We start from the raw sequence: 144,179 nt of genomic DNA, 5'->3' as shown, positions 1-144,179 counted from the left end.
ACTTTCCAGAGTACCTAAACAATGTATACACAACATATTCCAACCAGAAATTCCCAAAAAAAGTCATTAAATCAAATTATGCCATTAAAGACCTAAACTTGAGTTTCAAAGCTCAAGCTTGCTCAAACCTATCTCCATAGCTCAAAATTAATAACCAAAACTTAGAATCAACCTAAAATTAACATAAAATCAGAACCCTAAGCATTTCTAACCCTAACAGCCCCTATTTCACAAAATCACATATTTAAATAAATATCTAAGCTTGAAAAACTACAACAAATGATCTAGGGGTTACCTCAACTTGATTTCTCCTTGAATTCCTTGCTGAACTGAAGAATCCAGCAACAATTCTCCCTAGTTCTAGCTGGGTTTGAAGAGAGAGAGAGAGGGAAAGAAAGGGTGTTCTTCAATTTTGGCTTTTTCCTCCTATTTCCTTATTTTCCTTAAGTGATAAAAGATTAAATGATTTAATCTTAGCTGAAATGCTATTTGCTAGGTGTCATGAATCTAGGCATCCACCTATCCCTTCATTTGGCATTTTACTAAAATGCCCCTAAACCTATTACTTAGGTATTTTTCAACACTAGGGGTAAATTGGTCAAATTCCATAACCCCGCTCAACCCCGATATATTATTTTCTCCAATATTTATTCCACTAAGAAATAAGATTCTAAACTCACTCATATGATCAAACTAGCCATCCATCGTATTTTCTGTTGTCGCCGAGCAAAAATTACAAAAATAACATATTTCACGTATAATTCAAATAATACACCTAGAGTTTAATAAAATCTCCGAAATTGAGAAATTATAACTCTAATGCCTATTTCTAACAATGGGGCCCACAAATAAATTAAAATGCATAAATAATTATAAAAATACCAATAACTAGTGCTAATTGCCTTTACTAATCCAAATTACTAATGCGGTCATTACAAACGTACCAACGACTAGTAAATGGTATGTTCGAGAACTAGATTGGACAAAATATGGAAGTATACGTTGACAATATGCTGGTGAAGTCAGTAAAAAGCGAGGATCACACAAAGGACCTCACAGAATGTTTTGACATACTCTGGAAATATGACATGAAGCTTAACCCTAGAAAGTGCTCTTTTGGGGTTTCCTCAGGAAAATTTTTGGTTTTCATAGTCAATGCGAGAGGAACTGAAGCCAATCTGAAAAAATAAGGGCCTTAATTGAGATGCCATCGCCAACAAAGCCAAAAGAAGTTCAGGCTTTGATAGGAAGAATGTCAGTACTTAATAGATTCATTTCGAAGTCGACAGATAAATGCCTTCTATTTTTTAATATTTTGCGAGGCAATAAGAAATTTGAATGGACAGAAGAATGCGAGGCAATAAGAAATTTGTCAACACCCCCAGTTTTGGCCAAACCAATAACTGGAGAAACTGTATACCTTTATCTAGTTGTCTTGAAACATGCCATTAGTGCAGATTTAGTGCGAGAAGAGGGTAAGCACCAGCAACCTATTTACTTGTTGGAATTTATTTTACCAGGATCTTAGATCTACTCACAAGTATGTTGTTTAAACACCCTAAATATGAACTTTCTAAAACGATAAATTAAACACATGTAAAGTTAAGAAAACCTTACATTCATGCAGCAGAATTAATGTCTCCTTCCACTCAGATCTCTAACCCTTGTATCCTTTCTGTGGCAGAGTATAATAAAGATTTGAGCCCGAATGTCCTTCTTCTTTGAGTTTGATCCTTCACAGTCTTCCAATCTATGATTGACTTACTGCTTGTTGTGTGTGGGCACCTACTCTATCACTAGGGTCACGAAATTTATGAAGGGAAAAGAGAAGAGGGATTTCGGCCAGGTATAGAAAGTAGGGAAGGCTCAGTTTTTCTGAAGAGAGAAATTTCTGTCAGAAGATGTTATAAAAACTTGTGATTTGACTGAGCCATCACTTTCTATTTATAGGCAACTACTAGGTTTAGGTTAGAATTATTTGGCATTAAAATAATGAAAAAAAAATCAATTTGAATTCCCACAAATAGTGGCCGGCCATGGTGTAGTTATGGGCCCCACTTGATTTTACAGTTTTATCAAATTTTATTTCTATTTTCTCCAAAATGCCAATTTTCCAATTCTAACCTTTAAATGCCAAAACTAATTATTTAATAACTAAAATAGATTATTAAATAATATTGTCATTTAATTGAATTATTAACTAGACATATAAAGTCCATTAATAAATAAATAAACCTAGAATCTCTTTTCTTTACAATTTCACCCCTGCTTAGTAAAAATTCACAAATTAGACATAGTCTAACTTTAGAATTATAATTGATCAATCACAAATCAATTAATGAGTCTTACAAGCAGAATGTTCTCAACTAGAATGGGGACCATGGATCTATATGCTGAGCTTCCAATAAGTGAACCAAATTTACCAAGTAAATTCCTACTTATTAATTCTTCGTTGAATCCACTCTTAGAACTTAGAATTGCACTCTCAGACTTATATAGAGCATATTATATGTTCCACCATATCAATATGCTATCTCATTTAACCATTGTTATAATCTTATTGTGATTTAAAGATCCTCTATATAGATGATCTACATCGAGATGGGATTTCTTTACCGTTCTCACCCCTCAATGTATTTTTCCCCTTAAAACACTTAGCTACCTGTAAATGGTGTTTAGTGATCTAGTAATTAGTCAGTTAAACAAGAGCTCATCCATTTACTTCTATTTGCTAAGCTCGAAGGGAATCATCACTTGACTTCTATACACCAGTAGAAGCTATAGATTCCATATTTATGTTCAACACTCCCACTCAATCATACTATCATGTTCCCAAAATATATGTATCACCCTGACCTAAAAGTAGGCTTAACTAATAAATCAAAGAACATGAATAGTACTCCTGAGTTGAGCCTAAGCATATCAGGATTTAGATTCTTTTAATCTTAAGATCAACTACTGATATTGACTTGGAAAGATATACATAACGGTAAGTTTGTAATATCTTAACTTAGTTGCAATATCGGTCCAGTCCAATGTATACTCCATACATTCGAAACTAGTATACTTTACTAATGTCCTGGAAAGAACATAACACTTACTGCAAGTGTAAGTACACATCATCGCTGATTATCACATTAGTGTAAATCCAATAACACTGATGAAATAGGGACCAAGTCTTTTGATTCATATGATCACAATCACATTCCACTGTGTTGACGATACTGTAATTGTGAATAAACATATGATCTGGATTTAACTAATTCTGTGTGTAAATGTAATAAACATATTAAACCATTAGCATGTAAAATTCATGCAAACATCAATCACTTCAAATTTCTTATATTGATAACTAATCAGATTGTAAAGAGTTTTATTTAGGGCATAAAACCCAACAAACACCCACTTGCACTAATATATAACAAACTTTGCAAATAGGTCAATCTGACGTCTTGATCTTCAGATCAAGTGTAGTATATTTGAATCCACCCAAACTTTTGGAAACTAGTTCATAAATTCTCTTATGAAACATCCTTACTATATGCTTTACTCATCAAGGGATACTGCAATCTTTACTGTTTTAAAAGTACATCTGAATTAACAGAAGACATATCTCTCATATTTTAAAATATGCAATTGAGATAATACAGTGTAGACTCTTCTTCAGCAATATAACTTTCTGGTATTTTCGAAATTTACAAAGTTATAACTCTTCTCTGGTAGAGCTTGAATTATTATAGAATAATTCCTCCACCCCCAAAGTAAGCACCATCTCATAAAATCTTGAAATGAGGTGGTGAGATACAAGGACAACTGATACACAATTCCTCAATATCTAACATATAGATCACTTTCATAAATCTTTCTTGAATATCTTCTAATGTTCCCTATTTGATTACATCTCAGATAGCTCCCACTCAATAGCAGATGTCTGGTTAAATAATACTTTTAACCTATTATTATTTGGAGAGTTACCTAGTTGTGACTTTTGTATTAGTCTGAAACTTTAAGTTAAGACTAAGTCATCAACATAGCAGACTAGTATTTGAAGTGAAAAATACATGCCAGAGATAAAGTAATCAAAATTAAGATACCATAAAATTTTATGAGGATTAAGAATTCTTAGTTCAAGTCATTCGAATAGAGTGAACTAGAGTTCTTTATCTTATTCTCATAATTCTGATAAGTTATACCTATCCATGTGTATGGTTAGATTTGCTTTTCAGTAGTGGTCTTAAGTATCTATCACAAGTATCAACCTGATGAAGATGGGTATAGAATTTTAAAATTCTCCCACTCAATTAAGATAGTGTGAAACTTTATCAAAGAACTTTCAAAGGTATCAAACTTTTACTTACAACAGTTAAACAAAATGGAACATACAATTAAGATCAAGGATTTATATTGATAATAGCTAACTCATTATATTACTTCCATGTTTAAAGAAAATATGTGTTACATAGGGAATTGTGGAATATACTCCACCCCTAAGTATATACATATAGGGTACTATGGATAACCTCCACCCCTAAGTATATAGAGATTGTGATCCACCCCTAAAGGTTGTAAAGATCATGATTCTCTAAGTGTGATAGAGTTTATGTGGAGTTGAATACTATACAGAGTTCATTAGATATAAAAGATCGTTGAACTGCATAGTTTTCTTAACTTTTCTCCACCCCTATAAGATCAAAAGATCCTTTTATTAAACAAATTCTTAATAATTGTATTAGAATGAACAATTATTAATAAACATAGAAATAATTTCTAGTATTTATTTAATATAACTCTTATGAAGAGTTGTGAATATTATAAAATTTGCATCAATAATAAAAACACTTACACATACAAACATATAAATATAATGTGGTAATAATTGATGAAGATAAATTAAATGAAGCTCAATCTCATAATTTGCAATTGTTGAATTCGAAAATAATAGAAACTTTATTAATAATAATAATAAAAAAAAATGAATTGCAACAATATGAGAAAAAAATAGGGATAAATATCCCTAACTAAAATTTGAAATCCAAATTGTCTTTAAACTAAAACAATTAATTCAAAAATAAATTGAAGAGCTTCATCTTCATCTGGACGATTTCACCCTTGGTCCAGCCTTTTGGTCCAACTCATCTGAGTTCAAGTAGCTTGGCCTATAAGAAGAAGAATACAAATAAATAAAGTTAGTCCAGAATCATAAATCCAAGTGGATAATAATTCACTAAAACTCTTAAAGTTTATACATAGAAATACATTGTTTCTTTGCAAGAAGTTTAGGACATTGGGGTTTCCAATGACCTTTCTCATTGCAGTAGAAACACTTTCCCTTAAGTGTAGCATCACCAGAAGGAGCAACCTTTTTATGCTTCATGGATTTTGTTCGCTTCTTGGTGTTCTTCCACTTCTTCTTCGATTTGGGTTTCGAAGTAGAGGCAACATTTGCTTCAGGTTTATTCGTCCCATTACCATTCCCAGGATTGTGAGGTTTACTCCCTTTCTTCTTGGGTCCTCCAATAAAATTTTCATAAGTTTGAAGGTCATTGACTAATTCATGAAAGTCAATTTCCTTCTTATTCATGACATAATTTGATGTGTATCGTAGAAATGCTGGAGTCAGGCTATTCAAGATAAGGCTTACTTGAGTAGCACTGTCCATTTCAGCACTATGATCCTGGGCTTCTTGAAAATAACTCAACATGAGGAGAACATGGTCACGCACATTTTGATGAGGTTCCATCCGTGCATTAATGTACTTCTTAGTCGCGTCAAAGCGTGACTAAAGTGATGCCTTACCGAATAGCTCATTTAACTTCGTCATAACTTCAGCAGCCTTCTCGGTTTTAGAAAACCGAGTTTTGAGGGTATCAACCATGCTAGAAAGCATAAAGTATAGAGCTTTGTCATTTGCTTTCTGCCAACACTCATACTTTTCTTTCGCAGCTTTGGATGCATTGTCCCCAGGCACTTCAGGTGACGGCTCAGTTAAAACAAACAAGACACTTTCTCCTATGAGAGCAATATTAATGTTCTCATTCCACTTAGTAAAGTTAGATCCATTCAGCTTGTTTTCAGTCAACAGTGATAACATGGGATTCATTTTGATAATACAGGATACTACAAGATAATAGAAATCAACAAATAAAAATTAATAATGGTTTACACAAAATCAATTCAGAAATTATAAGCACATAGCATGTAGGAATGATATGAGAAAATACTAAAAAAAAATCAATCCTAAATAATTTCCAAGGTTTTTCAACAAACTGATATCAGTGTCCCGTTTAGGCGAGAGTCAAAGATACCATCTATTGAATAGAGTTGTCAGCTCATCTAAAATGTTAAACAATCTAGCAACCTTTTATTCGATCAAGATTGGAATCGAGCGTTGTCCCGTTTAGGCGAGAGTCAAGACTATTCTATCTTATGAGCTACTACTATTGTTTCGCAATTTGCAAGTCAAATATGGTCGCCACCATTAGGGTGATCTATACCGTATAAAATACTTACAAACTACTTATCTTTCGAGATTAAACGGTGCGAAATTGCTAATGAACGTTCCTCCATTAGGGAGGATTACTCACTAAAACAAACGCGATGTAAAACCAACAATGGAGATCGAATATCTTAATAATAATAAAGCTAATTCTTTAAAATGTATTTTCTTTATTATTCTAATAAATATACTCATTAAATTCGAATTTAGAATTAAAAAATTCAAAAATAAGAATTTAATATAATATTTATAAAATTATACTTAGATGGTGATTTGAAATAAAATTAATTATTTCCATCTTAGTAATAATCTTAAATATAAATATTAAGGAAATTAATTTAAGTTGTATTAATTTAAATTAATTAGCAACTTAGAAATTTCCTTGAGAATATATTTATTGTATTCGAAAATTAAGTATAAAAATTAAACAAATTCGAAAATAAATAATAAAACTTAGAAAAGAAATACTTCAAGCAAAAATATCACCTATCTAGATTTTCTTTTGACTAGTTAATTCAATTTCTAATAATATATATATATATTTTAAATTCATTTATTTTAAATTAATCAATTAAATGAAAAAATCATTGATTTAAGTTGGTCCAAGAATTAATTAAAATAAATAATTAATTTACAACTCAATCTATTTTTCAAGAAAAATTCAAAAATATTGCATAATTAAAATGCAATTTTCGAAATTGATTAATAAAATAAAATAAAGAATATATTTTGAAAATTACTTAATTTTAAGTTGAAAAATTAAATTTCAACCTAAAAATAATTTTCTATTTAATTAAGTGTCATGAAAAATAAATATTTAAGTATCATGATGAAAATCAACTTAGATATTTAATTTTTAAGTTAATTAAATGTATTAAATTCAAGAAATAATAATTAATTGTAGAGAAGACTTAATTATCAAATTCTAGTTTAATACAAGAAAAAATATACTTTACTAAAATTGTACCAAAATTAATTATTTAAATAATTAATTTCACAATGTATGATATTTTCCTATTTAAATATTAAAAATAATAAGTAGTCTAGAAATAACTATCTAGAAAATATTTTATTTGACTAAGTATCTTTTCAATAAAAATTTGAAAAATATCTAATTTAAGTTATATAGAAAAAATCTAAAACTTAAATAATTTCAAATTTAGATTTAATTAAATATCAAAAAATTAAGTTGTAACCACTTAATTTGAAGATATCTTTTAAGTTAATATTCGAAAAGATATTAACCTAAAAAAATATCTAAAATATTCTATTTTTAAGTTAATATTCGAAAAGATATTAACCAAAAAAAAAAAAATCTAAAGAATCTTAATAACCAATGCCTAAAATTCCTCAACTTAATTTTGAAATTTGAAATTCAAAAGATATTCAGATTTAAGTTGATTAGTTATAGATAACTAAATATCAACTTAAATAGGAATATTTAATGCAAAAATTTAAATTAAGCTTCAGAAAGAATCTAAATGGTTATAATTCTATATTTAATTAAATACAAGAAAAATACAAATAGTTTGTCTAGAAATAATATCTAAAACTAAAAGTGTTTTTCTTAAAATTAACTTTAAAATATTAAAATGAAAATAAATTTTCACATATTTTAAAAGTTAATTATGTTGCTAATTCAATTTTATTAGGTCAAACTAATATAATTAACCTAGTACAGTAATTCAAATCAGGCAAATGGGCCTTCACAATTGGGGTAGTTCATGTGAGGGGGTGTTGGGTTCAGTATGTCGTACCCACTTCTATGACTCCCAACTCTCACACAAGGCCCAAAAGAGAGGAATTTAACCTTAAAATGAATAACTGTTATTAATTGAATAGGTCCAAGAACTAAATGGACCTAAATAAAATCTATCATGGTGTGACATTTTATTTAGCAACAACCTATATGCATCTATATAATAAAATAAACACATAGGCTCACACAGGTACACACTTGGATGGATCCTATCATGTTGCTAGGTGATACACAGATGAAAGAAGATTGTAAAAATTACATGTTACAAATTATTAACTTGACCAAGGGAGCCATCAGATCATTAGATCTGGCAAAAAGTAACCATGGCTATTTGCAATCTAGTAATAATAGGTTTTGAAAACTTACACACAAGCTAAAACCACATACTCCTGCAACAAGGTTAGCTCGATAGTTGGAAGTAGGATTTATTTAATTTTAAATAAATAAATTTCGAAAATAATTAAATTAAATAAATAAATAAAATGAATAATAATATTAATTTATTTTTCGAAAAATAAAAAAAAATTAATTTTCGAAAAAAATTTAAAAAAATATTTATTTTCAAAAAAAAATATTATTAATTTAAATTTCGAAATTATTAAAAAAAAATTAAAATTAAACCTACAATTTTAAAAAATTAGATTTTAACTAACCTAAATATCATTTCAAAATTTGCTAACTACTTTTAAAAATTAAATGTTATTTTATAAATAAAAATTAAATAAAAAATTAAAAAAGATAAATGAATATCTTTTTCAGATTTTTAAATTTAATTTAAATAAATAAAATAACAAAATTTAAAAGTTAGCAAAATATCTTACATTTATTTAAAATTACATGATTATAATTATCTTATTTTAAATTTAAATAAGCTCAAAATATTTAAAAAAAAATAATTTAAAAAAGTTTAATATCTGACCTTAAATTTAAAAATAAGATAAGATATAATCAAATTTAAAAATAAGATAGATAATGAAGCAAAAAGATAGATATTTACTAATTTCAAATTCAAATTACACTAATATCATGAATTAAATTTAAAAAATATTAAATTAATTCATTATGATAATTAGAGTTGAATTAGGAATAGTAAATATATAAATACAAAACTACACAAAAAATCGGAAGTTAATTCCATGAAAAAGGATGAAAAAACGAAGAAAAACAAAAATTTGTGGAGCTGTACGGACGGTATGCTTTGCATACCGTCCGCGCGCGCACCAACAGCTGCTGGGCCGAGAAAACTCGGCGGAATGGGAATATGCAGCATTCCCGCGCGCGTAAGTGGGGTTCAGACAAGTGATCCGCGTGCGCATGAGGGATTCAGACAGCAAGCTCGATCGTTGCTTTCTGAATCCGCGCACGCGTGAAGGTGAACAGTCACCTTATCTTTTTTCGATTCTTCAAAAAAATCATAACTAATTCAAATTAAATCGAAATTGAGTTCTGTAACAAAGTAACTTGCTTAATTTTTTCCATACTATCCAATAAAAATAATTCCAGAAACAAAACTTCAATTATTTTGCACGAAAATTCACAAACATCAATCAATCATCATATAACACTCAATACAACATGAAACCATCCAAATAACAAATAATCGTTTTAAAGTCCAAATTTCTTGCAAGCAAATCAATTACCATGGCTCTGAGGCCAGTTGTAGGAATTTATTTTACCAAGATCTTAGATCTACTCACAAGTATGTTGTTTAAACACCCTAAATATGAACTTTCTAAAACGATAAATTAAACACATATAAAGAAAACCTTACATTGATGCAGCGGAATTAATGTCTCCTTCCACTTAGATCTCTAACCCTTGTATCCTTTCTGTAGCAGAGTATAATCAAGATCTGAGCCCGAATGTCCTTCTTCTTTGAGTTTGATCCTTCACAGTCTTCCAATCTATGATCTAGTTACTACTTGCTGTGTGTGGGCACTTACTCTATCACTAGGGTCACGAAATTTATGAAGGGAAAAGAGAAGAGGGATTTCGTCCAGGTATAGAAAGTAGGGAAGGCTCAGTTTTTCTGAAGAGAGAAATTTCTGTCAGAAGATGTTATAAAAACTTGTGATTTGACTGAGCCATCACTTTCTATTTATAGGCAACTACTAGGTTTAGGTTAGAATTATTTGGCATTAAAATAATGAAAAAAAATCAATTTGAATTCCCACAAATAGTGGCAGGCCATGGTGTAGTTATGGGCCCCACTGGATTTTGTAGTTTTCACAATTTTTATTTCTATTTTCTCAAAAATGCCAATTTTCCAATTCTAACCTTTTAAATGCCAAAACTAATTATTTAATAACTAAAATAGATTATTAAATAATATTGTCATTTAATATAATTATTAACTATACATATAAAGTCCATTAATAAATAAATAAACCTAGAATCTCTTTTCTTTACAATTTCACCCCTGCTTAGTAAAAATTCACAAATTAGACATAGTCTAACTTTAAAATTATAATTGATCAATCACAAATCAATTAATGAGTCTTACAAGCAGAATGTTCTCAACTAGAATGGGGACCATGGATCTATATGCTGAGCTTCCAATAAGTGAACCAAATTTACCAAGTAAATTCCTACTTATTAATTCTTCATTGAATCCACTCTTAGAACTTAGAATTGCACTCTCAGACTTATATAGAGCATATTATATGTTCCACCATATCAATATGCTATCTCATTTAACCATTGTTATAATCTTATTGTGATTTAAAGATCCTCTATATGGATGATCTACATCGAGATGGGATTTCCTTACCGTTCTCACCCCTCAATGTATTTTGCCCCTTAGAACACTTAGCTACCTTTAAATGGTGTTTAGTGATCTAGTAATTAGTCAGTTAAACAAGAGCTCATCCATTTACTTCTATTTGCTAAGCTCGAAGAGAATCATCACTTGACTTCTATACACCAGTAGAAGCTATAGATTCCATATTTATGTTCAGCACTCTCACTCAATCATACTATCATGTTCCCAAAATATACGTATCACCCTGACCTAAAAGTAGGCTTAACTAATAAATCAAAGAACATGAATAGTACTCCTGAGTTGATCCTAAGCATATCAGGATTTAGATTCTTTTAATCTTAAGATCAACTACTGATATTGACTTGGAAAGATATACATAACGGTAAGTTTGTAATATCTTAACTTAGTTGCAATATCGGTCCAGTCCAATGTATACTCCATACATTCGAAACTAGTATACTTTACTAATGTCCTGGAAAGAACATAACACTTACTCCAAGTGTAAGTACACATCATCGCTGATTATCACATTAGTGTAAATCCAATAACACTGATGAAACAGGGACCAAGTCTTTTGATTCATATGATCACAATCACATTCCACTGTGTTGACGATACTGTAATTGTGAATAAACATATGATCTGGATTTAACTGATTCTGTGTGTAAATGTAATAAACATATTAAACCATTAGCATGTAAAATTCATGCAAACATCAATCACTTCAAATTTCTTATATTGATAACTAATCAGATTGTAAAGAGTTTTATTTAGGGCATAAAACCCAACATTACTATGTCAGTAAAAGGTTACTGGGGGCAGAGTCGAGGTACCCCCCATTGGAAAAACTTACACTATGCTTAATTCATGCATCTCGCAAGCTACGACCATATTTCCAGGTACATCCAATTAAAGTCCTAACAAATCAGCCATTAAGGCAAGTTTTATCAAAACATGATGCTTCAGGAAGATTGATAAAGTGGTCGATTGAGTTGGGACAATTTGATGTAACTTATCACTCGAGAGTGTCAATCAAAGGACAAGCTTTAGCTAACTTTCTAATAGAAGAAATAAACTTAGAAGAAGACCGTGATGTTGAGCGCGAGTTAAAAACATGGAAACTATATGTTGATGGGGCTTCAAATGAGAATGGCTCGGGGGCAGGAGTTATAATGATGTCGCTAGATAACTTCAAGTTCCACTACGCACTGAGATTGCAGTTTGATACTTTGAATAGTGAGGAAGAGTAAGAGGCCTTGTTGGCAGGCTTAAGAATAGTCAAGGCATTAAAAGTCAAAAATATAACGTGCTATAGTGACTCACAACTAATTGTAAACCAAGTCTTGGGAGAATACCAAGAGAAAGGCCTAAAATGGCAAAATATTTAGAGAAGGTTCAGAAGAACTTGGAAAAGTTTGATTATTTTAAAATTGAACAAATTCCAAGAGAACAAAACTCTAATGCAGATGCACTAGCAAAATTAGCATCTCAATGCGATCTTGATAAGTTAAATTTGGTACCGGTGTAGGTCTTAGACGATCCAAGCATATGTGAAGAGGAAGAAATCGAGATGATAGACACTTTGCCAACATGGATGACACCAATTTTCAAGTATCTAGTAAGTGGAGAACTTCCTACAAAAAAAAACCGAGGCATGCAAACTCTTATACTCGCTACCTCGCTACACGATGGTTGAGGGAAAATTGTACAGGAGGGATTATTCCATGCCACTCTTACGATGTGTGTTACCAGCATAAGCAAGCAAAAGAATCAAAGAGATTCATGAGGGCTTCTGTAGAGATCATGCAGGTTGGCAGCGCCTATCCAAGAAGATTATCCGTCAAGGATATTACTGTTGGGTTTTATGCCCTAAATAAAACTCTGTTTCAATGTAATCCAGATTATTCAATATCAATAAAGCAACAGAAGTAATTTTTCATTCACTTGTGTATGTTTTGGTTCACTTAATCAATTGCTTGTCTGGTTGATTTATAAATTCATCCAAACCCCTTTTCACATACTTGATCATGTTTATTGTGTCGTCAACACAGTGGAAAATAAACATGACTATGTGAATAAAGTATTCCTAGATTTATCAAAACACTGGGTTTCACTGATATGACAATCTACAACAGAGTTTACTTACATTTGGAGAAATGTTATGTTCTTTCCAGAACATAGGTTAAAGTAAAGCTCAGGTTGGATGCATGGAGTATGCATTGGAATGGACCGATATTGAACTTTGAATTAGATTTTGAAACTTACCGTAAACATCTATTCAATTCAATATCATAAGTTGATCCTAGATCACATGATCGAAATCCTGATATGGTTAGGCTCAATTTCAAGAGTATTATTCGTGTTCTTTGATTTGTTAGTTAAGCCTAATCTTTAGTCTGGGCAATACATACATTTTGGGAACACGGTAGTGCGATTGAGTGGGAGCGCTAACATAAATATGGAATCTATAGCTTCTATCTGGCGAATAGTAAGCAAAGGGTGATTTCCTTCGAGCTTCACCAAACGAGATAAACGATTGAGTACTCATTTCACTTAGTTGAAATATCATTTATACAGGGTTAAGTGTTTTAAGGATAAAATACATTGTAGGGTGTTACGGTAATTTAGTCCCTTTACAGTGTAAATCATCCATATAGAGGATCATTGATCACATTAGGATTATAACAATGGATAACTAATAATGTGTCTATATGGTGGAACATATAGAGCATTCTATATACTGAGAGTGCAATTCTGAGTTCTATGTGTGGATTCAACGAAGAATTAATAAGTCAGTGAATTTAAGTGGTAAATTCTAGATCTGCTTATTGGAAGCTCTGATATATAGACCCATGGTCCCCTCACTAGTTGAGATGATATTACTTGTAAGACTCATTTAATTGATTTTAATTAATCAATTAAAAATTCTCAAGATAGACTTGTCTATTTGAGAATTTATCACTTATTAAGGGCAAAACAGTAAATAGAGATTTTGAAGGGCATATTTATTAATTAGGAAACTTTAATTAGTTTCATTATTAATAAAATAAATGATAATATATTATTTGATAATTAATTTTAATTATTAAATAATTAGATTTATCATTTATGTGGTTGAATAATGGAATTGGCAGTTTTCGACAAAACAGGAAACTATCAGTGTAGGAAAAGGAAAGTTGGAAAAGTGGCAAGCCTTGTTTCCACAATGCCTAGGCCGGCCACTTAGCTTCCTTTTCTCTTTGATTTTTTCAATTCCAAATGTCAATCATAGCCCTTGGTGGTCTTCTATAAATAGAAGGCAAAGGCTTCAGAGTTACACACAACTGTACAACCTTTTCACAGTATTATTCTGAAAGAATTTTCTCTCAGAAAATTCTCTCTGAGCCGCCACCCTCTCTCTCTCTCTTCCTTCACTGTTTCGAAAAGTATAAGTGCTAGAGTAGTGCCCACACACATCAAGTAATACCTCAATCATAGTGAGGAAGGCTGTGTAGAATTCAGAAACAACAAAGAAGGACTATCGGGCTCAGATCTTGATTATACTCTGCTACAGAAAGGAATCAAGGGTTAGAGATCTGAGTGGGAGGAGACATATATTCCGCTGCAATCACTGTAAGATTTCTGATACTCTTATGTGTTTAATTTCCTATCGTTTTAGAAGTTCATATTTAGGTTGTTAAATCAACATACTTGTGAGTAGATCTAAGATCCTGGTAAAATAACTTCCAACAACTGGCACCAGAGCCATGGTAATTGATTTTCTTGCAAGAAATTTGGACTTAAAATGATTTGCTTGTTTTTTGGATGGTATCATGTTGCTTTGAGTGTCATATTGATGTTTGATTGTTGTTTGTGAATTCTGGGAAAAATGGTTACTGTTCTTATTCCGTAATTATTTTTTTTGGATAGTTTGGAAAATTCTAAGCAATTTACTTTTTTACAGAACTCGATTTCGATTTAATTTGAATTAGTTATGAATTTTTGAAAATTGGAAAAATCGGGGTGACGAGCAACCTCATCACGCGCGCGGAATGGCTGCTTGCAGCCTTCCTGCGCCGTGATTTCTCGGTCAAGCACCCAGGATACGCGCGCGGATGGCCATGCATGGCATGCCATCCGTACAGTTCATCCAATTTTCCAATTTTTTCGATTTTTCATGCTATTTCATGGAATTAAATTCCGATTTTTTGTGTAGTTTTGTAAATTGATTTTTGTTTTTCAAATTTCAAATCTAATTATTAGAAATAAATTAATTTTAATTTTTTAAAATTAATTTTAGATATTAGTGTAATTTGATTTTGAAAATAGGAAAAATCAAGTTTTGCTTACCTCTTTTCTTATTTCCTTTAAAATTTGATTATTTTATTTTTTTTAAGGTCAGATATTATTTTTGGTAACTTGACCTTAATTAAAATAAGATCATAATAATCATGATAATTTTAAAAGAGGAAATAAGGTATTTTTGTTAACTTTTAAATTTTGTTATTTTTTAATTAAATTAAATTGTAAAACAAGAAAAGGGTATGTATTTACCATTTTCTATTTTATTATTTAATTTATTAAATAACATGAAATTTAAAAGGAAAGTTAGCAATTTATTTTGAAATGACATTTAGGTTACCCAAAACCTAATTTTTCAAAATGGTAGGTTTAATTTTAATTTTATTTTCGAAATAAATGTTTAAAATTAAATAAATCCTACATCCAACTATCCAAATCTAACCTTGTTGCAGGAGTATGTGTTTTAGATTGTTTGTAAGTTTTCTAAAACCTATTATTGCTTGATCTAAATTGCCTTGGTTAACTTGATGATAGATCCGATGATCTAATTTTAACCAAAGGTTCAATTGATGATAGATCAAGTAAATAATTTGTAACAGGTAATTTTTACAAACTTCTTTCATCTGTGTATGACCTAGCAACATGATAGGATCCATCCAAATGTGTATGCCTGTGTGAGCCTATATGTTTAATTTCTATTATAGATACATATAGGTTGTTGTTGCTAAATAAAATATCATAACTGATAGATTTTATTTAGGCTCATTTAATAGTGAGCCTATTCAATTAATAACAGTTATTTATTTTAAGGTTAAATTCCTCTCTTTTGGGCCTTGTGTGAGAGTTGGGAGCCTTAGAAGTGGGTACGACATACTGGACCCAGCCCCCCCTCACATGAACAACCCCAATTGTGAAGGCCCATTTGCCTGATTTGGATAACTGTGCTAGATTAATTATATTAGTTTGACCTAATAAAAGATTGATTAGCAACATAATTAATTTCATTCTTCCTTGAAATTAATTTAAGAAAAACATAGTTTGAATAGTTATATTCTGGAAAGCTATATGTATTTTTCTTGTTTTTAATTAAATATGGAATTATAACCATATAAATTCTTTCTGAATCTTAATTTTATAATTTCATTAAATGTTCCTATTTAAGTTGAGATTTAGTTAAATCTATCAAATCAACTTAGATTTGAATATTTTTTGAATTTCCTATTATAAATTAAGTTGAGGAATTTTGGGAATTGGTTATTAAGATTCTTTAGATATTTTTTTAAGTTGATATTTTCTAAATATGGGAACTTAAAATGGAATATCTTCTAAATTAAGTGGTTACTACTTAATTGGTAATATTTAATTAAGTCATTGGTTGAGGAATATTTTTAAGTTGGGTATTTAGATTTTTCTAAACAACTTAAATAAGATATTTTTCAAAATTATTCTATTTTTGAAATTTAATTAAAGTTCTTACTTTAATTTGTAATATTTCATTATTGAGATATGGAATATAAATGATTAAACAAAATACATGTTTAAATAATGAGCTTTAATCAAGAGAAATTCGATCTCCATTGTTGGTTTTACATAGCTATTGTTTTAGTGAGTAATCCTCCCTAATGGAGGAACGCTCATTAGCAAGTTAGCGCCGTTTAATCTCTAAAGATAAGTATTCTTATAGGTTTATTTATATGGTTCGTGACCACCCTAATGGTGGCGACTATATAAGACTTACAAGAATGCGAAACAATGGTAGAAGCTCATAAGATAGAATTGCCTTGACTCTCGCCTAAACGGGACAACGCTGAATTCCAATCTTGATCGAATAAAAGGTTGCTAGAATGTTTGACATTTTAGATGAATTGACAACTCTATTCAATGGATGATGCTTTGACTCTCGCCTAAACGGGACACTGTATCAGTTCGTTGGAAACCTTGGAAAATAAACTATGTTAGATTTAGTATTTTTATAACATATGTGATTATTTGTTTTCTGAACCTGTGTATGAATTTATAGAACCAAAACCTTACTTCTGTTTATTGATATGTTGTAGTGCCAATATGAATAACCCTCATCCCGATCCACTCCTAGTTAGTATCTTTGCAAAAGAACTCAATAGTGTGAAAATGCATCCTGGTAGTTGCATAAATCGCACCTATTGTTGATGAATCTGAAATTCCAAAAGGCAAATCTACTAGGAATTGATTTATCAAAGGAACAATGGGTAAAACTCATACTTTATAGTCTTCCTCAGGAGTATAACAGTTTTGTTCTATATTATTTATTGAACAATCCTAACTCCTCCGACATGGACAAACTCGAGTCTGAGTTAAGGGCCCATGAGCGGGATCTGATTGCAATGAGACCTCCTAGCATTGCAAGCTTTAATCAGAGGAAGAAGATTAAGTATGAGGGCTCTAACAAAGCTGCTTCTTCAAGTACAATTATCAGACATCATGTTCTATGTGCGAATTGTAATGGAAAGGGACATAAAGAAGAACAATGTCCCAGGCTTCTAGACAATTCAAACGAAGGTGATGCTTTTGTATTTGAATCATGTGTTTTAGAGAACGACAAATCCTCCTGGATTGTTGATTCTGGATCTACTAACCATGTATGTTCTTCATTGCAGCTGCTTGAAGCTTGGGAGAATCTTCACCCAGATGAGTTAAAGCTTAAAGTTGGAAATGGCGAGTTGGTATCAGTTAAAGCAAGAGGAACAACCCGAATCAAGTTTAATTCTAAGAAGTTTTACTTTTAGAGAATGTTTTATATATTCCTAATTTTAGTAGAAACTTGATTAGCGTTTCATGTTTACAGACACAATTTTATATATTGAATTTTTCGAGTTCAAATTGTTCAATTTCTCGTAATGGATTTCATATATGTGTTGCAAACATGGAACGAGGGCTTTATGTTTTAAGACCTGATACTCAAATCTCACTAAATACTGAACTTTTCAATGTAGCTAAACCTAGAAACCTTAAGAGAAAAGAGATTGATAATGATGATCAAACTTATCTATGGCATTTACGTTTAGGTCATATAGGTTTTGATAGACTCAATAGGCTAACCAAAGACGGTCCATTGAAAAATGTCGTCTTAGGAGAACCGCTGCATCGCGAGTCTTGCCTAGAAGGAAAAATGACCAAACGTTCTTTCTCTCGCAAAGGGAGAGCGTGCCAAAGAACCCCTAGGGTTAGTACATTCGGAATGTTTGCGGACCGCCGAATGTAAAAGCCAGAGGAGGTTATGAGTATTTCGTCACTTTCATTGACGATTTCTCTAGATATAGTTTTCTTTACCTAATGCAAAAGAAATCTGAAACGTTTGAAAAGTTTCAGGAATTTCATGCTTTGGCTCAAAACCAATTAGGTAAAACATTAAAGATCTTGCAAACTTATAGGGGTGGAGAATATATGGATATGCAGTTCAAAGATCATTTAATTGAACTTGGAATTGAATCCCAATATACTGCCCCAAGCACTCCACAGCAGAATGGAGTTGCAAAAAGAAGAAATCGCACTCTTTTAGAAATGGTTAGGTCTATGCTGAGTTATTCAACTCTATGTACGTCCTTCTGGGGATATGCTATTCAAATGGCAAATGACATTTTAAATGTTGTTCCATCTAAAGCAGTCCATAAGACACCCGTCGAACTATGGAATGGTCGCACACCGAGTTTGCGCCATTATAGGATTTGGGGGTGCCCTGCTCACGTCTTAAGAAAGAAAGAAGGCAAACTGGAATCGCGAACTGAAGTTTGCATGTTTGTCGGAAATTCTAAAGAGACTAGGGGTGGACTATTCTATAGTCACAAGGATAACAAAGTGTTTGTTTCTACAAATGCTACTTTCCTTGAAGATAACTATATGAAAGACAACAAACCGAAAAGTGAAATTGTATTAGAGGAAATGCTCACAGATACTGTTCCTTCAAATGTACCATCTTCTTCTACTCAAGAAGAGGATCATCCCACTCCCTCAGTTGTAGCAACTGAGAAAACTACTACTAAAGCTCCTGTTCAGAAGGTCACCGCTCCTCGTCGTAGTGGGAGGGTTTCTACGAAACCATCTCGTTATGGCTTGGATGGTGAAATCAATATGGTCGTTGGTGACGGTATTGATGACGACCCAATGACCTATAAACAGGCAATGGCAAGTCCGCAACGGAAGCGATGGTCAACCGGTATGGATTCAGAAATGGATTCCATGAAAAAGAACAAAGTCTGGGAATATGTAGAACCACCTGAAGATTTTCGTCCAATTGGATGTAAATGGGTCTACAAGAAGAAAAGAGGTGCTGGAGGCGAAGTCGAAACTTTCAAAGCTAGACTGGTCGCCAAGGGTTATACCCAAAGAGAAGGTGTGGACTATGAGGAAACTTTTAGTCCGGTTGCCATGCTCAAATCCATCCGAATTCTTTTCTCCATAGCTGCCGCTTTAGATTATGAAATTTGGCAAATGGATGTCAAGACAGCCTTTCTTAATGGGCTTCTTGAAGAAACCATCTATATGGAGCAACCAGAAGGTTATGTTCTTCCTGGGCAGGAGAATAAAGTTTGCAAATTAAATAGGTCCATATATGGACTTAAGCAAGCTTCTCACTCATGGAATAAAAGGTTTGATGAGATCATCAAGACCTACGGCTTTCATCAGAATGAAGATGAACCTTGTGTTTACCAACTCAAGGAAAACCAAGTAGTAGTATTCCTGGTCCTTTATGTTGATGACATTTTGATCATTGGAAACAATGTCAAGAAAATGACTCACATCAAGGAATGGCTTGACACCCAATTCGATATGAAAGACTTAGGTGAGGCAACCTATGTTCTATGTATTCAGATTGTCAGAAACCGAAAGAACAGATCCCTTGCTCTCTCTCAAACAGCTTACATTGACAAAGTTCTAGAGAGATTTTCCATGACCAATACCAAAGGGGCAAACATGCGCTCTAGGCATGGTATCCGTCTATCTAAGGAACAGTGTCCTACTGATCCTCAAGAGATAGAAGACATGGCAAAAATTCCTTATGCTTCTGCAGTTGGAAGTCTAATGTATGCTATGCTATGCACTAGACCTGACATCTGCTATGCAGTTGGAATCGTGAGCAGTATCGATCAAATCCGGGACGGGTACATTGGAATGTCTTGTTAAGTATATTTTGAAATACTTAAAGAGTACAAGAGATTATGTATTAGTCTACAAGGGTGGTGCTTTAAATCCCTTAGGCTATACAGACTCAGATTTCCAGGGATGTCTTGAAGACAGGAAATCTACATCTGGGATGGTGTTTACTCTTGGGGGTGGAGCAGTGGTTTGGAGAAGTGCTAAACAAACTGCGATTTCGGATTCTACCATGGAGGCAGAATACATAGCTGCGGCTGAAGCAGCTAAAGAGGTTGTCTGGCTTAGGAAGTTCTTCACCAGTCTTGGTGTAGTTCCTGGAATGGAAAGGCCTCTAGTCCTGCTTTGTGATAACACTGGAGCTATAGCCAACAGTAAGGAACCTAGGAGCCACAAGAGAAGTAAGCATATAGAAAGAAAGTATCATATTATCAGAGAATATGTGGCAAGAGGGGATGTACTGGTGGAGAAAGTGGATACGCAGGATAACTTGGCTGATCCATTCACCAAAGTCTTGGCAGTAACTTCATTCGAAAAGCACCGTCAGAATTTAGGATTAATTGAAATGTACTGATTTGTTTTATATTAGTGCAAGTGGGAGTTTGTTGGGTTTTATGCCCTAAATAAAACTCTGTTTCAATGTAATCCAGATTATTCAATATCAATAAAGTAACAGAAGTAATTTTTCATTCACTTGTGTATGTTTTGGTTCACTTAATCAATTGCTTGTCTGTTTGATTTATAAATTCAACCAAACCCCTTTTCACATACTTGATCATGTTTATTGTGTTGTCAACACAGTGGAAAATAAACATGACTATGTGAATAAAGTATTCCTAGATTTATCAGAACACTGGGTTTCACTGATATGACAATCTATAACAGAGTTTACTTACATTTGGAGAAATGTTATGTTCTTTCCAGAACATAGGTTAAAGTAAAGCTCGGGTTGGATGCATGGAGTATGCATTGGAATGGACCGATATTGAACTTTGAATTAGATTTTGAAACTTACCGTAAACATCTATTCAATTCAATATCATAAGTTGATCCTAGATCACATGATCGAAATCCTGATATGGTTAGGCTCAATTTCAAGAGTATTATTCGTGTTCTTTGATTTGTTAGTTAAGCCTAATCTTTAGTCTGGGCAATACATACATTTTGGGAACACGGTAGTGCGATTGAGTGGGAGCGCTAACATAAATATGGAATCTATAGCTTCTATCTGGCGAATAGTAAGCAAAGGGTGATTTCCTTCGAGCTTAACCAAACGAGATAAACGATTGAGTACTCATTTCACTTAGTTGAAATATCATTTATACAGGGTTAAGTGTTTTAAGGATAAAATACATTGTAGGGTGTTACGGTAATTTAGTCCCTTTACAGTGTAAATCATCCATATAGAGGATCATTGATCACATTAGGATTATAACAATGGATAACTAATAATGTGTCTATATGGTGGAACATATAGAGCATTCTATATACTGAGAGTGCAATTCTGAGTTCTATGTGTGGATTCAACGAAGAATTAATAAGTCAGTGAATTTAAGTGGTAAATTCTAGATCTGCTTATTGGAAGCTCTGATATATAGACCCATGGTCCCCTCACTAGTTGAGATGATATTACTTGTAAGACTCATTTAATTGATTTTAATTAATCAATTAAAAATTCTCAAGATAGACTTGTCTATTTGAGAATTTATCACTTATTAAGGGCAAAACTAGAGATTTTGAAGGGCATATTTATTAATTAGGAAACTTTAATTAGTTTCATTATTAATAAAATAAATGATAATATATTATTTGATAATTAATTTTAATTATTAAATAATTAGATTTATCATTTATGTGGTTGAATAATGGAATTGGCAGTTTTCGACAAAACAGGAAACTATCAGTGTAGGAAAAGGAAAGTTGGAAAAGTGGCAAGCCTTGTTTCCACAATGCCTAGGCCGGCCACTTAGCTTCCTTTTCTCTTTGATTTTTTCAATTCCAAATGTCAATCATAGCCCTTGGTGGTCTTCTATAAATAGAAGGCAAAGGCTTCAGAGTTACACACAACTGTACAACCTTTTCACAGTATTATTCTGAAAGAATTTTCTCTCAGAAAATTCTCTCTGAGCCGCCACCCTCTCTCTCTCTCTTCCTTCACTGTTTCGAAAAGTATAAGTGCTAGAGTAGTGCCCACACACATCAAGTAATACCTCAATCATAGTGAGGAAGGCTGTGTAGAATTCAGAAACAACAAAGAAGGACTATCGGGCTCAGATCTTGATTATACTCTGCTACAGAAAGGAATCAAGGGTTAGAGATCTGAGTGGGAGGAGACATATATTCCGCTGCAATCACTGTAAGATTTCTGATACTCTTATGTGTTTAATTTCCTATCGTTTTAGAAGTTCATATTTAGGTTGTTAAATCAACATACTTGTGAGTAGATCTAAGATCCTGGTAAAATAACTTCCAACAATTACTAGCCAACAATCAATAAAGACACACATGAGTTCGTTAAGAGATGCGATAAATGTCAAAAGTTTTTACATATACCTCACGTACCACCAGCCGAGTTGAGAATGATGACCTCGCCATGCCCATTTGCAATATTGGGGGATTAATGTAATTGGGGTGTTACCCACAAAGCGAGGATGAGCAAAGTATGCAGTTGTGGCAGTCGACTTCTTCACAAAGTGAACAAATGCCGAACCTCTAGTTTCCATAACCTACAAAAAAGTTCTTGATTTTATTATCAAAAACATAATATGCAGGTTTGACATTCCAATTAAAATAGTATCTGACAATGGAACTCAGTTTGATGATAAATTATTCACTGAATTCTGTAAAAGGAATAAAATTATTTAAAGCTTCTCATGAGTATCGAGGCCTCAGGCAAATGGACAAGTAGAAGTTGTTAATAAAACCTTAAAAGATACTATTAAGAAGAAGTTAGATGCAGCCAAAGAAAAATGGGTTGATGAGCTACCACAAGTGCTCTAGGCCCATAGAACTACAGAGAAAACAGCGATGCGACACACTCCGTTCTCAATGGCGTTCGGCTCGGAAGCAATGTTACTCATAGAAATTAACATTGCGGCCCACAAGCATGAATTTTATAATCAAGAGGAAAACCAAAAACTTTTGAATACATCCTTGGATCTACTTGAAGAAAGACACAATGATTCGTAAATAACCTATGCAGCCTACCAACACTGAATAACGAGATACTTTATCAAAAGAGTCCAAAAAAGACTATTTAAAGTAGGAGATTTAGTGTTGAGACGTGTATTTGTAAATACGCGAGACCCAACAGCAGGAGTGTTCAACCTAAACTGGGAAGGTCCATATGCTATTGAAGTTGTCGTTCGAACTGGGATTTACAAATTAGCTTGGCTTAACGGCTCGCTAATAAAGAATCACTAGAATAGTGAACATTTATGACCTTATTACTAGTAATTTTAATATGTAAATATTTATCTCTGTAATGATTAATTATTGTTATGAATAAAATTAAATTTTTTCAAGTAATTATAAAGTTTCTTTCCTTTAAAATTACTTGGGGCATATATATAAAAATATATACTGCATTGCAAACTGTATTGCAAAAGCCTAAAAATTAAAAAAAAAAAAAAAAATCACAAAGGAAAGGATAATATGAAGTCAAGAATTGAAAAACCTTTTCTTTTAAAAAAAATAAGATAGCAGTTGTAAGTGAGATTTGTTCTCATAAAACAACAGAAAGCTATATGCATGCTGAGTAAGTGACGGCTCGCATTATTGTAGAATGTATTATTACACACAAATGTGCCTTGAGAAATAATACTTAAGCTAAAAATATTAATAGAGGATTAACTATTCATATGAGCAATCGAAGGATATTCAAAGTAGTTCTTAAAGTGAATTATTCAAAATATTTGAAGTTTTCTTTAAAAACATAGCATATTATAAACTACTCGTGTATAACATAGTAGATTGTAAACTACTCGCGAAAAATGTGGTAGACTATTAACTACTCGTATAAATCAAGACGATGACATTTGGAATGCATATAACCTCAAAAATATCTTAAGTTGAATTGAGGGAGAAAAAGTGTTTAATTGTAAATTATAACGCAATAAACAAACATAAATAACTCAAGAAAAGCAAGGTAAGAGGCATAAAAAGTAAAATTATATAAATAAGTAACATTGGTCATCCAACAAAGCAAAAGTTTTTACAAAATGCCACAAGGGGCAACGAATGTCTCGGCCAAAAGGCCATTGTTTAGAAAATTAAATAAAAATAACCAAGTCTACATGGTTGGAGACATGGTGGGTTCTTCTTCTTCTTCTTCATCATTGGCATCCGTAGCCTTGTCTTTTTTGGTTTGCTCAAATAAAGCCAGGATCTCTCTGACTCTTTCTCCAAAAAAGCTTAGATCCATGTTTGGATTGGCCATCCAAGCACGATATATAGACCATTTATCCATCGAATTAACTCTGGCTATGGCATTCTCCTCAGACCCTTCAAGTTTCTTGTTAGCCTCATTAAGCTTTTGGTTCGCCTTGTCAAGCTCTTTACGAATTTTCTTATGAGCTTCATGGAGATCCTTAGCCTTTTTTTAGCACCTTCGAGCTTAGTCTTATGGCTTTTCTTCTGTTCCTCAGCTTCATTCATTACTCGAGCAATCTCTGTTTGAGATTCATTCTATTGCCTCACAACAACTTCACGTTGCTCAACGATTGTGCGAAGCTCAGACTCTAGTTGCTTAATTCTCTGAAGGCCTCTTTGATGAGCTAAGTTAGAAAAGATAGATGCCTCCAAGACAAAAATAATTCAGGGAGAGGATGATAAGGGGAGATTAAGAAATTTAAAATAACGAGATAAAGATAAAAACTTATCGAGATTTAGAGATTTAAACTCCTCTCGGATGGGCTCTTGAAGTCCCCATTTTTGACGAAATCCCAGTCGTCTTGTTGGAAAGATTGGTAGTGGCACCAACAGGAAGTGGCAAGCTGCGAACAGGCCATCCGAGCCCATACTGCCAGCATGACTTGGCAGGGGGCGAGAGGGCTCCAAGAATACCATCTCGGGTTGTGAACCTGAGAACTTAACCTGATGAATAGATCCTAGGACATGTTCATCGGTACTCGCAGTAGTTGGGACTGAGGAGATTATTTAGGGGATCATTAAGCTCAATAACCATTTGAGTCGTGGCATGTTTCTTGTTTACTGTGGTCCAAAGAAGTTTTTGAGGAAGTAATTTCCTTTTTTACCTTTCGTAGAAACTAGAGGGCTTGAGAGAAGGCTTTCATAATTCATATCTACAAGGCAAAAAGAAATATGTCAACACTTGTTCAAAATAAGCAAAAAGGAGATGGAGAATAATCTCCCACTCAGAAAAATTACCATAATCATCTGATGATGAGGAACTATATAATAATTACTAAACTCCCGAGAACTAGTGATCATGAAGAGATCAAAGGTGTTTAGAGGAGACAAATCCCAATCTTGAAGGCTCGCCCTATCAAAGCCAGTACCATATTGTTGGGCGATTCCAAAATAAGAACTGTTACAACTTAATTGGACATGACACTCGTGATACCAACTATCAAACCTATGGGCTATGCGATCAACACAGTTCCAGATTTAAAAATTATATTGACTATCCTTAAACTTAACTAAGGAAGTACGCTTGGCCCTAAGTACTGTGGGAGACCGTCCACAATAATTACCTCAGGATGCATCTTCTTTAGCTTTCTGAGGGGATATATTCCTCAAGAAATGGGTACAAGCCACATAATCCTTATCTTTTTCGTCAGCAAGGACTGGAACCTACTGCCATTTAGAATATTTTGGGTTTTTAAAATCGTAGGTAGCCTAGTCGGTGCTGAGAAGACTGCAGGTCTTTAAATTGATCCCATTCAATAAGAAGTCAGCTGATCGCAATCCAAAAGGAAGGCCAAAAAGGATTTTGTGTCGTTTTTCCATCTTGGGAGTTGGAATAGGCCTCTTCGTAACCGCTATCAATAAAACAAACAAAATAAGTAAATGTCTACAATAAACAAGTTAAAAACTCAAAACCATGTTTTTGAGACGAGGCAATACTACGTATGATGCGAAATGCATTGGGGCGAGGCCAGACATCTAGAAGAAGTTATTTCTGAATTCAGTCTTATTGGGTAGCCTCATGATGATCCTTTGATCATTCGTGTGGGTCTCGAGATAATAAAAACCACCTAATCCTCGCTTCTTTGCGCGATAGGCCTTCACAGAATAGAAATACAAAATTTCTAGTGGGGTTGGACACTCCCACTGTAAGATTTGGTATAAAACTTTCAAGCTGGCCAAAATTCTACAAGAGTTTGGAATCAGCTGAAAAGGGGCAATTTCGAGGTAATTGCAGAAGACTTTGTAATAGTCCTTGAGAGGGAGTACTACTCCATCTCTAATGTATTCGAGGCTCCAAATTCCCCAGGAGCGACAGACCTAACTCGCCATCTTTTTCCCTATTTGATGCCACGTGACCTTAATACTTCTTCCACATAAGATCCTATGGATCTAACCTTAGACTCGATTAGTTTGGCCTCAAAGGTGACTGTAGGGTCTTGAGGGGTCTTTGATTTTTGAGCTTTTGAAGTCATGATTTTGAAATCTAAGTCACCTGGTGAAAAAGCAACAGTGACTGGAGGTAAAAATAAAGGCCTCGCTAAGGGAATGACAGATAAATTTTTAGGCTCAGGCCAAGCAGCTTCTCGCAAAAAGTGGCGTTTACCCTTAATTATTTCTTGTAAAAATCACGTATATTGACCTGAGGTTTTGTCTTGACTAGTTTTAATGAGATGATCCCAAATTTTTTCATCGTTTAGTTCAAGAATGGTTTTGGGTATTTGTATTTTGGGTTTGAATTTAATGGTAGAAATTTAAGGACAATCTGATTCTAGAAATTCTGGGACTGTGATTTCTGGAACAAATTGGGACATATTTATAGTAAACAATATCCCGATCACCAGAACAATAGAACACAAACTCAACCCAGAAAATCTACGAATCGAATAACTTAAAAATATTCCTAGCCCTAGAATTATTCAGACAAACAAAATCAAAATTACCTAAATAGCAAAACATTTCAAACAGGGGAACACTAACCAAATTATGAAAACAGAATAAAAAAAAAATCACAAAGAAAAGAGAGTGTGCCACTTACTGTCTTGTTGAGGATTTCTGGGCAACAGGGATCTTTGCAAATGAAATCTCAAAGATTGAGAAGCTAGGTCCTGACAATTTTTAGAGCTGGAATTTGGTCAAATGTAATACGAAAGAAAAATGTAAGGCACAATGAGGGTATGCAAGGTTGAGAAAGGGCAATCAGAAAAAATTTCTACAGAAAGGTTTGAAGGTTTGAAACGCAAAAATGGCAAAATGAACTTTTACCTCCAATTTTATACCCAATTACTGATCACCGTTTGATCAAAAGAAATCTGATCTAACGGATGGGAACATTGCAAATGGGAACTTTTAGAGCATTAAATGCTAAGGATGTGCCTCCAAGTTATGAACCGCCAAAAACTCAAGGCATAAAATTTTTCAAAAACGAGTTAATACGATTGTAATTCTGTAATCATTTAAAAAATTCTTTTTATTTAAAATTACTATTTAAGCGGTAATTGTTATACCCAAAATTTGACTATATACCAGAAGCTGACACGTGTCCTACAGAAGGAATATTAATCAACTCTGATAATATAATAATGTTGTATCATTAAATACATTTTAAAATAACTCGTCCCTATTAAATATAAGTTTGATAGATAATGTTCTAACTCGTGGGCTGCTCAGTCTTATGCGAGACAATATAATTACTATCAAACTGGTATTGACGAGATATATATTTGCCTCAGGATAAAATCATTTACATACACAAGAAGAGGATACTCTCCTGCACGAGTAAATTAAATGTAGCAACACACAACTGCCTCACATTATACATAGCGACAAGATCATCGTGCATTGCAAATACCAATAAAGGAATACAATGAGGTGAATTATTTTCCAACCTTAGCGATTTTTTCCTATTGAGATGGGCAGAAAGGAGAACTCATATCTGACGAGGCACAACCTTCAAAGTCAGCAATAACCGTCTAGAGGATCAGAATAAAGAACGATTGGGTAGTTATTAGATATTATCCCATGTGTGATTAAATGAAATGTGGGGATTGTCCACGTTTCATGAACATATATGAATGAACCAATCCCAAAAAGAATAACTGCCAACCTATATTCCTATAAATAGGGGTAGAATCCATAGAAAAAGGAACAAAAAATTTGAGAGAAAAAATATTATTATTCAAATACTGATATTATACTTTGTAACCCAACTTATCCTCCAATTCTAGTACCTCTGGGAGCTCTATCAATGATGTTTCAAGTCATTGCACTACTCCCCTTTGTCTGCTGGATACAAGTCAGCCCCTCGTAGGATTGCCAACCACCTATTTACTAGGCACCACTGCCTCACCTTCCACCAAGGTCACTAAGAAGAAAGAAAATGTAGGCACAAAAGACTCTTTCAAAAGGCTAGCGGTTACGGTTGAAGGTGTTACTCGTACCATTGTCAAGCGAGCTCAGTCCAGCCCCACTCTAATAATAAACAAAGCATCTCTATATGCAGATACTTCCCATAATCAGGCTTGCCTTGTACCATGAAGATTGTTAGTTCGAATGCATGTTGTCCTGGGAGTGATCATGCATGTCGAAACCTCTCCCACCTTACTAATATTTGTAACCCTAAAATTTTGTTTATTATTGAATCTAGACATACTTTGGGTACTTTAGACAAGTTTAAGGCTAGGCTTAGATTTCTTAATGGTTTGGAAGTAGGTGGAATAGATCAGGGAGGGGGTCTTTTGTTGTTATGGAAGTTGGATGTAATTGTCACTCTTGTCAATCAATCTACCAATCATTTTGACTATTATATTTTCTCTTCCTCCTTTAACACCCCCTATTTTCATTTGACTTGTTTTTATGGTGCTCCCAATCATGTCAATAGACCTCATACGTGACTTTTACTTAACCATATTGGTCAAAATAATCCATTGGATCCTTGGATGATTGTTGGTGATTTCAACACTTTTATCAGTAAGGATGACAAATATAGGGAACACTTGGATAAAGGCCCTTCAAATGATTTTTGCAAAATCATTCAAGACTTCAATCTGAGTCCTTTGGATTATGAGGGGGATAAGTTTACTTGGTCTAACAATCACCCCAATGAGGGAAACATCCAAGAAAGAATCGATTGGTGCATAGTCAATGAATCTTAGAAGGATCTTTTTCCTCAAGCCACACTTAAACATGGGGAATTCTTTGGCTCTAATCATAGAGCACTCATCGTTAATATTTTTCTCCAATCTTCCACTCCTTTTTTAAGCCAGCAAAAAGACTTTCTTTTTGAAAATGTCTAGCTTTAGAATCCCAACTAGGGTTTACACATCACTGACTTTTGGCAATCTCCCTCTAAGACTACAAATCCCATCACATACTTAATGGATATTCATGAAAGATGTGCGCTGAAGCTTCAGGAGTGGAACCATAAGTCTGCCTTCTAATTTGAAAGGCGAATTAATCAGCTATCAAAATAGGTGGAAATGGCCCAAACCAGTCAAAATTGCGATGCTGGGAGAATTAATCGCATTAATGTCCTCCAACAACAACTGGACAGTCTTTTGTATTAAGAAGAAATATATTGGAAGCAAAGATCTCGGATTAACTGGCTGAGTCATGGTGTAACACCCTACTAGTTTAGGCATGTTATTGTTATTTTAAAATAACTGTGCAGCTCGTTGCTAATCAACGAGTTTATTACAAATCGTTTATAATTAAAACTTTTACTTAATTACTCTCTAAATGAAAATAAATATCTTTTACATAATCGGGATCCCATAATTAAAATATTTACAATTGGGTTACAAAATATTCAATACAAAAGTTGTCACCTAGCGACCATTTAAAATATAGCGTGTTGTCCCAAAGATCGTATGCTCCAGGTCTAACCATTCCGACATGTACAATCTTCATCCGCTCACTCTCACGGCTGCTCAACCTTAGCCTTACCCTTTCCTACACATGCAAACAATATCTGTGAGTCGATAAACTCAGTAAGAAAAGCATAATCATAACATAGATATAAATAGGATTAAGATTAGGTGCCCATACCCCTAACCGTAATCCCTCCCTGTGTCCTACACAGTATTGAGTTAAGAACGTTCAAACGACAGCACTATTGACCATAATATCGGTCTATACTCGATACACTAGTCATACTCTAGTCGTATCGATGTGATACTCTCAAGTAGTACATTACTATCGACCATAATATCAGCCTATACTTAGTACGCTAGTCGTACCGATGTGATACTGTCGAGTAGTACATAAGGCAACATACATTTATCGATATCTAATATAATACTAAATACACTAATACCGCTATTGTAATATAATCTATTAGGCTTAACTAGCATGTACGCTAAGCATGTAAACACATATGCATATCATTATACTAATCTTACCTCGTTTCCGAATTCAGGTGTGCCGGCCAACCTGAGTGGAACAGCTGCTCGATGATTTAGAGGCCCCTAAATCATATTATTTTCACAACTAATGAGTGATACGGTAAATCACTTTTCGGTGACTTAAACTCGAAACTAAAAGTTTTTCTATCAATAAATAACATGGAAATACCCTAAATATTGCAAAAACGAGAAAAACTAGGGTTCTCTAAAATACCCCAATCGGTAGACTGGTTCCCCAACCAGAATTTCGGTTCAGAAGGGTTTCTTGGGGACCAACTGGTCGACCGGTTCCTATAGGTCCCACTGAACCGGTCGATCGGATCAGTGCAAGAAACACAAAAAAACTTCCCAAACAACTCAATTCGACCCCAAACTTCATACAAACTTCTAAACCTGCTATAAATACCATAAAGAACCTAAACCAAGCAATAAAACATCTCAACACATAAAGAACCTAAACCAAGCAATAAAACATCTCAACATACCCAAAATCAAAATCCACCATTAGAGAGCAAAGCTTGAGTTCATAAACTCAAACCTTACTCAATCACCACAACAACCATCAAAAACAACTTAGAACAGCTCAAATAACCTCAATATATCATCAGAACACAAAAAACAAACAACTCCTACAATCACAGAACCCTAAACCTAAAATCAAGCAACATAACCTATTAAGAACTTGGAGCAAGTTTACTTTTAAGCACCCAGCGCCCAGGTTGACAATTTATTAATCTGGGTGCCTTCCAAGTGTCCGATCGAAGATTCGACTTTTGCATTGAGTCTGTCTTCATCAAAAATGGGGAAATAAGTCCTTTTGGTGGAAAAACAATAATTTCTGGGTACAAAAAGCAGGGCCCAGCGCCCAGGTTGACACCTGGGGCTGGCCTTGTGCCCAAGTTAACAATTTGCCAACCTGCGCCACAAAAAATAGAGTTTTTTTAGGAATTCTTTCAAGCATCATCTCCATTTTCAGAAAATATTAAGATTCAACTATTTTTGAGGACCAAATGGAATTTTTGAAGGGCCAAAAGAGTGGCTTAGCACCCAGGTTAACACTCGGGGCCAGGACCCAGCACCCAGGTTGACACTTAGGGCTGGGCCCTACGCCCAAGTTAACATTTTGTCAACCTGGGATCTTTCCAATCCAGATCAGCAAAAAGTGCTCCAAGGATTTTCACTTTCATCAGAAAAAATGAAGATTCAAGTAAACTTGAGAAGAAAACTGGATACCTGAGTCCCTAAAAATAGGGCCCAACGCTTAGGTTGACATGGTGATGGGTCCTATGCCAGGTTGACAATCAACTTGGAATGCTGCCTTCAATTGCTCAAATGCCAAATTCAATGCGACCATTGAATTCGGCATGGTCAAAAATGGAGGGATAGACCCTATCCTCAAGTTTAAAAGCCTTAAAAGTATCAAAACAAAATCTAGAATGCTCGGTTTAAAGGGCCCAACGCCCATGTCAACAAATGACTTGGTTCGCTGGGCTCTGCTAATCCGAATTTGGTGTCATTTTAACCGTCTATCTAGTTTTTCACAAGTGCAATGATCCATGAATTCAGATTAATCAAATTCACAACTTCAATTTTTTGGAAAATTTACTCATTCAAAAATTGGAAGTTTTGAGTCTTCTGTTTCTGCAAAATAGCAATATTTCTGAGAACATGTGACCAGCTTCACCAAAACATATAAATGGGCTAAGTGATGTCAAAATCAGGTGCTTCAACAACTATATTTGCAGAGGCTCAAGCTTTGCACCTGGCCCTTCTTTGGTGTTCGGCTATCAAGCTGTTACTCACTTGTATTGAATCGGATTGCCTCTTGCTAGTATCAAAGATCAAGCATGAGTGAAAAGATTGTTCCTCTCTTTTTGGACTTCTGTCATAGATCTGGTGCTCCTTATTTTTTTTTTTCCTAATGTATCTCTTTATTATGTTTCTAGGAATGATAATGTGTCAATAATGCTTAAGGTGCACTAGACTTGATAAAGAGTTGGTATGGAGATTCTAAGCTCCATCTTCACTTGTAATTGTAACTTTGTTCCTGGTTTTTGTTTCATTAAGTTGCAATTGCTTAAAAAAAATGTAATAATAAAATATTAAAAAGATAAAAATAAATATAAAAGTAGTACATTTATTGTGATACAATAATTCAAATTTGAATCAACTTTAAGGTGCAAACTTATAATTATTACAGTGTCAGTTATATTTTAGTAATATATTACTAATTTATCTCTCCATTAAAAATGCTCTAATATTTAAATATTGCATTAGGAAATAGTCTAAAAAAAACATTTTTACACATGAATCATTTTTTTGATGACAATATCTGTTATAGTGAGATTTCTCTCACCTAGAAACTCGAGACCAGACTCCTATTTAAAGGACACGTGTATTCAGATTTCCAATGAAAGCTGAAATGTCCATGAGGGACTCCTCGATGTTTAAACCTCGCCCATGATAAAGCCAGTGAGATAATGCTAGTATGTAATTCAGATCGCATAACCGCAATTCGCATTATGCAGGGGAAACCCCAACTCGCATGTGTCAGGACATATGCATACTTATGCGGAAGCATAGAGACCAACTCTCCATGATGCGATATTGGTCCCAACGACCCAATAGCCCTGACAAGCTGATATAGACTCGCATGTCTAGACTCTGCCAGCTCAACACGCGATGTTCACCAGAGGCAATTACCTAAGGGTGCAGACGTTCCAAACGTACTGATGACCTTGCGAGCTCCACAACGGAGCATGAACAGTCAACTCGCAGATGAGGAAGACGCATACGTTGATGGACTTGATAACTGTCGTTCATTTATAAATGTTAACGTTGCTTGGGTTTAATTATTGTAATTTAATATGTAAATAATGGATTAACAATGAAGGTGATCATTGTGTAACCGATTGGACACCTGCTTTGTATATAAAGAGGTGATCCACCATGAAATGACCCTACGAATCCCTTGCTACAGTGGACTAAGCAGATCATAATCTGACTGAACCACTATAATTCTCTGTCTTATTGTTATTTTCCAGTTTTTGTTGATTGTCATTACCCATAAAATTCTCTTCGATATTAACAAAACAATATAATTTTGTGTTGCGAAATTCACTCGACAACATTTGGCGCCGTCTGTGGGAAATCGACTAAGATTTCATTCATTTCAAAGAACAATATCATCATGGCTGGAAATCACGCCAACGGAGGAGCTAACAACGGGTCCATCAACATTGGGATGATGAACGTACCATTATCTGGAGTTGGAGCGCCACTTGTGGACGTCATTAACGGCGGAGTAGGGAGAAGCAATATCAGACCTCTCAACCTATTCCCACAAACGACTGACCCACAAGTCGGGGACACATCCACGCCACCAGCGACCATGCATTTTCCCCCCATCACTCCGGCGGTGGTATCCGAGGGAATGATCCAGCTCACCACTGATCAGTATGCTGCGATTTAGGATCAACTGCACGCACTACAGGCCGAAGTAGATGGACAAAATCGAGCCCGACGCCCTCCTCGAGTTCCTGCTATTCGCACCGATAACCCTCAGGTAACGACTTCTAGACGTCATACGAACCGTGTACGCAGGGAACGGAGAACCAACCCTGAAGGTCTGGACTTGAACCATCCAACGTCGAGGGATCAATCCGCAAGGTATCCAAACCAAAGCACACAAGTTGATGAAGATCTTGAACGCCGTAATCCTCGCAGTCGACCATCAAGAGACAACGACGCAGAGTCAGCCTCTTCGTCATCGCATGGTCGCACTCCAAGCAAGTACACAAGGTCCGGCTCTGTACAGACACAACAGGGAGGACATTATCAGGTACACCGAGGTGATCTGCGTGATCATCTCAACGCAATTTTCAGGGCACGCTCTCGCGTCCCACATAATACTGAGACACTCCGTGATCCCCATGCGGACGATCAGGGTGCCAATACTTATAATAACCCGCCTACCGCGCCGATCGCGACCACTGGGATTAATGTCCCAGCAAATCTTGCCGCAGTAGTTGCGAGTCCCGCAGTTGTAGCAGCCCCGGCTCCTGCGGCTGGAGGGATTGACCAAAGCATGCTTCTGCAGGCTTTGAAAATGCTCGAGCAGCAACGAAAGCATATATATAAGTTACGTGGTACCTCGCCTTTCACTACAGAAGTGCGACAGGCTCAACTTCCAAAAGGGTTTCGTCTATCCGAATCCCTCAAATATAAAGGTACTTCTAACCCGATAGATTATCTTGAAAAATTTAATACTATAATGGAAGTGGATCAGGTACCGGAGCTCGCAAAGTGCCGCATTCTTGCGGCAACACTCGAGGAAAATGCCCATGATTGGTTCACCCAATTACCCGAGGCATCGATATCGACGTGGGAAACCTTCGTCGACTTATTCCTCACACATTTCCAGGCCACAATGACGTATAGGCCACCTTATACGACTTTGGCCAACATCAAACAAGAACCTGGTGAGTCTTTACAAGACTATTTTAAACGCTTTAATGCAGAAGTAACAAAGGTCGATAAGGCTCCCGATTCTTCGCTTGTTTGCATGCTGATAACAGGTATCTTGCCGAGGACCGACTTTTGGAAGGAGTTACAGGCTCGAAGGCCCGAATCCTTAGTTGAATTCTTCGCCATGGCCGAACCTCACAAAAGAATCGAGAATTCTTTAGCGGAGTTAGAGAATGGAAAGGACAAGCGCCGGTCACCCATACCGCGGTCACGATCTCGCAGTCCACGAGGGAAGAACTCCAGGGGCCGAAGCCCAAGAAGACGCAGCCCGCGAAGACAGTGAACTCCGAAGTTGGCCAAGTCTCCTCCAAAGAAGGAATCCTCGCCGAAAAGGAAAGGTGGGCCTCGCTTCGTCAACTATACTGAACTCGCAGTCCCTCGAGACCATATCTACGCAATCGAGGAAAGAAACGGAGTCTTCAAGAAATCGCCCCCCATCAGGGGAAATCGCGACAGGAGAGACCCTAAAAAATTCTGTAAGTACCACAAGGATATTGGTCACACTACCTTAGAATGTTGGGTCTTGCAGGATGAAATCGAGGAGTTAATCCGGAGAGGGAAATTCGACAAGTATAAGAAGGGCGAGGAAAGTCGTCCCCAAGCGGATGACAAAGGAGAAAGCCAGAGTGCGAGTGGCTCCAGAACACCTCGCAACATCCTAACTATAATTGGAGGACCTCATATTGCAGGGGACTCTCACAAGTCACAAGAGCGATATGCCAGGGAAACCAGAGAGAAGCCGCTTACCAATGTGAATAACCTTAGTGAGCGGCCCGAGAAGCTGTTTAAGAAAGAATGCGACGACATCACCTTTATGGAGAGTGATGCGAGATGGGTCTATCACCCGCATTCCGATGCACTAGTGATAGTCGCCAATATCGGCGGGGATAATGTCCATCGCATACTTGTCGACAATGGGAGTTCAGTGAATCTGCTGAATTTCCAAGCATTCAAACAAATGGGGTTGCAGGAGAAGGATCTGCGACCTATGACATCGAGCATTTATGGTTTTTTGGGAGACGTCATAACGATAAAAGGAATGATCAAACTCCCAATCACTTTGGGAACTGCCCCCGTGACAGCCAAATCAATGGCAGATTTCACAGTAATCGACCAGTACTCAACGTATAACGCCGTAATTGGTCGACCAATCCTGAAAGAAATGAAGATCATAACCTCGATCTATCATCTGACAATGAAGTTCCCCACTTCCGCTGGAATAGGTTCTGTGCGGGGAGTCCAAGCAGAATCGCGAGAATGTTATAACGCAGCAGTTAAACCCGCAGAGAAATGGACAGACTGAAGCTGTTAATAAAATAATCAAGCACACCATTAAAGGGAAACTAGAAGATCGCAAAGGGGCTTGGCCAGACGAGTTAACGCAAGTCCTATGGTCTTATAATACAACTCCTCGATCTACAACTGGCGAAACACCCTTCTCACTTTCTTACGGGTGCGAGGCCATGTTGCCAGTTGAGATTGGGGCAGGTTCCCTACGCAGAGATGTTTTCAACATCTCGCAGAACAACGAGAAACAGCTTTTCTGCCTCGATCTTCTGGAGGAAAAGCGTGACCAAGCGCACTTAAAAAATGCGGCTTACCAGCAGCGAACTGCAAGATACTTTAACTCCAAGGTGAAAGTAAAAGTCCTACGAGCAGGAGACTTGGTCCTTAGAAGGGTAATGCCAAATACCAAAAACCCATCACATGGGGTCTTTGGGGATAATTGGGAGGGACCATATCTCATCGCAGAAAAAATTGGTGATGCCACGTACAGACTCGCAACACTCGATGGAACTGCGATTCCACGAGCTTGGAATGGCGAGATTTTAAAATTATATTATCAATAGTACTCGCATTGTTAAACTATGTTCACTCTTGTACTTATACTTAGATATTTTTCATAAAAAATCCTAAGTATAGGGGGGTATATATGCCGGAATATACTACTGATTATATAAAGGAAATTGATTCATGATTGTTAAATTTTCAAAATTTTGTCAAAAGACTTGTAAATATTTCTACTTATTACACCAGGCTGTAATTAAAGTCGCAGACATATATATATCTTGAAAACGCAAGTACCCATGTACTGCGAAAATGTTAAAGGATAATTATCCCCGCGAGGATATAAATTTGTCCAAAGTAAAAAGCAAATTTGTCTAAGTACAAAGCGCGAGTACCCCTGTACCGCATAAAAACTGAAAAAGTAAAATTAAAAAGCATAACAGTTTTAACATAAAGGAAAGTCAAGCGTCTGGAAAAACAGGAACAGTCTCATCCGCGACTTTGCTGACGACCTCGTTCTCGGCTTCCTCAGCATCCGCACCCTCGACCTCTTCAGGAAGGTTCCCTCCACCACCTTGGGTTTGAGTGGGCGACATAGCGCGAAAAGCCTCGGCCATCTCAGCGGCTTCTGCTCCGAGGATCGAGAAGTCGAAGTCTGGGACTTTGGAAAGAGTGGTGTAAATATAATCAGAAACTGCCTGATCATATTGTTTCTTCCCATTCTCTTTCTCGGCCTCCAAGTCGCGAGTCATCTCCTCGATCTTCGCCCGCGAGTTCTTGGCCTCGAGCTCAGCCTGCTCCTTAGCCTTGCAAAGTTCTTCAAGCTCTTTATCCTTTCTAGCCGCCTCTTGCTTCAGCCTCTTCATGTTCTCCTGAAGCTGGGCATTGTGCCTCTTCAGCGAGTCAGCTTCCTTCGAACCAGCGGCAGCAGCTTTTAGGAACAGGGTCATCGACTGCGAAGCCAACTCCACAGAGCGCGGAACAAGCTCCTCAGAAGGGATCTTCTCCGCCTTGGACATGAACTCCTCGCCCACGAACTTCTCCTGCATGGCCAGGAAGTCGCGAGCTCGGACAGTTGGCTCGATCAGGACTTTCTTCCCCTTGTCCTGCGTGGTCTTAGCCAGCTTCTTGGAAGAATCTGCTGCAAGAGTAGCCACCACATCGCTCTTCCTCTTCTGGGCGACAACGGGCGAGGTCGTCACTGCTCCACCCTTCGGCTTGATCTTAAGGACGGACGCGGACTTCAAAAAAGTCATCTCTGCGAGGATAAATGAAAGATAAGTGTAAATAAAACTCAAGACATCAGTTTATAACAAGAGATAAATTACTTGAGACTGGTCGAGAAGTTTGCTTGGAGAGGCGTTTGTCTATCCGCTCTTGTTGCCTCACAGACGGTTCTTTGTATACTGGCTCTCTTTGAAGACTTGCGTTCTCTGGAATCAGCTGGTGTTCGCAGCTTTGCAGTGGTACACAGTAGTCGCCAGTCGCGATCTTGTACCGGAAGGCTCCCAAGGATTTCAGCTGTCTCTCTGCGAGTCGCGTCAAGTGCCGGTCGAGCTGGTCTATCTGCGAGAACAAGGAAAAGCGAGTTAGCATAAAATCTCAAAATAAATCAGAAAACGCCCAAGTTAAGAAACACGAGACATACTAGGTCTGCGATTAAATTCAGTTCTAATCCCAGGGACTTTAAAGACATAGAACCACTTCGATTTCCAGTCCCCCATGTTCGACACCATTCCTTCTACTCCATTGATTTCAGAAGTCGCCCATTTGCTAAAGTAGTAGAAACCGTAATGAAGACCTACGCTTTTTATGTCGTAGAAATAGTTGAATTCTTCTACTGAGTGAGCCCTATGAACGTACTCCATATACATCGCGTAGAAGGCTAGGGCAGTGCGATAACTGTTTGGAGTAAGTTGAAATGGTGATACATCGTACCGCCTAAGAATGGCTGCGATGAAAGGATGGAAGGGGACCGATACCCCACATCGGAGAATGGGTATTGAGACTACCACATCCTCTGTGGGAATAATCGCAGGGTTGGTAAAAGGGAGATGCGCCCTCTGGGTCAGTTTAGGTCGCTGAAACGCAAGTCGCAGCAGATTTAACCTCGTAAAGGTAGTGAAATCTGATTTGGTGACCCTCGAAATCAGATCTTCACACGCGAAGGGTTCGTTCAGTTGAGTGTCATCGACCGAGTCCGTCCCACTCCCTTCCGCCTCTTCTTCATCCTCGCCCGATTCGCGAGCTGGGGCCGTCCAGTCATCATCCATCTCCTCGACCTCGACGTCAGGAGCATGCCTCGAGTGAATAAGGTAGTCGCGGGCCGACACCGTGGACTCGCTGTCTCGAATGTCGATGGTCCCAGGTTCGGCAAGTTCCTGCATCATTCTTTCGATGTATGCATAAGACATCGGGCCTAGCTCTATTGGTGCAGCCTCCTCTTCTGAAATCGAGGTTGGGAGAAAGCTGTCTTCCTCCTGGTCATCGTCGCCGTCGAATGCATGGCCTCCTGAGCCGAGCTGTTGGCTATCCGACAAGTCGCTCATCTGAAAGATAGAAGATCTTTTCAGCGTGATGAATGTGTGAAAAACAAAAATAAGTGATCTCACCCGCATTAAAACTATAGAATCGCAGTTGCCAGAATAGTCAGCATCCTTACGAATGCTGACCACCCCATTTGTATGCAAGTTGAAGCGCGAGTAAGTCGTGCATCCTGGGCCAAGTGATATATCTCCAGAAACGGCTGGGAGAAACTCAGTTACTCAAGGGGCATGCGTTCTCAGGCATGACCCTGAAATTACTGAGTTACTCCCACCGTTCCGAGACTACCTATCAACCAAGGAGTACGCTCATTTGAATATTAACGCATGTTGCAAATGGTTGGGTGTATCTCAGTATCTCAAGGGGCATATAATCGCATATATGACCATTAGAATACTGAGACACACCCACCATTTGGAATAGCGATTAATACTCTCCCAATTCAACCCACAGCATATAAAATCCTAAAAAATCTAGCTAAATAGTCAAAGGTAAATAAGTTCTGTCAGTGTGCAAGTATTCGAACTGTGCATCCGAATACCCGCGAGTATTCAAAGTATGAAACAGCGTCTATTTAAATGTTTCTTACACAGTATGCGGTTATTCCAAATTACAGGTCCTTTTTCATAAAATTACCCAGTTTTTTACCCAAAAAAATGTAACCTCATACGTATCCCTTACAAACATGCATTTTCTAAAATCCCCAAAATACCAAAACCCAGAAAGAACACCCTTTCTCAAATACAGAAAGCAAGAAATGCAATAGAACTCGAAACTAACCTTTAGTTTGGCAAGTTGTTCCTGCGGTTACTCTTGATTACTTCTGAGATTGAAGGATGCTTTGGAAGAACGGTAGAAATCTGAACAAAAGGTGAAAATGGTTTTGAAGTTTCTGTAAGGGAGAGAAGAAGTTAAGAAACAAGAGGGAAAAATGGGGAATTTGATTCGTATCAAAGGGTTTAAATACCCATATCCCTCATTAATTGGGATCACGACACGTGGCAACTGGAATGCCTAAGGTCGCCCAATCCAACGGCCAACAATGGCCACGCCTACACGAAAACCGAGGAGTTTTAGTGACGTGGCACCATAAATGCAATAAAAGGTAATAATTATAGCCGTCATTTTTCGAAACCCTCGATGGGACAACCAAAAGGTCACCTCCTCGTGACAACCCTTTACCTGTCTCTCGAGCAATAGTTTCCCTCTGTGACCGCACCTGTCACATCGCGAAACTAGGGGCATGTGTTATAGTGAGATTTCTCTCACCTAGAAACTCGAGACCAGACTCCTATTTAAAGGACACGTGTATTCAGATTTCCAATGAAAGCTGAAATGTCCATGAGGGACTCCTCGATGTTTAAACCTCGCCCAGGATAAAGCCAGTGAGATATTGCTAGTATGTAACTCAGATCGCATAACCGTAATTCGCATTATGCAGGGGAAACCCCAACTCGCATGTGTCAGGACATATGCATACTTATGCGGAAGCATAGAGACCAACTCTCCATGATGCGATATTGGTCCCAACGACCCAATAGCCCTGACAAGCTGATATAGACTCGCATGTCTAGACTCTGCCAGCTCAACACGCGATGTTCACCAGAGGCAATTACCTAAGGGTGCAGACGTTCCAAACGTACTGATGACCTTGCGAGCTCCACAACGGAGCATGAACAGTCAACTCGCAGATGAGGAAGACGCATACGTTGATGGACTTGATAATTGTCGTTCATTTATTAATGTTAACGTTGCTTGGGTTTAATTATTACAATTTAATATGTAAATAATGGATTAACAATGAAAGTGATCCTTGTGTAACCGATTGGACACCTGCTTTGTATATAAAGAGGTGATCCACCATGAAATGACCCTACGAATCCCTTGCTATAGTGGACTAAACAGATCATAATCTGACTGAACCACTATAATTCTCTGTCTTATTGTTATTTTCCAGTTTTTGTTGATTGTCATTACTCATAAAATTCTCTTCGATATTAACAAAACAATATAATTTGGTGTTGCGAAATTCACTCGACAACAATATCTATTATAGTTATGTAAACATTATTTTTTAAATATTTTAAATAATTTACATAGTATGAGAGACAATCAATTGCAACATATATATATAAGTACAATTTACTGTTTTTTACTCAAAAAAAAAGTACAATTTACTGTTTTAAATTATAATTTTGGCACTAAAAATTATTTAAAAAAAAAAAAAATCAAACTAGTTAGATATTTCTGAAAGAAAGAAAAAAAGACCGAATGAAACATATGCTATAATCATAATATACACCAACTAAAAACATCCGCCATTGTCATTTTGCTATAATTTCTAATGAAAGGACATTTATCTTCCTAATTCACTCATTTGATTTTGAGACCACTAACTGTAAATTCTCATTATTTAGTTATATTCATTCTTTTACACAGTGCATCAGTAAGTCCATACATTCATTGTTAAATTACTTATATTTACTCCTTTCTAATAATAAAAGGAACAACTGCTCAAATGGAACCACAAATTAACTGAAAACAACCTATATTAATGTTTTCCTATCAAGGCACTGATTGACTTGAATCTAAAGGCTATATCATTTTCTCTTACAACTTACAACCATGAAATGATGGTGGGCTCCGCTACCGAAGGCCAGTATCTGCTTAGGATGTCCACAATAAGTACATGGCATTTAATTGACTGAAATCAGAGGACGTGAGAGACTTTCCATAAAGCTCCCGAAGTTTAACAGCATCTCCAGATATGTAGGGTGATGGAGCTGGTTGAGCCTGAGGAGAAGAGGGTTTGTTTCCACCTACTGAAAGTACAGAAGCCAACATATTTCTCAAAAGTATCTGCAACTGACCCCAAAACTTAGAATGCAATTTGGGATCATCGATTTTCAACGAGTTGAAAGCCGTTTCAGAGATGTTACGCCCTTCAAACATGTAAGATAAAGCTGATTCCAACATCTGGAACAAAAGACAAGACATCAACTATCCAAAGTTTATCTGATTTCCCAACTAAGTAAAAATCAACAATTCTGAGACACAATTCTAGAAACTACTAACATATTTTAAAAAAAAAAAAAAAAAAAAATCCAAAACGAAATGACCAATCTTGTAACATTTTTCAATTATAATGTTTTCAAAAAAAAAAAAAGTGGTTGACTTTTGAAAGTAGTGTCATTATAGTAAAATTATACATCCATATGTTTCTATAATAACGTCTAGTAAATTTGACATTAAAATAAATTTTGTTTTGATTATGTCCCTGTGAATATATATAGATAAACTGTCTTATCAGATAAATTACTTGCAACTCAGCAAGTATTGCCATCAGATTGGTTACATAGAAAAGAAGAGAGAAAACAACATTTTGGGGATTGTGTCTGATGATTCCAAAAATGCAATGGAGATAATATTTTTGTTTAATTATGTATAGCTAGCAATACATGAAACAAAATTATAAACTTATTAAAATTATGTACCGACTCCATTAAATAAAATTCATGTAGGACTTGTTGTTTAGGCTCACGGCCTAACTGAGTAAAGTTGAATGTAAGAACATTTTAAATGTGTTAAAGTCCGAGTAAAGAAAAGAGAGCATTCTATTAGGAAATACTAAGGATAAATGCCAATAATTAGAAGAATTTTTTTTTTATTATTATTATTAGAATGAAAAGAAACAAATTGAATGTCAAGTAAAAAGAACATACCGCATTTGAATGTAAAGGATTTGAAAGACCTGATAGAAGGGCTGATCTCTCCATCAGTATGGTCAGATACATGGTGGGATGCGATTTTGGTCCATAAAAGTCCATCGCCTTTTGCCAGTTCCTTTCAGCAAGAGATGCATACTGCTTGACCCGTACGAGAGTGTTGCCTTCACCTTTACCAAAGTTACTTTTCTTGTGACCTGACTCTAAAAACTTCAAACAACAATCCCTCTGGTAACAAGCTAGCTGAAAATAAGCATATGCAGCCTCTTGTTTGCGCAATTCACCTAGTGATTCATACATGGACAAGGCCTCCCTAATGGCATCATTAGCTGAAATCTCATGTTTTTGCACTTCTTTTCTTGTTCGTCTGCCATTACTGAAACACAAATGCTCATCTTCTGTGGCTCCACTTCTGTAAACTTCTGCAGTTACATCTTTCCTTGCCAAAAGCATGCCAAGCCTCAGATATGTATGACCAAATTGTGTATATACCTCTGTCCGCAGATTGCTTAACATAGCCTCATCTTCTCCTTCCACGGTATTTAATTCAGACTTTGCTGCTCCATAAAATCTAAGTGATTCACTGTATTCAAGTTTTGCAGTCTCTAAAGCATGGCTGTATGCATTATGAAAAAGTCCATGTACCTCAAGATCATTGATTTTTGACACCATGGCTTCAGCTAATCCTCTCCTACCATGACCTAAGTTACAATTTATTAATATTATATTAGTGTGGTCAGAAACTTCTCTAAATGCTTTTATAGCATCTGCGAATGCGATTTCTGCTTTTTTCAGTTCTTTCCTTTCAAGTCTGTATCTTCCAAGTTCATTGCATACCCACCCTATCTTTTTAACAACAGGTTGCAGTTCTCCCAAACCAGATGAAAATTCAGTCACTGCTTTTCTGGCTTCTTTATAACAGGTTAAAGCAGCAGACAAATGGTATTCGACATCTCCAACTATAGGACCTCGAAGGTACTTAAATATGCCACCATTTTTTCCTCTAGGTGTTTCACTTGGAGGAATATCTGATTGAGAAGTCATAGATGATCCCATGTCATGCATTTTCGAAGTGTCGCCAGTTTTTTCAGAATTGGTAGTTGCCACTTCTTTTACAACAAATTCATTTGCATTAGAAACATCTGCTAAAAGTCCAAAATCTCTATTGTGGTGCAATTGCCCACCATCAGCAGTTTGAATGTTTTCCTTTTTGCCACTAGTATTTCCATCTTCATGATCTGCCAAAAGTGAATAGATGTTATTCTTTGCATAAGATTTTTTGTTATGCTTCCTGCCATAAGCTGTTGAGTGCACATCTCCATTCCTACTACTTGCGCTGCTTCCACTGTTTGCCCTATCACTCTGGCAGCTGCAGTTTACCAGAGAACATGAACTGCAGTTCTTCATATACTGCCCGAGCTTCTTCTTGAGCCTTTTAACTTCCTTAACGACCTCAGATGATACTTTCAACACTGCAGTAGAAGATTTTCTCTCTGTTTCTATCGAGATCTCATCACCCTTAACCATATAGTTTTCAACATATATATCTCCAACTAGTGTCCATGCTTTGGCCCAGAATAAGTATGATGAAGACAACTGCTCAGCAGTAAGACTTCCATTTGAGCTAGATAGCACATCTTTCCCATCACCATTGTATGATCTCATCCTGTCATTTTCATAGTTGAATTTTGTTTGCAACAATGAGCAACCTATCATTGATGAGATGAATCTCGAGTCCTTAAGATGCTGAGGCATTGATCCATAAACAGAACATGCCAACTCTACAACCTTCAATGCTTGATGCAACTGGCCATCTTCCTTGTATGCATGCCCAAGTGCCAAATAGGATTCTCCCAGCAAAAGAACAAGTTTCCACAGCTTATGATCCAACTTTGATCTTGGAAGCCATTCCTTAATGTCACAAACTTCAATACAATCAGCATCACCACATGCACAAATTGAAAGATCCATGGATGGAGGTGGTGTATCTGGAGTTTCACTATCCTGGTCCTTCAGCTCTGATTCAGTGTTCTGCAATTGGCGCATCCACCTAAGAGATTTAATAGCCTGAGAAACATGATGTATTGCAGCTAACTTAGAAGAGATTGGATCAGCAACAGTTTGGACAACATGTGTGGTTGATGCAGACAAATCGTACAATGCACAGCTTCCATCATCACAAGATGTTGGTACAACATCTTGAGAATCTCCAATATCTGTTGTACTTGATGTTATAGGTTCAATTGGAGAAGATGCATTCGCCTCCAATGTCATCTTTATTGAAGTGTCTGTTACTAATTCTTCAAAACATTCTCTACCTTCACATAAAGACCGCTCTTCAGCTACCACAGAGGAAACATGTTCACTGATATCCAAATCAGAAACGTTGTTCAGAAAGTATGAGGACTCTTCCTCAGCATCAGAGACAGTAATTTCACATTCTACAGGAAAAGCTTTAGACATCATTTCCAGATCTTCATGATGATTCAAAATAAGCCTTGCAAATTGCTCATGTGCAAATGCTCGTACAACCTGTAAAGATGATTACAAAGCTCACTTGTAATGGTGTACCTAGAAATGACACGTGAATAATAATTATCAACTGTTCCTGAAGCTAAAGTTACCAAATGATCGGGTTCTTCCAGAAACTCTAGACATTTCTTGATGAATTTTGCACATTTTGCCCTACTATCAGGTGCCTGCCAAAAAAAAAAAACCACAGAAACTTGTAATTCAAGCAACAAATATGGTAATATGCATCAAAGACAAGATTTATATCTCCTCCACACCATTGAAAGTGAGAGTCTGTGAGCAATTCGATATAAGAGAGTCCCCAAAGAATACAAGGAGTCGCTTCTTTCTTTATGCACTATTGAAGGCAGGGAACTTGAGCAATCATCACAATCACTGGATGAATGGTTTTTGGGAATAGCAGAAAGATCAAAAAGTTGAATAACATCTTCACCAGCACTTTTATACAGCTGCAAATTTTTGGAGAGACGGTCAATGAACAATTGAAAGGATTAAACCTTACTGAAAGGAAAACATATATCGAAGCTCACGAAAAAATTGTATCACAACAGTACCCAATATGCTCCAGGTTCTTGTTTGCAATTTTCTTGAAGGAACCTCAAAACAGAAAGGCCGTTTTGTTGGACAACATATGGATGAAAAGCAGGGGTACCATCCTCAGAGATTCCTTTTAATAAAAATATATCATCAGTTTTCAGAAGTTCATAACCCTGGACAACACCATTTTGATGATAACAAATCGCCAACTCTGGTACACTTGCCATAACATTGTCAAGCCAGGCTTCAAGCCATGTTAATGGAGTAATCTATGAATAAATTAAAACGTGAGAAACAAAGACAATTCAAAATCATGATATCAATGTAAAGGCATGTCAAATAGTTTTTAGTACCTCTCTTGTAACATCCCACAAATGCAAGCTAACAGCGACATATTTTTCATTACTGAACAAAAGCAAGTCACTACCAAGGAGCATCCGGAAATTGTGAAATTGCCAAAACAAAACCCTTAGAAATCCATCATCACTAACTCTTTTATGTTTATCAGAGTCTTGCACTGTTGTCCTGGTCTTCTCACTAACTTGTGAAACTTTTTTCATAGGATCAGGACCCTTATTCCTTTTATTCTTCTTATTACCCCAAAACAAACCATCATGCTTAAATTGTGCATAGCCTGAAGAATGATTTGATCCTTCATGTTGAACAACATCCGGTCGCCCCACAAACTGGGCACTTACTCCTGGAAGAACAGAAGAATTTGACTGCTCCTGTGATGGCACGTGATGAGCTGGTGGACAATCACAAGCCTCAACTCTTACTGAATGCATGGCGAAGTTCAAAAACAAAGAATCTGCAGATTTTGTTTGACTGTTATGTCTTCTAATGAGCTTTTCACCCTCTTCAACATCAGGCCTACACTAAGCAAAATCATACAGTTACAAATTTAAACAAGGAATAACAATATTAACAAAATAGCAAAGAGAACAGTCAGCAATTATATATACAAACCCAGCATTTAGAACAAGTGTTTGTCCAATTCGTTGAACTGCAATTGACAAACGAGCCTTGGAATATGGAATCTTGAAAATCTGCTTCAGAATATCAGCTGGAGCAATCACATCTATCTCATCTCCATACTCAGCCAAACCAGTTACAGCAAGAGCCTCACATTTCTTGGTGAGATTTGATGAAACAGTGTCAACATCCCAGGATAAATCTGACATGTTTCAGCAGCAATAATATCCTTAGATTTTCAAAGATTCAAATAGAAAGAAATTAATGTGTCACTGATTATTGGGATGATATTTCTGAGCACCTGCCAGCAATTTGTGCATAAAGTAGTATTTGCTCCCAGAAAATTATTTATGAGATACTTTTATGACAGTATTAACACTTCAATCAAATGGAAATTTCATCTCCAACACTACTTAATCATAAACTAAATAATTTGCAAGCTACCATGTAATATAGAAAGGAAAAAAAAGATAATAAAATGGTGACTAAAGTATTGGAAAAATTGATCATAAACATTCTCAAAAGATTTAGATAAACCACAAACTATGCTATGTGTTTATATAGTCATGAAAAACGAAGAAAAGTATTAATGATTTTAATATACTGATACAGTTATTACAGTAACAATCATAATATTCATGGTTATAATATGTGAAAGGTTTAGGTGTTCTTGGAGTCACAGCAGCTTCTTCTAGAACTGACCTAGTGCTTTGATAAAAGCACAATACCCAACTCCTGTAATTAAAGATTACTTATCTATTGTCAATCCATATGCCCCCTCCTTTTTTCTTTTTTGAAGCAAAAAAAGACTACTTTTATCATTGATAACAATCCCTATAATACAAAGAATGAGAAAGTGTACATGAAGAGTAATTCTCAAAGTAGAACAGAAAATTTATATTGTTTTCCAATTAAGAATAAGTGGAGAAAGTGGAGTATTTACATTCCTTTGCCGAAGCCCAAAGTGAAGCAAGGAACATAATTTATATATTAAAAAAAAAAAAAAAGGTACATTAGAAAGAGGGGAAATAAAAACGATGATAATTAACTTAATATTCTCCCACGAAGAAAATAAATCCATTCCTTTTTCTTAATGTTTCTTTCCAACAACCTAAAGAATTCCCTACACCTTACAGTTCTACATAACTATCGTCATTTTGGGAAGAGGTAACTAAATGGAACCAAATGGTATTTTCCAAGTCTAAAGTAACTTGACTGTTCCAACTGTGTGAAGTAACACTTCATTTAATACATTTAATTAGTGGTTATACTTTCTGCTACTCAAACCAAGAGCTTCAAGGAGCCCTGTACGAAATTTCTAATGGGAAAAAGTACTAAAATCTAATCGGTCAAATTACATAAAAACTCAATAATCCTCAAGAAAGTAACCTAAAGTCATCATCAATAACGCAAACAATAGTTCCAAAGAAAGTTTCCTAATTAATTTGTTAGTTTAACACCTCAAAAGATCGAATTTGTAACTCATTTCCTAATTCCTATGCACACAAGAATGTTGGGTTAGAGGCCTAATCTAGAGTTTTCACTGCCCTTGGCTTTTTGTCCCTATACAAGCATCAAGCTGTGACGCTGCCTGCTCGAGAGTGAGTTCAATAACCACCTTAGAATCATGGCATATGTTAAAAAGCTCATAAATTTTCTAAACTCCCCACTACTTCCTCCTCATCCACAATCAACAACTATATCTTCTTGTATTGCCACAGACCCATCAGCACTCTAGTTAATATCCAAGTAGCTTCATAAAGTAGCACAGGCAAAACTAACAGCTCACCCATTCATCCTAAACCATGTGAATGAGAGTGTCTAAATAGAAGAAGCATAGTTTTTGTTGATAAGCATCAAATTGAATGTCAATATGAAGATGAAAAATACCTCCTTCACTGGGCCTGACAATTGGAAGAACCTTATCTGGAAAAGTGGAGAGTAGAGGAGGGCTATTAAGATCAGTCTCCGTTGGAAGCATGCGATAACGAGGAGCAGTCACACTGTAGAAAGAGGATAAAGAAACAAACTAAAGCATCATCATCACAAAAACTTCATGACTCCAATTCATCAAACACGTATATATATAAATATATATATATATAGAGAGAGAGAGAGAGAGAGAGAGAGAGAGAGAGTACGGACGTTTGGGGAGAAGGAATGAGATCAGAAGAGGAGTTGAAAGAATGAAAGGATCGGTCAGTGGGAACAGGAATAGAGCCGCAGAGGAAGCCAAGGGGCTTGGGACTGGCAATCTCCAACTTGCCAACACACTGAAGCTCAGGCGATCCACCTTCCATTGTCGATTGATTATTGATTCTGTTCTGAGATCAAAGAAAAAGCTTTAGGTTTATTGGAGGCTTAGCTTAGAGTGCAAATTGCACTACGCTATTTTGGCAAGGAACTCTTATATTTATGTTATTTATCTATTTGTTGTATGCAAATGTTTGCTTCTATTTGTGCTTCTTCATCTTCTTCTTCTTCTCTTCTAGAATTTTCTGGTCTTCTCTCTCCTCTCCTTTGGCCTCTGTGGTGCCTAGCTCAGCCATAATCTACTATTCAATTAGGCCACATCACGTCCTGTATCTTTCTAATCTTTATTTTGTTCAAACAATTTATTTAGGGATTATTAAGAAAAAATAAATAACAAATCAAAATGTATTTAGGCATTATTTTTTAAAAGGGTAAATACCATTTTGGACCCTGTGTTTTGCAAAAGTTACAGATTGGACCTTGTGTTTTGTTAAATGACAAAATAGACCCTGTATTTTCTAAAATAGTAAAAATAGGACCCTGAGCTTAATTTTTGACAACTTTTTTTTTAATACAACCAACTTGAAGACAATGCTTAATACGAACAGATACAAAAAATGTAAACAGTTTTGTCATAGCACTTTTAGATCGGATTATAATTTAACTTTATTTTGACAAAAAATCAATTCAGGGTCCTATTTGTACTATTTTAGAAAATACAGGGTCCATTTTGTCATTTAATAAAACACAGGGTCCAATTGGTAACTTTTGTAAAACAGAGGGTCCAAAATAGTATTTACCCTTTTTAAAAAAAACAAAAAAAATAATAATAAAAAAGTTTTTATGGAATTTTAAATATCTATATCGTTTTTAAGATTTTATATAATAAAATACGATTTCTTAATGTATTTTTATATTGTACTAGTAAACAAGCCACGCTTAAATTATATGTGTGAAATTCATTGAATAATAAAATTGTATCAAATAATTTTAAATTTATTTTATGTTTAATCTTAAAATATATATTTATTAAAAAAATCTATATAGAGAACTCAAAAGAACTTTTTTTTAAAAAAAAAAATCATCATACAATTTTTCATATGCAAAAGAAAACACACAAAAAAAAATTCAAATGTATATTATAATAAAGAAAATTTGAAAATTAAATAATACTCACAAAAAATATAGATCTAAAACAAAAAGAAGATCATAAACTTATTAAAAACTATTTCAAAATAACTGTCATCACCGTATCTCACTTATAGTCATCACTACATTTAAAGTTGACATTACTATCTTATGACTCAGCTTGATATAAATATATAAATAGATAAATACATCTAACTAACTACCAAAAATTTGTATCTTAGTTGAATTCATAAATTTTTTTATATAAATTGCTTAAATAATTTTTTTGTGGCAATACCTACCACTCTTCTCCACTCAAAATAATAATAAGGACATTAGTGGCTAATGTATAAATACATTGTTATAAGAACAATATTTGTAAATGTAATCTCTCAAAGTAATATAAGGAATAAAATTACCTTTACAATGCAAAGTAAAAACAATAGATGAAAAAAATAACAGATTAACAATAAAATATATGAATCTACAACAATAATATTATCACGATTATTATATATACTAGAAAAAAAACTACGTTCGAGGCACGTATACTAAATTTATGCTAGTTTTTTTCTATGTTATTTGAAAGTGATACAATTAAAAATTAAAGAAAAAATATTATTAATTATTAGGTGAGATTATTATTATGTGTATCTAAATATTATATTTTCTAACGTTGTCAATTAAAAGTGAATACCGAATGCAATATATTAGTGTTTAAGAAAGCTTGATGATTTAAATATGTTCTTAAATTAATCCAAAAATAAATTAAAAATTGATGTTCCAATACTTAAAGAAACATTACTTAAATGAGTGTAAGATAAAAAGAAAATTAAAAATCAATCTTTAAATTATTGATAATTGAAGATAACATTTGTCTAAAAATTGTAGATAAAAAAACTGATGATAGTCATTGGTGGATTTTAATCTTCATTTGCTTCGATAGAGACAATAGTGTAATTTTTGTATTTTGCACTTTTCATTCTAGCCGAGTCCGCATATATCTTGATTGTCCATTTTTTCGTTAATAAATTGAATATGGTAGTGTCGACAAAAAGTGAAAACCATGTTTAACAAAAAGTGATAGTATTCTATAACAAAATACTATTAAATTATTTTAAAATACTATATTTTATTAAAATAAAACTCTATATGATTAAAATTTCATATTTATCTTTACTCAAAAAGAAAAAAAAAATTGATAAAAAAAAGAAAAAAAATGAAAAGTTTCTATTATTATCTCCACTGCCTTTCTAGATGTGAATAATGGTCTCTTCTTTCTTCCATATTCTTCTTTATTTTTTGTATATTGTGTTTGCAACATATATGTAAATTATTACGTAACTTTAAAAAACTTTGCTCCTGGAAACTAATGCATATGCCGAGCACTTAGAATCATTTATTAGCTGTAAACTTTGTTGGATTTTTTTCGCCATTGATGCTTGGTTTTGTGAACTTTGATAAAAGTCACGCTTCTTTTTTTTTATTATTATTATTACTTATATATTTTGTTATTAAGTTGTGAAGAAGAAAAAAGAGAAGTGCTGATTGGAATATTATGTGTGATCCCATGGGAATGTCCAAATTGTAATAGGAAAAATAATACAATAAATAATTAAAGAAAACCTAATCGTAGATGTACAACAGCAAAAACCCAATCGTATTTTTTTGGATTTAATGGGATTTATTTTATTATATATAAATGAAAAGTGACCCATGAATAAAAAGGAAATTAAAAATTAAAAAGAAACACAATGTATGTAAGATAAAAAGAAAATTAAAAATTAATCTCTAAATTGTTGATAATTGAAGATAATATTTGCTTCGACAGAGACAATAGTATAATTTTTTATTTTGCACTTTTCATTCTAACCGAGTCTGCATATAACTGGATTGTCCATTTTTTTGTGTATAAATCGAATATGGTAGTGTCGACAAAGCGGTGGTGTTCCTGCAAATAGTTATTTATTTTCATTTAAGATGATTAGACATGGTGTGCATAATTAATTTAATTAAAAAAATTTACTTATGAAAGACAAGTAAAGTTATTTTATTTCTTTAAAACTACACCTCTGCAGTATAATCCATTAATTGGACACTAGTACACGAAAATATTTTTTCCTGTGAAAAAAAAAATAATTAGAAAATTAAATTTCTTTTTTCTTAAGATAAAACGAAATTAGGGTAAGTAATTTTTTTTTTGTTTTGATATTATTTTTATAATATTTTTTAAGATCATCAAAAAAAATTTAAAAAAATATCAGTGTATATTTTTGTAAAGGATAATTTTATAATTTTTTTTTGACTCATGTGGACCCAACGCGCATGGATAATTCAGTTTTTTTTTTTTTTTGTTATTTCATATTAGAGAGAGTAAAAAAAAGCTATATATTATTTAAAAAAAAACTATATATTATATTTATTAACTATCCTTTCGAAGATAGAAAAGAAAAAGGACTGTATATGAATATATTGCATAGTATAACACATTAAGCTAATTAAACGTATTCTTCATAAGATCAAATTTTTAACATAATCCAAATATAGAATATAACAACATGTTTTTTTTTTATGTGAAGGTTAAACATAACAAATGTCATAGTTTAGTCTCCGTATAACACAACAACGATGTGAGCTCATTAATTTTGATAGAAACAATGCAGATTTGAAAAGATTCAATAAGGAGACAAAAATCCCAAAATGTTAGAAAATGAAAAATTAATCTTAAAAATTGGGGGATGATTTACGAATAAAAAGAAGACCCAATTGGATCAGAACCTGAAATTGGGGGACGATTTTTTTGAATTTCTCACAACGAATTTGCGTCAGATCCTCCATTTTTCGCAGATTCACTCATCCATCTAGACGGCAATAAGAATTTGCTTGCCGTCTAGGAGGCTCTGGTGGAGTTGGAACACAAATCATTCAAGTACACACACAATATCATTTCTTTTCTTTTAATGACTCTTCTCTAGTTCTTAAAAAACAACCCTTTTTTGATCCGAGGCAACTAGCAAAACATGTTTTCGGGGCGTCGAAAGTGGCTGCAACCGCAAGCACAGCCAAGCTTGAGTTGTTGAAAAGGTTGGGAGCTGATTGGAGTATTGATTACACAAAGGAGAATGTTGAGGAAATTCAAGAGAAATTTGATGTAGTGTATGATACAGTTGGTAAGTTTATTAAGCTTTTCTGAAGTTTTGTTTAAGTTTCAAGGCTAAAAATCTATTGAATAAAAAACAGGACAAGTTGAACAATGTTTAAAAGTAGTGAAAGAAGGTGGGAAGGTTGTGTCAATATCTAAGCCAGCAGTTGGAGCAATATTTTATGGTTTGAGTTCAAGTGGTATTACTTTGGAGAAATTGGAACCTTACTTGGAGAATGGTAAGGTTAAGGCAGTGATTGATCCCAAAGGCTTATTCCCTTTTGCCAATACTATGGAGGCTTTTGCTTATCTTGAGACTTCTAGAGCTACTGGGTTGTCATTTATCCCATTCCATGAATGGTTGGGTCTTTTTTGGCTTTAAAGTCTATATTTAGTGTGGTGTTACTCGTTACTGTTTTATCTGAATAAAAACAACTTGTGATCATGTTGTAAATTGTAATTCTGTGAGTGTAAATTCATGGACGATTATTTTATATATATATTTTTAATTTCTAGAGTTATAGTTGTGATTATATATAGAGTTAAAATATGCTAAATATCAGTTTAAATATTAATAGGATTTGTTTTATTATTATTTTATTATATTTAAATAATATTTTATTATTTTATTAAATAAAAATAAAAAATTACCCATAAATTTCTCATAAACCAAGAATTTCAGTTATATAAGCACACTTTATATAGAATAGATAAAAGAGATATTATACTACTATATAAATAACTATGATGATAATTTTAAATGAGATCAACATGCCGTATATTTTAGATTTTTTTAAAAAAAATAAAAATAATTAAATTATATGTATAGATGTTTTTTTTAATAAAAAATTAAAATATTTAGAGAATTAAGCTAAAAAATTAAAAAACAAATAAGAGAATTAAGCAAAGAAGAATTAGAGCTATTTAAAGTTATTTTAGAATGTCATATATATATATATAGATTAGTAAATTCATATTTGTTAGAATAAAATAAAATAAAAAACTGGAATTTTTTCTGTTGTTGTAAACGATTTGTGATTTATAATAGCAGCTGAATTTTTTAAAAAACAAAATAAAATTATTTAAACATATTAATGATTCATATTGTAAACTAATTGATTAATATATAAAAGGATAAAAGATAGTTGTTATAGATATTTATAACTATGCAGGTTGTCAAAAGGAAAAAAAAAAAACATTTATAACTATACAAAATATACAATTGTAAATTATTTATTGTAATTATTAGAAACGATCTCATCTTACCATGATAACAATCTATTTAGATTAAAATTACTTCTTCTTTATATCAGTAGATGTAGAAATCAAAAGAGGGTGAGTTCACTTACCGTGAAATCTTGTTGCTCAAAACAATTAAAGGTAGAATTTCCATCCATGCCTTTACGGAGTAGAACCACTACTTGGTGCATTGAATCAGATCGAGATTGACTCCATGGATAGGCCTAGAAAAAAAAAATCATTATTAATATATAAAAAGCTATATATGTCACTTAAAAAATCTACATTATAAACACAAATAGATATATTATCAACACAAACTAATGGAGCATTAAAACATATGCCATCAATTCAAAGTCCTATTCATATGCCATCTCAATTTGGGTTGTTGGTGGAGGATTGTCGTTTAATTTTATCTTCTTTAAATAATGTTCAAGTTTCTTTTGTTAATCGTTCTGCAAATAAGGTTGCCCACAATATTGCTAGGGGGTCTTGTTTTTCGTCAGATCGAATTTACTTGGAGTATAATGCTCCTTCTTCTTTGTGTAATATTGTAATTGCGGATGCTAGTTAATTATCAATGATATAATCTTTTTTATTCAAAAAAAAAATGGAGCATTAAAATATCATTAATTGTTAATATGATATGTGTAAATAAAAACCAAAATTTGATTGTACTGAAAATAAAAATGATATAGATGTGAGAAAATAATTCTCCATATAAAATTAAAGTGTTATGAAATTTTGAAAAAAAAAATAATAGGTAGAAGTGAGAGAAAGAGATGGAAGAGTGATTGATAAAAAATAATTAGACTGGACAAAAGTGAATGATAAAAAATAATGAAATTTATGATTATGAAAATAAAAAAAAATAGAGAGATAGAAGTCGAGACTAATGAAAATTAATAGTATTATGTAGAGATAAGTATAATAGTATGACTATAAATAGAATAATTTTTTTTAAAAAAAACTAGTTTTTGGACGTGCGTTGCACGTATATTCTGTATCATTTCAGATTTTTTTTAGTTTTATTTTAATTTTAAGTTTCTTTTTTAATTTTAAATGTATTAATATAAAGTTAATGGTCAATCATTTGTATTATGAATGTGTTTAAGAAAAAAAAAATTAGAATTAACATTTATATTATACGATAATATATTATAAGATTATGTGATATACAATTTTTAAAGTTTTAAGAAATTAGAATTTTTAAAATTATATATTATTTTAAATTAAAATATATTAAAACAACATGGAAAGAAGATTAAAAATAAAAAATAAATTATACATAATTAGAAATTAGAAAATGACAGTATAATAATAAGAGTTCTTTTTAAATAAAAAGGAAGATTTAATAGTAGACTTTAATAAGTAAAAAGAACAAATACTTAGCAATGAACATAATAACAAAGAGTTCTTTCATTCAAGGTACTTAATGGTAGACTACAAAAGTCTTTTAAACAAAAGATATATTAGTCAACAAAATTTAAATTATTTTGTTCTTCAAGTAGAGGACAAAATAATTTACATTTTGGATACAAAAGTTGTGCCATACTACAACCATCAAAAGAGTAATGTCTACGATCATCATCCTAACATTACTTGTATATATATATATATATATATATATATAGATATATAAAGCTAGAAAGTAATTCTATTCATTTTTTGTCAAGTTCAGTGTTGATTGGATCCTTCAGCTTCTCATTATCCTCTTCAATGGTAGCGTTTTTGGCAACATTCTTTTCAATTGCAGAAAGATCATTAACATGTTCAACAGCAGCATTAGCAAGCTTGTTTGAAGCCAGAAAAAGGACTTTCTTTGCCTTGCTTGCCATTGGTGAGTCTGTGATTTCATGAGAGGGTAGATGTAGTCGTTTTGGTGATTTATTTTCTGTATGTCCAACTTCATTTGGTTGTGGAGATATTGCTTGAGCCATATCAGAAGTTAGATCAAAGACAAAAACAACATTGTATTAGTATTCATCTATAGTGGAGTCTTTTTTAACAGCTCTTACATAAATAATGTAGTCCTTGTTTAAAGATTCATAAATAATATCAAGCAGTTTCTTATCATGGCCCTGCATACAAAGTATAGTATTATTAATATTATTATTATAAACAAAAATTTCACATATAAATTTTTTTTCAAGTTTTGTTTATTATATATGTACCAAAGAGTCCATGTCCATCAACTGCTTTCCTGTGCATCCAAATAATTTCTCAGCAGATTCTCCAATTATGGATGCATTGATACAACCTGATGAATCTTCTAAGTTAACAAAAGCTCGGACTCTAAAAAAATGATAAGGATTAGTTAATAAAGCTAAAATATATACATGAAGCTTTATATAATGCAACTTATTTTGTAATAAAGTGAATAATAAAGTAATATATATTAAATATAAAATTTAAATAAACTATTATATATACTAAATAAAAGTTAAAAGCACACCTTGGAACTGCAATTGCTTTTTTATTCTTGCAATGGATGCATTCATAAATTTCATTGTGGTTAATATCTGCGACCTTGTTGCAAGCATTTGCAATTTTATTGCATTTGTCACATGACATGTACCAAAGTGGTTGATTAGTTAACTTAGCAGTGACTTTGCCTTCACCCAATAACTTTGTTGCTGCATTAAGAAAAAAAAAATATAAGACAAATACAATAAAATTGATGAGAAGTTAAATGCATTATTAAATAAATTTGATTATAGCTATACCTTGAATAACATATCTTCAATTTTGTTGAGCTGCACTAATTTTTCTATAGTAGGAGCTACCACAGTAATTGCACAAAAAGTCTTGTTGTTGACAATGTCATTGAGCTTGTCAATGTTGTTGTCCACCCTTATTTTTTATTAAATAAATACAATAAATAATTAGATACCATTTGAGTTTTAAGAAGATGATATAATAACTGGAATGAAGAACAATAGTAACATTAAGTTCACAAAACAAACTAACCAAGATGTCAGTTGGAGAACTTCTTCAAATTGAGGATCAATTAAGATTGTACTATTACGTTTTGTGGAAACAGACAAACCTACAAGATAATTTTCATTACAATTCATCTTTTGAAAGCCATATATAATTGAGGTTAAATGTATATGTATTTTACCATTATAAGATTTAACTTTGAGATGTGTTCCTATAATCACTGGCTTCCTATTCAAAGCATTTGAAATGTTGTTGCACACATGGTCTACGAAGTTATCCCACATAGTAAGTGTAATTGTCTGGAACCTTAAAGAAGAAAAGACATGAATGAAATAAAGTTGAATGTAATGAATTAATTTTAGTATTTTAGTAGAATAAATCAGAGAACAAAAAGTAAAGACTCACTTTTCATTGATGAGAATTACATCTTGAACTATTGATGTTGTACCAGAAGGTGTTTGAACCTGTCTTTTTGGTCCCATGTCTATTGCTATAGCCAAAATGCCTGATAAAAGAAAAAAGAAATAACATTTGCATGAAATAATGATATTGTTTTAAAAAAATTATGAAATCAAATATATGTTAACATGTATAAATATACAAAAGTTAAAGAATATTGTACTAATTTCAGATTCAAGATCCATGTAGCTCTGGAGTTTGTCAAAAAATATAAAATTATATCTTGAATGTTAATTCCATTTTTGGCATATTTAATTGACAAAAATATTTTATTATTTAATGTATATTTCGGCTGGCATATATTGATTTGGTTTCCATATTTGTGTAAATCAAACTTGAAAGGAAAGTTGTCTAGCTTTCCTATTTTTGGAAAAAAGGTAAAAATGGTAAGTTTGGTTACCCATTTCGTTTTTATCTAACACCGTTATTCTGATCTTGTGTTGAGTTTCCCATTTTCTAAGATCAGGTTTCTTGAAGAGAAAACCGGAGCTAGACTTTCCTTTTCTATAAAAGGAAAGTTGTAGTTACTGCCCACGATTCTGTATGTACAGAAACGGAAATTCCTGGATTGATTGAAGAATTATTTTAGGGAAGTTTCTAGTGGGTTGAGGTCTTGTTCAGACCGAATGTAAGCTGTCTATGAGATGTATATTCATTATAAATACATCTTATAGTAGCTAGGTTTTGTATCTCTTTCATACACTTAGAATTGCTTTCATATCTTAAGGAAAGAGTGTCTTTGTTTAGTACCTCTCTTGGTACCTCTCTTGTATCTTTGAATTTCATTCATATCTTTAGAAAAGAGAGTCTTTGATTTGTAGAGAAGAGTTGTTCTACTCTTACTCTGTTTATTTGTTGTTTGTATTGTCTTGAGTCTGTATTCAAGTCTACAACGAAGAAGAACATCAGTGCACCTTCGGGAGAAGGGTATTTACAAGCTTTCGGGAGATTGCTTTTGAAGTCTTGCATCGGGAGGATACAAGCACACAACCTTCGGGAGATGGTTGTATAGGCTTTCGGGAGATAGCCTTTAAGCCTTGAATCGGGAGGATTCAAGCACTCTTCAAGGTGATCGAAGGGAGTTCGAGCTCTTGGAGTTTTATCAAGATTCGGTTAGTAGGTGGAATACATCAAGCTTGCGGCATACAATAAGAGGGAGTCTATTTATGCATAAGTCAATTACTTTGTATTTTTGATACCGATCTAATGAATCTTATCTCTGGCGTGGCCCCGTGGACTAGTAACAATGCGAAAGGATTGTTGAAACCACGTACAAAAATCTTGTGTGTTTTTACTTTTATGCACCGTTTGTTTTTCCGGGTTTCTCCGGAGTTACGAGTTGCATTCGTAACTACGTAAAATCGTTTTCGCACCGCTTTATTATTCCGCATTTAATTAATCATTTAATTAAATAATCAAACTGGGAATATTAAAATACGGAATTTCAATTGGTATCAGAGCAAGTCACTAAATTCTTAGTGAGATCTTGAGGTTATTCCGTTTAACTTGTTTTGTGTGAGATGTCTTTGTTTGCAGAAGGAAGTTCCATCTCTAGACCTCCTCTATTGAATGAGTCGAATTATCCTTATTGGAAGGTCAGGATGAGAGCTTTCATCAAATCGCAAGATGAGAAAGCATGGAGAGCTATTCTTACAGGTTGGTCTCAACCTACTGAAAATGATGAAAAAGGTAATACTCAGGTAAAATCTGAACTCAGTTGGACCACTGAAGATGAAAAACAGTCTGGTTATAATAATAAGGCTTTACATGCTATTTTTAATGGTGTTGGTGAAGGTTTTATTAAATTAATCTCATCTTGTGAATCTGCAAAAGAAGCATGGGAAATCCTTCAAATTCAATTTGAAGGTACTGCTGAGGTAAAGAGATCACGATTTACCATGCTTCAAACTAGATTTGATGAATTGAGAATGTCAGATACTGAAACTTTAAATGATTTCTATGAAAGATTATCTGATATTTCTAATGAGTTTTTTGCCTTGGGAGAAAAACTAGATGAATCTGTCTTGGTTCGAAAAATTGTTCGAGTTCTTCCTGACAGGTTTGATACAAAATTGCTTGCAATGGAAGAGGCAAAAGATTTTGGCAAAATGAAGGTTGAGGAACTCATGGGATCTTTAAGAACCTTTGAGTTGAATCAACAAATCAAGAAAAAGAGTAAGCAAAATCTCTCGAATGAGAAAAGCAAAGGTATTGCCTTTAATGCTTCTGAAAATATTGTTTCTGATGATGAAAATGATGATGAAATGGTTCTATTGGCAAAAAATTTCCAAAAATTCTTGAAATGCGGTGGAAATAAAAAGTTCTTTTCAAAGAACCCAAAAGGTAACATTTCTGGTAACATTCCCTCTAAACCTTTTCCATCTAACAATAAAAAAGGTATTAAATGCAGAGAATGTGAAGGTTTTGGTCACACTCAATCTGAATGTGCTAATACCTTAAAGAAAAATAAAAAGGGATTGAATGTTACTTGGAGTGATGATTCTGAGAGTAGTAAGGATGAAAAAGAAAAAGTTGTCCTAACAAGTGTTTTGTCAAGAAATTTGCAGGGAAAAAGGAAAAAGCATTTGCTTGAACAATATCCTGATCAATGACAACAAGGAAGAATCCAGATCCGAATCAGATGAGTCAGAAATTGATGAGGATTCCATGATTGAATCCTACAAGGTAATGTTTGGTAAGTGGTTGGAAACTAGTGCTGAAAATCGCTCCCTGGTTAAAGATAATAAAATTTTGTGTAACAACATTAATGAGTTGGAAGATAAACTCAAATGTTGTGAATCTGAATTGTCCTTAAAAGAGTCAAAAATTATTTCTTTAACCAAGGAAATTGATAACATTAAAAAGAATGTTAAAATGTTAAATCCAGGTTCCACTATCTTTGAAAAAATTCAAAAATCTGGCCAAACCAATCATGCTGGCCGGGTTATGTTCCAAATCAACTCCGTGTCTAATACTACTAATAGTTTTGTTTCGGAAGAACTGTTTCTACCTCGCAGTCTCGTCTCGACAAAGAAAGCACTCTGTTGTTACAGAAAAGAAGCATCACGGTAAGTTTGACAACTTCAAAGGGAAAGGAAGACGTTTCATTCCTATTTGCCATTTTTGTGGAGTAAAAGGTCACATTCGACCTAAATGCATAACCATGCATAACATGTTTAAATCTAATTACATTGGAAATAAACATGTTTTACAAAAACAAAAATGGGTTGTCAAAAACAAATGCTTGGTAGGTTCTACTTGTTTTAAAACTGTTGCTTCTAACATGTGGTATTTTGATAGTGGTTGTTCCAAACACATGACAGGTGAAAAAGAATTTCTTGTGAACATAAGACCAATGGACTGTGGAGGAGTTACATTTGGTAACGGTCTTACTGGTAAAGTCATAGGAATGGGAACTCTCAAGTTCGAAGGGCTTCCTAAACTAAAGAATGTCATGTTGGTTGAAGGACTAAAAGCTAATCTACTTAGCATTAGTCAGATTTGTGATCGGGGTTATCTTGTGAGCTTTGATAGCAATCATTGCTATGTATATAATATTCTTGATGAAATTGTGTTACAAGGGCTGCGATCTAGTGATAACTGTTATACTCTCACTACGCATGCCACTTGTCATTCTGTCATTGAAAATGTTACTGACCTATGGCATGAAAAACTTGGTCACATTCACTTTAAAAATGCGAAAAAATTATCTGTTTCGGGGATTGTTCGAGGATTACCTAAATTAGGTAAAGAGTCATTGGGAAAATGTGGTCCATGCCGGTTAGGTAAGCAACCGAAAATTTCTCACAAGAGTGTCCCGGATGTGAATACTTCCGCAGTTCTCGAACTCTTGCACATGGACTTAATGGGTCCAATCCGGGTAGAAAGCTTAAATGGTAAAAGATATATTTTTGTTTGTGTTGATGATTTTTCTCGATTCTCATGGGTGGATTTTTTGAGAGAAAAATGCGATACTTTTGAAGCTTTCCAAACTACGTGTTTGAAATTACGAGTTGAAAAAGATTGTAACATTGGCAAAATTGTTAGGATTAGGAGTGATCATGGTAAGGAATTTGAAAATACCGTATATGATGAATTTTGTAAAGCTAACGGTATTTCTCATGAATTTTCTCGCTCCTAAAACTCCTCCACAAAATGGAGTGGTTGAAAGAAAGAATCGTACTCTAGCGAGAAATGGCTAGAGTAATGTTGAATAGCAAGAAGCTCACAAAGCGCCTTTGGGCCGAAGCCATTAACACCGCTTGCTATACCATCAACGAGTATTCTTGCGCCCGGTACTCACAAAACACCATATGAAATGCGGAAAGGTAAGAAACCAAATGTAAGTCACTTTCATGTGTTCGGATGTAAGTGTTATATTTTACGAGATCGGGATTACATTGGTAAATTTGATTCTAAAAGTGATGAAGGTGTTTTCTTAGGATATTCCACAAATAGTAGGGCATATCGTGTGTATAACATGAGAACCCAAACTGTTATGGAATCTGCTAATGTTGTTGTTGATGATCTAAAAGATTTTTCAGAGTTTTCCACAGAAGAACGGATTGAAGATTTGCTTGAAAAACCCGTCTTTGAGGAAAAGGAACCTGACGAAGCTTCGAAGCGATCGTCGAGGTTATCTTGTGCAGAATCTGTTGCTACAGTAAAATCCAACAACAAAAGAATCCGAGTATCCTTTAAATTCAATCACCGATCCAATACGAAGGGAACCATCCTCCAGGGTTAAAAAGAATCATCCTTCAGATCTCATCCTTGGAAACTTGGATGAGAGCATGGTTACAAGAAGAAAATATGCCAATATAATTCAATTCTTATGTTTTATTTCTTCTTTAGAACCTAAATCTGTAAAAGAAGCTTTAATGGATGAAGATTGGTTTTTAGCTATGCAGGATGAGCTTCATCGCCTTGTTCGAAACAAAGTCTGGAAAATGATTCCAAGACCACCGTTTGTGAACATCATTGGAACCAAGTGGATCTTCAAAAATAAGAGTGATGAGTTTGGCACTATCATTCGAAACAAGGCAAGGTTAGTTGCCCAAGGATACACTCAAGTTGAGGGTGTTGACTTTGATGAAACATTTGCTCCAGTAGCTAGACTGGAATCGATCAGGTTACTTCTTTCCATAGCTTGCATTCTTGGTATTAAATTGTATCAAATGGATGTCAAATCCGCTTTCTTGAATGGGCTGTTAAAAGAAGAAGTGTATGTGGAACAACCTAAAGGGTTTGAGGATCCACATTTTCCTGATCATGTTTATAAGTTAGACAAGGCTTTGTATGGTCTAAAACAAGCACCACGTGCTTGGTATGAGCGTCTAACTGAATTCTTGCTTTCTCATGATTACAAGAGAGGAAATGTTGATAAAACACTTTTCATCAAAAACATTAATTCTGATGTGATTGTTGCTCAAATATATGTTGATGATATTGTGTTTGGCTCTACTTCTAACTCGAAGTGTGTTTTTGTTTCCCAAATGCAAAAGGAGTTCGAAATGAGTATGGTAGGTGAACTCACTTATTTTCTCGGTCTTCAAGTGAAGCAATCAGATGAGGGAACTTTTGTCACTCAAAGCAAGTATGCAAAGAATTTGGTGAAAAAGTTTGGCCTTGAGAAAGCCAAACATACCAACACTCCCATGAGCACAACTTTGAAATTAAGCAAAGATGAACAAGGAGTAAAGGTAGATCAAACTTTGTATCGAAGTATGATAGGAAGTTTGCTTTATCTTACTGCTAGTCGTCCTGATATTTGCTATAGTGTTGGTGTTTGTGCACGTTATCAGGCTAATCCCATGGAATCCCATCTTTCTGCTGTGAAAAGAATCATTCGCTATGTAAATAGCACTATTGATTTTGGGATTTGGTTTTCAAAAGACACTAATTCTAACCTTGTTTGCTTTAGTGATGCTGATTGGGCGAGGTAATGCCGATGATAGAAAAAGTACTAGTGGTGGATGTTTCTATCTTGGAAACAATTTGGTTTCATGGCATAGCGAAGCAAAACTCAATCTCTCCGTCCACGCAGTAGGCCGAGTATATTCTTTGCGGGTAGTTGTTGTACCAAATTGTTATGGATGAAACAAATGATGGCAGATTATGGGTTTGATTTGAAAACTTTAACCATTTTTTGTGATAACACTAGTGCTATAAACATTTCTAAGAATCCTGTTCAACACTCTCGCACTAAGCACATAGACATTCGTCATCACTTTATTAGAGAGCTTGTGGAAAATAAAATTCTTGTCTTAGAATATGTTGAAACTAGCAAACAAATTGCAGATATTTTTACTAAAGCTCTTGACTCGGTCCGATTTATTTCTCTAAGGAAATCCTTAGGGGTTTGTACTGTTTAATGCTTTTATTTTTCCATAATCCTTGATTTTTGAGTTGTCTTAGAGTTCATAATGTCTTGTCTTTGTCCTAGAAGAAAATTTCAACCTTATAAGAATTTCAGTCACTATTTTATTGCTAATGTTGTAATATTATGATGTCATACATGTTTGTCAGGAAAATTGTCCACTCCTCACAGGAATATTCAGGTTCATCAAACAGTGTTATGTAAGCTACCATTTTCGAATTTTGTTGTTCAAAAAACTGTGTATTCAAGCTCCATTGGATGAATAGAGCTACCTATCTCAATGTGTGAAAGCCATCTCTGAGTAAGTTGGAACTATGTAATTAGGAGTTATGTAGAAGATACGCTACCATTGAAAAGGGCTACCATTGAGGTAGTGTGACAGCGTCTCCTATGGGTACAATTTATCAGAAAAAGTCTTTTTGACAAATTGGGCAATGTTCCCTGCTTACACTTTCACACACTAATGCTTGACACAGTTTGTGGTAAAATTTGTTTATTCTCGAAAATGGTGTTATAAAGCTATTACATACTGTTTGATGTGCTTTAATATTCTTGGTGATGGAGTCAATTTTTCCTGTGAACCGGTATGACCTCATTCTATTACTTCATCAGTTTGATAAAATAATTTCTGATTATTCTTATGAGTTTGATTTTTTCATCAGGGACAAAGACAAATGGACATTGTGAATTCTAATTGCAAAAATATCAAGGTTATTTTATTTTTCTGTCTTTTAATCAAAAAATAAAAAAAAATAAAAAAAAAAAAAAAAAAAAAAAAAAGGTTCGTGATCGAGTTGTCAAGTGAGCTTTGTTAAAAATTTTGTTATTTTTTTGTTATGTTTCATTATATTCTTAGACACAATTTTTGCTCTTAAGTGGTGATTAGTGCTTTTGTGTCTTGGTGTGTTCTCTTGTTCCTTATTTGCAATTTTTTTTTCTTCTTCTTCTTTGGAGGGCATTTTCTGAAAAAATAAAAGAAAAAGGGGGGCATATTTTTTTTTTTTTTTTCGAATTCTTTTTCGAATCCTTGTATATTTTTTTCTTTTATTTTCTTACTTTATGGAAACATGTTTTAATTGTATTTATTTTAGAATGTTTCCTTTATTTGTGGAGATTTGGTCTTTTTGGTGTGTATAGGAAACTTGTAATTAAATAATTAATTATTTGTTGGTTTCCTTTTTGGTGGCAATTTCGGTTTTGGTAAGGGCCTTTAAATTCTTAGATTTTGTGGGGATTGTTGGTTTCCTTTTTTCATTTAAGGAAACATTGACCAAACTTTGAAAAATGTTTTTTGGTTTCCTTTTTTCCTCTCCACACGTGGGTCAAAGGTAAGGAAGTTCCTTCCTTTTTCAGTTTTTTTTAAATTTTGGGCATTTAAAATTGGAAGTTATATATTCTCAACTCCCCATTATCCCACGATCACATCTCTCTCTTCTCTTTTTATTGTTTTCTCTCAAAAGTCTAACATTGTTCAAAGTAAGAGGGTTTGTGTTCTAGGGTTTCAAAGAAAAAATGGCCAAAACTAAGAATGCCCAACCATCCAAGAAGCCCATTCGTGGCTCTGCTTCTGCTTCACCGGTGTCTCCGCCTGCGCCGCCTCGCTCCAAAGAACCGGAGCTTCTGGTTCGTCCTCTGCTCCGACGAAGTCTGCCAAGAAATCGAAGACCCAAGCTCGAAAATCAGTGGCAAAATTTTCATCTCCTCTTGTTGGTGCCTCGCCTATTGCTTCTCCAACACCTGGGTTGGGTGATCATGATGAATCCCATTCATCCGATCACACATTGTCGAAGTCCTCCTCTTCGAATGGTGCTCCTAATGTCGACCAAGCTTTGGTGACCTTGCCCACGGTGAGTTCTCGAACAAGGTCCAAGGTTTCCACTCCTTCAAAGCCTCAAGTGGTTAAACCTAAAATTGCATCCAAAGGGAAAAAGGTGGTTTCTTCATCTTCAAAGGCCAAAAATCTCAAGGAGAATCCCCCTTCGGTCTCTTCCTCGGATTCGAACCGAAGAAAGTGAGGAAGATCATGATTCGAAGGGCTTGTCCGATTCAAGTGAAGAATTTGTGCCCAAAGATCTTCCCGTTGTTGATGATTCCGGATTCGAGAGTGAAGAACCGAAACCGAGCCCGTCACTGACCGCTCCGGTGCCTCCCGCTTGTTCCAAAGAAGGACAAAGGAAAAAGGCCCATTGTCTCTAATCTTGTTCTTCCACAGAAAAGACAGAGGCCCTCGGGTATTTCTCTTGATAACTTCAAGCCTCACTCTCATTATTTTTGTTATAATGATCATGCTAGAGATATGAAATTCTATGAGAATAGGAATTTTACTGTGGAGAAAAATTTTAATGTTATTGCTCATAAACCTTTTGGAGTGTATAACATGTTGAAAGAAAGACAATGGGTAGATACCTTGATCGGTTTTGATGGGTATGTGGATAGAATTGTGAAGGAATTTTATGCTAACATCACTGATGAGTTTCTCGATGAGGACTCTTTCATGTTTGGCAAAGTTTTTGTCAGAGGACACTGGTATTCCTTCACTGTGAAGGATGTTGCTGAGGCTCTCAATTTGCCTATGGGAATTGAGCCAACTGATGTGGAGTTTGATCGTCAAAAGGTGTTCGGTTATCTCTCTGGTGATAATGAAATTGAACTCTCCGACACCATGCATATGTCTCAACTCACCTATCAACATGCTGCTCTCATGAGGTTTGCCCTATCCAATTGGTTTCCTTGCTCCAATCCGGTAAATGTTTCAAATGAACTTGCTTTCTTTTTATATAAAGTTTCAATTGGTGCTAAAATTGATTTGGCTGACATGATTTGGGAGCAAATTGTCTCTCTTCGAAAGGGTAAGAAACCTAGGCTCAATCTCATTTTTCCTCACTTAATCTATAAAATTTTATCTGATCAAGAGGAATTGATTCTTGAGAATGAATCAATTGAGATGCTGTTGGAACCACTTTCAAAATTCCTGAGAAGCCTCCTCAAGGAAAAGCTGCTCAGAGAAAGGCTCGGTCTGCCTCCCCTGGTCTTACAATTGATCCTGCTGTTGGATCTGCTTCCACTTCTGCTTCTACAGAAATGGCAGATTTCAACTTGCGTTTGGGAAGAATGGAGACAAGTCAGGCCTTGCTTCTTAGGAAGATGGACAGCATCATGAAATACTTCCGACCCAATGATGATGAATAAGTGGTTCAATCTTTTATCTTTTGCTTTTTATTAATGTTTATTTGAATCTATGACTTTGTTCTTGTTTGTTTTTGTTATCTTTGGCTCCTTGATAGACAAAAAGGGGGAGTAGTCATATTTTTTTGGATTCATTGAACTCTTTGTTTCAACTCTGGACCCTTGGTTTTAGGGGGAGTTGCTTGTTTGTGGTTTAACACTTTTCCGTTTAAAAAGTTGTGTTCTTCGGTTTGCAAGCTTTTCCGTCCAAAAAAAGTTATATGTTTTATGTGTTAGAGAGCTTTCATGCAGGGGGAGTATTTTCTATACTCTTGTATCTTTAAAAAGCTATTTGCTTTGGTTTCTAACACTTGATGCAGGTTTTCTCATAATAAAATGTTTTGTCAATCAAAGTGCCAAAGGGGGAGATTGTTAATTCCATTTTTGGCATATTTAATTGACAAAAATATTTTATTATTTAATGTATATTTCGGCTGGCATATATTGATTTGGTTTCCATATTTGTGTAAATCAAACTTGAAAGGAAAGTTGTCTAGCTTTCCTATTTTTGGAAAAAAGGTAAAAATGGTAAGTTTGGTTACCCATTTCGTTTTTTATCTAACCAGCTGTTATTCTGATCTTGTGTTGAGTTTCCCATTTTCTAAGATCAGGTTTCTTGAAGAGAAAACCGGAGCTAGACTTTCCTTTTCTATAAAAGGAAAGTTGTAGTTACTGCCCACGATTACGTATGTACGAAACGGAAATTCTGGATCGATTGAAGAATTATTTTAGGGAAGTTTCTAGTGGGTTGAGGTCTTGTTCAGACCGAATGTAAGCTGTCTATGAGATGTATATTCATTATAAATACATCTTATAGTAGCTAGGTTTTGTATCTCTTTCATACACTTAGAATTGCTTTCATATCTTAAGGAAAGAGTGTCTTTGTTTAGTACCTCTCTTGGTACCTCTCTTGTATCTTTGAATTTCATTCATATCTTTAGAAAAGAGAGTCTTTGATTTGTAGAGAAGAGTTGTTCTACTCTTACTCTGTTTATTTGTTGTTTGTATTGTCTTGAGTCTGTATTCAAGTCTACAACGAAGAAGAACATCAGTGCACCTTCGGGAGAAGGGTATTTACAAGCTTTCGGGAGATTGCTTTTGAAGTCTTGCATCGGGAGGATACAAGCACACAACCTTCGGGAGATGGTTGTATAGGCTTTCGGGAGATAGCCTTTAAGCCTTGAATCGGGAGGATTCAAGCACTCTTCAAGGTGATCGAAGGGAGTTCGAGCTCTTGGAGTTTTATCAAGATTCGGTTAGTAGGTGGAATACATCAAGCTTGCGGCATACAATAAGAGGGAGTCTATTTATGCATAAGTCAATTACTTTGTATTTTTGATACCGATCTAATGAATCTTATCTCTGGGCGTGGCCCCGTGGACTAGTAACAATCTGAAAGGATTGTTGAAACCACGTACAAAAATCTTGTGTGTTTTTACTTTTATGCACTGTTTGTTTTTCTGGGTTTCTCTGGAGTTACAGAGTTGCATTCTGTAACTACAGAAAACTGTTTTCAGTACCAGTTTTATTATTCCGCATTTAATTAATCATTTAATTAAATAATCAAACTGGGAATATTAAAATACGGAATTTCATTGAAAATAAAAGAGCATTGTGATTTTCTTTGAGCTCTTCTACTTTTGTTTTCCCATTTATAGTCCATTGGACATCTCCAGCAACTTTTCTATACTGAGGTTTAGTATGCTTCACAGTTGCATTCGAGATTAAGTATGTTTTTGATACTTCCAGGGTGTCTTGAAAAGGTAGAATATTTGCTTCATAGATCGTTGCTTGCACTTGGTTCTCCTATATTTTTATTAGAGATTAAAAAAAAAAAGTTACACAGTAGAATTTCGTAGGAAAAACTACAAAATGTGAAAAACCTTTCATATATAAAATAAAATATGAAAAACAAAAAAAAATTATCACATGAGCAAAACAAATTAGAGAAAGTGATAATATACTTGTGGATGAATAAGTGTCATATTCATGTATTTGGTTGGACTATGTATTGCTGTTTTTGTGTTTGATTTTTCAGCAACAATAACTTTGGCAGTCCAATTCATTTCTCCAAGAGAAATCTCTGGTATAAGTTTATAAAGTTCTGCCATTGCAATTCTTTTCCTGCAACATACATCAATATGTTTTACATAGAAAATATAAAATATATAATATTGAGATTTTTTTTGAAAAAAAATAAACATAAGTTAGCAAATATCTTTACCTTCTGTTTTGAAGACAAGTTTTGTCTGGACAATCACAAGTATAGGAGAGTTCACGTTTTTTTTGGGGAAAAATCTAAAAGGGTGTAGAGTTCAACCTATGGATATGAATGTGTGAATGACACTTAAGTGAAATGTGATTTATATAATGTGAATAAAGTAAATTTTTTTAGTAAAAAAAAAAAAGGAAAAAAAAAATAATGATGATTGTAAATAGTTACAGTTAAGTGAATGATATGTATTGACATGATTTGAAGTGACACTAACTAAAAGAAAACTGAGAAAGTAAAACAATTATTTATATTTAAGAGAAAAAAAATATACATAAAACTTATCACTAACAAATGAATTATTTCCTTCAAAAAAAAAAAAACAAATGAATTATTATTTTATATATTTGTATTTTGAAATTTGATAAGATAAAAAGTGGATTTGGTAAAAAAGAGGTATGGGGCAAAAACCTTATTACTATTTTGCATGAAAAGTGGTAAGGTAAAAGGTGTGGTTGGAAAAGAAAGTATGGTGATTGGATTTGTTTTTTTTTTTTTCTGAAAACCAGAACAGAAGAAAAGTATGGTGATTGGGATAAGAGTAAGGGCAATAGATTTTACAGCAAGTGCAATTTGAAAGATTTTTTTAAAGTTAGCATACATATCTTTACTTGAACCAAAATACTTTTAACAATTTACAATTCTAGTTGAAATATAACTAAGAATAGTAACAATTTTTTATGTAGTTGAAGTTTTGGGTGAATAATAAATTTATTGTTTAGGATGTAGGATCTAGGATATATATAAAGGATTTTATATATGTAAGTAAGATGTAAGGATGTATGTAAAATGTAAGGTATATATGTATGTCCTGTATAAAAAAAAAAATATAATGATAAAATGACTAAGTTAAAAAGTTGAAACTTAAGAATATTGATTAATAACATGCATCTTTATCAAATTACTAATTGATATTCCTAGAAAGCAACAAATCAATATATATCATAAATCATAAAAAAGATAAAAAGAACTTACATACATGACTATTTAGGGTTGATTTCCTCGTCTTTATATGCTACTCACAATATATTTTCAAATCTCCACCAATTCAGAAAACTTGACTTGTTACCCAAATATTTTTAAATTTAAACCAGCTGATAACAATGATTAGTAATTAGTTAGAAATCTTTTATAAAGTCTCCTTAGCCAATTTATAGTATATCATGAGCAATATACAATAAATAAGTATAATCAATGTGTAATTGGTACAAAATTAAAGATACTCACAATAAGTGTGCAAGGAATTCCTATAAAGTCCAAATTATCATATGACCTGCCTTGAAAAGGACTCAGCAAAGCTTATGAAGAAAAAAGAAGATAAGAGTTAATAAGGAACTATCAAGCTACACTAAAATAATTTCTACTTGAAAATTATAAGATTGGAACTAATATTTAAAGTGTATTAATCTAAAAGATATCTACAAATATAAATTGGCATAGTACTTACGTGGTTACCGAAAAGATTAATAAAAATAATAGTAATATTCTTAACTGAAAGCGCATCATTATTAAGTAAATATGTTTCAAGAGCAATTAACTAAAGATAAAATTTCATTGTAAACAATATTCTTTGTACAACTTTCATGAATTGTATTATCAGAAATTGGTTTCACAAGAATTTTGATAGCATCACTTGTTTTTGCTCTAGATAAAGCAACATATAATTGTCCGTGTGAAAATGCTGGTTCATAAAGATATAGTCCGACAAACTGTAAAGTTTGTCCTTGAGATTTATTTATTGTCATTGCAAAACATGGTCGGATCGGAAATTGAATTCTTTTAAATGGAAATGAACCTTTGTCATTTTCTAGTGGCACAAAAAGAATTCTGGGTAAGAAAACTTTTTTACCACTATACTCTCCAATAGCAATTTCTGCATAAATAACATTGCGTTCAAAGCTTCGACAAATTAATCTTGTTCCATTACATAATCCCTCAGAGGGATTAATATTTCTAAGGAACATAACAGGACAATTCAATTTTAATACAAGCTCATGTGGTGGTATACCATCTGGTGTCAAAGTATTTAAAAAATCTTCTTGAATGTTTTGTTCAGTTTTATCTAAGAGCTCATCAAAGCTAAAATATCTAAAACTATCACCTGGAAAGCATTCAATTAGTATACTATTAATGTGGTCAACATGCTCATTTTTAGGGGTTAAAATTACATGGTTAATCATGGAGTCTAAAATTTCAACATAATTATTTAAGTTTGGAAAGACAGCATTAATTAAATTATTCAATGATAAAGTGTTGTCTACAAACGGTATAATCATGTTGGTTTGAAGCTTAACCATATTACAAAAATGAGATTTTTCAGTTCCGTTACCTATTCGAAGTAAATAATTTGAAAATGTTTGATCTAATATAGCTCTCATACTATGAACTAATTTTAATTTTGTAAAATATGGCCATAAATAAGAGTTAACTAAGCTTGCTCTAATTATATCTTCTTTGCTTCCTCTTGGTACAACAGGTAAAACCTGACGAAAATCTCCCCCTAAAACAACTACTTTTCCACCAAATGGTAACTCATTATCATTCACATCTTGTAACATCTTATCCAAAGCTTCAACAGCTTGTTTGTTTACCATTGGTGCTTCATCCCATACAATCAACTTTGTAAGTTGAAATAGCTTAGCCAAAGCAGATTGCTTACTAACAGAACAAATGGTATTTTCACCTACTTCAAGGGGTATTTTAAACCTTGAATGAGCAGTTCGGCCACCAGGTAATAAGCCAGCAGCAACTCCTGAAGATGCAGTGGCTAGACCAATTAATTTTCTTGATCTAATAGCAGCAAGCAAAGCACAATACAAATAAGTCTTTCCAGTTCCACCTGGACCATCTATAAAAATCATTGCCCCTTCATTGGAAAAAACTTTGTCCAAAATCATATCATATGCAGATTTTTGTTCTTTGTTTAAATTATTTGCATATGATAATTCAACATCAGAGACAATTATCCCCAATTCTTCATCCATTATTTTTGCTAACATTTCTTCTTCTCTAAGATTTATATCATAATCAACAATTCCATAGTCATTAACACTCTTTCCTATTTGTTCTAACAAAGAATTTATAAATTGTAATGCTTTAAGTTCGGCACCAGATAAGTTCATACCATCTTTCATGTAATCTTCACACATAAACTCTTTAAATTGATTCCACAATCTCCTGGGTTCATCAGGAGAACATAAAGATAGTATTGTAGCAAACAATCGACGCAGTGAGTATGGCATTTGGTACTTGCATGCCTCTTCTAAGCAATATTTACAATTATCTTTTCCGTTTAGTAATCCATACAAAAGTGCAGCTTCACGAAATGTTGAAACATAAACATTATTGACAGTTTTTAAGTTATCAAATGATGTTGCTCCTCGTATATGATTTAAGAGCAATCGTAAGTAATATCTCTCCCCTTCTATAGGATTGGCTACAACAATTCTTCCAACAACATTACCTTTCTTTCTAGGCATCCAAAGCTTGTATTGTTTATCCCATAAAAAATGTTGAGGAAATTGTTTATACAATAATGTTTTAGCCTTTTCATTTGTAATGTTCATTCGAAAAAATTCTGTTAACATTGTTCTATGTGTGTCATCTCTTGTGATTAGTTTGTTAAGATCATCTGTTTTTTTAAATGTAACTATTTGTTTATCTTCAAGATGTAATTATAGTGAAATGACTGATGGGTAAATTTCATATAATATAAATCCATTTATTCGCCACATCGCTTCAGGTGGTGATATCCATCTAGCAGATTGGAATCTTGTGATCTCATCTATAAAATTTGTGTCATAATTGACAGTAAAACTAATTCGATCGTGTCCTTTGTAAACATATTTATATAAATATTTGACAGCCTTAATTGTTGAGCAAATTTCTACATTAATATGACAATCAAATTTTGCTAATAAATATGGATTATATGGTACAACCCATCTGTTATCTAATAAATGACCTTTAACCGTTACTTTGTTGTTATCATTACGGCGTCTATATTTTGGATAAGAATTTTCACCATAAAAAGTTTCAAAGACATTTGATTTAGGATAATTACTCCTACATGTATGATTTTTGTCCATACAAACATTATTAGGATTTAAAGAACCACAAGGTCCATGCATCATATGTTTTACAACAACTGAGTGTAAATGTGGATATTTATCTTTATCAGGAATTTCAGCACAAACAATTTGATCAATTAAATTGAGTGATGTAATTTTTGAATTTGTTTTCAAAATTATCAAGAAATGAGCATGAGGAAGGCCTCTCTTTTGGAACTCTATTACATAGATATATGCAGCAACAACTCCAAATATTTGTTTTTTTAAATAAATCTACCTTGAATTCTTCTAACTTAGCTCTAAAAATTCGTGTTATTAAGTCGGGTCTATTATGTATTTCATCATTGCTATCTAATTCTTGTTTAATTTCAGGCCAATTTGGATTACAAGTTATTGTTAAAAATATATCGGGTTTTCCAAATTTTTGAACTAAAGACATAGCATCCATATATCTCTTTTTCATATCCCTCGGACCACCGATAAATGATGAGGGTAGAATGATTTTTCGACCAACTTTATGGCCCTTACTCTCACCTATTTCAATACTATCAACGATACCTTGATAAAGTTCAGCTCGTATTTCTTTTTGTTTAAGTCTAAAGTAATCTAATCTAGACGTTTCAAGCTTTACATAAATATCAACTACATATTGTTGTAAAAGTCGTCCAGAATGCAATAGAATTGATTTATGTGAAGATCTTATTTGTAATTTATAACAGTAATATTCACAACAAGAAACTTGATTTCTTTTTCTCCCTTTCTGTAAGACTGGAAAAAAAAAATAGAAGGAAACCACATAAGAAAATAAATGAATTTAATGAGAAGACCACATGAGAAAATAAATCAATTTAATGAGAAGATAAGTGTTTATAACCTGTCATCTCATTGTCTAGTAATTTTGTAGCAGAATTAATTCGATTAACATTAATTAAATTTTCGACTCTACATGAAGTTCCACAATTCTTTTGTTTGGGAACTCTTTGAATGCCTTCATGCCAACCAGTATCTCCATGGAGAAATAACAATGGGTATTGCAACGGATCATAACATCCAAAATAATATTGAACTCTATGTGTGTCACCAGAATGACAGTACACAGATATATCACGAGTCCTGACAATTGCAGAAGGATCATCATCAACCCAAATTGCAGCAACTTGGGATGCTGACGGCATATTGTAAACTCTTTGATCAAGTCCAGAGTCACATCTAATTGGTATTTTGTGACTTTCAAAATTAGAAATATCACTCAATGTTCTAAAGAATATTGAATAAGGATTTATTTCTAGTATTTTTATTAAAGTATTCACTATTGATGCTGACAATTTCTTTGAAAGTTTTAGTCGATTCTCTAGTTCATGCTCAGTGTCATAAAAGTATAATTGTAAGTATGAAGGACGACTATCCATTAGATAGACTTCATTGATATAATGATAAATTTGCCCTTGGACTCTAAATGTGTATATGCCTTTGTTTCTTTTGCATAAATTCTTGTCATATTTTACTCCAAATGATGTAAAAGTAAAGTTACTATTATAAGTTCTAATGAATGTTTTGAATTGCAATGATTCATCTGATTCAGATGTAAATAATTCATATAATTCATTAGGTGTATCATTTAATTTTAATTGAATTTGACCATCAGAACAACAAAAGCCATTACTTTCTCTAGTAAATTTTTTTGCATTACAATGCCTATACACTGATGCCATTGGCAATACATAAACTTCTTTTGGTACATTTTGTAAGTTAATTGCATAGTTTAGGAAAGTTTGTTTGTTTTTTTTGTTAAGCGTATTCTTGTTATTTTCATTGTTACTTAAATTTGTATTACTCTCTTTTTCCAAATCTCCAACAAATCCTAACATAAAGAATTTATGAAAGAAATTACTACAATTAATAATAAATAACGAAATGCATTATTTTTTAGTGATAACTATTTACCTCTTTCAACAAAAGTATCATGTCTGCATACACACGTGTTTGATGTACTTCCTGCATAATAAAAATTTTAAATTGAGTAACTTAAAATTCCTAAGTTATTAGAAGAAAAAAAATCTATAAGATGATGATGTAATATATTCTTACCGATTTCACTCATAATATTTCTCTGGTGGCCGATTTTATCATGAAACATATGGTCGCTCCCTTAAAATAAATGGCAACAAATACATTAGTATAGATATAATGAGTTAACTATATGCATGGATGAAGGAAGAAAAAGTACCTATTTCACTTTGAAAGGATTCACTCATCACCATATTTTCTGTACGAATCTTTCTAGAATTATTGCGAATACTTTTGTTACTTTCAGCCATTCTTTTCTTTGCAGCCACCTATCTCCGATGCTTATTTCGTGATTCTTTAGTTTGTGCATATAATTCTCTCCGTCGTTTTCTTTGTAATGCTTTCTTTTGTTCAATTGTTGCATCATCTCGCTCCATCAAAATGATTCTTAAGTGAACTAATAAAAAGACAAAATAACCGATTAAACAAAACAAAATAAAATTTAAAAAAATAGTGTAAATATATAATTGAATTTACACTCTTAACTTTTATCTAATTCTTTATAAACCAAACAACTTGGTAAAAAATAAATTTATTATTGGGGTAGATCAAATAACAAAAGGGCAATTAAATGAGGCTCCTCACTACCCAATGAACTAAAATCATAGAGTAAAACATAAATGGGCAAACATATAGATTAGAGTAAAACACAAATAATGAACTAAAAACATAATCAATTCCACCAAACTTACAAGATTACAAAGACAAAAATAAAAGATTTGGACTAAATTCATAATTAATTTCCACCCAAATCAAAACTTACAAAAATACACCAATATTACAAAACTCTTTCTTTTTGTTTTTTAATCAATGTGTCTGAACATTATCAATGTAAAATAATTGATAAGTGTCTTTTTTTTCAATCTTACTAATGGGCAAAAATAAAGAGACACATATATATGATAACAAATAAAGAAAAAAGTAAAAGTCTTTAGTAAAACACAAATAACAAGCTAAATTCATTATCCACTTCCAACAAATACAGAAACTAAATTGGGGGATTTCAATAAAACACAAAATGATAAACTATAAGTTTATTCTTAACTTAGTAGTAAAACACCAATAACAAACTAAATTCATTATCTACTTCCAACAACTACAGAGACTAAATTAGGGGATTATAATAAAACAGAAAATGATAAACTATAACTCCATTCTTAACTTCGTAGCACAGAAACCTAAAACAAGACACAACTCCAGTAAAATCTGAAATGTGTTCTTGAACATTAGGAGAATTGAATATGTACAGAAACCAAGTAATGAACCACCTCAAACTAAGAATTAAAAAATCAAAGTGTTTCCATGGAAAAATGTAATAAGCATACTGAAACCATTTTTTTTTTTAAAAAAGAGTAATAAGAAAGGAATAAAGAGGTTAGAAATGAATAGGATGATTGAATACCTACAGAAATAATGAACCATCTCAAATTAATAATTAGAAATTCAAAATGTTTCCATGAAAAAACGTAAGAAGCATACCCAAGCCATTTTTCAAAAAAATAAAATAAAATAAAAAAAAAAGGAACAAAGAAATAAAGAGGTTAGAAATCAATACCTTATGCAGTAATCTTCAGACTTCGATCGACTTTCTCTTAAAGTTGTTGGCCTACATTGATGATCCTACATCCTCAATAAGAAGACGAAGTGAGCCAGCTTAGATTTAAGAAGAAGAAGCAAAGGGAAAAGAAGAAGTAAGCCCTAAATTCTACATTCTACATATATTAAAAGAACTAATAAATTTACTATTCACTCATACATACCCCATCCAAAAAGAAGAAGAAGAAGTACCTTGGTGATGTGAAAATGAAGAACCAGATTTGGGAAAACGGTAAAAAGGGGAAAAAAGAAAAAGAAAATCAAAGGTGGAGAAACTTTTTAGAGGATTTGATTTGATAGGTAATCCCAAAAGCCGTGTAAAGCAAGAAGAGTTAGCTGGCTGCCAAACTGACCAACTCAATAGTGAGAGAAGGAAAGAAATAGGAGAGAGAAAGTGCAGTTCCAGAGCTTTGATTAAGCAGCAGCAGCAAAATCTACAAGAGAAGGTTCTGTCCTTTTGCTTCGAATTTTCAATTTGTAATAATTTTTTTAATATTTTTGGTGTAAATAAAAATAAGATAGTAATATGAGTCTTCATTAATAAAAGTAGTCAATGGAGAGGTGAGGGTGTTCGTCCCAAATAGCTATATGTTAAGGCTATATGTAAGATTTTTATTGGTTCTTTTAGGATATATAGGATGTAGGATGTAGGATGTAGAATAAAGCGCACCGTTTAAGTTGACGCTTGAGTGAATAGTAAATTTATTGATTCTTTTAATATATATATATATGTAGGATATATGTAGGAAGTATGATTTTTTTAATATCAATATATAAAAGGATTGTTTTTGTTTTTATTTTTTTTAAACAAAGAAACGTGTTATGTTTTTTTTTGAAAAAAAAAATAAAAACTAAAAAAAGAAAAAGTGGCATGTCATTTATGCTATAATTAACTAATAATAATAAATAAATATTTATAAACTTAATAAAAAATTAAAAGAATGAGAGAATTAAGGAGAGAACATATAATGCTAATTAAAGATATTTTAGAGTGTCATGTCACCGCCTCATACTTTTTCTTTATATAGATATATAGATTTTTATTATTTTGTTGTTGATTTTTTTTTATTTGTATTATTATTTTTTATATTATTTTAATATTGCTTTCATGTTACTGTGATACAATTCTTATTATTTTGTTGAATTTTTATAGAATGAAAATTTCATTATGCTTAAAAATACATTTATTATCAAAATTTAGACCCTAAGCTAATTTCAACATGATGCTAGTATTTTCCCTAAATACTCAAAATACATTTTTCATTTAATTTTTCCTCCCTGACTTTCTCTCTTCCTCGTGCTCTCTCTCCACCACACCGAGAACCCAACCGGTAGCACCTACCACCGAGAGCCCAAACGACCCCCCCCCCCCAAATGGCTACAAACCCACCCAAAGTCCTAAAGTCCCACCCATCTTCCTTATTCCTCAATTTCTCTCTCTCTCTCTCTCTCTCTCTCTCTCTCTCTCTCTCTCTCCATTTCCCGCAGGCGACCAGCCACCACCGCCACGACAACGAAGAACCAACTCAAAACCACGACGACCACAACCATGACCACAAACCAGCTCGAAACGACAACAGGCCACCACGAGAGAACCCAGAGCTTAAGATTCAAACTGTCGCCACCACCACCACTAAGCTCAGTCAAAAGGTAAGTTTCTTTTTTAAAAAAAATAAGATTTTACATAGATTTGAATGTGAATTTGTGTATGTTCTTGAGATTAGTTGAATTTTTGTGGATTTTGTAATCTTTCTGGTGATAGATTGAAGTTTTAGATATGTTTCAATGGTGTGTGTGTATTTTTACAGTGTTATCGATGAAATGTCGATAGGATATCGACTAAAAATCAAAATGGGTAGTTGATTATTTGAGCGTAACTGGTTTTTTTGAATTTTTTGCTCTATATCGATAAGATATCGATGTGTTATCTATGGTTTATCAATAATTTTGTTTAGGCTATATTTTTTTAGAATTTATTGAGTATGTTGACATTTTTGTCGATATGTTGTTGACTATTTGATTGCATTCTGTGATTTATTATGTTGAGAATTTGTCGACAGTATGTCGACATTTTGTCGATAATTTTTATTGTGTTTAGTTATTTTTTATTTGAGATAATATCGATAGGATGTCAACAATTTATCGACAAGTTTCTTGTGCTCTGTTATTTTGTTTATTGAGATAATGTCGACATGATATCGACATTTTGTCGACAATTTTTTTTTTCTTCTGTTATATTTTTTATTGAGATAATGTCGACAAGATGTTAATATTTTGTCGACAAATTTCAGTTACTATGCATCTTTGATTTTGTAAAGAACTTTTATTTGGCGATAGTTTATCTATATTTCGTCGATGGTGTGCTTACCATATGCTTTTGTTATCTATTTTTTCAGATGACTCCACGACTCATAGTTCCAACATCCGACCATTTTAATGGTCGCGTGATATATAGAGGTACCGGTACTTTTGCAAAAATCAAGATGCTGTTTGAGGAATAAATTTGAATGAGATGGCAAAAGCATGCGGTTTCGGTAATTTTTTGAATTTCGTACCTCTCACATTTTTTTTGGTATTATTTCACTAAGTAATGTTGCACAAGATTAAGGTTAATATTAAGAAGGTAGAAGAGATGCGTTTTTACATTGGCCGAAAGGAGCTCAAATTTAGAGTGGTTGAGTTTGCACTCATTACAGGCATGAACTTCACCTCGGGTCAAATAGAAAAAGAGAAGGCTACGTAGGCTGCCTGCTCGGGGTTAGACCAGTTGATCAACAAATATTTCAACTGATTTGATAGTGTGAAGACAGAAGCACTCCAGGAGAGGTTCTCAAACTTTTAGAATCTGGAAGATGTGTACAAGCTTGGCTTGTGCATGTTTGTTGAGGTAGTGTTACTGGGTCGTGAGGCTAACACTTTGATTACGACTAGCATACTTAGATATGTCAAAGATCTCCAGTTCTTCTTCTAGATTCCTTGGGGGAAGTACTCATTCGCCAGACTTATGGACTCCTTTCAAAAGGACATGTCGAAACAAAAGGCAAACTATGAGAAGAAGCTGAGTTTGGAAGTTCAGCATGAGTGGTGTCGTCGAACGCTTTCAAAGAGATGATGTTCTCTTTTATTCACCACCAAGGTTCCCCAAAGGTGTCGTTGTTGCAAGCTATATTTGGTTAAAGGTGAATCGGTCACACTTGGGTGGTTGTGCATGTATTGCATAAATCATCCAAACTATCGAGACTTTTAATTTAACGTTTAGGGGTTACTTTTAAAGTTCATGATTGTCATCCTGATTGTTTCATCTTTACTTATGTTTAAAAAATTTCACTTCTTTCAGCCACTTTTTTATAATATTGTCGATATCCTATCGACAATATATCGACAAACAACTATTACGATGAGTGTTGACTTCGCTTTTAGCCAACGACAATGAGTCTTTTAATAAGCGATAAACGATATGTCGTAATAAGAATACGTAATAAAGCAAATAATAATAATAAGAAGACACAGAAATTTTATAGAGGTTCAGCCCCGAGCAGTTCGGTAATAGCCTAATCCTCGTTAGTTGTATTGACTTAAGAATAAGGAAGAAGATTCCTTTTCTTATAGCTCTTACAATAATATCTCTGAATATATAATTCTTAGATAGCCTTAGCTTATAGCGTTTCGGCGTATGATCTCTGTTATACAGTTTCGATCAATCTCTCTTTTTTCGTCCTCCTACCCAGTGAACATTCCTCACTATTTATAGGGCAGGAAACTTGAGGAGGAGGAGTTTCCTCTCTCGTTACAAAGCGCATAAACACAAAGACCGTGGGATCATTGCTGAATACTAGGATCGTGGGATTGAGGTCATATACACCGATAGTGGAATCGTGTGTATGCCATATCCACGCAAGTTGATCCTTGAGTTATAGGGATTGAGCTGGTGACTCACGAAGTGCGTGACTGAATTCGCTAAGTGTTGCTCATTCTGCACGGCTCATTGAGTATTCCATTATGGACATGCCAGCGAGGCATCCTGCTCGGTATGTTGATCTGACCAGGTGCTCTAAGTTGATGCCACGTGTCACCATTCTTGTGATGCCACGCCAGAGTGCCAATTTTGGGATAACATTTGCCCCCCAAGTCTGTGCGGGACCTCCGAGGTTGCGTATAGACTTATTCCGAGCTGGCTCTGCCTTGGAAGGGGACACGTATCGAGCATGACCGTTCGAGACTTGATGTGAAGCTGACTGGGCGTCCCTTCGGTTTTCGACTAATTAATGCTCTGACAATTAATATTTTGAAAATTTGAATTTCTCTCTCCACGGCTGACGGTTGCACTCAATTATTTTGATTTCCCATATTTGCTTTCAAGGCGGGAAGTCGAGGCGTCTAAGGTTCCTTCAAGTACAGTTACCCTTTTGCCTATAAATACTTGGAGTACTGTCACATTTCCTCATTTCATCACCCTTCGTTGTTAAGCAAACTTCAGAGCAAAAAGAGAGAGTTTTCAGGCTTCAAAGTTGTTGAAGAGCTTACAGACGATTTCAGGCTTGCTTGAATCCGGACACTCGAATCTTTGAGTAAGTTTCTGAATCCCTTTTATGTTTTCCCTTTGCATGCTTGTGCTTTTGAATGTATCTTTGCTGTAGAAAGAACACTGTAGAAACCCTAGGGTTTGAAACTTCTGCGACTCTTCTTTTCTATGTCCTTGCGTTAGCTTTCAGCCGCAAGGCTTATTTTAGAACTGCATTGCGTCTGTTTTCCATTCTGCTTTCTTTAAGCTTCATGAAATTTTTTGCCCTAACTCAAGAAAAATTTTCTGGCTTCTTGAGTTTAGACTTTTCTTCGAACATGGCTGTTCTTTAATCTGTTGGGTACTCCTTGTCGGCATATTCGCTTGTTTTTTCGCTTGATACTCCACCCAACACTCATCTTGCGTGTTGTCTTTTGTAGATGAACCTTGGTGAGTCTTGGGAGCCTGAGCATCAAATTGACCAGGAACTGCTTCAACTTCTGCACGAAGTCCACCCTCATCTTCGTGCTAATCTTTCTCCTGATTCCGTACCCAGCCATAGAATGATGGCTTGTACGAAGAAAACTACGCGTCTGGCTGACGCTTCTGATCCCCAAGTGGCTCGGCTTGCCACCCTGCTCGACGCCGAACAGGATTTGGCGGTCCCAATGGAGGAGGACCGTGAGGGGGACGCTGAAGTCCAGGAGGTTGAGGAACTGGACGAGGCACGTCCGAGCAGCCCTCCCGCTGTTGAGGGAGAGGAGGAGATTGAACCCCCAAACTATGGGGAGTACAATGAGGCTGGGCAACCGGTTGATGCTGACGGGGATGTCCTGGTTGCAGGCGTCGACTACGTCACCGAGGAGCTTGCTGAGGCGGTTCCTCATAGGAGGTAGGGTGCCTTGGGCGCCAGATGGGTGAGTCCTCTGTCCAAGATTTCGGAGGCACGCCTCCGCACTCTCGACCAGGACGGATACCTGGGCGAGCTAGACTGCTTTATTCCTACCCACGATAATCGCGCCTCAAACCCTAGTGAGGGGATGTGCGCCTGTTCGGGGGCTCATGGCCAGCAAGGGGCGTTGATTCCCTTGCACAAGTACTTCCGGGATGTGGCAAACTTCTTCGGCCTCTGCCCGGCCCAGATCACTCCCAAGGGCATTAAGTATTTGTTTGCCCTCTTCGTCCTCTACGCTTCTTAGGGATGGGGCGCTCCTTCTCCCCATGAGGTCGCTTGGTTCTTCGACCTGAAGTCTACCCCCAAGCAAGGCAGGTCGGGGTATTTTTACTTTTCTCAGCCAGGCTTCAAGTGGTTGAGCGGGACGGACAACAAGGCCATCAACAAAATAGGGCGTTTTGCTGATGAGTACTTCATGGTGAAGGATCCGAACATCGCCCGGACTCAGTTTCAGCAGATTCCGACCTATCACCGTCCTCCTCTCACTCTTACCCTTAGGGATAGGGCTCAGAAGCTTGCTCGGTTGCCGGCGGAAGACAGGGATATTATCCAGTTGACCTCCGATGCAAATCTGGTGCAGTACGGGCTCTACGGTGAGGACTTTTCTTCTAAGTCCGGGATGGGGAAGAAGAGTAATTCTGCTACTGCTCGGCCTAAACGAGCTCATAAGGAGAATGAGCTGATTCAACTTAAGCGGGAGGCTAAGTTGAAGGGAGGTGCTCGGGCAGAGCAGTATGCTTAGGAGTCCATGAATCCTGAAGATGAGGCCGAGGCTGAGGCTGAGGCTGAGCAAGTGGCTCCTTTGAGGAGGAAGAAGAAACTCCCGGCCACGCCCAGGCCCGTGGAACACGGCATTTGCATAAGGGAGCCCATTTCACCTGTTCGGCCATCCCATCCTTATGCTGGAAAAGGGAAGGCCGTTATGGCTGAGATAAAGTCGATGTCAGGTGATGATGGACTTCTGACTTTCTGGGCGGACAGTCACTCTGCGCTTTACTTCTTTTTCAGCTTCTTGGCTTCCATACTTTGTATTTTTTGTTGGTTTTTCCTAACCATGCTATTTTTGCTTTGTGCAGACATGTCTCGGCAAATGATGGACGCCTTAAGGAAGAGGATGAGCGGAGGCTCTAGTGCTTCCCCTCCGACCAAGAAGTCCAAGGTTGGGGAGGGGTCTTCAGAGAAGAGGCCTTCTGGAGAGGTCATTGACCTTTTCCGAGGAGCTGGCTGCTGCAAATCCTTCTACTCCCCAATCTGCCAAGTCTAAGGAGTCTGGGCCACCAACATCTGGGTCCGAACTGGTCAGGAGGGTTCCTGAGTGGATGCAGGCACCATCTCTACCTGTGCCCGTGCTTCCTGAGGTCAAGAAGGGCACGGAGGTGATGGCTCATCACATGAACCGGCTGGTTCCTGAGGTCGGTGAGCAGCTGGCTGATGTAGACCACTCATCTCTAGATGTGTTGGTGGGCGGAGTCTTGCAGGAGCTTACCAGGGTTAGTCTTTTCTTTTCAACACTTCCCTTTTAGCTTTTCATACTTAGCTTCATATGTTGACCTTTTCCTTTGTGCAGGCCAGTTTGAAGCTGGGTTATGCTTACTCCCGGGCTAAATTTGCTGCTTCCAAGAGTACGGCTCTGTCCGACACCTTGAGGGCGGAGGCGGACTTGGCCAAGAAGGAAGCTGAGGAGCCAGGGCAGAGACTGCAGCTAATCGCCATGAGTTGGGTGAGGCTAACAAGAAGCTTTTTGCCGCTGAGAAGAAGGTCACTGTGCTGACAAAGGACCTCGAGGCTGCTGATCGTTTTGAGGAAACCATCGAGTCTTTATCTGCTGATGCTGATCGTCTTCAAGATGAGAGGACTTCTCTGCGGCAGCTCCTCCTTCGGCTGAAGGATGATAAGGACACTCAGGCGGTCAAGGCGAACCGCTTGAGGGAGAAGGTTGATGCTTTGGAGACTGCCGGCCTCGAGCTCTTCTTTGATTTTTGGAAGGCTAATCCCCAGGCGAACTTCGACTACTTAGGCGATGCCAAGGAAATGTACCTCGAGTACTGCATGGCCCAAGTTGCCTATGGTGGGAAAGAGGTGGCTGCTTCAACTTCCGGCCAAGCTTCTGACCAGGCTGTTGATGCTTCTCCCGCTCAAACAACAGATCCTCCTGCTCCAGTCAGCTCAGAAGAACCAAATCCAGAGCCTGGGACTCCAGCTGTTTGAACATTGATCTTTTTATCCCTCCTGTTTATATATATATATATTATATGGCCGTAAGGTCTTTAAGACATCATGACCGGCCAAGCGATCTTTAAACTTGGAATTAATTTTCATTTTTTGGACAACGGGCTGACCGGGCAGCTTTTAATCCCAGTACATTTTGCTCTTGTTATCCTTAATGAATTTCATTCTCTGTTTATAATTGCAGTGCAATTGTTTTTGTTTTATGTTTACCAGATGCTTTGTACAGGTATAGGTACCCCCCAAGTGACCGAGCAGACATATGACTCTTGGTCACTTGTCTTTGCAAATATATTGCTTTTTTGTTCGGTGTTTTGGGTTCGACTGAACCTTTTGTACGCACTCTAGGTAAATTATAATCATGCTGATTTTTTCGACTCAATAGAATTGGAAATACTATCTTTATTCTTTTATTGATCGAAAATGTATTTGTTACCATAGTAACTTACATCAGAGCTAGTGATCCAATGGATCTTTTTAGCTTAACATGACATAAAACAAATAAGAAACCGTACTTTAAAGTGGTCTACCCAACCTGAGTACTTTTGTTTCTGAAACCTTTGCGCGGAGTCCGCCCAAGAGGCCATTCACTTATAGCGAATGTTCAATAGTACTTTAATGTAGTCTACCCAACCTGAGTACTTTGAAATGGTCTATTTGACCTGAGTACTTTGAAGTGTTCTACCCGACTTGAGTACTCATTGGTAGTATTTCCTTAACTATTCTCCATTCCAGTATCGTGGTACTAAAATGAGTTGCATTTTTTCGTCATACTTACCAAGTTTGTATGCTTCAGAGTCGAGAACTTCAACCACCTGATAAGGTCCTTCCCAGTTGGGTCCCAGTACGCCTGACGTGCTGTCTTTGGTGTTTAGGAATACCCTTCTTAGGACCATATCTCCCACAAAGAATTTTCGAGCTTTCACTTGTTTGTTGAAATACCGAGCTACTTTTTATTGATGAGCTACCAACTTTAAGTTTGCAGTTGCTCGTTTTTCTTCGATTTCATCAAGTGATTCTTCAAGGAGTATGTGATTGGTACCTTGATCGTACGTCAACCTTCGGTGGGATGGTAGTTCGAGTTCGACGGGCAGCATAGCTTCATAACCGTACGCCATTGAGAATGGTGTCTGACCGGTTGCTATTTTTTCCGTTGTACGGTATGACCATAGAACTTCGGGGAGTTCTTTCGGCCAATTTCCTTTGGCATCTTTGAGCTTCTTCTTTAGTGTGTCCTTCAGGGTCTTGTTGACTGCTTCAACTTGACCATTTGCTTGTGGATGTGCCACTGCGGAGAAGCTTTTGATGATGCCATGGTTCGCGCAGAAATCAGTGAAAGATTGACTAACGAACTGCTTGCCGTTGTCCGAGACTATTTTGTACGGTAGTCCGAACCGGCATATGATGTTCTTCACTATAAAGTCTTGAACCTTCTTTGATGTGATAGTTGCAAGTGGTTCGGCTTCAATCCACTTTGTAAAGTAGTCGACTGCTACCACTGCGTACTGCACTCCGCCTTTACCTTTAGGTAATTGCCCGATTAGGTCAATTCCCCAGATGGCAAAGGGCCACAGACTTTGCATCTGCGTTAGCTCGTTGGGCAGAGTTCTTGGTATCTTTGAAAATCTCTGGCATTCGTCGCACTTCTTTACGTAGGCTTTCAAATCTTCAATCATTGTCGGCCAGAAGTAGCCTTGCCTTAGAATTTTCTTTGATAAGCTCTGTCCGGCTGCATGATTTCTGCAGAATCTATCGTGAACTTCATATAGAAGCCGTGCAGCTTCATTTGGTGTGACACACCTGAGTAATGACATTGAGAATCCTCTTCTGTACATGATCCCGTCTACGACGATGTACTGTGCTGCCTTTCTTCTCATTTTTCGAGCTTCATTTCAGTTATCTGGGAGTTCCCTAGAGTTGAGATAGGCTACTATTGGCGTCATCCAGTTCGAAGATGTATTGATCATTTCGATTTCTTCCGTGCCTGTGATGCTAGGCTCTTTAAGAAACTGGATCGGGACCAGGTTCGCCTTGTCACTTATATTGTTGCTCGCCAAACGGGCTAGCGCATCTACAGTTGTATTTTCCTCTCTTGGAATCTGCTTGAGGCTGTAGCTTTTGAATTGTGCGAGTAGATCATGTATTTTGCTCAGATATGCTATCATTTTTTCTCCCCGAGCCTCGTATTCGCCAGATACATGATTAACCACTAGCTGTGAGTCACTGCAGATCTCGATGTGCTCAGCTTTCATTTCTTTCGCTAGTTTGATTCCAGCGATTAGGGCTTCGTATTCGGCCTCATTGTTGGAGGTTTTGAATCCAAATTTGACCGCTGCATGCAGATGTTGCCCCCCAGGTGTGACAAGGGCAATTCCTGCGCTGGATAGCTGATCTGTGGCCGATCCATCCACGTGAAGCTTCCAGGTCGGCTTGCTTTCAGTGCTGGTCGGCTGTAGTGTTGGCTCGGGATCGCCTTCTGGGATGCTTTCAGTTTTTCCTGTGCATTCCACCATAAAGTCGGCCAAAGCTTGGCCTTTGATAGCTGTTCGCGGTTGGAAATTGATTTCGTACTGCCCCAATTCCACCGCCCACTTGAGTAATCGCCCAGAGGCATCTGGCTTTTGCAGTATTTTCCGTAGTGGTTGGTTGGTGTACACCAGAATAGGATGAGCTTGAAAATAAGGTCTTAGCTTTCTTGTTGCTAAGATGAGGCAGTAGGCGAGCTTTTCTATCAACGGATATCGGCCTTTGGCCTCGATGAGTCTTTTACTGATGTAATAGACTGGATACTACACGCCATCTTCTTCTCTGATTAGTACGACACTTATGGCATGCTCCGTTACTACCAGGTATATCCCCAGTTCCTCACCGTCTAGAGGTTTAGAGAGGACGGGAGGTTTTGCGAGCTGTGCCTTTAGATCTTGAAAAGCTCTTTCACGTTCTTTTGTCCACTCAAACTTTTTGTTTCCTCGCAGGATGTTGAAGAATGGGAGACATTTATCCGTTGATTTTGACACGAATCTGCTGAGTGCGGCGATTCGACCAGTTAGCCTTTGTACCTCTTTGGTTTTTGTTGGCGAGTTCATATCCAGGAGGGCTTGGATTTTTTCCGGATTGGCTTCAATTCCTCGAGCGTTGACGATGAAGCCTAGAAACTTTCCCGAGCTGACTCCGAAGGAGCATTTTAGGGGATTCAGTTTCATGTTTTATTTTCTGAGGACTTTGAAACATTCGTCCAGGTCATCTATGTGCCCTTCAGCCTTTTTGGATTTGACGAGCATATCATCCACATACACTTCCATGTTTCTGCCGATCTGATCTTTAAACATTTTGTTGACCAGTCTTTGATATGTAGCTCCGGTGTTTTTAAGACCGAATGGCATGACTTTGTAGCAGTAGAGACCCATATCTGTCCGGAAACTTGTATGTTCTTGGTCTGGTGGATGCATCTTGATTTGATTGTAGCCTGAATAAGCATCAATGAAGCTTAATATTTTGTGCCCGGCTGTTGCATCAACGAGCTGATCGATTCTTGGAAGTGGGAAATAGTCTTTAGGGCATGCTTTGTTGAGGTCTGTAAAGGCAATACAGACTCGCCATTTCTTGGTCGGCTTAGGCACGAGTACAGGATTCGCGACCCAAGCTGGGTAGAAAGCTTCAATAATGAAATTGTTGTTGCGCAGCTTTTCAACTTCGTCTTTCAGGGCTACTGCTCGTTCTTTATCCAGCAGTCTTCGTTTTTGCTGAACTGGCCGTATATTAGGATCGATATTCAGGACGTGCGAAATAATAGAAGGATCGATTCCGACCATATCCGCATGTGACCAGGCGAAAACGTCTAGGTTTGCTCTCAGAAATTTTATCAATTCCGATTTTACTTTGAGCAACAAACCCTTTCCGATTTTCAGCTTTCTGGCCGGGATATCTGGATCGACCTCGATTTCTTCTAATTCTTCCACAGGTCCAACATTGATGCTTGGGTCCCCAGGTCGAGGATCCACATCTTCATCCTCGCCTTGGGCGGTTTCCTACTTGGGAATATTTATTCCCTTGTCCGGGCTCTGGCTGGAGGATATTTCCTTCTTAGCCTTGGCCACTGCAAGGTTGTAACATTCCCGAGCAGATTGCTGGTTCACTCTAAGACACCCTACCCCATTTTTGGTTGGAAACTTCAAGCATGAGTGGAATATTGATGTGACAGCTTTTAAGTCATACAAGGCTGGTCGGCCTAGCATTACGTTAAAGGGTGAAGGAACATCCAATACCAGGAACTGTGCCATGACAGTTATGCTCGTTGGAGCTTGTCCAACTGTGAGGGGTAGGCGGATTTGTCCTAGTGGCGCAACTCCTTGACCGGAGAAACCATAGACGGGCTGAAGGCATGGAGTTAAATCCTTGAGCTGGAGCTCCATCTTCTCGTAAGCAGTCTTGAACAAAATATTTGAAGAAGCCCCATTATCAATCATGGTTCTGGACACCATTTTGTTTGCTATCTGGACTTCCACGACCAGCGGGTCGTTGTGCGGAAACCTTATCTGGACAGCATCTTCGTCGTTGAATGTTATGGTTGGCTCTCCTGCTCGTGGAACTTTGGGATTCCTTTCTTCCACGGCCAAGATGACTTCTTCTTGCTCGTACTGAGCTGTGCGGGCATATCGTTCCCGAGCTTTGCCCGTGTCTCCAGCGATGTGCGAGCCTCCAATGATGACTTGAAAGTGTCCATCTATTGGCGGAGGCATCAGATCTTGGTTGTTCTGACCTTGGTTGGCCTTGACATACTTCTGTAGGTGCGGGTTGTTCTTCTTGATCAGAAGTTCTATCTCCCACTTCAGGTTGTAGCATTCGTTGGTGTCGTCGCCGTAGTCTCCATGGAACCGACAAAATTTTGTCATGTCCCTCTTGCTGGTATCTTTCTTCATGGGCCGGAGCTTCTTGTACGGAATTAGCGACTGAGTTGCTATATACACACTTTCTATATCCTCAGTTAGGATAGTGAATACAGTGTGTTTGACGCGATCACGGGGAGTCTATTCGGGTTTTTCGGTGAACTTTCCCTTCTTCCCGTTCCCTTGCTTGTGGTTGTTGCCTGAACGCTTGCCACTTGAGTTGCTGGAATATTGGGGAAGCTGGGCGGACGTTCTAGTAGAAGGAGCCTTCGTTTTGTTCAGCTTTTGCTCACCTTCTGGTCGCAGAATGGCTTCTTCGAGCTTGATGAAACCTTCAGCCCGGTCGAGGAAATCACTCATTGAGTCGACCGGTCCGTTCTTCCTTATGTCCTTCCATAGTTCGCCAAGGACTTCAATGCCCCCCAGTATCGCGGATAACTTTCCATCCTCGGTTACCCGTGACACCTTGGTCGCTTCCGTCATGAATCTGCTGATGTATGCCCGGAGTGGCTCGCCTGGTCGCTGTTTTACTTCGACCAAATCTCCCAGATGCAATGGGAGTTGGCCTGAGGAAGAGAATTGTGCATGGAATTCCAAAGAGAAAGTTTTCCATGAACTAAACTTTCCTAGAGCCAACTTGAAATACCATTGCTGTGCGGAATCCGACAGAGTTGCGGGGAAGATTCTGCAACATACGTCTCCTCGCACTCCTTGTAAATCCATCTGCATCTCGAAATACTTGAGATGAGAGAGAGGATCTTCTCTCCCAGTGTACATCTTCCACGTTGGCATCTTGAACTTGTGAGGTAGTGGCAGGAGGTTGATTTTTGGCGAGAAAGGAGTTCTGCGTGCGCGGTCTAACTCAAGATCATTGTTATGCTGCCCGGCCATGCCATGAAACATATTCTTCAGTTTCTCAAGCTGGGTTGTACGGCTGGGCTGATTTCATTGGCATTATTCTCGGGTTGGGCTACGTCAGTGTCTTTCTGAGCGGGGATTTGAGTATGGGCTCCGGACTGCACATTCGTTGTAGTATTCTGCTCGTCTGCTCCCCTTCTTCTGTTCAGGTCATCCCGTAGGTCACGGGGTGTTCCCAACCTTTCGAACACAAAAGAACCTGGCTGCCTTAGTGATTGGTTCGCTTGGTTGGCAGGTGGAATGGCTCCATTATTTTGAGTGGATCCATCGAGCATGACTCCTCCTGATGAATTCTCGAACAAGGTCTGTCTGCCTACCTCTTGGCCCACGAGTGGAACTCGTGACCGGGGATTGGACGGCTGACCGTTGTTTGTTTGGGAAGCATTCACCGTTGGGTCATCCTCGGCTTCTCCAAGGGGAATGATGCTCGGCGCCTGCTGGCCTACAGTCTGATAGGCTCTCCGTATCAACACAGTAGCTTGCCGACTACGATCTTCGATTTCTGCATGGTGAGCCTTTAATGCCTCCATCTCTTTATCTCTCCACTCGGCGAACATACGCCTCTGTTCGTCAAACGCGAGGTTTACTGCGGCACGTAACTCCTCCTGATCGTGATGCAGGGTATTGTTGTGGCCCTGCATGAGTCCAAGCGCAGCACGAAGATTTTTCAATTCGGTTGCATCTCTGATGGTTGTCTGAGCGCTGATGCCTGGTGGAACAATCATGTTATGAACATCCTGGCTGTGTGCGGAACCGTTATTTCCGGTCTCTTGCACACCAGGCGCAGTTTCAGTAACAAGAGTTGTTCCATCATTCACCACACTTCCCGGTCTGTCCAGGATTGACAGCAGGTGGAACCGTCAAACTCCCTAGGTCCTGCAACATCGGATCCAGCGTCTGTGAGTTTGCTGGGTCTGACAGGCCTCTGCGAGTTTGCACCATCGTGTCGAAAGAGCAATCTGTGATTCTTCTCTCAATGAAAGCACCAAAATGTTGACTTCGCTTTTAGCCAACGACAATGAGTCTTTTAATAAGTGATAAATGATATGTCGTAATAAGAATACGTAATAAAGCAAATAATAATAATAAGAAGACACAAAAATTTTATAGAGGTTCAGCCCCGAGCAGTTCGGTAATAGCCTAATCCTCGTTAGTTGTATTGACTTAAGAATAAGGAAGAAGATTCCTTTTCTTATAGCTCTTACAATAATATCTCTGAATATATAATTCTTAGATAGCCTTAGCTTATAGCGTTTCGGCGTATGATCTCTGTTATACAGTTTCGATCAATCTCTCTTTTTTCGTCCTCCTACCCAGTGAACATTCCTCACTATTTATAGGGCAGGAAACTTGAGGAGGAGGAGTTTCCTCTCTCGTTACAAAGCGCATAAACACAAAGACCGTGGGATCATTGCTGAATACTAGGATCGTGGGATTGAGGTCATATACACCGATAGTGGAATCGTGTGTATGCCATAGCCACGCAAGTTGATCCCTGAGTTATAGGGATTGAGCTGGTGACTCACGAAGTGCTTGGCTGAATTCGCTAAGTGTTTCTCATTCTGCACGGCTCGTTGAGTATTTCATTATGAACATGCCAGCGAGGCATCCTGCTCGGCATGTTGATCCGACCAGGTGCTCTAAGTTGATGCCACGTGTCACCATTCTTGTGATGCCACGTCAGAGTGCCAATTTTGGGATAACAATGAGAAATTGAAATTTTACTAACCATCGACAACGCATCGACAAATCATTGAAAATTTATGAAAAAATATATTTTCCAAATATTGTTGACATAATGTCTATATACTATCGACAAATGATGCTTAAATCTAATTTTAGCCATATTGTCAATAATATGTTGACAAGTAATCGACAACCTGTCGATAATGGTCATTCCTAATATTTTCTTTCATAGTATTGACATTTTATCAATATTCTACTGATAAAAAATCGATAAGCTGTAAAAAAATCCAAATATCGAAAGAAAACTAGATCTAGCATTTCAGACCAAAAAAATAGCAAAATAATACTAGTTCAAAAAAATACCACACACATATAACAAAAAAAAACTACATACTATTCCTAATATCTAAAAAAATGGTTAAAACACAACTTATCAATTATAATGGTGAATGATTTTTGAGGGATTAGGGTGTGGTTTGGTTGTCAAATGTCCACGAGAGAGAGAGAGAGAGAGAGAGAGAGAGAGAGAGAGAGAGAGAGAGAGAGAGAGAGAGAGAGAGAGAGAGAGAGAGAGAGAGAGAGAGAGAGAGAGAGAGAGAGAGATGAAAGTGAGTGAGAGGAGGCTTGAACCGAGTTGAGAGAGGGACAAAGGGAGGGTAAGAGAGAGAGAGAGAGATAGATAGATAGATAGATAGATAGAGAGAGAGAGAGAGAGAGAGAGAGAGAGAGAGAGAGAGAGAGAGAGAGAGAGAGAGAGAGAGAGAGAGTTTTTTGGTGTGGTTTTTTTGTGATTGAAGGCTCGTTTTTTTTTTTTTTTTTTCAGTTTTGACTTATTTTTTATTAAACAAGGGTAAAAGGGGAAGTTCATGTAATCAAATGAACTATTTTGTAAAAATTAGTTAGGGGTCTAAATTTTAATATGGAATGTTTTATTATATATTGATATTGAAATTTTTCTTATAGAATACTGTAAAACTGTAAAAAAAAATGAACATAAAATGTAAAAATTTTACTAAAAATATCAATTTATATAATTTTCTCCTTTATTTAAAGAAAAATTGCTAAAGGGACAAGTGCTCATTTTAATTTAATAATTAATAAAGAAAATTATTGATCATTCGGTGGTGAATGATGTATACTATTGTCTAATAGTAATACTCACATTAAAAAGAGGTAGTATCTAGTAAATGGTTAGCGATTTTTCATAATAATTATTGAATTATTATATATAAAATTAAATATCTAGTTACATGATTTTATAATATTTTGTGGTTATTCTTTTATTTTGTTGACATTGCTTTTAACTAACGGTAGTGAGTCAAATTTAAGCAATTATGAATAATTAAATAATAAATATGAATAATATAAAGTAAAAAAAATACCAAAATTATAGAGGTTTGGTTCCTTGATGATATTAATAGCCTACTCCCTTTTAGTTGTATTGACTTGTGAGTAGATGAACAAGAAAACCTTAATCTCTCAAAAGCTCTTACAATGATCTCTGAGTTTTTCGCTTGAGTGTTTTCTCTGAATGAAATTCTTGTTTCTGAATAGTAAGATGAGTCTACTATTTATAGAGATTAATTACATCAAATTAGTTTTCCAAAATCAATAAGGAATAAAATAAAAAAATTAGTTTACTTTCTATAATTAAAATAAGTAAAATAGGAAACTAAACAGGTTTTCTCTCTTCTTCAATAATACGAGTTTATCCCATGAATCCAGGGATAGTGTCGTGTCTTGCAAGCATGAAGATATATAAGATATATCTCTAAAATTGTCTAACTTGCATTCCCTGGCTGGTGCATACGAGCCACCTGCTTGATGGAAGCTAGTCAGGTGTTTTGGCATACTCTGCTCGGATGTCCTAACTTCCGTTTATGAATTCAAGTACCAAATCTCCTTGCACGGCTCTTTATAAGTGGGATTGCCCGCCCAAGTGATAGAATCTATTTCACGTGTCACCCAGATGGTTCCCACGTTACCTTGTGTAGAAAATTAAATAACATCTTTAACATTTCTTTTTTAGTATATCATGTTTTTTTTAATAAATTTAGCTTTTACTAAACAACAACATTGTTATTTAATAAAATAGATAAAGTTTAAATTAGCTTGTGAAGAAGATGCTCTAGTGCAAAATGAGATTTTTTTTAAAAATCATTTAACAAACTTTAAATAAACATTGAGCAATTTATAAATTAAGAACATAAGCATAAGCATAGATTCTTCAGCTCACTAGCCATGGCTTTAACCACCACAAGACTGTTAGTTTCAACAATTACCGAAGTCCATGAAGGGTCTTTGATCCATTTAATAGTTTATTGAACACCAAAAATGTAGCGCCCTAACAATAGGAACGCCACAAACTGCGACTAAACATATGATAATCCCGCTAAACTGGGATTTACTAGAGCTAAGAACGGTAATTAAACTTTAAAACGAATGCTGAATAAAAATAATAGCTTGTAATTATTAAACTTACAAACATTCAAAAGATTACATTTTTGTTTTAGGATCCTGTAAAAACTTTTTCAAAATATTACAAGTTATCAATACACGCCGATCTAAGCGGCGAAAGTGAAGATTACAACATTTTCCCTTGGTAGACCCAACCCTCGTGGTCTAGCTTGGCCTGAACATGTACAATACACCACAAAAGCTCTCGACCTCATGGCTGATCAACAACAGATTTACCCTTTCCTGCATAATAGAGCACCCATGAGCCAAGACCGTGCAAGACAGTATAAACAACAATATGAATATCAATTTTAAAATCACTTTGACATAGATCTACGTGTTACATAACACATAAATCACATTTTCTCATTTATCATATAAATGCCATAAATAAATCCCAAAAATGTATTTTGGGACCCGAACCTAGTTCGGCCTAAAATACCCGGTTGTAACTATACCGCGCTGACTTTTCAGAAAACACCTACAGTAAGACAGAATAAACTTACTATATAATAATATAGTCTATAAGCACATTATGCCATAAAATTACGATTTACCCTTCTTGGGTCAAAATTATGAAAATGCCCTTAACACACCAACGGGGTCTTAAAATATAATAAATCATAATAGTTTCACATTTTAAATCATATAATAACATAATTTCTCATTAATACATAATTAACCTAGTTAGGGTTGCTAATCCGATTATTAAACCTTAGGGTATTACAATTATCCCCTCCTTACAGAAATTTCGTCCCGAAATTTACCTAAACAACTCCGGATATTTCTGTTGCATATCCGTCTCTAGTTCCCAGGTTGCCTCTTCAACCTTACTGTTTCTCCATAATACTTTAATTAGTGCAATTGTCTTTTTTCTCAAGACTTTCTCTTTTCTGTCTAGTTTGCACTAGTTGCTCCTCGTATGAAAGATCTGGTTGAAGTTCTAATGCTTCATAACTCAGAACGTGAGACGGGTCTGACAAATATTTTCGAAGCATCAAAACACAAAACACATCATGTACAGCTGCCAGTGTTGGGGGCATAGCCAATCTGTACGCTACTTTTCCTATCCTCTCAAGGATCTCAAAAGGTCCAATGAACCTCAGGCTAAGTTTTCCTTTCTTTCCAAAGCGTTTAATACATTTCATAGGAGATATTCAAAGAAATACCATATCTCTAACTTGAAAATCAATATCTCGTCGCTTTGGATCAGCATAACTTTTCTGTCTACTCTGAGCAGCGAGCATTCTTTCTCTAATCTTGTCAACTGCCTCACTTGTTCTCTAAATAGCTTCGGGACCCAAGAACTTTCTCTTACCTACTTCATCCCAGCGAATAGGTGATCTTCACTTTCTTCCATAGATAGTTCATAAGGATCCATCTTGATTGTTGCCTGATAGCTGTTGTTGTACGAGAACTCGATCAGGAGAAGGTACTTTACCCATGATCCTTCAAAGTCTAATACACATGCTCGTAGCATGTCTTCTAAAATTTGAATGGTCCTTTTGGACTGCCCATCTATTCATACTCTTTTAACTGCCGAGAAGCATAAGCTATTACCTTTGCAGTTTGCATAAGTATATAGCCTAGACCTTGTCTTGAGGCATCACAATAAATGACAAAATTTTTCTTATTGGAAGGAAGAGTTAATAATGAAGCGGTAATCAAGCGTTGCTTTAACTCATGAAAAATTTTCTTGCACCGATCTATCTGAACAAACTTCAGATTCTTTCACGTCAATTTCGTTAAAGGTGTTGCTATCTTTGAGAAACCTTCAACGAATTGATGATAGTAACCAGCTAGACCTAAAAAGCTTCTAACCTCAGTAGCTGATTTTGGTGTTGGCCGATCCCAAACAGCTTCGATTTTGGCCAAATAGACCATGATCCTATCTTTATCCACTATGTGTTATAAGAAAGAGACCTGTGTAACCAGAACTCACAATTTTTGAATTTAGAATAGAGCTTGTGATCCCGTAGTCGTTGAAGTACTAATCTGAGATGTAATTCATGTTCTTCTTCTAATTCTGAATAAACTAGAATGTCGTCAATGAAAACTATCACATGTTTGTCCAGGAAATCCTTGAATACTCGGTTCATAAGATCCATAAATGCAGTTGGGGCATTGGTGAGTCCAAAAGACATCACCAGAAACTCGTAATGTCCATACCTAGTACGACATGCAGTCTTCGAGATATCCTCTTCTCGAATTCTTAAATGATCGTAACCAGAGCGAAGGTTTATCTTTGAAAAGACTGTCTTACCCTTCAACTGGTCAAATAGGTCATCAATTCTGGGTAGCGGATATTTGTTCTTGATAGTGAGTTTATTTAGTTCCCGGTAATCAATACACGTTGAAAGTGATCCATCCTTATTTTTCACGAATAACACTGAAGCACCCAAGAAGAATAACTCGGTCTGGTAAATCCCAAGTTTAGTAATTTCTGAAGTTGAACCTTTGATTCCTTTAACTCTGCTAGAGCCATTCGATAAGGTACTTTTGATATTGGTTCCGCTCTCAAAACTAATTGTATAACAAATTCAATCTCTCGGGAAGGTGGTAATCTAGGTAGATCCTCTAGAAATTCACACACCAATCTCGTATTTTCAAGTCTAGTTGAAATAGGTTGATTAGTATCTACTGTTGTAACTAGGAATCTGATAACTCTAAGATTTAGAGTTATTTTTGATATCTTTAAACTTGGATTTTAAGCTAAATAATAGAGTAATTAGTGTCTATATTATGTAATTGTGTTTAGTTTGTTGGGTCTTTGTAATAAATTGAAGTGTGTGTGTGTGTTAGTAAGTGTTAAATAGACTTATGTTGTTGTTTTTATGTGTATTAAGCAGAAAAAAATGCGAAAATAGGTATTTGGAAATGTTTGGGACAAGAAGGAAAAGGAGCAGAAAAAGGCTTATTGCTGGCTGGCATTGCTGTAGCAATCATCGCGTAGCAATTTGTCAGCCCAGTAGGTGTATTTTGGCAGAAAGTCTAGCTGGCGTTAATGAAGGAAAAAAAGAGCTGAGGTGGCGAAAATGTGGACAATGACTCAACTAATATGTGGAAAATGAAGGGTAAGTGGACCATGACTTGGATTTCCAATTAGGATAAACTTTAGTACCCTAATTGGGGAGCAAAAAGAGAGAGAAGGATATAAGAAAATTGTTGTCGAGTGAATTTCGCAACACTAAAAAGTACTAATTAATTGATATAAAAGAGAATTTTTAGGGAAATGACAAGTGAGAGTATTCAACCTAAAATGGCGAGTACTCGACTGGGAATGCAAGAACACACAACAAGGCTGGAAAAAGTAAACAAGACAAAGAATTATAGTGGTTCAGTCAGATTTTGATCTGCTTAGTCCACTGTAGTAAAGGATTCGTAGGTGCATTTTCATGGTGGATCACCCCTTTATATACAAAGTAGGCGTCCAATCGGTTACATAAGGATCACATTCATTGTTAATCCATTATTTACACATTGAATTGCAATAACTAAACTCAAACAACGTTAACATTAATAAATGTGTGACAGTTACTAAGTTCATCAACGTATGCGTCTTCCGCATCTGCGAGTTGACTGTTCATGTTCCGTTTGTTGAGCTCGCAGGATTGCCAGTACGTTTGAAACGTCTGCGCCCTTAAGTAATCGCCCCTTGTAGATATCGCATGTTGGAGCTAGTAAGATCTGGACATGCGAGTTTATATTGGTCTGTCAGGGCTGTTGGGACCAAACTGCATCATAGGGAGTTGGTCTCTATACTTGTCGCGGAAATATAGAGGGGACACTCGCACATGTTCTGACACATGCGAGTTGGATCTACCCTGTATGATGAGAATCACGGTTACACGGTGCGACTTAAGTCGCACTTGCAATATCTCGCTGGTTTTATCCTGAGCGAGGTCTAAACTTCGAGAAGTCTCTCGCGGACATTCAGCCTTCATTGGAAATCTGAATACACGTGTCCTTTAAAGAGGAGTCTGATCTCGAGTTTCTAGGTGAGAGAAATCTCACTATAACACATGCCCCTAGTTTCGCGATGTGACAGGAGCGGTCACTGAGGGAAACTATTACTCGAGAGACAGGTGAAAGGTTGTCACGAGGAGGTGACCTTTTGGTTGTCCCATCGAGGGTTTCGAAAAATGACGGCTGTAATTATTAATATTTATTACCTCTAGGGTGCCACGTCACAAAACTCTTCGGTTTTCCTGTAGGCGTGGCCATAGTTGGCCGTTAGATTGGGCGACCTTAGGCATTCTGGCTGCCACGTGTCACAATCCCAATTAATAAGGGATATGGGTATTTAAGCGCTTTGATACGAATCAAATTTCCTATTTTTCCCTCTTTTCTCTTAACTTCTCTTCAGTGCATATACTCCAGAAAAAATCCATTCCCAGATTTTCTGCCACTTTCCACAACATTTTCAATTCCAGAAGTGATCGAGAGCAATCGCAGGAATCAAAACTAAAGGTTAGTTTCTAAATCATTGCATTTTCGTTTTCTGTTTTTGGAGAAAAAATATGCTTTTTTTTCTGGGTTTGGATGCTTTCAAAGGCTTTTTAGGAATGTATGCTAGTGAGTGTTATGTGTTTTGGGTAAATGAAACTGGGTAACATTCATAGAATAGGACCTGTAAACTGACATAACCGCACACAATTCATAGGCACTGTTTCACGTCTCGAATACTCGCGGATATTCGGATGAACAATTTGAATGTTCGCGGGTGTTCAGATGAACAGCTTGAATAATCGCATATTTCCAAAACTTATTTCCGCTTAACTGTTAGCTAGATCTTTTAGGATCTTTATATGTCGCGGGCTGAGTGGTGAGAGTATTAATTGCCATTCCAAATGGTGGGTGTGTCACAGTATTCTAATGGCCATATATGCGATTATATGCCCCTTGAGATACTGTGATACACCCAGCCATTTGTTGACGTGCGTTAATACTCGAATGATCGCACTCTTTGGTTGATAGGTAGTCTCGAAACGGTGGGGGTCTCCCAGTAACTTCAGGGTTATGCTCGAAAATGCATACCTCTTGAGTCACTGGGAAACTCCCAGCCGTTTCTGGAGGTATACCGTTTAACCGAGGATGCGTGAATTACTTGCCCAAGATAGCTGTATCTCTTCTCGCATATTGACGGGATGGTCAGTTTTCGCATGAAGGCTGACCTTCCCATCGAATGCGACTTTTATAATCTACTGCGGGTGAGATCACTTACTTTATTTTTCACACATCCATCACGCTGAAAAGATTTTCTATCTTTCAGATGAGCGATCTATCGGATAGCCAGCTGCTCGGCTCAGGAGGCCACGCATTTGATGGAGAGTCGGACCAGGAGAGAGACAGTTTTCTTCCTACAGACATCTCCGAAATGGAGGCTGCGCAAATAGAGTTAGGTCCGATGTCTTCTGTAGACATCGAGAGGATGGTACAGGAGCTCGCTGAACCGGGGACAATCGATATCCGGGACAGCGAGTCCACAGTGTCAGCACGCGACTATCTCCTACATACGAGGCATGCTCCCGACATCGAGGTCGAGGAGATGGAGGAGGAATGGACGACTCCAGTCCGCGAGTCAGGTGGGGAAGAGGAGGAAGCGGAAGGGAGTGGGACAGATTCGGTCGACGACTCTCAATTGAACAAGCCCTTCGCGTGCGAGGATTTAGTCTCGAGGGTTGCCAAATCAAACTTCACCACCTTTGTGAGGTTGAATTTGCTGCGACTTGCATTTCAACGTCCTAAACCATCTCAGAGAGCGCACCTTCCATTCACCAACCCTGCGATCATCCCTACAGAGGATGTGGTAATCTCAATACCCATCCTTCGATGTGGTGTGTCGGTCCCCTTTCATCCCTTCGTCGCAGCCATTCTTAGGCGATATGACGTATCGCCCTTTCAGCTGACTCCCAACAGTTATCGCACTGTATTGGCTTTCTATGCGATGTACATGGAATATGCCCATAGGGCTCCGTCAGTAGAAGAGTTTAGTTACTTCTACGATATAAAGAGCGTGGGCCTCCATAACGGCTTCTACTGCTTTAGCAAATGGGCGACTTCTGAAATAAACGGTGTTGAGGGGATGGTATCGAACATAGGTGACTGGAAGTCGAAATGGTTTTACGTCTTTAAGGTTCCTGAGATTAGGACTGACTTTAATCGCAGACCCAGTATGTCGCGTACTTGTTGACTTAGAGATTTTTTTTTTACTTTGCTTTTGAAATCTTTTGCTAACTCGCTTTTTGTTGTTATCGCAGATAGACCAGCTCGACCAACTCTTGACGCGACTAGCAAGGAGACAGCTGAAATTCTCGGGAGCCTTCCGGTACAAGATCGCGACTGGCGATTATTGTGCACAACTGCGAAGTTGCGAGAGCATCAGCTGATTCCCGAGAACGCAAGTCTTCAACGGGAGCCAGTATACAAAGAACCATCCGAGAAGCAGCAAGAGCGAATAGACAAGCGTCTTTCTAAGCAAACTCCTCGACAAATTTCAGGTAACTCGTCTTTTGTTATAAACTGACGGGTAGAATTGTGATTTGTTTACTTATCTTTCATTTATGTTTGCAGATATGACTTTTCTGAAGTCTGCCCCCGTCCTGAAGATCAAGCCAAAGGGTGGAACAGCGACGACTTCGCCGGTCGTTGCCTAGAAGAGGAAGAGCGATGTGATGGCTTCGCTTGTCGCAGACTCTTCCAAGAAGCTGGCCAAGACCACTCAGGATAAGGGGAAGAAAGTCGTCATTGACCCTCCTGTTCGCGCTCGCGACTTCTTGGCCATGCAGGAAAAGTTCCTGGCTGAGATCCCTTACGAGGATCTCGTTACTCGATCCACTGAACTGGCCGCGCAGTCCATGGCTTTGTTCATAAAAGCTGCGGTTACTCCTTCGAAGGAAGCCGACTCGCTGAAGAGGCAGAACGCTCATTTTCAGGAGAATATAAAGAAGCTGAAACAGGATGTGGCGAGGATTGAGGAACTCAACAAGGCCAAGGAGAAGGAGCTCGAGGAACTCAGCAGGGCGAAAGAACAGGCGGAGCTCGAGGTCAAGAAGTCGCAGAGAACGATCGCCGAGATGGCTCGCGATTCGGAGGCTGAGAAAGAGAATGGGAAGAAGCAGTACGATCAGGCTGTGTCTGATTATATCTACACCACTCTTTCCAAAGTCCCCGACTTCGACTTCTCTCTTCTTGCAGCTGAAGCTGCTGAGATGGCTGAGGCCTTTCGCGCCATGTCGCCTACCCAGACTCAAGGTGGGGGAGGCAACCTTCTGGATGAGGTCGAGGGCGTACAGGCCGAGGAAGTCGAGAATGAGATCGTCAGCAAAGTCGCGGACGAGACTGCTCCTGACGCGAGTACTCCTGCTGCTCCAGACGCTTGATTATCTTCTGATTTATGTTGTTTTTTAATTTCACTTTTTTTTTTATATATGCGGTACAAGGGTACTCGCACTTCTGTACTTAGACAAATTTACCTTCTCTTTTGGACAAATTTCTATCCTCGCGGGGATAGCTTATCCTTTAATATTTACGCAGTACACGGGTACTCGCGATTTTATATATATTTTTAACTTTGATTACAGCTTGGTGTAATCGCAATTTTATATACACTTGCGACTTTAATTACAGCTTGGTGTAATAAGTAGGAAAATTTGCAAAGTTGGTAAACTAAATTTAAATCACTTGAAAATTTAGCAAGTAATTTTATTCATGTAATCAATAGTACAAGAGGGCATATACCCCCTATACTTAGGATTTTTTCTTGTTGAACAAAAAATATCTAAGTATAAGTACACGAATTAACATAATCGAATAATGAGAACACTACTGATAATAAAATTTCAAGCTCTCGCTATTCCATGCTCGAGGAATCGCGGTTCCATCGAGTGTTGCGAGTCGATAAGTTGCATCACCTATTTGATCTGCGATGAGGTATGGTCCTTCCCAATTATCCCCAAAAACCCCATGCGACGGGATTTTGGTGTTTGGCATTACTCTTCTAAGGACCAAGTCTCCTGCTCGCAGGGTTTTTACTTTCACTTTGGAGTTAAAGTACCTTGCGGTTCGCTGTTGATAAGCCGCATTTTGTAGTTGCGATTTATCACGATTTTCCTCCAAAAGATCAAGGCAGAATAGTTGATTCTCGTTGTTCTGCGAGATATTAAAAATATCCCTGTGTAGGGAACCTGCCCCAACTTCAATTGGCAACATGGCCTCGCACCCGTAAGAGAGTGAGAAGGGTGTTTCGCCAGTTGTAGATCGAGGGGTCGTATTATAGGACCATAGGACTTGCGATAACTCATCTGGCCAAGCCCCTTTGCGACCTTCTAATTTTCCCTTTATGGTGTGCTTAATTATCTTGTTAACTGCTTCAGTCTGTCCATTACTCTGCGGGTAAGCAACTGCGGAAAAAGCTTTTTTAATCCCCAAATCGTCGCATAGCTGCCGCATCTCTTTACAGTCAAATTGTTTTCCATTGTTCGAAATGAGTTTATGCGGGATGCCAAAACGACAAATGATGGAGGTGTAGACGAACTCGCGTAATTTCGTTGCAGTGATGGTTGCGAGTGCTTTTGCTTCAGCCCACTTCGTGAAGTAGTCAACCGCGACCACAGCATATTTGACTCCGCCTTTTCCCTTGGGTAACTCGCCGATTAAATCGATTCCCCAGATTGCAAAGGGCCAGGGACTCGTGATAGAATGGAGGTTACTCGGGGGCTGGTGTGTGTAAGTGGCTATTCGCTGGCATCTATCACACCTTTTTGCAAATGCGAGGGCATCTTGTCGCAGTGTTGGCCAGTAATATCCTTGCCGCATAATTTTTAAGGCAAGGGAATTACCTCCAGTATGATTGCCACAAATTCACTCGTGTACTTCACGCAGTATGTAACCGCAGTCTTCTCCACTGATACATTTGAGAAGTGGTTGACTAAAACTTCTGCGATACAAACTCTGGTCATATATCACATAGCGGGCTGCTCGCTGTCGTAATTTCCTTGCTTCTATTTTATCATCAGGTAGGAGCCCCTTGTCAAGGTACGCGAGGATAGGAGTCATCCAGGTAATCTTCTGGACATCATCGATTTCCATGATCGTTTCTCGATCTATGGTTGGGTGAGCCAATACATCCACCAGAATTACATCGAGTAATTCGACTTCTCTAGTGGAGGCCAGTCGGGCCAATGCGTCTGCGTGGGCATTTTGAGCACGCGGTACTCGAGACACAACTACATGTTTGAATTTCTGCATTATTTCACGAACGATGGCTAAGTATTTAACCAATCTTGTCAAGGTATGCCCTCTTGCTAGGTATTCTCCATTCACTTGGCATACCACGATTTGAGAGTCGCTAAAAGCTTGTAGATACTCGACTTTCATCTCGAGGGCCAATTTCAGACCTGCGATTAAAGCCTCATACTCGGCTTCATTGTTAGATGCAGAGAATTCAAAACGTAAAGCAGCGTGTACCTTGAAATTATTGGGACTGATTAGCAAGACTCCGCTGCCAGAACCTTCATTATTTGAGGCTCCATCGACATATAATGTCCATACTTCTTTGCTTGCCACGACCATGTCATTTTCGCCCTCTACAACTGCCACCTCGGTGCTTGGGAATTCAAGTATAAAATCTGCCAAGGCTTGCCCCTTGATCGCAGTTCTCGGTTTATACTTGATATCGAACTGACTTAACTCCATGGCCCACTTTAACAATCTCCCCGATGCTTCTGGTTTTGCCAAAACCTGTCTTAAGGGGAAGTTTGTCAAAACTTCAATGCTGTGAGCCTGGAAATAAGGTCGCAATTTTCTTGAGGATATTATCAAGGCGAAAGCTAGTTTCTCCATTTGAGGATAACGCGTCTCGGCGTCTAATAATCGCTTACTGACGTAATACACCGGGTGTTGGCGTCCTTGATCCTCACGGATTAGTACTGAACTAATCGCGTATTCGGAGACGGCCAAATAAATGGACAAAACTTCTCCGGACAACGGTTTTGATAAAACTGGGGGTTGCCCTAAATGCGTTTTTAAAGCCTGGAAAGCTTGCTCGCATTTTTCGTTCCATTGAAACCTTTTGTTACCTTTCAAAGTCTGGAAAAACTCTTTACACTTGTCAGAGGATCTGGATATGAAGCGGTTTAAAGCCGCGACTTTACCCGTGAGGCTTTGAACCTCCTTTGGCTTAGTCGGTGACGGCATTTCTACTAATGCCCTGATCTTCGCAGGATTGGCTTCTATTCCTCGCTGATTTACCATAAAACCAAGGAACTTTCCGGAACCCACTCCAAAGACGCATTTCAACGGATTTAGACGCATCTTGTATCGCCGCAATATGTCGAACATGGCCTGCAAGTGCGTAATGTGATCTTCCGCATGTTGCGACTTTACAAGCATATCGTCAACATATACCTCCATTGTCTTTCCAATAAGATCTGCGAACATCATATTCACTAGCCTTTGATAAGTCGCACCTGCGTTTATTAAACCAAAAGGCATTACTTTGTAACAGTATAATCCTCGATCAGTAATGAACGAGGTATGTTCTTGGTCTGGTTCATACATCGGGGTTTGATTGTATCGCGAGTACGCATCCATGAAGCTTAAAAGCGCGTGACCTGCAGTGGCATCGACAAGCTGGTCAATGCTAGGAAGAGGAAAGCTGTCTTTGGGACAGGCTCTATTTAGATCTGTAAAGTCAACGCATGTGCGCCATGAGCCATTAGGCTTTGGCACGAGTACTGGGTTAGCTAACCAGTTGGGGTAAAATGACTCCCGTATAAAGCCGCAGACAAGGAGGCGGTCAACTTCTTCTTTCAGCGCTTGGTACCTCGCGGGGTCCATTTTGCGGCGCTTTTGTCGGACACCTCGCACTTCGGGGTCAATGTTCAAGCGATGACACATGACCTGTGGAGATATCCCGACCATATCTGAATGTTTCCAGGCAAAGATATCAAGATTTTATTTTAGAAAAGTCGTTAATTGTTCTCGCAACTGTACGTTTAATCTAGAACCAATTTTTAAAACTTTGTTATTATCTATAGGATCTATAGGTACCTCGATTGTATCTTCCGCGGCTTGGGCTGCGGCGGTGTGATCAAGGATTCTCGGATCCAAGTCTGGTTTGTCTATGTGCGGTACCTCCTCGATCCTGAGGATCTCCTGGCGAGGTGGTGGTGCGTCCAAAAGGTGGATAACATTCACCGTCCTTTTTTCTGCGAGTTTGACAGCTGCATTATAACATTCTCGAGAGTCAGATTGGACTCCCCTCACCGATCCTACTGCAGAGGGAGTAGGGAACTTCATCGTTAGATGATAGATCGAGGTTAAGATCTTCATCTCCTTCAGAATTGGTCGACCAATCACAGCGTTATACACTGAGTATTGGTCGATTACTGCAAAGTCGGCCATCGACTTGGCAGTTATCGGGGCAGTTCCCAAAGTGATTGGGAGTTTGATCATTCCTTTGATTGCTATGACATCTCCCGAGAAACCATAGATGCTTGATGTCATAGGTCGCAAATCCTTCTCTTGCAATCCCATTTGCTTGAAGGCTTGGAAATTCAGCAAATTCACCGAACTCCCATTGTCGACCAGTATACGATGGACATTGTCTCCACCAATATTGGCGACTATCACGAGTGCATCAGAGTGTGGGTGGTGGACCCATCTCGCATCGCTCTCCATAAAGACGATGTCCTCGCATTCTTTCTTGAAGAGCTTCTCTGGCCGTTCACCAAGATTGTTCACATTGGTTAATGGCCTCTCCTTGGCTTCTCTGGCATACCTTTCTTGCGATTTGCGAGAGTCGCCTGCGATATGCGGTCCTCCGATTATGGTTAAGATATTGCGAGGTGTTCTCGAGCCACTCGCGTTCTGGCCATCTCCTTTGCCATCCGCTTGGGGATGTCCTTCCTCGCTTCTCTTATACTTGTCGAACTTCCCTCTTCTGATTAGTTCCTCTATCTCATCCTGCAAGACCCAACATTCAAGAGTAGTGTGACCAATGTCCTTGTGATACTTACAGAACTTTTTGGGATCTCTTCGGTCGCGATTTCCCCTGATGGGGGGCGGCTTCTTGAAGACGTCGTTCCTTTCCTCAATCGCATAGATATGGTCTCGAGGTACGGCAAGTTCCGTATAGTTGACGAAGCGAGGTCCTCCCTTCCTTTTCGGTGAGGACTCCTTCTTTGGAGGTGACTTAGCCAGCTTCGGGCTTCGCGGTCTGCGCGGGCTGCGTCTTCTTGGGCTTCGGCCCCTGGAATTCTTCCCTCGCGGGCTGCGAGAGCGCAACCGCGGTATGGGTGATCGTCGTTTGTTCTTGCCCTTCTCTAACTCTGCCAGAGAGTTCTCGATTCTCTTGTGAGGCTCGGCCATGGCGAAGAACTCTACTAAGGATTCCGGCCTTCGGGCTTGTAGTTCCTTCCAGAAGTCGGTTCTTGGCAGGATACCTATAATTAACATGCAAACAAGCGAAGACTCGGGGGCCTTCTCGACCTTTGTTACTTCCGCGTTAAAACGCTTGAAATAATCTTGTAAAGACTCACCCGGTTCTTGTTTGATGTTGGCCAAAGTCGTATAGGGTGGCCTATACGTCATTGTGGCCTGGAAATGTGTGAGGAATAAGTCGACGAAGTTTTCCCACGTCGATATCGACGCCTCAGGTAGTTGGGTGAACCAATCATGGGCATTCTCCTCGAGTGTTGCCGCAAGAATCCGACACTTCGCAAGTTGCGGTACCTGGTCCACTTCCATTATAGTATTGAACTTTTCTAAGTAATCTAACGGGTTAGAAGTACCTTTATATTTGAGGGATTCGGATAAACGAAACCCTTTTGGAAGTTGGGCCTGCCGCACTTCTGCGGTAAAAGGCGAAGTGCCATGCAGCTTGTATATAGGCTTACGCTGCTGCTCGAGCATCTTCAAAGCTTGCAGCAGCATGTTTTGATCAATTCCTCCTGTCGCAGGGGTTGGAGTCGCTGCGACTGCGGGGCTCGCAACTACTGCGGCAAGGTTCGAAGGGATATTAATCCCAGTGGTCGCGATCGGCGCGATAGGCGGGTTGTTAACTGTGTTGACACCCTGATCGCCCGTATGAGGATCATGGAGCGTCTCAATGTTATGTGGGTCGCGGGAGCGTGCCCTAAATACTGCGTTGAGGTGATCACGCAGATCACCTCGGTGTACACGGTAACGTCCTCCCTGCTGTGTCTGTACAGAGCCAGACCTCGTATACCTGCTCGGAGTGCGGCCATGCGAGGATGAAGAGGCCGATTCTGCGTCGTTGTCACGAGATGGACGACTGCGAGGATTGCGGCGCTCAGGATCCTCGTCGATTTGTGCGCTCTGGTTAGGAAACCTTGCAGATTGATCTCTTGACGTCGGGTGATTCAAGTCCAGAGCTTCAGGGTCAGTTCTTCGTTCCCTGCGTACACGGTTAGTTTGACGTCTGGAAACTGTTACCTGAGGGTTTTCGTTGCAAATGGCAGGAACTCGAGGAGGGCGTCGAGCTCGACTCTGTCCATCTACCTCGGCTTGTAGTGCTCGCAGCTGATCCTGAATTGCAGCATATTGATCGGTCGTGAGCTGGACCATTCCTTCGGACACTACCGCCGGGGTGACGGGGGGAAAATGCATGGTTGCTGGTGGTGTGGACGTGTCTCCGACTTGAGGGCCAGTCGTTTCTGGGAATAGGTTGAGAGGTCTGATGTTGCTCCTCCCTATTCCGCCATTGATGACGTGTACAGGTGGCACTCCAGCTCCAGGCAATGGTACGCTCATCATTCCAACATTGATGGATCCGTTGTTAGCTCCGTTAACGTGATTTCCAGCCATGATGAACGGTGTTCTTTGAAGTGAATGAAATCTTTCAGTCGAATTCCCACAGACGGCGCCAAATGTTGTCGAGTGAATTTCGCAACACCAAAAAGTACTAATTAATTGATATAAAAGAGAATTTTTAGGGAAATGACAAGTGCGAGTATTCAACCTAAAATGGCGAGTACTCGACTGGGAATGCAAGAACACACAACAAGGCTGGAAAAAGTAAACAAGACAAAGAATTATAGTGGTTCAGTCAGATTTTGATCTGCTTAGTCCACTGTAGTAAAGGATTCGTAGGTGCATTTTCATGGTGGATCACCCCTTTATATACAAAGTAGGCGTCCAATCGGTTACATAAGGATCACATTCATTGTTAATCCATTATTCACACATTGAATTGCAATAACTAAACTCAAACAACGTTAACATTAATAAATGTGTGACAATTACTAAGTTCATCAACGTATGCGTCTTCCGCATCTGCGAGTTGACTGTTCATGTTCCGTTTGTTGAGCTCGCAGGATTGCCAGTACGTTTGAAACGTCTGCGCCCTTAGGTAATCGCCCCTTGTAGATATCGCATGTTGGAGCTAGTAAGATCTGGACATGCGAGTTTATATTGGTCTGTCAGGGCTGTTGGGACCAAACTGCATCATAGGGAGTTGGTCTCTATACTTGTCGCGGAAATATAGAGGGGACACTCGCACATGTTCTGACACATGCGAGTTGGATCTACCCTGTATGATGAGAATCACGGTTACACGGTGCAACTTAAGTCGCACTTGCAATATCTCGCTGGTTTTATCCTAAGCGAGGTCTAAACTTCGAGAAGTCTCTCGCGGACATTCAGCCTTCATTGGAAATCTGAATACACATGTCCTTTAAAGAGGAGTGTGATCTCGAGTTTCTAGGTGAGAGAAATCTCACTATAACAAAAATGGTGGCTGCATTTGAGAAAGGGGGAGTACGAAATTTCAGAAATCTAAGTACAGAAAAAAATAGAAAGGAGAGAGTAAAAAGAAGAGAAGAAGAAGACTAAGAAGAAGGAGAAGAATGCAACCTACAAATAGAAGATTTGAGCTCCCAACTCATTTCTCTTGCTCTCCTCTTCCATTTTGTATCATTTTCTACTCTTTAATAGTCTCTTAAACTCCATGACTCTATTATTTTTTGGTTTGATGTTGTTAATTTCAGCTATGAACTAAAATCTTTGAGATTTGGGTGGTTATGAACCCTTGTATGGACTAGTACTTTGATTTTGCAATGATTGAGTAATCTTGTCTTTGTTCAATTAGGTGTGATTGAAATGTTGATTGAATGTTAATTTTTGGCCAGCTCTAACATTTAGCAAGCTAGATCTTACTTGAAAAAGTAAGACCTAGTTGAACCCCTCTAATTGATGCATGATTTTTACTTATTTTTTTTAGGTATTAATTAGTAGTGAAATAGGCATATTTTGTTACCATGCATAACTAAAGATTTGATGCTTTATTGGACTATTTGTGATCTAATCTGATGTTGGAATGCATTGTTGAGATTATGAATGGTTTATTGCAAGTTTTGGAAAAAGCTTGCTGGTTTGTTTTTTCTGAAATCTGTTAACTCTGTCAGGATTGTTGAGTCATTGTTGTATCAACTGAGATATACAAGTGGAAATTAATCACCCAAGTATATTTCAAAAATCTGAAATTATCACCACTTTAATCACTTTTAGCTTCTTATTTTTAGTTTATTTAGTTTAAAATATTATTTCTCAAGTTTAGAATTAAGATTATAAATTTTTCTCTTGAATTAATTTGTTACTTTGTTTTATTTTTATTCGAAATTCTTGGAATTGCCTATAGTTGGTTTTGCATTATTTAGTAAAAAGTCCATGTGGAGACGAAGTTTGATTACTTATCATTGTATTACTTGTTTGTGATTGTGTACACTTGCGCAATTACAAATCAATATAAATTTTCACAACAAGTTTTTGGCGCCGTTGCTGGGGACTTTAAGTTCTAAATTTTGTTTTATCAACTAATCGACATTCTAATAATTTTTGTGTTTTTAATCTTGCTGGTTTGTTCTTTAAAATCTCAGGTATCTATAGTGTATGAACCAACAAGAGGACTTTGAACTTGCTCCCATTGACCCCGAGATTGAACGCACATTTCGAAGTTAAAGAAGGGTTCAAAAGGCTAAGGGCCGAGACATCATGGCTGAGAATCTTGATGATGATGGGATTGCCCAACAAATTGTTAATCCCATCATATTGGCAGATGATCGAGCAAGGGCTATACGGGAGTATGCTCTTCCCATGTTTAATGAGCTCAATCCAGGCATTGTGAGGCCTGAAATACAAGCACCACAGTTTGAGCTCAAGCTAGTGATGTTCTAAATGCTCCAAACTGTGGGGCAATTTAGCGGGATGCCAATTGAGGATCCTCACCTCCATCTCCGTTCATTCTTGGAGGTGAGTGATTCTTTCAAGATCCAAGGAGTGAGTGAAGAGGTGCTAAGGTTGAAGCTATTCCCATTCTCACTACGAGACCGAGCTAGATCATGGCTCAACACTTTGCCTTCTGATTCTGTTACCAATTGGAATGATCTTGCTGAAAAGTTTCTGCGGAAATACTTTCCTCCTACTAGAAATGCAAAATTCAGAAGTGAGATCATGTCTTTTCAGCAACTTGAAGATGAGTCTACAAGTGCTGCGTGGGAAAGGTTTAAGGAACTTTTGCGAAAGTGTCCACATCATGGCATTCCACATTGTATACAAATGGAGACTTTTTATAATGGCTTAAATGCAGCTTCTCGAATGGTGTTAGATGCATCGACCAATGGTGCAGCTTCGTTGTCGAAGTCTTATAACGAAGCATTTGAGATTTTGGAGACCATTGCAAGTAACAACTACTAATTGTCCAACACAAGAGCTCCAACAAGTAGACAAGTGGTGGGGGTCCTTGAGGTAGATGCAATAACGGCTTTGACAACTCAAATGGCTTCCATGACGAATGTTTTGAAGAATTTGAGCATTGGGAACTCTAAAAATATTCAGCCAGCTGCTGCCATACAAAGTGATGATGTCTCATGTGTGTTTTGTGGAGAAGGGCATGTGTTTGAGAAGTGTCCCTCTAATCCGGAGTCCGTTTGTTACATGGGAAATCAGAAGTTTAACAGAAACAATGGGGCATTCTCGAATTCTTACAATCAAGCATGGAAGAATCATCCTAATTTGTCTTGGGGGGTCAAGGGGCAAGCTCAAGCACCACACTAGCCCAAGGAAGACAAGCATATCCACCGGGTTTTTCACAACAACCGCGACATTACAACATGCTCAAAATTCCCAATCGAGTTCTTTGGAGAGTCTAATGCGGGATTATATGGCCAAAAATGATGTGGTGATACAAAGTCAAGCTGCCTCTCTTCGAAACCTTGAGTTGCAACTTGGACATTTGGCCAATAAATTAAAAGCTAGGCCGCAAGGTTCTTTGCCTAGTGGCACGGAAAATCCAAGGAAGGATGGGAAGGAACAATGTAAATCCATTCAACTAAGGAGTGGCAAGCATCTGAAAAATTCTAAGGAGGAAATAAAGGGTAGTGGGGAGCCCACTTCAATCCAAATCGACGAAAAATTGAGTAACAAAACTGCCCAAGAAATTGCTGAAACTAGCCCAGTTGATACAGCAAAGGGTCAGCAACCTGACAGTCAGCAATTTGCACTAGTATGTTCTAGTCCTAAACCACCCCTTCCATTTCCCCAAAGATTTCGAAAACAGCAGCAAGATGGGCAATTCAAGAAGTTTTTAGATGTGTTGAAGTAGCTCCATATCAATATTCCCTTGGTGGAAGCATTGGAGCAAATGCCGAATTATGTCAAGTTCTTAAAAGATATTTTAACGAAGAAAAAGAGGTTGGGGGAGTTTGAAACTGTAGCTGTCACCGAAGGATGCAGCGCCATGTTAAAAAGTAAGATTCCACCAAAGTTGAAAGATCCGGGGAGCTTCACAATTCCAATTTCTATTGGGGGTCGAGATGTTGGAAGAGCTCTTTGTGATTTGGTAGCTAGTATTAATCTCATGTCCATGTCTATTTTCAAGAAGTTGGGAATTGGAGAAGCAAGGCCAACCACCGTCACTTTGCAATTAGCGGATCGTTCCATGGCTCATCCGGATGGAAAAGTTGAAGATGTTTTGGTACAAGTAGATAAGTTCATCTTTCTAGCGGACTTCATTATTCTTGACTATGAGGAAGATAGGGAAGTTCCAATCATTTTAGGGAGGCCATTTCTTGCCACGGGAAGGACTTTGATAGATGTTGAAAAAGGAGAGCTCACCATGAGATCTCAAGATGAGCAAGCCACATTCAAGGTTTTCCATCCCATATGTGCTCCGGATGCAATAGGAGAATGCTTAACAATTGGAGATATGGATCCTAACATGGTTGATGAGTCCGAATTCAAAGTTAGTAAGAAGGTGAGAAAGAAGATTCCCCTTAAAGAAATTGCTAAGGATCACGAGCCACAAGAAAGCAAAGACAAAGCATCATTTGACCCTAAAAAACCACCCAAAAAGAAGAGAAAGAAAAAGAAGCTTAGTAGAAAATTTCGGTATCAAATGTTTGAAGTTGGGCAACAAGTGATTTTTTCCAACTCTTTAACGAAGGCTACTCATGGACGACTAGATTCAAGGTGTGATGGATCTTTCTTGGTGGTGAGAGTATACCCTGATGGGGTGGTGAAACTTCGTGATGCACTTTCAAGAAGAAAAATCTTAGTGAAAGGCCAAGGAGTGAAGTTTGGGGGTGGAGAGGTCAACCGAGAAAAGACCTCTATCTCTTTGAAGGATGTTTGAGACTTGTAATTTGGGGGTGCCAAAAGAAAAGAAAAAAAAAGACTGAATTTAAAAAAAAAAAAAAGGGAATGAAAAAAAATAAAGGCACCCCTAGAAAAGAAAAAAAAACAAGAGAAATATATATATATATATATATATTATTTAGTTATGAATAAATGTCATGGTGAAATTAAGGAAGTGTTTCCTTTCTTTGTGTGCAGATCAAGTGAAGAAGGCTGTGGAAGTGAAGAAATTTAAAATTGGGCAAAGAAATTAAGTTTGGGGTGGAAAAGTTACATCTAGTTGCTATAGCAATGGCTTAGCAACGTTATTTGGCAGCAAAAGGTGTTTTGGTACTGGGCTGATCAAATGAATTGGAGTTTTGAAACAATAATAGAGTGCTTGGTCTGATAAAGAGGAACATGTGAAGAAAATGTGTTTTAATGATGCAATCATTGGGGAAGTGTCTTTATCAGACCAATCATTTGGTCTTGGTGATTGGTCTTGGTACTTTGTATTTTCCTTATTTTTGGGCTGAGATTGTAGATCAATCTAAATCAAATTGACCCCACAAGCTTAATAAGTCCAAAAATTTAGTCAACTAGGCCCCATTATGTTGTTGACTTCAGCCCATTTTCTCAATGATTAGCCCATTAGCTAAACTACAACCCTACCACCATTACTTTCATCCTTCTCCACCAAGTAGCCGCATGCTAAACTCGATTCACCACCAGTCACCATAACCTCTGCCTGACTGCAAACAACCCATCTCTAAACCACTGCGCAATCGACCTCCACCTGAACTCACTCACCAACCCGAACCAGCAACTCCACTCCGAAGCCCTCAACTTCTAAACTCGACCCGTAGCCACCACCTTTAGTCTACTTTCACCAGAAATCACCAAACCGTTCACTCAAACAGCAACCAACACCAACCTGTAACCTCCATTCAAACACCAGATTAAGACAACCTCCACCCGAAGTTAACCCGAGCCATCTCAAGTCGACCTTCACTCACCATCAGCAACTTCTGTGCGAGACACCTTCAACTTGCACCACTCGTTGCCAATCACGAATCACCCAAAGCTCCGTTCAACCATCACTACGAACCAACTCGAACCACCCAGCCGCATCCTTCACCAACGCGACCCAGCAACGAACCACTGCACCACGCCGAGATCCGACTCTGTTCGCACACACCAGTACACCACCAGCAATCGAGGAAGCAAACAAGTACCTCCATTTCACCATTCCAGTCGACACCATCCGAGCCCCGTTCATCCAACAGCAACCCAGCTCACATCCCTCACTAACCCGAGCCATCTCAGCTCCTATCAACGAACAACTCGCACACCAGAAAGCACTCATCTCGAACCAAAGTCACCCATCTCCATGTTAGGTTTTATGCCCTAAATAAAACTCCATTTCAATGTAATCTATTTTATTCAACATCAATAAAGAAACAGAAGTATTTTTCATTCATTTGTGTATGTTTTGGCTCACTTTATCAATTGCTTGTCTAATTGATTTATAAATTCATCTTAAACCCTTTTCACATACTTGATCATGTTTATTGTGCTGTCCTCACATTGGAAAGTAAACATGACTATGTGAATAAAGTTTCCTAGATTTATCAGACACAGGGTTTTACTGATATGATAATCTACAACAAGAGTTTACTTGTATTTGGAGAAATACTATGTTCTTTCCAGAACATTGGTTAAAGTAAAGTTCAGGTTGGATGCATGGAGTATGCATCAAAAGGGACCGATATTGAACTTTGACTTAGATTTAATTAAACTTACCGTAAAATCTATTCAAGTCAATATCGCCAAGTTGATCCTAGATCAAATGATCTTAATCCTGTTATGATTAGGCTCAATCTTGAAAGGCTATTTGTGTTCCTTTGAATTGTTAGTTAAGCCTACTTTTAGGTAAGGGTGATACATACTTTTTGGGAACACGGTAGTGCAATTGAGTGGGAGCGCTAGCATAAACATGGAATCTATAGCTTCTACCTGGCGAATAGTAAGCAAAGGATGATCTCCTTCGAGCTTGACCAAACGAAAATAAATGGTGGAGATCTCATTTCACATAAGCTGAAATATCATTTATACGGGGTCAAGTGTTTTAAGGATAAAATACATAGTAGGGTGTTACGGTAATTTAATCCCTTTACTGTGTAGATCATTCATATAGAGGATCATTGATCACATTAGGATTATAAAAATGGATAACTAATGATGTGTCTATATGGTGGAACATATAGAGCATTCTATATACTGAGAGTGCAATTCTAAGTTCTATGCGTGGATTCAACGAAGAATTAATAAGTTAGTGAATTTTAGTACTAAATTCTTGATCTACTTATTGGAAGCTCAGTTATATAGACCCATGGTCCCCCCACTAGTTGAGATAATATTGTTTGTAAGACTCATGTAATTGGTTTTGATTAATCAATTATAATTCACGAATTAGACTATGTCTATTTGTGAAATTTTCACTAAGTAAGGTCGAAATTGTAAAGAAAGAGTTAATAGGGGCATATTTGTTAATTATGATACTTTGTATGGTTCAATTAATAAATATGATAAATGACAATATTATTTAATAATTATTTATAGTTATTAAATAGTTAGAATTGGCATTTAAATGATTGAATTAGGAAATTGGCATTTTTGAGAAAATCAGATACAAAAGGTGTTAAAATTGCAAAATTGCAAAAATCAAGGACCAGTCCACCTAGCCATGGCCGACCACCTTTATAGGTATTTTAAATTGATTTTTTTATTATTTTAATGCCATATAATTCAAATCTAACCCTAGTGGAATGCTATAAATAGATAGTGAAGGCTTCAGGAAAATTACACTTTCTGAATCAGAAAAACCTGAGCCTCCACTCTCTTCTCTAGCTGCCACTCTCTTTCTTCTCTCTTCCTTTGAATTTCGAAATTACTTTAGTGATTAGAGTAGTGCCCACACACATCAAGCAATACCTCAATCATAGTGAGGAAGATCGTGAAGAAAGATCATCAGCAAAGGAGATTCAGCATCAAGGATTCAGAGAAAGAGATCCAGGTTCAGATCTTGATAATACTCTGCTACAGAAAGGAATCAAGGGTTAGAGATCTGAACGGAAGGAGTCATTTAATTCCGCTGCACTCAATGTAAGGTTTCTTAAACTTTATATGTGTTTAATTTATCGTTTTAGAAAGTTCTTATTTAGGATGTTAATAAACATACTTGTGAGTAGATCTAAGATCCTGGTAAAATAATATCCAACAACTGGTATCAGAGCCATGGTAATTGATTTACTTGCAAGAAATTTGGACTTTAAAACGATTGTTTGTATGTTCTTTGGATGGTATCATGTTGTATTGAGTGTTATTTGATGATTGATTGATGTTTGTCAAATTTTTGTGAAAAATAATTGCGATTTTATCTCTGGAATTATTTTTATTGGATAGTATGGAAAAAATTAAGCAAGTTAGCCTTTTACAGAACTTAATTTGGATTTTATTTGAATTAGTTATGATTTTTTGAAGATTTGAAAAAATCGGGGCTGTGCTGATATTTTCCTGCGATCGCAAATCTGTCCGTACAGTTTCGAATTTTTTTGTTTTTCTTCAATTTTTCATGCTTTTTCATGGAATTAACTTCCAATTTTTTGTATAGTTTTGTATTTATACTATTACTATTCCTAATTCAATTCTAATTATCATTTTGAATTAATTTAATATTTTTTAAATTTAATTCAAGATATTAGTGTAATTTGAATTTGAATAGAATTAGTATCTATCTTCTTGCTTAAAAATCTATCTTATTTTTAAATTTGATTATATTTTTTTTAAATTTAAGGTCAGATTTTATAAGATATTTATAAAATCTTTTAAGATATTTTAAAATATCTTATCTTTTAAGATATTTTTAATTATATCTTATCTTTTAAGATTTTTTAAATCTTTTTAGATATTTTGACCTTATTTAAATTTAAAATAAGATATTTATAATCATGTAATTTTAAATAGATATAAGATAATAGTAGGTTTAATTTTAAATTTTTCGAATATTAAAATATTTTTTAATTATTTATTTTTTCGAAATTATTTATTTAAAATTAAATAAATCCTACTTCCAACTATCCAGATAACCTTGTTGCAGGAGTATGTGGTTTTAGCTTGTATGTAAGTTTTTAAAAACCTATTATTACTTGATTGCAAATAGCCATGGTTACCTTTTGCCAGATCTAATGATCTGATGGCTCCCTTGGTCAAGATAATAATTTGTAACAGGTATATTTACAATCTTCTTTCATCTGTGTATGACCTAGCAACATGATAGGACCCATCCAAAGTGTGCCTGTGTGAGCCTATGTGTTTAATTTTATTATAGATGCATATAGGTTAATGTTGCTAAAATAAATTATCATAGTTCTTGATAGAATTTATTTAGGCCCATTTAGTTTTTTGGGCCTATTCAATTAATAACAGTTGTTCTTATTAAGGTTAAATTCCTCTCTTTTGGGCCTTGTGTGAGAGTTGGGAGCCATAGAAGTGGGTACGACATACTGAACCCAGCACCCCCTCACACAAACCACCCCAATTGTGAAGGCCCATTTGCCTGATTTGAATGACTGTACTAGGTTAATTACACTAGTTTAACCTAATTAAAATTGAATTAGCAACATAATTAATTTCATTTATTTTGAAATTAATTTAGAAAATCATAGTTTAAAGAATTTTATATTCTAAGCTAAACTATATGTATTTTCTTATATTTAATTAAATATAGAATTATAACCATCTAGATTCTTTCTGGAACTTAATTTAAATTTTTCATTAAATATTCCTATTTAAGTTGATATTTAGTTATCTACAACTAACCAACTTAAATCTGAATATCTTTTGTATTCAAAATTTCAAAATTAAGTTGAGGAATTTTAGGCATTGGTTATTAAGATTCTTTAGATATTTTTTAAGTTAATATCTTTTCAAATATTAACTTAAAATGAAATATCTTCAAAATTAAGTGGTTACAACTTAATTTTAAATTTAATTAAATCTGATTTGAAATTATTTAAATTGATTTTTTAGATTCTTCTAAAACAACTTAAACAAGATATTTTCAAATTTGTTCCATTTTATATTCAAATTTATTTTTTGAATTTAATTAATAATTGAAAATTAATTAAAGTTGATTTTTAATTTTTCATTATTATATTATGGAACTTGTTCGATATTCATTTGAATTTATTTTTCAAATTTAAATAATAATTGAAAATTAATTAAAGTTGATTTTTACCAACTTTAGTTTGTAATTTTTCATTATTATAATATCGAATTTAAATGATTATACAAAATACATATATTATTTTTAAATAATGAGCTTTTAATCAAGAGACATTCGATCTCCATTGTGGGTTTTACACCGCGTTTGTTTTAGTGAGTAATCCTCCCTAATGGAGGAACGTTCATTAGCAATTTCGCACCGTTTAACCTCGCATGATAAGTAATTTGTAAGTGTTTTGTATGGTATAGATCACCCTAATGGTGGCGACCATACTTGACTTACAAGTTATGAAACAATGGTGGAAGCTCATAAGATAGAATTGCCTTGACTCTCGCCTAAACTGGACAACGCTGAATTCCAATCTTGATCGAATAAAAGGTTGCTAGAATGGTTATCATTTTAGATGAGCTGACAACTCTATTCAATGGATGATGCTTTGACTCTCGCCTAAACGGGACACTGTATCAGTTTGTTGAAATACCTTGGAAAATAAACTATGTTAGATTTAGTATTTCTATAACATATGTCATTACTTGTTATTTTCTAAATTGTGTATGAATTTATGAGCCAAAACCTTACTTCTGTTTTATTGATGTGTTGCAATTGTCATTATGAATAACCCTCACCCCGATCCTCTCTTAGTTACTATCTTAGCAAAAGAACTCTATAGTGTGAAAATGCATCCTGGTAGTTGCATTACTTCGCACCTGTTGATGATGAATCTGAAGTTCCAAAAGGCAAATCTACTAGGAATTGATTTATCAAGAGAACAATGGGTCCAACTTATCCTTAATAGTCTTCCTCCGGAGTATAATGAATTTGTTATCTCTTACATGATCAACAATTCTAACTCCTCCGACATGGACAAGCTCGAAGCAGAATTACGAGCCCATGAACGGAACTTGATTGCAATGGGTCCCCCTGGGTTTGCAATCAATAATCGAAGGAAAAGGACTAGGTATGAAGGATCTAGCAAAAATGCTTCTTCAAGTACAATTATCAGACATAATCTTCTATGTTCGAATTGTAATGGAAAGGGTCATCATGAAGAACGATGTCCCAGGCTTCTAAACAATTCAAATGAAGGTAATGCTTTTGTCTTTGAATCATGTGTTTTAGAGAACGACAAATCCATCTGGATTGTTGATTCTGGGTCTACTAACCATGTATGTTCTTCACTGCAGTTTCTTGAAACTTGGGAAAATCTGCTTCCAGGAGAGTTACAGCTTAAAGTTGGCAATGGCGAATTAGTATCGGTCAAAGCTAGAGGAAAAGCCCGCATCAAGTTTCAACAAAGATTTTTAATTTTAGAAAATGTTTTATTTATTCTAAACTTTAGTAGAAACTTGATTCGTGTCTCATGTTTGCAAACACAATCTTATATATTGAATTTTTCGAGTACAAATTGTTCAATTTCTCGTAATGGATTTCAAATATGTGTTGCTATAATGGAACAAGGGCTTTATGTTTTAAGACCGAGTACTCAAATCTCACTAAATAGTGAACTTTTCAGTGTAGCTAGACCTAGAAACCTAACAAGAAAAGAGATTGATAATGATGATCAAACTAATCTATGGCATTTACGTTTAGGTCATATAGGCTTTGATAGACTCAATAGGCTCACCAAAGACGGTCCATTGAAAAATGTCGTCTTAGGTGAACTGCCAGTATGCGAGTCCTGCCTAGAAGGAAAAATGACTAAACTTTCTTTCTCTGCAAAGGGAGAGCGTGCCAAAATCCCTCTAGGGTTAGTGCATTCTGATGTCTGCGGACCTTTGAATGTCAAAGCCCGAGGTGGTTATGAGTATTTTGTCACTTTCATTGACGATTTCTCTAGATATAGTTTTCTTTACCTAATGCAAAAGAAATCTGAAACGTTTGAAAAGTTTCAAGAATTTCATGCTTTGGCCCAAAACCAATTAGGTAAATCATTAAAGATCTTGCGAACTGATAGGGGTGGAGAATATATGGATATGCAGTTCAAAGATCATTTAATTGAACTTGGAATTGAATCCCAATACACTGCCCCAGCAACTCCACAACAAAATGGAGTTGTAGAAAGAAGAAATCGCACTCTTTTGGAAATGGTTAGGTCTATGCTGAGTTATTCAACTCTGTCTACGTCCTTCTGGGGATATGCTATACAGATGGCAAATGACATTCTAAATGTTGTTCCATCTAAAGCAGTCCCTAAGACACCCGTCGAACTTTGGAATGGTCGAACACCTAGTTTACGCCATTACAGAATTTGGGGGTGCCCTGCTCATGTCTTAAGAAAGAAAGAAGGCAAACTTGAATCACGTACCAAAGTATGCATGTTTGTCGGAAATTCTAAAGAGACTAGGGGTGGACTATTTTATAGTCACAAGGATAATAAAGTGTTTGTTTCTACAAATGCTACTTTCCTTGAAGAGAACTATATTAAAGACTACAAACCGAAAAGTAAAGTTGTTCTAGAGGAATTGCTATCAGATATAAGTCCTTCCAATGTTCTGTCCTCTTCCACTCGTGAAGAAGACGATCCCACTCCCTCAGTTGAACAAACTGAGAAATCTACTACTAAAGTTTCTGTTCAGAAGACAACCGTACCTCGTCGTAGTGGGAGGGTTTCAACAAAACCTGCTCGTTATGGCTTGGATGGTGAAATCAATATGGTCGTAGGTGACGGTATTGATGACGATCCATTAACCTATAAACAGGCAATGGCTAGTCCGCAACGGAAATGATGGTCAGCCGGAATGGATTCAGAAATGGATTCCATGAAAAAGAACAAAGTTTGGGTATATGTAGACGCACCTGACGACTATCATCCGATAGGATGCAAGTGGGTTTACAAGAAGAAAAGAGGAGCTGGAGGCGAAGTCAAAACTTTTAAAGCTAGACTTGTAGCCAAGGGTTATACCCAAAGAGAAGGCGTTGACTATGAGGAAACTTTTAGTCCTGTTGCCATGCTCAAATCCATCCGAATTCTTCTCTCCATAGCTGCTGCTTTCGATTATGAAATCTGGCAAATGGATGTCAAGACTGCCTTCCTTAATGGGGTACTTGAAGAAACCATCTATATGGAGCAACCAGAAGGTTATGTTCTTCCTGGGCAAGAAAAGAAAGTTTGCAAGTTAAACAGGTCTATCTATGGACTTAAGCAAGCTTCTCGCTCATGGAACAAAAGGTTTGATGAAATCATCAAGACCTACGGCTTTCTTCAGAATGAAGATGAACCTTGTGTTTACCAACTCAAGGAAGACCAAATAGTAGTATTCCTGGTCCTTTATGTTGATGACATTTTGATCATTGGAAACAATATCAAGAAAATGACTCACATTAAGGAATGGCTCAACACTCAATTCGAAATGAAAGATTTGGGTGAAGCAGCCTATGTTCTTGGTATTCAGATTATCAGAAACCGGAAGAACAGATCTCTTGCTCTCTCTCAAACAGCCTACATAGACAAAGTCTTAGAGAGATTCTTCATGAACAATGCCAATGGGGCAAACATGCCCTCTAGATTTGGTATTCGTCTATCTAAGGAACGAGCCACCGATCGATCCTCGAGATAGAGGACCTGGCAAATATTCCCTATGCCTCTGCAGTTGGAAGTCTAATGTATGCAATGTTGCGCACTAGACCTGACATCTGTTATGTTGTTGGAATTGTGAGCAGGTATCAGTCTAATCCAGGACTAGAACATTGGAATGCAGTTAAGTATATTCTGAAATACTTAAAGAGTACAAGGAATTTTGTGTTAGTCTACAAGGGTGGTGCTTTAAATCCCATAGGCTATACTGATTCAGATTTCCAGGCAAGTCTTGAAGACAGGAAATCAACATCTGGGATGGTGTTTACTCTTGGGGGTGGAGCAGTGGTTTGGAGAAGTGCTAAACAAACCTCGATATCGGACTCAACTATGGAAGCTAAATACATAGTAGCAGCCGAAGCTGCTAAAGAACTTGTCTGGCTAAGAAAGTTCTTCACCAGAATAGGAGTTGTTCCTGGAATGGAAAAGCCTCTGGTACTACTCTGTGATAACAATGGAGCAATAGCAAACAGTAAAGAACCTCGAAGCCACAAGAGAAGCAAACACATTGAAAGGAAGTATCACATTATCAGAGAATACGTGGCAAGAGGGGATGTACTAGTTGAGAAAGTTGACACAGAGGACAACCTGGCTGATCCATTTACCAAAGTCTTGGCCGTGACAGCCTTTGAAAAGCACCGTCAGAATTTAGGATTAATTGATATGTACTAATTAGTTTTATATTAGTGCAAGTGGGAGTTTGTTAGGTTTTATGCCCTAAATAAAACTCCATTTCAATGTAATCTATTTTATTCAACATCAATAAAGAAACAGAAGTAATTTTCATTCATTTGTGTATGTTTTGGCTCACTTTATCAATTGCTTGTCTAATTGATTTATAAATTCATCTTAAACCCTTTTCACATACTTGATCATGTTTATTGTGTTGTCATCACATTGGAAAGTAAACATGACTATGTGAATAAAGTTTCCTAGATTTATCAGACACAGGGTTTAACTGACATGATAATCTACAACAAGAGTTTACTTGTATTTGGAGAAATACTATGTTCTTTCTAGAACATTGGTTAAAGTAAAGCTCAGGTTGGATGCATGGAGTATGCATCGGAAGGGACCGATATTGAACTTTGACTTAGATTTAATTAAACTTACCGTAAAATCTATTCAAGTCAATATCGCCAAGTTGATCCTAGATCAAATGATCTTAATCCTGTTATGATTAGGCTCAATCTTGAAAGGCTATTTGTGTTCCTTTGAATTGTTAGTTAAGCCTACTTTTAGGTCAGGGTGATACATACTTTTTGGGAACACGGTAGTGCAATTGAGTGGGAGCGCTAGCATAAACATGGAATCTATAGCTTCTACCTGGCGAATAGTAAGCAAAGGATGATCTCCTTCGAGCTTGACCAAACGAAAATAAATGGTGGAGATCTCATTTCACATAAGCTGAAATATCATTTATACGGGGTCAAGTGTTTTAAGGATAAAATACATAGTAGGGTGTTACGGTAATTTAATCCCTTTACTGTGTAGATCATTCATATAGAGGATCATTGATCACATTAGGATTATAACAATGGATAACTAATGATGTGTCTATATGGTGGAACATATAGAGCATTCTATATACTGAGAGTGCAATTCTAAGTTCTATGCGTGGATTCAACGAAGAATTAATAAGTTAGTGAATTTTAGTACTAAATTCTTGATCTACTTATTGGAAGCTCAGTTATATAGACCCATGGTCCCCCCACTAGTTGAGATAATATTGTTTGTAAGACTCATGTAATTGGTTTTGATTAATCAATTATAATTCACAAATTAGACTATGTCTATTTGTGAAATTTTCACTAAGTAAGGTCGAAATTGTAAAGAAAGAGTTAGTAGGGGCATATTTGTTAATTATGATACTTTGTATGGTTCAGTTAATAAATATGATAAATGACAATATTATTTAATAATTATTTATAGTTATTAAATAGTTAGAATTGGCATTTAAATGATTGAATTAGGACATTGGCATTTTTGAGAAAATCAGATACAAAAGGTGTTAAAATTGCAAAATTGCAAAAATCAAGGCCCAGTCCACCTAGCCATGGCCGGCCACCTTTATAGGTATTTTAAATTGATTTTTTCATTATTTTAATGCCATATAATTCAAATCTAACCCTAGTGGAATGCTATAAATAGATAGTGAAGGCTTCAGGAAAATTACACTTTCTGAATCAGAAAAACCTGAGCCTCCACTCTCTTCTCTAGCCGCCACTCTCTTTCTTCTCTCTTCCTTTGAATTTCGAAATTACTTTAGTGATTAGAGTAGTGCCCACACACATCAAGCAATACCTCAATCATAGTGAGGAAGATCGTGAAGAAAGATCATCAGCAAAGGAGATTCAGCATCAAGGATTCAGAGAAAGAGATCCAGGTTCAGATCTTGATAATACTCTGCTACAGAAAGGAATCAAGGGTTAGAGATCTGAACGGAAGGAGTCATTTAATTCTGCTGCACTCAATGTAAGGTTTCTTAAACTTTATATGTGTTTAATTTATCGTTTTAGAAAGTTCTTATTTAGGATGTTAATAAACATACTTGTGAGTAGATCTAAGATCCTGGTAAAATAATATCCAACACTCCATTCACCACAGTCGAGTGCCACGAACCAGCCGAGTAAAGCACCATCATCAACGTCTCATTCGACTCTCCCTGGTTTGTTGGTCAAGCATTATTGTCATTTGGATTACACTTTTGCTGTGGCAGTCAAGTATTTGTTTGATGTGAGAGTAATTTAGTTGATTGCCATGAATATTCTGAATTTCTTGATGAGAAATTGATAGTTGGGAATTATTGAAGTGGCTCAATTGGTAGTGTAGTGCTTTTATTTGAGTAATGTTGATACTGTGGAATTGTTGGGAGGGTATTGAATTGTTGGAGTAACTTTGAAAAGATTTTGAATGTGACTTTGGTATGGTTGAAGGGTGTCGTAATCAAATGGAGGCTTGATAATTTATGTTAAAAGTTTAAATTTGAATTGGTGATAATGTGGTCGGGTTTTGGGCAAATTGAAATGATGCTAAGACTTTTAGTGTGACTCAATGGTGGTTGTCGAGTGTATAAGTCTCATTGGAGTGACATTAGAATTTTTGGTGTGGTTTTGAACAATGGGCTGCTTGTTGTGATTAGTTGGGTGAATTGGAAGTTGTTATAGTGTTGGAGGTGTTGAAATCTTGAATAAATTGGATATTGATTAACTTACCAGGGCCAATTGATGCATGGAGTGTGTGTGTGTAATGTTTAAAAATCTGATTTGGTGTATGGTGTAAGAATTTTAGTGTGAATGCTGTGAAAGTGATTTGGTGTGGTTTGGTTAGATTGAGGATTTTTTGAGCAAGATTGGAGTAATGCTAGAGTAGTGTATTGTTGGAATTAGGGGTGTGGTGCTGGACAGTTGTAAAGAAGACAAAGAAGAGAGGGAATTTGTTGTGTTGGGGTAGTGTGCAATTAAAAAAAAGAAAAAAAAAGAAAGAAAAATGCCTAACATTCAAGATGGTGACGCCACGATTTGAGCCCAAGTTTCCGCCGTTCCCTCAGCAAGTTCTCGACCCGTGGGCTGGGTCATCAGCTTCGAATCCGGAGGAGCCCCACGAGGACTCCGAGTAGAGGGAGTTTCCTAATACCTAAGCTATTTAATATTTTTCTGTTATGTGTCGTTTTTAGTTTGTATTGTGCTAATTGTGTGTTGTCTTTTGTGTTTTAAAACTTGTATGCCATGTCATTTATGTGTTTGTTAGTTTGACATTGAGAGATTTAAGAGTTTTCTGTGGCCTAGTGTTCTGCTCGATGATGATATTTTCCGCTCATTCCTTTTATGTTGCTGCCTAATTTTATATGTTGCCTTTGCATGTTGAATTGTTGGATATCATGGATATATTTCCTTAGTCTCTCCTCAATGCTGCATACTTTTATTTTTCTACCATGCTTTGCATTTTTCATACGATTGTTCCAATGTAATTTTAGCATCTAGAATTGGTTAGTGCATCTCCTTGAAGCGAAATCCTAGCTAGACTTGTCCCTTAAACATGATTTAGGCCATCTTTGGACGTTTGAGCCTTTCTAACCTTCCCTATAAAATAAATTTTTCTCTAGTCACCCAAGCTTGAGCCGTTTAGCCTATTCTTGTTGTGCAACCCGATCATACATATCACATCAATCCTAACTTGCATTTCCACACATGTCCTAACTTAATTGCTCACTTGTCAAGAGCCAAGATTCACATTAAGTTTGGGGTGAGTGTAGCTTGTGGCGAGCTAATTCAAGATTATACTTTTAGCCACATTTGGGACAATGTTGGGTTGTAAGTTTGGGGTGGGAGAATTAGCTCACAAAGTACATTATTATGCACTTTCAATTAACCTTCTCTTGCTACCTATTATATAAGTATACTATAGTAATAATTTTCTTATCTAATATATATATATATATGAAAAAAAAAAATCAGCAAAGAAAAAAAAAGTGTGCTTGCAACTAAGTTTGGGGTGTTCCCCCCATTTTAGTTCAAAAAATAAATAAATAAACATAGCAAGAGAAGTCTATTCTAATACCAAGTACTTGTGAGTATAATCAGTTAGGGAAGTAAGTCAAGAAAAAAAAATCATGAGGGGGAGGCTCGGTTTTTGACAAGTGAAGTGGTTAGGTGTTGAGCTAGCTAAACTACATTCTTTACCACACTCTAACCTAAGCCTAACATTACAAGCTTAGTAAAGTTCTATTGATCAAAGGGATAAGTTTAGACTATATTAGTGGAGAGGAGTGCACTAATCCAACTTATGGAGCTTTAATGAATGAAAAAAAAGTTTAAGGTAGTTGTAGAAAAGTTCAAAGTTTTGGTGGGATATACTTGTATAAATTGTTGATTAGGTGACTTTGGGGAGGTATTAATGTTATCTAATGAGAAAACTTTAAAGGGGCAGCATATAAAGTTACGGCAAACACATCTTTTCCATTCCACTTGATCCCAATTTTTTTTGAGAGCGTTAATGTTTGCTAGGCCAACTTGAATTTCTATGAAATCTCTCATTTGTCTTGTATGTTGAGTCTTTGTGTAAAAATTTGTTGTTGTGTTTATTTTTGTGTTGTCATTGCTCGAGGACGAGCAAGATTCTAAGTTTGGGGTGTTGATAACTCTAAGATTTAGAGTTATTTTTGATATCTTTAAACTTGGATTTTAAGCTAAATAATAGAGTAATTAGTGTCTATATTATGTAATTGTGTTTAGTTTGTTGGGTCTTTGTAATAAATGGAAGTGTGTGTGTGTTAGTAAGTGTTAAATAGACTTATGTTGTTGTTTTTATGTGTATTAAGCAGAAAAAAAGGCGAAAATAGGTATTTGGAAATGTTTGGGACAAGAAGGAAAAGGAGCAGAAAAAGGCTTATTGGTGACTGGCATTGCTATAGCAATCATCGCGTTGCAATTTGTCAGCCCAGTAGGTGTATTTTGGCAGAAAGTCCAGCTGACGTTAATGAAGGAAAAAAGGTGCTGAGTTGGCGAAAATATGGACAATGACTCAACTAATATGTGGAAAATGAAGGGCAAGTGGACCATGACTTGGATTTCTAATTAGGGTAAACTTTAGTACCCTAATTGGGGAGCAAAAAGAGAGAGAAGGATATAAGAAAATGGTGGCTGCATTTGAGAAAGGGGGAGTACAAAATTTCAGAGATCTAAGTACAGAAAAAAAGAGAAAGGAGAGAGTAAAAAGAAGAGAAGAAGAAGACTAAGAAGAAGGAGAAGAAGGCAACCTACAAAGAGAAGATTTGAGCTCCCAACTCATTTCTCTTGCTCTCCTCTTCCATTTTGTATCATTTTCTACTCTTTAATAGTCTCTTAAACTCCATGACTCTATTATTTTCTGGTTTGATGTTGTTAATTTCAACTACGAACTAAAATCTTTGAGATTTGGGTGGTTATGAACCCTTGTATGGACTAGTACTTTGATTTTGCAATGATTGAGTAATCTTGTCTTTGTTCAATTAGGTGTGATTGAAATGTTGATTGAATGTTAATTTTTGGCCAGCTTTAACATTTAGCAAGCTAGATCTTACTTGAAAAAGTAAGACCTAGTTGAACCCCTCTAATTGATGCATGCTTTTTACTTATTTTTTTTTTAGGTATTAATTAGTAGTGAAATAGGCATATTTTGTTACCATGCATAACTAAAGATTTGATGCTTTATTGGACTATTTGTGATGTAATCTGATGTAGGAATGTATTGTTGAGATTATGAATGGTTTATTGCAAGTTTTGGAAAAAGCTTGCTGGTTTTTTTTTTTTTTTAATCTGTTAACTCTGTCAGAATTGCTGAGTCATTGCTGGGTCATTGCTGTATCAACTGGGACATACAAGTGGAAATTAATCACCCAAGTCTATTTTCCAAATCTGAAATTATCACCACTTTAATCACTTTTAGCTTCTTATTTTTAGTTTATTTAGTTTAAAATATTATTTCTCAAGTTTAGAATTAAGATTATAAATTTTTCTCTTGAATTAAGATTATAAATTTGAAGACACGCAACCTTGACGGCCACCTCTATTTCCACAAAACTTTCTATTACTTCTCGGTGTTTCAAAAGCCTCAACCTTCCGCTTGTGGTCTGAGTTACCATCGTCGGTCCCCTTACTAATCATGATTTTCATATTATCCTTAAAACACTTAGCTACCTATAAATGATATTTCAGTAAACTAATATAATTACTAAAATGAGATCTCAATCATTTATCTCTATTCAGCCAAGCTCGAAGGAAATCATCGTTTCACTTCTATGTCTAGATTGAAGCTATAGATTCCATATCTGTGATTAGCGCTCCCACTCAATTGTACTATCATGTTCCCAAAATGTACGTATCACCCAGATCAAAAAGTAGGCTTAACTAACAAATCAAAGAACAAAAATAACACTCTTGAGATCGAACCTAACCATGTCAAGATTAAGATCCATAGACCTAAGATTAATTATTGATATTGACTTAGAAAGATATAACGGTAAGTTTAGGATATCTTATCTAAAATCAATATCGGTCCCTTCCAATGTATACTCCATACATCCGATACTGGTAAACTTTGCCAATGCCCTGGAAAGGACATAACACTTATCCAAGGTGTAAGTATACCTATCGCTGATTATCATGCCAGTCTGAATCCAGTGAACTGACAAATCAGGGAATTAAACTTTTGAACATATAATCAAGATTATACTTCACTGTGCTGACAACACTATAATCATGAATAAATACATATGTTCTGGACTTAATAGAATTTATAAATTAAACAATCATGAAATAAATCATGTGAACCATGCAACATAAAATGCAGAATATGATCTTTATTAATTAGTAAATCTGATTATATTGAAATAGGTTTTATTTAGGGCACAAAACCCAACAGGAGGAAGCCAACTGGGAGTTAGAATCTGACATGAGAGCTCAATATCCAGAGTTGTTCAGGTTAGATTTTGAGGATGAAATCCTTTTAAGGGGAGATAATTGTAAAGACCGCTTAGTTTTAATTTGGAAATTAGCAGATAATTAGGGTTTAATTATGAAAATTGTTTATTAACTTTGAATTATTAATTTACGATGATTTATTTGAATGCATTTTATTTTTCATACATGAAATTTCATAAATTTTGCATGTTTTGTGCCCAGCAACATTGGAACACGGTGTTTTGCTATTAGAATCACATCTTGGTATTTTAAGTATAGTGGGGCAATATATTTAGACATTGGGAATGTCGGGAATAGTCGAGATTTTAGAATTGTCAAAAATACCCCTAAGTGACTTTTAGTGTGGGCGAGGCAAAATGGTCTTTTTGCTATTTGTGTTTTGTCCTTTAGTGAACTTGTAATTGGGTTTTAATCGAGCAGTTGTTCCACTCAGGTTGCCCGACACACCTAAATTTGGAATGTAGATAAGATTAGTATAATGTCATGCATATGTTATTACATGTTTAGCATACATGTTATTATTATGTCTGTTAGATTACATTGATAGCAGTAATAGTATACTTAGAGTTGTACTAATTACTGATAAATGTATGTTGGCTGAAATACTGATCTATGTTGTCACATCAATATGCCTAGAGTATGACTAGCTATTGTGTATAGGCTGACCTTATGGTCGATAGTATTGTCGTATGAACATTCTATACTTAGTACTGTGTGGGACACGGGGATAGGGTTATGGTCGGGTGTATGGGTGCCTAATTATAAACCCGAGATATTATTATGCATTATGTTATGCTTTTCTTACTGAGTCTATCGACTCATAGTGCTATTTCCATGTGTAGGTAAGGGCAAGGCTAAAGATGAGGAACCGTGAGGGCGAGCAGATGAAGATTTTACATGTCGGGGCGGTTAGGCCTGGAGCGTACGATCTTCGTGACATCAGAGCTTTTTGCTGTATAGTCGCTAGGCGACAAAAATTTTGTATACAGATAGCAAACTTTTGTAAATGTATTTTGTAAACGGGATCTCGGGATTTTATAAATGTATTACTTTATATTTCTAATTAAATAAGCAAATTTTAATTAATCACGTTTTTCATTTCGCTGATTAGCAATGAGCTGCACAGTATGTTAAAAATCACGCTAACACGCATAAATTAGTTAGGGTGTTACACAACAACGGCATCAATATTCATTTTTAATTGTGTTTGGGGAGGAGCTTGCCATGGTTTATGAGGTGCAACTAGTGAGTTCAGGTGGGGGCCAAGATAGTAGATGTAACCTGCTGGAAATTGCAAAGATAAGCAATGGATTTTGCATATATTGCAGCAGCTTTTTGAGGCAACTTATTATGTATAATGTTGTTTCTATCAAACCAAATGGACCACATAGTGCATAGAATCTTTTCCATATCAGATTTGGTGTAAATTTTTGACAAATACATAATATAATCACCATCTTTCATCCTACTCACAGCTTGGAAATCAAATATGTAATTAGATGAACGCCAAATAGCTTTTGCATGTTTGCAACTAAACATTGTGTGTCCAACTAATTCCGAAGCATTAGAGCATAAACTACAAGCAGCCGAGGTGATTACTTTTTGCTAAAATAGTGCAGCAACAATAGGGATCGACTGCTGTATGACCCTCCAAACGAAAATCTTCACTTTTGATGGAAGATTTAATCCCCAAAAATCACTCCATCAAGACATAGATGAATCTAAAGTGGAAGATTGTTCTTGATTCTCCAAAGAGCAAGCAAAGTAATATCCTGATTGTACCGAATATTCACCAGAGATATTGAAATTCCACACCCAATAGACATCTGAAGCAGAAATAGACAAGGGATTGTGAGAATATTGTTGATATCAGCAGTAGAAAAGTCCCTTTGTAGTGATGGAAAATTCCATTCACAATCACTAGTGATGTAATCAGAAACTTTATTGTGTGGTAATCCAGTATAAAGAGCTAGTGTGAAAATTGTATCTCTTGAAATCCAAGGATCGCAAGAACAAATAATCTGCCTACCATTGCCCACTTTCATTCTCATACCTTTAACAAGCAATTCACGACCCCAACATATACCTTGCCAAGTTAGTGATGAAAAACTACCCTTGTCTCGCTATCATGAAATCACCTGTCGAATAATATCTAGCTTTTAGAATTCATGATAGCAGAGAGTTGGGATTAAGAAAGATACGCCAATCTTTCTTAGCGAGCAACGCTTGGTTAAAATGAACATAAGAACAAAATCCCAAGCCCCCTTCTGTCTTTGTTTTACAGAGGAATTTCCATTTCTTCCAATGGGTCTTTTTCTTGTCCTCTGTTGAACCCCACCAGAATTGTGCCATCATCGTATCCAATTGATTACAGAAGCTTTTTGAAAGTCTAAAATAACTCATAGCATAAGTGGGGATCGATTGAACCACTGCTTTCAAAAGGATCTCTTCTCCACCAATTGAGAATAATTTGTCATTCCAAGCATGTAAAAGTTTCCAAATTCTTTCTTTAATATCACCAAAAAAATGCTTTTTAACTTCCTCAGAATATGCTGGGAGGCCTAGTATTTTTCATGACATTCGCTTACTAGCATCGCCAGTATTTGACTAAAAGAGTTCTTCATGGTGGCTGGTGTATTCGGAGAAAATGACATTACCAATTTATCTTCATTAAATAATCTAGAAGCCCGATGATAAATATCGAATGCTCTTTTAATTGCACCACAAGATCGATCATTGGCTCGACAAAAGAGCAAGCTATCATCAACGAAAAATAGGTGAGTAATGGAAGGAGCGCTTTGAGAAATAGACAGGCCTTGTAGCCGTCCAATAGCCTCCTCATATTGCAAAAGCCATGAGAGACCTTCAGAGCATATTAAAAATAAGTAAGGTGATAAAGGATCGCCTTGACAGAGTCCACGTTCTGGTATAACCGAATCTTTAACTTTACCATTGATGAGGAATGAAAATGAAGTGGTGTGTAGACAAGTCATAATAAGAGAAATCCATCGAATGTTGAATCCCATTTCTCCCATCACAGCAGCTATGTACGACCATTCCACACGATCGAAAGCTTTACTTATGTCAAAGCGTAACCTTTAGTTCCTCTCTTTCTATGCTTCAAGCTATGAACCATATCAAAAGAAACTAAGACATTGCCCGTAATCAATCTATTTGGAAGAAAAGCACTCTGAGTCTCGGAGATGACATAGCGAAGAACATGTTTGAACCGAAGAACAATCATCTTTGAAATTAATTTGTAAATTACATTACAAAGACTTATCGGCCTAAAGTCTTTCATTTTCTTTGTCTTCTTCACTTTAGGAATGAGAGTGATTAGGGTCTTGTTAAACGCTGCTGGGTTGCCACCATAATTTAAGACATTCAAAACAACTTGTGTAAGCAAAGGTCCAACAGTATCCCAGTTGTGTTGATAGAACATTGTAGACATGCCATCAATACCAGGACTTTTATCAGCTCCCATTATTTTCAATGCTGAAAGAACATCTTCCTTAGTGAACTCTTGTAAGAGAAAATCATTGTGAGCATCAGTTATTATGGTTGGAATTGTTGACAGAACATGAGATAATGCCCAATGATCTTCAGCAGAAGCTTTGAAAAGTGAATCAAAATAGTGTTGCAATAGTGGCAACTTCATCACGGGAGTAGACATATTGTCCACAGTCATTCTGCAATTTGCTGATGTGATTGTTGGCTTTCCGAGACGAGGCTTTAGCATGGAAAAATTTAGTGTTTCGATCTCCTGATTTGAGCCAATCTACCCTAGATCTCTGCTGCCAATGTTGCTCCTCATTGGCTAAAAGCTCATCCAAAATAGCTTCAGCCGAGTGTACTGACTTAGAAAAATCTGAACTAGGATTAGAACAATTATTTAATTGTTGCACTCTGGTTTGACCCTCCTTAATGTCATGTTTCATGTGACCAAACTTTCCATTATGTCATTGCTATAAGTTCTTTGCACAACATTGAATTCTTGCTGTTAACTCAGAGAAAATGTTCGCATCCACATGCTCATTTGTATTCCAACTAGCAGAAATTATGTCTGAACTTTATGCATTATTTAACTAAAGCCTTTCAAACTGAAATCTTGATCTTCGTTTTTTGATATCCAACTAGTTTGAAAAGTTAAGCTCGACTAAAAGTGCTCTATGGTCTCAACCATAATAACCTAGGTGAGTAACTGTAGGATGAACTAAATTATATATCCATATGGAGTTCACAAAACACCAATCAAGCCTTTCTTTAAGAGCAACGTGGTTTTTTCTACTCCCAGACCATGTAAAATCATCACCATTAAAATGCAATTCGTTCAAGCAACATTGATTTAGAGTAGTTCGAAAAGCACTCATGTGATTATCTTGTCTCAAAGGGCCCACCATTCTTGTGAGTATGTGAGAAAATTTCATTAAGATCACCTAGCAACATCCATGGATCAAGTGGAGAGACATCATGTAAACGTTTTATTAGAGTCCAAGGGTGCTTTTTATTTTTCAGTTTCCGAAAAGCCATAAACAACAGATAGGTGCCATCGGGGTCCATCATTACACAGTAAGTAACAATCAAAATAATTTATATTCATTGAAAGAAGTGTTACATCCACATTATCCTTCCATAACAACATGATTCCACCCTTCAAACAAGTCCTAGGAACCTCTAAGCCATTATTGAAATTTAAAGACTGCTTAAAGCAAGTAAGAGAATTAATAGTAACCTTTGCCTCTATAAGAAACAAAACATGAGGAGTTTGCTTTTTAACAAGCAAACGCAGACGATAGAATGCACTCGGGTTCCCCAAACTCTGTGCATTCCAACTAATGATTTCCATGGCGAGTCGTGGGATTGCTGAGCAATCACCATGGAGTTGTCTTGATCATCAGTTGAATCTACACCGCGACAGAAACGGACTGATTTTGATCAGCTTCTTTTGACAACGAAAAAGCCATTTCAGATTGGTTGGCTCTACATCTTTTAAGAGTTTGTCTCATAGACGGTGTCAAATTGTCTCTTGACTACGCGGTTGGGTTGAGCATTCTCCTAGCCTTCTTGAAATTGTCTTTGTAGTGTGCAAACTAGTAGGAGATATAGTTGAGATGGCTGTAGAGGTGACAGCAGATGCAGACAATGGCTGTAGTGGAAGTGTTTGGCCATGGATTGGGTTTGTTAGAGGGGGATATGTAGCAAGAACATTGGAAGAATAATTGCTTGAATTTGCATTGGTGTCTCTCACTATATCTGGTGTATAAACATCAATCATAACAAAAACAGTTGGGCTGTTACTAGAAGAAAGGAAAATTTTTCCTTTATTTTTTGAGTGAGAATCAATGGTAGGGGCTATTTTGCTGGTAACAGTAGAGGTACAATCTAGTACTTACTGAAGAAAATGTTGTTAAGTAAAGGTGAAGTAAACAATGGTGTAGTCAAGGGTCTAGTGGTTTGGGGGTAAGCGTTAGTGCTAGTGGAAACAACATTTGCATTTGAAATATTCTGTGGTTGGTTGCCAAATTGTGTAACTTCAGTAAAATTTGAAGATTCTCCCACCAGTAAGGGATTAGGTTGTGGTTAAGGAATAGAGTGAAGTTTAGGGAGAGTTGCAGTTGGTGAAGTTCTGGCCAAGCGAGTGAGTAAAGGCCACGCATTACCTTTGTGAAAATTAGTGTGGTAGCGATCATATGAAGAAGTAGGCAATCTTGATCCCTTAAGTTCTAGACCGGTGGGTAGTTCAGGTTCCAATCCATTATCCAATTTCTCAAGAAAAATAGGACACTTTTGATAAAGATGACCAATTAAAACACATTCCATGCAATAGTCCGGTAAACGCTGATATCAAAACTCAACCCAAAACTCATCCTTGATTTTAGGAAGAGTAATCATCCGACCACGCAAAAGGGGCTTCGTAATGTCGATTTTAACCCGAAAGCATAAAAAAGGGCCCCGACCTTCATTTAGAGAATCATCATGGATAGCCAGAAATTCACCCAGAATTGAGGCCAAAGATTTGGCCAAAGATCTAGACTTACTCAAGAAAGGTAGTCTATAGGCTTGTACCCAAAATGGAGAATGTATCATGATTTCGGGAGTCACATTTTGCTGCAATGGTGGATCAAGTAGGACAATGTGGTGGTTTTGGAAGTGCCACGACTCCTTCTCCAATGCTCGCATTCAATCTCCTTCACAGCCGAAGCAAAGCATGAAAAGATCAGAGTGATGTTCTTTAATGTTTACTTTCAACCTTCCATCCCAATGTTCTACCATCTGTCATTGAAGAGTAGTTAACCAAACTTTTTTACTTGTGAAAACACGAGTAATCAGGATGAATTCTTGTGGTATTGCAGTATCAGAACCATCATCAGTGATGGCCAAAATAGTGCTTTCATTTTCAGTTAAAGACATTGTGGATTTCATTTTATTAAGGAGTGGATTCATTGAAGAAATGAAAAGAAGAACTGATGCAAGGATGGTAAGTGAGTTGAATTATGCAGAACCAAACGAACAAATCTGGTGTATTAGATTAGAGATGGGCGTGGTGGTGAAGATAAAATAGGGAAAGTGGGTAGAAAATAACTGAAAGAAACTAAAAAACTGCCATAGAGCATGAACATGGGCAGACACTCTCTTCTATTAAACTGTTTTCACTTTTTAATTTTTTAATTTATAATCAAAATTTTGACCAAAAAAAAAAATTGCCAAAAAAATCACTTTTAAAATTTTTTTAAACGTATATTTTTTTTATAATTAATATTTTGGACTCCGACCCTAATCTAGACATTGGAACTCGAACTCAGACTTGGACTCCGACTTCAAACTCCGAACCCGGACCTCGGCCCTGGACCCTTGAGTCATACCATGGACTCGAACTCTGGACCTGAATACTAATCCGACTCCAGACCCAACTTAAATAAATCAACAAATAATAATTAAAATAAAATTTACAGAACACACTTTTATTTTTTTTTCAAAATTAAAAAACAAAAGTGGTTATAGAACACATTTTTGTTTTTCAAAAACAATTTTTTTAAAGAAAAAAAAAATCTTTTATTTTTGTGATTAGAAAATTAAAAAATAAAAATGCTATCAAACGATACCTTAATTTTACAAAACAAAGACTACAATTTTCACCTTATATCCTATTATAACAATCATAAAGATAGTCAATACTAGTTCTAGATTTTGCTCAACCACCCCAATCTCTCTTTATAAGATAAGAAAGTTTGTAGCCTGATCAAATGTCACAAAGCAATAATCACACAAAGAACAAAAGACGGAGAAGAATTTTATTGAATTAATCAGAATTTCAATCACGAATTTCCAGTCGTTCGGGTGGCTTGGATCACTCCTAGAGCATGAATGCTTCAATTTACAATTTATTGCCGAGACAAAGACCACAAATTATTTATATAATAAGAAAACTAATTGATTCTGATTTCCTTGTACCTTTAAGACTGCCACATCAAAACTAATATTAAAACATCCAGTTTTTTTGCGGCTAAACCTTCTTAATTATCACTCCACTTGCACTTAACCCTCTAAATTTAAATTTCGACGATAAAACCCTCCGAACTACTGAACTGCTTGCAGTTAATTGTCAATATAAACTGTTTATCTGTACATTTTTTGTACATGTGTCAAATTTATATTGGTACACCTAATATTATTATTTTAAAAATATAAAAATTATTTCAAAATTTATAATATTTTTTATTTTATTTTTATATTTTATAATTTTATTTAATTTTAAAAATTTTGAAAATAATTTTTAAATAATAATATTAAGTGTACCAATATAAACGTATCATGTGTATAAGCGTGTACACATAAGCGGTCTATAGTGACAGTTAACCGAATGCCAAATAAAAATTTGCGCACCAAAAAAATAAAAGAAAAACTACACCAAGTGACACTTGCATCTAGGAGCAAGTTCAAGGTCTTCTTCTTGCTCGCTCATGCACTAAATTACACCTAAAAAAGAAAAATTCAGCGCACCAAAATGGGATCAGAACCTCAAACTAGAAAATAAATTGCAAAATAGTTGATAATAATTTCAATCCTCAGCAACGGGGCCAAAAACTTGTTGTAAAAATTATGTACGCAAGTATACACATTCACATAAGTAATAAAGTGATAAGTAAGATCGTCTCCACAAGGATTGCAAACAAAATACGATGTAAAACCAACTAATTACAACTTAAAGTAAAAAGAAAAATATGAGAATGTTTGAGGAATGATTCAAAACTAAAATGAATGTAATTAAACTTGCTAAAATTAATGCTACTGTTACTAGAAAATTACTTGCAAGAAACGTAATATATTAAAAAGTGGCTTGAATAACTAATCCCCCTAGTCAGGTTTTTCCCAGTTGTTATAACATTACTTCAGCATTTCACACAGAGATAACAAATTTTTTTATGTGTTTATGAGAATTTTTCAAAACTCACAATTTAAGTTCTACCATCTAGATTCACATATTCCTATATCAAACCAGATTGCAAAACCCTAATTAAACATCAATTCTTAAGTTATGCAAGGTAAATGAAATATTCTTATTCCACTTACTAAGAAAAACCTAATTCTAGGATTTCTCTTGCTCCTTCCAAGTTTAACTACTAGATCTAGCCCTTCCGGAATAATATCTAGCTTAACAAATTGTTACTCGTGGCCAAGAAATAACAATCAAATAAAATGGCAAGCTCACTTGAATAAACAAAGGCAAAGATGCTAAAATAAGCTTAAAAATTAATCATACCCAACATAGGATTTCATAGTCATTCAAGCCTCAAAAAGTTTAGCTCATATTCAAATCAAAAAATAAAATCCAAACTCGAAATGGTTCATCCATGCCTGCTGCCCCTTTTTTACAAATTATGAAGTTTCTAGAATTTAAGACAAGAAAGAAAAAAAAAACAAAAATATAGAAGAAAAGGAAAAAAAAATGCAAACAAATAGGGATTTTGTCCTTCTCTTTTTCTTACACTTGGGTCCCCCTTTTCTCCTTCCTCTTTTGTACTTTTTCACCCTGCACTTAATTCTCTCCAAAAATGGTAGCTACTATCATCTTGATGAAGAAGCTTGTACTTAGTCTTCTTTTTATTTGTTGGGTAAATAGGGTACAAAATAACACCCTAAAAATAGAAGCCCAATCCTTTCCAATCTTAGCCCATTAGGTTTAGTATTCTTCCTTCCACAGCAGCTAGCTGGCGTATGATGCGTGACTGGTACATAATTACTGATGTGGATAAGTGAAGTTCATTTTTTAGACTTCTTCCATGTCATTGCCCAAACTGTCCAGAATGTTATAGCATTCTGGCAGCATTTCCTCCCAAATTAAAACTTTTATTTCCACTTTGCCTTTGCATCATTTCCTTTTTCCTAGCAAGTTAATTCTTCTTTTCCACAACAAACAAGCAACATATAATTAAAAAAACACAACTAAAATAACAATTTTTACAAGACTTAAAAGTTAGCTTACTAAATAGAAATTGAAACTAAAACTAATTAAAATTAAGCAAACAAACACAATTTCACTACTCTTCTCACAATAATTTCACTTAATACATTATAGCATTCTCAAGACAAAACATATTTAGGGTAGTAACCCTTATTCACCATATATAAATACTTAGGATAATGACCCTAATTCATGATACATATTAACTTAGAGTAATGGCCCTAATACATGCTTTCATCTAATTCATCACAATCCTTAACTTTCACACAAGGTTAATCCATAAAGCACATTTTATAATATTCACATAGACTCCAACATTAAACCAAATAATAGATCTCGAAACTTGCTTTCCAACGATCTAAAGAATGTCCAAATTGGAGTTTGGAGTCAAAAGTTATGGTAAAAACAAAATTGAGAAAATCTATATGGATAAATTTTTTTTTGATATTTAAAAAAACTGTGTTTTTGCAAATGTCAGTTGTATATAAGAAAATATAAAAACTGTAAGCGTTTGCAGCAGCAGAAAGTAATTCGCTACGGAAAGCGAACGAGCGAGAATATAAAATATTTGCAGAAAAATAAATAACTTGACACAAGAGATTTATACGTGGTATCAGTGTTCTCACGAACACTCTTAGTCCACGGGGCCACGCCCAGAGAATGAAATCAATTAATAAAGTATCAAAATTACAAAGACAATTGACTTAAACAAGTTTAGACTCCCTCTAAAGTATTGCCGCAATCCTTTGTAATCCACTTTATGAATCTGACTTCTTGAAACACCTTCAAGCCCGAACTCCCTTCGTCTTTGAAGTGTGAGTGCTTACTTCCTCCCGAAGTAAGGCTTCAACAAGTCTTCTCCCGAAGACCAAGTGCTTACTTCCTCCCGAAGTAAGGCTTTATCAAGTCTTCTCCCGAAGACCAATCTCTTGTTCAGTCAAGTAGTTCTTCACAACCTCTAGGATAGAGTAAGAACACAAATAGAACAACTAGAACCTAGATGAATAACTAGGCTCTCACAAAACAAAGAAAAACTCTCTTCTCTCAAAAGATAAATGTAGAAAATGAATAATGGAAGAGGTAATTCGAATGGTTGCTCTCTAGGCTCTATTTATAGATCATAGAAACCAAAGAGGCAACCACAAGATCAAATTAGCAGCTGTATAAAGACTTTCCAAAAACAAACACAATCTGCTACATCAGATTCGGTTGCTGACGAAGCAGATCTGCCCAGAAACGGGAAACTTACTAAAATTGGGTCCGATCTTCTTTCAAAGCTTGATTCCTGTCAAAAACAGATTAGATATTCTGATTGTATCAAGATACAATCGAAATTAATAAGGAAAAGGCAATAATCAAAGTTTCCCTTAAAAGGACAACTTTCCAAAAGAGAATTCCTTCTCTTTTGAGAAGTTTTCAACAAAGGAAAGTTCAGCTGAAAGTGCAACTTTCCAAATAAGGAAAATGGCAACTAAAAACCGAATAAGAGAGGTAAGATTTCGAAACTGAATGCATAGCAATCTTACCATAAAAAGGAAAAATTATTTTGTCACCTAACTTGCCAAAAAAGGACTTTACAATCTCCCCCTTTGGCACTTTAGATGAACAAAATAATTTTTACCATAAAGTACCTGCAATGCAAAGTTAGCAAGAGCAAACGATACTACTCCCCCTGAGTAACACAATCGAATATCACAATAAAAACAAAGAACATGCTAACTTTAAACATTAAGTTCACAAGTACTAACAAACCACAACCCCCCCTGAAAAAAGGGTCCAGAGTTGGGCAACAAAAACCAAAAAATAAATAAATATCTCTCCCCCTTTTTGTTTATCGGAGTGCCAAAGTAAACAAAGAACAAAAATAGACCAAAGTTTAATTAAAAAGAAACAAACTATAACACTTTAATTTTTGTAGAGTTTAATCAAGGTGGACAGTTGCCTGGACATGTCATGCTGGACATCAGCCATTGCTTCAAGACGAGTGAACACATTCTGAAGTTCAGACTTGACTTCCAGGAGCTCTGCAGCCGGCGAGCTCGAACTTGCACCACAGAAGAAGAAGACCAGCCTTTGGCCGTTTTTGGAACACACCATCAAAATATTCAGAAGGTTGGAATGTAGGGCCAGTGATGGGAGGCTCAAGTGTTTCATGTGCTTGGGCCACATTCTTCTGAGAGGATAAAACCTTATAGATTAGATTTGGAAATACAAGTTTGAAGGTTGGCTTTTTACCTCTTCGAAAGGAGACAATCTGGTTGAGTATATGAGAGGCTAGATCAATGGAAGTTCCAGAGGTGATGCGGTATAGGAGTGTAGCCACTTCTTGAGACACCACGGTCTTGTTCGAATTTGGAACCCAATTGCTTAGTGCAAACCGCATAAGGGAAGCATGAGCAAAAGTGAGGTGAGTAATTCGAAGACTCTCCCCTGGTTTCAATTCTGAACGAGCACCAGTGAGTTCAGAGTGCATTAAGTCACGATCCATGGACATCACAGCATTGGATACATTCTCAGGCAATTGCAGAGCCTGAGCAATGTCCTTTTCAGAAAATGAGAACCAGTGACCTCTAACATACACTCTTCTATACAGTCTAGAGTTCTCATCAAGGAAATCATCAGTAAGATTAGCATAAAACTCTTTAATAATGTTAGCAATGAATCCAATAAAACCAGTAAGAGTGTGTTCCCATTGATGAAATTGAATGAACTTTACAATACCATAAACACGATGGGCATGCAAATCATAATTCCTCTCACTTTCAAACTTACGAGTTGCATAAAGATTCCAGTCACGCTCATTGTCTCGATAGTAAAAAGTTGGACAGCCAGAGATAGAGGAAGGGATATTGCCAGATGGAGGATCTTCCATGGGCTGCTTGCCTTTGGCGACGGACGGAGGCCTTTCTTTGCGAAGCGGTTTTGAACGAGGAGACTCTGGCTCGAGTTCTGTGTCTTCACTGTCCTTCTCAGTATGCAGAGATACTGATTTGTCTGAAGAGACTTCCATTGGATCCTCTTCTTCAGAACTGGAACTCGAGGAAGCCGAGGGAGGATTAGTCTTGAGTTTCTTCTTGGCTGGAGGAGCAGTCTTCTCTCGAGATTGAGAGGCTTGAAGTTCTTTCTCAGCCGAGGCTTGCTGGGCTCGAGGTCGAGTGGAAGGGCTTGTTGGAGTGGTGCCAGCCATTGATGCAGCAGGAGGAGGAACAGCCAATGGAGGAGGAGATTCCTTTGAGGATTCAGAAGAGGAAGTCCAGGTGCGATAGGGCCTTACCGATTTGCGAGCTACTTGCTTGGGTGGACGTTTTGGCTTCACGGCTTGAGATTCACGCTGGGGAAGCGATGAATCTCCAGGCTTTGCAACAGCAGGAGGAGGAACTGAGGCAGCAGGGGGAGCACTAGAAGGAGTTGGAACGGTTTCTTCTAATTTTTTAGAGTGCCCTAGATTCTAGGTTCTCACCATTTTGAAACTGAAAGAGAAGATGAATAGTGTCTGACAGAGAAACAAGAAAGAGGGTTCGGGTAGGTGGAGAAATAAGTGACAAAATTTGGTTTATATAACCTTGGAATCAAAACAAGAAAAAGGAAACCAATTTTGAAAATTCAAATGGTAACCGCCAGCCCATGAACCAAAAGGGGAAACCGCCCACTTCTCAACTCCTTTCCCTTTTCCCCTTTTTTTTTAAAAAAAAAATAAAATAAAAGGAAACTAGAAATGCCAACAAATTTTTCCAAAAATAAAGCAATCTTTCAAG

General features: G+C 36.4%; 3 protein-coding genes, 1 long non-coding RNA gene and 1 other non-coding gene across 7 annotated transcripts; 1 reads left to right on the top strand and 4 right to left on the bottom strand.

Moving 5' to 3' along the window:
- Nucleotides 1-42,217: 42,217 nt before the first annotated feature.
- Nucleotides 42,218-50,212, bottom strand: LOC115722161 (uncharacterized). Its single transcript, XM_030651292.2, has 9 exons — nt 49,751-50,212; nt 49,496-49,608; nt 47,600-47,807; nt 46,984-47,503; nt 46,648-46,899; nt 46,351-46,542; nt 46,186-46,260; nt 43,559-46,093; nt 42,218-42,812 (listed from the first exon to the last, which is right to left on the bottom strand). Exons 1-9 carry the CDS (start codon nt 49,903-49,905, stop codon nt 42,504-42,506), a joined length of 4,359 nt encoding a protein of 1,452 aa, XP_030507152.2. The 5' UTR covers nt 49,906-50,212; the 3' UTR covers nt 42,218-42,503.
- Nucleotides 50,049-54,510, top strand: LOC133031315 (2-methylene-furan-3-one reductase-like). The gene is made up of 3 exons (XM_061104797.1): nt 50,049-50,106; nt 53,962-54,156; nt 54,227-54,510. The coding sequence occupies exons 1-3, from the start codon at nt 50,049-50,051 to the stop codon at nt 54,508-54,510; spliced, it is 537 nt and encodes a 178-aa protein (XP_060960780.1).
- A 2,476-nt stretch (nt 54,511-56,986) lies between these two features.
- On the bottom strand, nt 56,987-58,991 carry LOC115709891 (replication protein A 70 kDa DNA-binding subunit D-like). Its single transcript, XM_061104594.1, has 7 exons — nt 58,933-58,991; nt 58,716-58,815; nt 58,492-58,616; nt 58,338-58,416; nt 57,823-58,220; nt 57,542-57,662; nt 56,987-57,448 (listed from the first exon to the last, which is right to left on the bottom strand). The coding sequence occupies exons 1-5, from the start codon at nt 58,952-58,954 to the stop codon at nt 58,088-58,090; spliced, it is 459 nt and encodes a 152-aa protein (XP_060960577.1). The 5' UTR covers nt 58,955-58,991; the 3' UTR covers nt 56,987-57,448; nt 57,542-57,662; nt 57,823-58,087.
- Nucleotides 58,992-69,693: 10,702 nt separating this feature from the next.
- On the bottom strand, nt 69,694-78,978 carry LOC115723873 (uncharacterized). Of its 3 annotated transcripts, XR_009684649.1 has the most exons (9): nt 78,571-78,978; nt 78,338-78,402; nt 76,943-77,179; nt 76,804-76,863; nt 76,660-76,710; nt 71,625-71,918; nt 70,598-70,693; nt 70,338-70,497; nt 69,694-70,179 (listed from the first exon to the last, which is right to left on the bottom strand). It is a non-coding gene; the product is annotated as an uncharacterized LOC115723873 (long non-coding RNA). The 3 variants fall into 3 exon arrangements; XR_009684650.1 differs by lacking the exon at nt 70,598-70,693 and having other exon boundaries at nt 69,697-70,179; nt 71,621-71,918; nt 78,571-78,977; XR_009684648.1 differs by lacking the exon at nt 70,598-70,693 and having other exon boundaries at nt 69,700-70,179; nt 78,571-78,976.
- A 33,484-nt stretch (nt 78,979-112,462) lies between these two features.
- Nucleotides 112,463-112,569, bottom strand: LOC115724221 (small nucleolar RNA R71). Its single transcript, XR_004013023.2, has one exon. It is a non-coding gene; the product is annotated as a small nucleolar RNA R71 (small nucleolar RNA).
- Between the last annotated feature and the right edge of the window lie 31,610 nt (nt 112,570-144,179).

This window comes from Cannabis sativa, chromosome 9, assembly GCF_029168945.1.
Source record: "Cannabis sativa cultivar Pink pepper isolate KNU-18-1 chromosome 9, ASM2916894v1, whole genome shotgun sequence".
Lineage (NCBI taxonomy): Eukaryota > Viridiplantae > Streptophyta > Magnoliopsida > Rosales > Cannabaceae > Cannabis > Cannabis sativa.
This window is presented reverse-complemented; position numbering and strand designations above follow the sequence as displayed.

What these genes read in the sequence shown, in the direction of transcription:
- LOC115722161 (XM_030651292.2), bottom strand. Translation starts at nt 49,905, where the DNA reads ATGGAAGGTGGATCGCCTGAGCTTCAGTGTGTTGGCAAGTTGGAGATT. An exon ending in CTCATTCCTTCTCCCCAAAC is followed by an intron (nt 49,609 to 49,750) that starts GTCCGTACTCTC and finishes CTCTTTCTACAG; the next exon opens with TGTGACTGCTCCTCGTTATC. An exon ending in ACACTTGTTCTAAATGCTGG is followed by an intron (nt 47,504 to 47,599) that starts GTTTGTATATAT and finishes TGCTTAGTGTAG; the next exon opens with GCCTGATGTTGAAGAGGGTG.
- LOC133031315 (XM_061104797.1), top strand. Translation starts at nt 50,049, where the DNA reads ATGTTTGCTTCTATTTGTGCTTCTTCATCTTCTTCTTCTTCTCTTCTA. An exon ending in TTCTCTTCTAGAATTTTCTG is followed by an intron (nt 50,107 to 53,961) that starts GTCTTCTCTCTC and finishes ACTCTTCTCTAG; the next exon opens with TTCTTAAAAAACAACCCTTT. An exon ending in TGTAGTGTATGATACAGTTG is followed by an intron (nt 54,157 to 54,226) that starts GTAAGTTTATTA and finishes AATAAAAAACAG; the next exon opens with GACAAGTTGAACAATGTTTA.
- LOC115709891 (XM_061104594.1), bottom strand. Translation starts at nt 58,954, where the DNA reads ATGGATCTTGAATCTGAAATTA. An exon ending in GTAATTCTCATCAATGAAAA is followed by an intron (nt 58,617 to 58,715) that starts GTGAGTCTTTAC and finishes TTCTTCTTTAAG; the next exon opens with GTTCCAGACAATTACACTTA. An exon ending in GTTCTCCAACTGACATCTTG is followed by an intron (nt 58,221 to 58,337) that starts GTTAGTTTGTTT and finishes ATAAAAAATAAG; the next exon opens with GGTGGACAACAACATTGACA.